The sequence below is a fragment of the Aphelocoma coerulescens genome, unplaced genomic scaffold, assembly GCF_041296385.1.
Source record: "Aphelocoma coerulescens isolate FSJ_1873_10779 unplaced genomic scaffold, UR_Acoe_1.0 HiC_scaffold_46, whole genome shotgun sequence".
Classification (NCBI taxonomy): domain Eukaryota; kingdom Metazoa; phylum Chordata; class Aves; order Passeriformes; family Corvidae; genus Aphelocoma; species Aphelocoma coerulescens.
This window is the reverse complement of record NW_027183804.1, coordinates 1,986,951-2,125,786: the sequence shown is the minus strand read 5'-3', so window position 1 is coordinate 2,125,786 and position 138,836 is coordinate 1,986,951. Positions and strand designations below refer to the sequence as shown.

General features: G+C 57.6%; 4 protein-coding genes across 4 annotated transcripts; 2 read left to right on the top strand and 2 right to left on the bottom strand.

Moving 5' to 3' along the window:
• Positions 1–12,188: 12,188 nt before the first annotated feature.
• On the bottom strand, positions 12,189–14,454 carry LOC138101759 (serine/threonine-protein kinase pim-1-like). The gene is given in 6 exon segments (XM_068999544.1): positions 12,189–12,295; positions 12,551–12,727; positions 13,342–13,708; positions 13,912–13,962; positions 14,258–14,434; positions 14,437–14,454. Coding segments are annotated over 6 exon segments (897 nt in total).
• A 7,783-nt stretch (positions 14,455–22,237) lies between these two features.
• Positions 22,238–28,253, top strand: LOC138101734 (maestro heat-like repeat-containing protein family member 7). Its single transcript, XM_068999517.1, has 16 exons — positions 22,238–22,349; positions 22,647–22,714; positions 22,829–23,011; positions 23,186–23,338; positions 23,522–23,670; positions 23,927–24,074; positions 24,283–24,470; positions 24,553–24,690; positions 24,964–25,078; positions 25,251–25,388; positions 25,629–25,805; positions 26,371–26,526; positions 26,686–26,787; positions 27,164–27,266; positions 27,540–27,596; positions 27,910–28,253. The coding sequence occupies exons 1-16, from the start codon at positions 22,238–22,240 to the stop codon at positions 28,029–28,031; spliced, it is 2,109 nt and encodes a 702-aa protein (XP_068855618.1). The 3' UTR covers positions 28,032–28,253.
• A 17,769-nt stretch (positions 28,254–46,022) lies between these two features.
• On the top strand, positions 46,023–125,466 carry LOC138101776 (zinc finger protein 850-like). Its single transcript, XM_068999562.1, has 6 exons — positions 46,023–46,371; positions 47,057–47,142; positions 55,818–56,529; positions 64,887–64,894; positions 115,129–115,519; positions 124,904–125,466. The coding sequence occupies exons 1-6, from the start codon at positions 46,023–46,025 to the stop codon at positions 125,464–125,466; spliced, it is 2,109 nt and encodes a 702-aa protein (XP_068855663.1).
• LOC138101744 (olfactory receptor 14J1-like) lies at positions 88,407–91,523 on the bottom strand. The gene is made up of 2 exons (XM_068999527.1): positions 91,491–91,523; positions 88,407–89,443 (listed from the first exon to the last, which is right to left on the bottom strand). Exon 2 carries the CDS (start codon positions 89,418–89,420, stop codon positions 88,491–88,493), a length of 930 nt encoding a protein of 309 aa, XP_068855628.1. The 5' UTR covers positions 89,421–89,443; positions 91,491–91,523; the 3' UTR covers positions 88,407–88,490.
• Positions 125,467–138,836: the final 13,370 nt, after the last annotated feature.

Genomic DNA, 138,836 nt, shown 5'->3' with positions numbered 1-138,836 from the left:
ATGGACTCAAGGGACCATTGCCACACTGTGGGGCCTCATGGAATGAAGGGTCCATTGTGACACTGCAGAACCAAGGACACCATGGTTACACTGTGGGGCCCATGGAACCAAGGCACCATTGGGACACCCCGTGGCCTCATCCTCTTGAATTTCAACAGATCTGAGGGATGGCAGCACCTGCAGGCAGCACTGAAGGATTCTGGGGAGAACCTTTGATCCCTGCTCCAAAAGAAATCAGAGAAAGATCCCTGGTAAGATAAAGGCACCTTTTCCTTTTCCTTTTCCTTTTCCTTTTCCTTTTCCTTTTCCTTTTCCTTTTCCCTTTTCCCTTTTTCCTTCTCCTTCTCCTTCTCCTTCTCCTTCTCCTTCTCCTTCTCCTTCTCCTTCTCCTTCTCCTTCTCCTTCTCCTTCGCCTTCTCCTTTTTCCTTTCCCTTTCCCTTTCCATTTCCCTTTTTCCTTTTCCTTTCCCTTTCCCTTTCCCTTTCCCTTTCCCTTTCCCTTTCCCTTTCCCTTTCCCTTTCCTTTTCCCTTTCCCTTTCCCTTTACCTTTCCTCTTTCCCTTTCCTGGTGTAAACTGTTGACCTGCCTGTAAGGTGCAGCAAAAGCTTTGCAGGGTTTGGTTCAAGGTACCCAAGGTTGGAACAGGGAAGTGTTCGAGTCCCTTCTAAGAGGAGGGTTGGAGTCTTTGTTCCATGACTGCCTGGGATCCATGGAACAAGTGTGTTCTGGCAGACTCTGGGACCTCCACAGCAATCCCATGCAGGAGCCAGCACTGGACCTGCACCCTGGTGGGAGCAGCGTGGTACGGATGGGAAACGGGCAGCTGGGTGTGCAGTGGCAACCTCGACCCAGGTCATAGAAGCCCAGGCTTTAGCTTTGAACACAGCAGCACAAAAAGCAGAATGAATGACCTTTCCTAGAAATCACTGAAGGACAAAGGGTGAACATATGGACTGATTTGAACTCTGGGTTTGGAATAATACACGTCCAGGGAGCCACATGGAAGGAAAGGGCACAGAGGTCTCCAGTGAGTACAACAAGAAATCAGTCACCTACTGCAGAGTGTGCCAAAGCCAAAAGAAGTGGCCCTGATGCCCTTGTAAAGCCCATGGGTTTGGAGACTCCCCAGTTAATCCAGGGAATCCATTGGCTGACCAAACAGCTCAAGAGGGTGCTGAAAAAGCTCTCCTTGCACTAATACCTGGCAAAAAGTGGAATGTTCTGCAACAAAAACCAGATTCCAGTGATCAGGACAGGCAGTCAGCCCCAGCAGCAGCAGCTCCGGAAAATCCCAGCAGGTGATTGGTAACCCCGTGTGGGCAGGTAATTGTAGCTCCACAATTAATGTAGAACGGAACTCAAACATCAGGAAACACATGAGGAAATGGAGAATATGGTGGCCAGTTTACAAAGGCATCCAGTAAGCACAAAAATGGCAAAAAACAATAGATCAGTTGTTGAGAAAGTTGGGATTGGTTTTGAAGGAAGAAGGCTGCCTCCAGGGCTGGTTAAATGGGAATCACCAGGTGATTTTGGCCAACTGATTTTGCAGAACTGCCCAGGCAGAAGGGGGACTGGCACATTTTGGCATTGGTGGATCCTTTTTCTGGATGGCCAGAAGCTTTCCCATGTGGCACCAACAAGACAAGGGAAGGCTCAGAAGTTTTGCTGAAATGAATATTTAATAGCACTGGGACTAACTCTTGTAAGCCTTAAAAGGTGCATGGTTCTCAACAGATCATTTGGGCTGGACTCGCCTGTACATCCTTTCCAACCAGGAGATGCGGTGTGCATCAGAACCTGGAATTTTGGAACAATCCAGCCAAAGTGGAAGGGACCATCTCAAGTCCTCCTGGTAACCTACCCTGCACTCAAGGTAGAAGGAATCAAACTCGGGGTTCATGACATGTGGGTAAAACCAGCGAGCACACATTAAACACAGCAGAAACAAGACTGACACCGTGGAGTTTGGGGGTTGTTACATCAATCCTATTGTTTTAGGTATTGAATAGGATTTTCTAAGGGGATACTATTTATTGGATCTGGATGAAGATGATCAATAATTGTGTATTTATAATAATAATAGAAACGATGTTCCTGACTTCGGGGAAGGGAAATGCGGTTTTCAAAGTCAGTGCAAGGTGTTGGCAGATGACAGAATGTGACCCCTGTAACAGCTTGTTTGCCAACACCAACCTCTGCAGAAAATCCAGTTCTGTGGGGAGCTTCAGTCAGCAATTTGACAAAAATCTGGGAACACGTGTGGGAAGGAAATAGCACCCAGGGCACCTGGACAGGGATGGAAGGAGAATATTCCTTACCATGGGCACATCAGAACAATAGTGCTGAGAATTGTAACATTTCCAAACCGGATCTGGAAATTACCTCAGGAAATATTGATCAGCTGACAGATTGCACTGATACCCCCTGGAGCTGTCAAATTCCAGCAGTATGGAATCACCCTCAGACAGGACAATGGGAATGTTTCCAGCCAGTTCAGGGGTGTTTGGGCTGGGAAGGGAGCCCAGGCCTCCCACAGGACCCCTTACAGGTGGACAGGTGGGTATAAAATATCCTGATTGAACAAGGTCAAGGCCAAAGGATCCCAGGACAAAGGAAAAGTGGGATTGCCCTGGGACAGACACTTGAGCTGTTTGGAATGCTGAGGTCCAGCGGCTCCTGGCTGTGGCCCAGGCTCTGAGGCTGGGCTGTGCTTGTAGAAATGATTCTGCCTTTCTCAGGGACACCTGGGCTCAGCCAACAAACAACGAGCCTTGGAGAGGCACAGAGTGTCAGCAGGACACGGTCAGATCCTTAGGAGCCCCAGGATGGGTGGGAAGTGATGGAATTTGGAGCACACATTTGGCCCTGGGAGAATCAGGAGCACCGTGGACACTGGGGGTATTAACGTTCCGTCCCTCGTGCAAGGAGTCACCACCGGGAACCCGACTGTGGGGAAAGGTTAAAGGGGATGGAACTTGGAAACATCCCAGTGCGGGAACTACAGCGGGATGGATTTTAGAATCCATCCCTGCTCCGCAAAGATCTGCCTTTAGGAACAGACCAGCCACACACCATTGGGCTCTGCAGATGGAAACTTTAGGGAATGCAGCTCCTTTGGGGTTTGCTGAAACAAAGGAACAATTGCCAGCCACAGCTAAAATGACCTTACAGAGCAGATTGGCTTTAGCCCTATTGCTGTTACATGGACAGGGAGTATGTGGATTCTTGAACTGGAACAGCAACACTTGTTGTGTGCACATTCCAAATGTAATGCTGGATTGGATGATCGGGTAGAGAGGATAAAATCGGTTGCTGCATCCAGCAGGGAATTAAGGGGAGGGTTAGACAGTAACTGGTTGGATAAAATATTTAAAGGACATAGATTTCCCCTGACTGATGGTTGGCCTCACTTTTGCAAAGTCTAACTGGGATCCCAGCAATACTTGTGCTTCTGACACTTGCTTTCAGCTGTGTAAAGAACATGGTTGTGAAAGCAGCTGAGCAACTCGTGGGATGTGAGTAAAGGAGCAGAGTGAGGCTTACGAAGGCTTGAAGGGAAGAGAAGCTTCCCAACCCTCCAAGGGGGGGAAATTTGCCAGATGAAAAACCGTTTGCACCTGGTGGGTTCATACAATGCTTCTTCTCCAAAAGCCACTGGCCATGGAACCGCACAAGGCTGATTCTGTGGGCAGCAACCAGCCCAGGTGTGCCAACTTTCACCAGTTCACCGGGCAGTCAGGGCTGGCTTTGGGGTCACCGACCACCAGGGACCCCCAAAGAGACCCCCAGGGCAGAAGAAGGGATGTGCAAAGGGGTGGGGGAAATATGCAATGATTTTGGGGCAATGATTCTCGTGTGTGTGTTTCTTGTGGGACAGTCTGGGAATGTGTCTGTGAAACACAGTCTGCAAACAGGAACATTCCTGAACTCGGCACACACGACTTTGGGAGGGGCTCTCCCCTCGTGCATCCGGCCCAATAAAGAATGCTGCTGCTTCGTGCTGCGCTGGTGCTGAGGAGGTTTTGTTTCACTGAAGTTTTGGTACCACCTCTGTGCCTGTGTCACAGAGCCACAGAGCAGCTGTGATGTCAGAAAGGGGCTGTGTGACATCACAGAGTGGGCTGTGACATCACAGGGTATGGGTGTGACATCCCAGAGAGGGCTGGGCCATCCCAGAACAGGCGGTGACATCCCAGAGTGGGTTGTGACATCACAGGGTGGCTGTGTGACATCACAGAGCGGGCTGTGACATCACAGGGTATGGGTGTGACATCACAGAGAGGCCTGGGCCATCCCAGAAGAGGCTGTGACATCACAGAGTGGGTTGTGACATCACAAGGTGGCTGTATGACATCATAGAGTCTACTGTGACATCACAGAGCTCTGTGACCTCACAGAGTGGTGCTGTGACATCATAGAGTAGGGCTGTGACATCACAGCTTGGGCTATGACATCACAGGGCAGAGGTCAGACATCATCGTGCAGACTATGACATCACAGAGCAATGGTGACATCACAGGGTGCTGGTGTGACATCACAGCGCAGAGTTGTTACATCACAGACAGGGCTGTGACATCACAGAGTGGTCGAGTGACATCCCAGAACAGACTGTGACATCACAGAGTGGGTTGTGACACCACAGGGTGGCTGTGTGACATCATAGAGTCAGCTGTGACATCACAAAGCAGCTGTGTGATATCACAGAGATGACTGTGACATCACAGGTGGTGTGACATCACAGAGTGGCTATGACATCACAGGGTTGCTATGTGACATCTCAGAGTGAGCTGTGACATCACAGATATGGCTATGATATCACTGGGCAGAGGTCTGACATCCTATAGCAGACTATGACATCACTGAGTGGTTGTGACATCCCAGGGTGGCTGTGTGACATCCCAGGGTGGCTGTGTGACATCCCAGGGGTTGGATGCCATGGCAACCCTCATCAGTTCCAGTTCCCTCGGAAACCCCCCCAGGAGCCATTGCTGCACTCAGGGTCCGTGGCCACTTGCCCGCAGACCTGTGGCTGCCCTCGGCTGCCATGGCAGCCCTCAGGACAGAGCGGTGCCGGGGCTGGTGCCAGCTACAATTGCACTGACACTCGCTGATGCCCTCAGGTGCCACGGCAGCGGCCACAGGGACCCGTTCCTCACTTTGGTGCCACGGACACCAACGCTTGGCCCCGCTGCCATGGGGATTGGCACGCTCACCTGCACTCAGGGCCCGTGGCCGGGCACTGCTGCCATGGACACGGGCACAGAGCCCTGGGCCACAGTCGGCTGCCGTGGCCACCAGCCCAAGGTCCCGTGGCCAGGGCCGGGGGCATGGAAAGGAACCCGTGGAGCCGTGGTGATGGTGGGTGGCCATGGGGTGCTGCTGTGGGCTGGGGCAGAGGGAATTTCCTTGCCAGGCCTTTCTCTGGGGCTGTGTTTGGCTCTGTGCTGAGCACAGCGTGGCTCACACGGAGATGGTTTTGTTCTTGCTGAGCTTGCACAGAGCCAAGGCCTTTCCTGCCCCTCGTCCGGCCACGCTGGGGAGGGGCTGGGGGTGCAGGGGAGCTTGGCAGGGGTCACAGCCAGGACAGGTGACCCCAACTGACCCCAGGCATATCCCAGACCACAGGACATCATGGCCAGTGTATAAAGTGGGGGAACAAGGAGGAAGGGGGGACATTTGGAGTCAGGGTTTTTGTCTTCCCAGGTAACACTCAGGCAGGATGGGGCCCTGTTTTGCTGGTGGGCAGGGTCAGCACCAAAGACACAGACACCAACTGAAGGAATTGTGCAATTTATAGAATGCAAATCTGCAAAGAGTCACAAAAGCATAAGCTCAGCAAAGCACATAATCATTAGCAAAGAATCACAGCAGGAGCAGCTCAGCAATGCCCCCAATCATCAGTGCCAAAGATTGCCTGCAGTGATTAACCAAGATCCAGCCCCAGGGACCCTCAGACTTTACCATCACCCAGAGCCACCCATCAGCTGCGGGAAGCTGTCCCAGCCAAGGACTGCAGAGCCACTCCCGGACACTGGGAATTCCTGCAGCTGCCTCCAGCCACAGCTGAGGCTCCAACCCCGCTGCGAGAGGGCCCAGCTTTGACAGTGCTGGAGAAACAAACTGACAGCACTTCCAGTGCGGGAACATCTGCTTTCATCCTCCTCTTGGCTTCCTCCTAAGCCTGGCCAGGGCTCAAGGAGGAGCCAAGGGAGCTGACTTTGACCATACAGCCCCAAACAAGGCCAGATGTGGCCTTGTCCGGTTTCTAAATACAGAAAGGTAAATCTGTGTTTCACCAATGCACAGGTACATAGAACATATTGTTAATAGTACTTTGTTAATGAGTTAATGAGTGGGATACAAAGATAACATTTGGTTGGAAGGTTCATCAGGAGGTCAGCTTTGGCCCAGGGCCTCTTGTTCAGGCCTTACTCAGGGCCTGGTGTTCAGGCCTTGGAACTTCAATTGCTCCTTTGACCTAGAGATGAACTACAACCTTCATAACAATTCTTTCAGTAACAGGGTCTTAGATTTAGGTATTAGGCAAAATTGGAGAACAAGAGGTGATGTCTTTAAGTGCTGCTCAAGGTCATCACTCACAGCTATAATTCACATTCCTTTTAAAACAAGCCTCATTAGTTGCTATTCTCTGTTATTTATCAAATCCCCCTTTTTCTAGAGACTGTGTCTCTTTTTAGACAAGTCTCAGTGCTCTATTTCCCAGCACAAAGTGTCACAACAGCTCTAACATGGAATCATAACACACCAAGTGCTCACACTGCAGTGATGACAGTGACTGCCACAAATGCATTTGGCAGCAGCCTCCAGTTTGGCAGCCCCAAAGCCAATCCCAGCAAGGAGAATTTGCTTCTTTCTGCCACTCTTCCACTGCTCTTTCCATCGAGGTGATTCCTGACTGTTGGACTTCAAACCCATCACTGATAACAGTGCAGCATTCCTGTCCTAGAATAGCCCAGGCTCCTCCTTGGCCAGCAGGCAGATAATCCAAGGCCATGCGGGTCTGCAGAGCCCCCGTTCGTGTTTGTTGGAGCTCACAGGATGTGCTGTTGGATATTTTAACAGTATCATTTGCTGCTTCTTCTAATAATCGATTCAGCTCGTTAATGTGAACTCCACAGGACGAGGCAGCGCATGGGGGGCACAGGGTGAACCAGAATCTTTGGCTTTCTGAAATCCAAGGCACTCTTTGGGTGGAAAATGTTCTCTTAACATGAAGCTCTTCCTTGCAGTTGTTGCTGAAGCACCCTAAAGGGAGGCATCACTCTTTTTCTTATTAGGAAAAGGACTGCTGGATCCAACCCCTTTATCTCCACCAACAGTGGTCATTTGAGGTGGATCTCCTTTTTTCACAATTGTTTATAAAACTGCAATATCAATAATTGTGCTGGCCTGTCATGGAGTTAAATAATCCAATCTTGTTCATTATCATTTAACAGAATTACTTTGATCTCTCCTTGATAATCTGCATCAATTCCTCCTCCCAGGACATGAACGCTTTGCAGGGCCAAGCTCCAGCGAGCAGTTATCAAACCAAAGTGTCCCGGAGGAATCTGAATTCCTATTCCTGCATTGATAACTCTCACTTGCTTCTGATTTATCCCAATTAATCCTGATGCAGGAAGGCCCAGCCCTGCAGCCTCTGGGGTGGCCCTGTCAGGGCCCATCACACCCAGAAGGATTTCCCAGGAAGTCCAAGTCTCCCTGTCCATGGGTGGATTTGCAGACTGGGTGCAGCCGGGCACACCCAGGGGTTTCCATTTCCCCAGCGGGGCCATTGTTAAGGGTATGGAGCACATCTGGGAGATGGGTTCTCCATCGGGACGGGTTCCCATCTCCTTTCTTCAGCTGCTCTTTTAACAACCCCTTCATCTGCTCAACCAATTCCTGCAGCTTGTGGATAGGCTGGGATATGGAAAACCCAGCAGTCTTCATCACTGTCTTTTTCACAGGAACAGACAAAGCATTCCAGATCACAGTATCAGCAAACCCTATAAAAACAGCCAATTCCATCCTTCCCTCCTTTATTCATTGTGTGCAATCTCACAAAATTTACCAGTGACCTTTGGGTCCTGGCCAATCCTTTTCTGGAGGGTATTTAGTGTTACATCCCTGAGCAGCCATGGCTAAAGAATTCGTATTGTCAGCACTATTTCACATTATTATTTATTATCTATACAATATAAATATCATTTTATAGATATATAAACTAGGATATTATTACTAGTTCACTTGCACAAGAAATTCAAGCTCAAAATTAAAAACTTCTTCTATTGCTCCACGTGGGAGCGTTCCAACAACAGTTGTTCCTTCTGTTGGTGCTGTTTCCAATACGCTGTTAACAAAATCCATCCTCCTCTTCCCAAACCCACAAGCTCTTTTCCTTTTTCCATATCCAATTTTGGGATGCATTTTAAGACATCCAGCGCTTCAGCTCCTTTTAACCGACTGCCCCACTGCTCGCACGGTGCTCCGACCTCAGCCCACTCCAGAGCCAGGGAACTCCAGGGAAGCTCTTCCCATCCAGGATTTCAGACAGGACTGATTCCTTACATTTACATTTAAAAAGTGACATTTTGCTGTGATCTGGCCAGACTACACCAATTTTGTTGTACCGGTGGGCAGGGCCAGCACCAAAGACACAGACACCAACTGAAGGAACTGTGTCATTTGCTACAGCTCAAAGCAGCAAAGAATCACAGCAGGAGCAGCTCAGCAATGCCCCCAATCATCAGTGCCAAAGATTGCCTGCAGTGATTAACCAAGATCCAGCCCCAGGGACCCTCAGACTTTACCATCACCCAGAGCCACCCATCAGCTGCGGGAAGCTGTCCCAGCCAAGGACTGCAGAGCCACTCCCGGACACTGGGAATTCCTGCAGCTGCCTCCAGCCACAGCTGAGGCTCCAACCCCGCTGCGAGAGGGCCCAGCTTTGACAGTGCTGGAGAAACAAACTGACAGCACTTCCAGTGCGGGAACATCTGCTTTCATCCTCCTCTTGGCTTCCTCCTAAGCCTGGCCAGGGCTCAAGGAGGAGCCAAGGGAGCTGACTTTGACCATACAGCCCCAAACAAGGCCAGATGTCAGATTTCATGGCCTTGTCTGGCGCCTAAACACAGAAAGGTCAATACGTGTTTCACTAATGAGAGGATGCATCAATCACAGCGCTAATGATCATGCAAATTTCGGTAATGAGCAGATACAAAGATAACCTTTGGTTGGAAGGTTCATCCAGAGGTCCCCTTTGGCTCAGGGCCTGTTGTTCAGGCCTCAGTCAGGCCTCTTGTCCAGGCCTTGGCACTTCAGGGACATGGTTTAGTGCTGGGCTTGACTGTGCTGGCTTAATGGCTGGACTCGATGAGCTCAGAGGTCTTTTCTAACAGAAAGGAGTCTGTAATTCCAGGATTCTGTCTGCTGCATTCAGCCAGGTCCATGGCACCTGCATTACTTTGCCCAAAAGTCTCCTCTTGCTCAGCTCTTGTGGCCTAAGGCTTCAGCTCCTTCAGCTCCTGGTGCTGAGCTGCTCATGCTGAACGAGACGCCTCGGAGAGAAGAATACAGTTCATCCCATTCCTTCTGGCACACGGAGAGGGGAGGCTGTGAAAACAGGAGCATTGTTTGCTGTGGCCTCCTCTGTGCCCTTGACGCCTTTCAGCGCTTTGAAACAGCCAAGAGCTTTCTCCAAGAGTGCAATGAAGCAGCTGTTCCTGCTCCCAGCTCTCGCCCTGCCCAGTCTCTGCCCTTGACTGCTTTTGTCCCTCTTGCTGTGCCCTCTGTGGCCCCGGGGCTCGGTGGCTGCTGCCCAGGGCTGTGGCACTGGCACAGATCCAGTGCTCGAGACCCTCCTTTCTCTGCCCTTGGAGCTGCCTGCTCACAGCAGCCTTTGCCACCTGCAAGCTCCACATGGACAGGGAGTGCCCACCTCTGCTCCTTGCACACCCTCCAGGAGCCCAGGGCTGCCATCTCCAGTCCCTGCTGGCACTGAGGGTTCCCAGGTGCCCCAGGCTGCTGTGACACCGCTGCCAACGGGAGGGAACAGCGGCAGGGGCTGTGCTGAAAGTCAGCTCCATTTGCTGCTGCTGCTGCTGCTGCTGCTGCTGCTGTGGGGGTCATTTGTCCAGCCCTGCCCCAGAGTCAGGGATCAGATCCAGGCCCTGCTGCTGCTCCCTCGGGATCAGCCACAGTTTGGGTGTTGCTGTCAGTGCCAGCAGGAGCGGGCGCTGGAGCAGCGGGTGCTGACAGTGCCCCAAGCCCCGGGGCCCGAGGGGTGCCTGGGCTGCGGGGCTGGCAGGGAGCTGCCCCTTGTTCTCCCTGTGCCTCACGCAAAGCTGGGCCGCTCACAAGTGGGGCAGCACAGCAAACAGGGAGCCTGCCAGTCTCTGCCAGCCCTGTCTGCTCTGAGATTGGGCCTTGGAGCTGCAGGGGGACAAAGGCAGCTGCTTCTGGTCCCTCTGCGTGTCCCCGTGATCAGCAGTGCTGCTCCATAATTTAGGACGTTTTTGGTTTAATTAATAGAAAAAAACAAAAGAAAAAGACCAGAAAATATTATGAAACATAAAACTAAAACCCAAATGTGGAGTGAAAAGTCTTTTGTAACTCTGGATTAAGAGGTAACTGATCTTTTCAAAAGACAACTCAGGTATTTGTAAATATGCTGATGGCATTGATCCATCTTACTGACCTCAGCAGCCCTTTTTTAAAGATTTTGGGCTTTGTTTCCAACATTGTTATTTTAAATTGTGGTTGAAGCAATAGGAAATTGATTGTGCCCTGCCAGCTCCGAGCAGGACTGGCAATCTAAACTCTGTCCCACCCCAACTCACTGACAAGATGCCCTTCCTTCTCACCCTGCCAATGAGCTGCACATTCCCTTGGAAATTGTCAGGGGTTCTAAAAGACACCAAGTCCCACTTAGGGCTTTTTGCTCTGGTTTGGCACTGGAGAAGGGCAATTCTTCGTCCATCAGCTCCAGGCTGCACTGCCTCAGGAACACGGCCCACTCGCCAGGTTGGGCCCACTCGTGGCACTTCCAGAGGAGGAAGAAAGTGCAATGGCACAATTCCAGCCCAAAAGGAAGGAAGAGTGGGACAGACAGAACACCCTGTGCAGATCCAGGCGTTCAGCTGGGACTGTGGAGAGTTTGGGTTCTTGCCAGTGGGATGTGTGTCCCTGACTGCAATCTCTTGGCCTGCGTGAGAGTCTCACTCACCTGCAAAAGCAGAAAGCTCCGTCGCTGTGCTCGCAAGGGGCTCGTCTGATGCAAAGCTGTCAGAGCCCTGTGAGGGGAGAGCGGGCCCAGCCGTGCCCGGGGCTGAGCCCCAGCAGAGCCCTGGCAGAGCCCGGAGCAGCCTCAGCATCGGCAGAGCCCGGCTGCAAGGAGAGAAACCAGAACCCGCCCGTCAGCTGAAGCCTCCTGTCCCCTTGTCCCAGCCGCCCGCAGTGCCCAGGCCGTGCTGGCCGTGCTCAGAGCTGGGCCCAAAGCTGCCCAGCATTGCTGCCTTTGGGAGCAGAGCAGGAGGGCAGGACATGTGCCCAGCCTGCAGCCAGCCATGGCACAGCCACCTCCTCAGCAGCTGCCCAGAGCCCAAAAGCAGCTTGGCAGCCACTGAAGAATTCCCTGCAGCCGCCCCAGCAAAGGGGGAACCTTTGGTGCCCGGCCAGGCCGTGCCATGCCCAGCTCTGGCAGCATCCCCCTGGCTCTGGACTCACCTGCACACTGGCCGTGGAGCGTGTCTTTGGAGAAGGTGCCAGAATCAAAGGCCATCATCTTCAGCTGCCGCTGGCCAGCTCCAGGAAGAGGTTGTCGGCCTTGAGCTCATCCTTGGTGGCTCCAGCAGCAGCAGCCCCACCTGCTACAGCTTCTCCAGGGGCTCCTTCTCCTTCCCTGCGGCCACACCAGGCTCTCAGGGTTCTGCCCAGGGCCCCAGCCATCAGTGAACCAGGCAAGCAAAACCAGGGGGGATGGTGGCCACCAGTGCTTGCCAGAGCAGGCCTCCAGCTCAGCTGCAGCCCAAGAGCTGCATGTTCCCTTCTGATGCTCCCTGCTCAGAGCTACAGGCAGGACAAAATCGTCTGCTTTGCTTTGCCACTGATTGCCAAGAGATGTGTGGGGCTGTTACCTGCCAGGCCCCTGGATCACACTGTGCCCGTGGGTCCCTGCCATCCTCTAGGGCACATGAACACCCTGCAGCCAAGGGGCACTGAAGAGCTCTTCCAAGGATGGCCTGTCCAAGGGCTGCATGGACAAGCACCTCTTAAGAATATCCTGGCACTCTGGGCACAGAAACCAGAAACCACCAGTCAGCTGTAGAAGGATCCCGCCTGCTTTGCCCCCCGTTCCCGTGCCCAGGCCATGCTGGCTGTGCCCAGAGCTGGGCCTAAACTTGCCCATGCATTCTGTGCTTTGGAGGGCAGCAGGACAGCAGGACATGTGCCACCTCCTCAGAACTGCCAGAGCGGGATGCTCCTGAGCCCGCTGCTGGCTCCCAGCACTGCTATTCCCCCCGTGCCGCAGAGATGAGGATCCACCTGGAGAGAGCCGTCGTGGGAACAGGATCCGCCCCCAGATGATCTCCTGGCCCCTCTTTAACGGGTGCTTCCCCACCACCAGCTGGTACAGCAGGATGCCCAGGGACCAGATCGTCGCTGCCTCGCCGTGGTAGCGTTGGTGGTGGATCCACTCGGGTGGGCTGTACAACAGGGTTCCTGTGGAACACAGACCGAGTCCATCGGGGGATGCTGCTGCTCCCAGAGCCTCGCCCCAGCATCCCTGGGCACGCAGGGGCTGCACCAGTGGCACACGGGGTGACCCGCTGCCCTCTCGCCTGCACCTGTGACTTGTGTACAAACTGGTGTTGGAAAAGAGGCCACTGGTGTTGGGAAAGGGCAGCGGAAGCCCTGGGGAGGCCCAACCATGACATGCAAATGAAAAACCCACCCAGTGGTGGGGAAAACCCACTCTCCTCCCTGCCTGCAGTGCCCCAAAATACATCAATAAGCCAAGGCAAACCAGGGCAGCGGAGCAGTCCAGGCCCTTCCTCGCCTGCACACCAAACCGGCCGGTGCACGGGGTCTGACCCCCCTCTCTGCTACCCCCACGGGGGATTTTGTTGGGCTGGCTGCCCCCGCTCCAGCCCCAGCCCAGGGCAGAGTGGGTGCTGAAGGCTGCTGGCAGCGCCGGGAACTGCCCCCTCCCAGCCCCACCCAAAAGCAACTTGGCTCAAGAATTAATCCCATCCTGGCAGCAATGAGGGGAAGCCCCGGTGCCACACCCAGGCTGGGCCATGAGATGCCCAGGAGCATCCCCTGGGAGGGCTCACCTGCAAACTGAGTGTAGGCTGTGTCCTGGAGGAAGGCGCCGCAGCCAAAGTCGATCAGTTTCAGCTGCCCCGTGGCCAGGTCGAGCAGGATGTTCTCGGGCTTGATGTCCCGGTGCAGGACCCCGCAGCTGGTGCAGTGCCGCACGGCCTCCAGCACCTGGCCGAACAGCCCCCGCGCCTCCTCCTCGGGCAGGAACCTCCGCTGCGCCAGCAAACCCGACAGGTCCTGACACCGCTCCGGACGCTCCAGCACCAGCAAGAAGCTGCTGGGCAGCTCAACCCACTCCAGGAGCTGGATGACACCACGGAACCCAGTGGACACCTTGTCCAGCAGCACGATCTCCAGGGGCGCACGGGCGCCGTCGGGCTGCGGGAGGAGCACGGTGCCGTCGGTGGGGCTGAGGCCGTGCCAGGGCTCTGGGACCCCTCACCCAGCCCGGGACGCTCTGCGCCCCCCGCTCACCCCCCGCCCGCTCTCCCTCCGGGGCTCCCGGCGGCTCCCACCCCGCCGGGCCCCGGCTCCTCGCCGCCCGGCACGCCCCGCCTCTGCCGCTGGCCCCGCTCACTCACCAGCTCGCCCCAGTGCCGGACGCGGTCCCGCGGCACGCATTTGATGGCCACCTGCGAGCAAGGGGCAGCAGCGGGCTGAGCTCGCCGCCCGCCCCGCCGCGCCCCGGCCTCCTCCCCCTCCTCCTCCTCCTCCGCCCTCCGCCCTCCTCCTGCACCCTCCTCCTCCTCCTCGTCCTCCTCCTCCGCCCTCCTCCTGCACCCTCCTCCTCCTCCTCCTCCTCCTCCTGCACCCTCCTCCTGCATCCTCCTTCTCCTTCTCCTTCTCCTTCTCCTTCTCCTTCTCCTTCTCCTTCTCCTTCTCCTTCTCCTTCTCCTTCTCCTCCTCCCCGCCGGCCCCGCCACTCACCGGGGCGCCGTCCGCGAGCCGCGTGCCCGAGAAGACGCTGCCGAAGCCGCCGCTGCCCAGCAGCGAACCCAGCCGGTACCGCTCCTGCAGGGCCTCCTGCGCCTTCCCTGCGGGCGACACGCGGCCGTCAGCGCTCGGCCCGGGGCCAGACACGGCCCCCGACCGCCCCCCGACCGCCCCGGCCCGGGCATCCCCATCCGAACGGGACACCGGCGGCTCGGGGCCGGCGGCCGCGCTGCCGAGCGGCGGAGCTCGGGCCGGGGAAGCCGCAGCGGAGGCGGCGGGAGCGGCCGCGCCCCGGGTGTCCTCCGCGGGCCCCGGGAGGAGCCGGGCCCGGAGCCGAGGCCGGAGCCGGGGCCGGAGCCGGAGCCCGCGTCGGGGCCGGGGCCGGGCTCGGCACAGGCGGAGCCAAAGGGTGGCGATGCCGCCCCAGCCCCGGGCACCGATGCCCGCCCGGCAGCGCCACAGCCAGGACGGCGAGAGCCGGGCGGAGGCGAGACCGCGGCGGGACGCCCGGGGCCGGGGAGGGGGCGGCCCCGCCCGGGGCCGGGGGCGGGCCTGGGGCATGGCCCGGCCCGGCAGGGGGAGGGGGAGAGACCGGGAGAGGAGCGGGACACCGGGAAAGGGACACCGAGAGACGAGGGGGAGACCGGGAAGGGGAGGCGGGGGGAAGGTGCGGAACACAGGGAGAGGGAGAGGAGGAGCAAGAGCAAGAAGCGGAGAGAGTCTGTAGAGTCGCTTGTGCTGCCGCTGCTGCTGCCGCTGCTGCCGCTGCTGCCGCTGCAACTGAAGCGCCGGGGCCGTTTGTCCGCGTGTCCAAATGTCCGCGTGTCCGCGTGTCCGAGTGTCCGCGTGTCCGAGTGTCCGCGTGTCCGTTCCCCGCTCGCCCCACGCTCCCCACGGCCGAGCCCCGCTCGCCCCGGGGGCAGCCCCTGAGTCTGTGCAAACACGGGAACTTTGCCGTGTCCAGCCCGGATCCAGAGTCCTGGCTCCTGCACGGTGGCAGAGGAATCCCCTCGGCTGCTGCTGTGCCTTGGCCCTGCTGAGGGTCAGACACTGCCGGGCCACATTCCCTGCCTGTAGAATTCGTGCCCCACCCAAGCTCTGCACTTTTGTCTCCAGCATTGCTTTCCAATAAAAACAGGGGAAGGCAAACTGTGTGCAGCTCACGGTATTTCAGAGTGTCTAAAACTCGCTAAGGCACAGATCTTAGAGGTGAGATCCATTTGGAATTCATGGCATGGAGAAGCAGTGCAACATGGAAAAGGGGAGCACAGAAATAGAGAGGGAAACACCTTGGATTGTTTCTTTCCATTTTCATTTCACTTCTGGAAAGCTGTTTCAGTTTTCTGGGAATCTTCTCCACAGTCCTGTCTGCTCTTTTCAAGAACCTTTCCTGGGGAGCGAGGTGCAGCTCCTGTCACAAGATGTGCCATCAACTGCAGCTTCTCTTGGCTTCCCACACTGTGAGTGCAGCACGACTGCTGCAGCAAAGCAGGACAAATGCTGGGAGAACTTTACAAGTTGTCCTTTCTTTTCCCTGTGGGCTGGGCACTTGTGCCATCGGTGAGGTTTTCATTGTGGCTGTTGTAACCTAAGAAACCAGGAGGTGGAACCAGCAATTGTTAGGGACTGCAAGCCAGGGGCGTCACTTTGCCTTTACGTGGCAGGGACGACACTACGCACTCAGCACATTGCCCCAGGCATGTGTGCACGGCCCAACAATTTGTCATCGAACAGCGGTGAGCACTTGGATGAAATCAAACTGACTCCTCATACGCAACTCATTCATTATAGAGATGACATCTTGGGCCAGGGCAGCAATGAGGAGGAAGTGCAACAAGTCCTTGAATTAGTTGTGGATCATAGGAAACAGAAAGACTGGGAAATTAACCCTACCAAAATTCAAGTGAAATTTTTGGGAATTCAGTGGCAATGTGAGCATCAGGAAATCTTCCCCAAAGCCCAGCAGAAAATGTTAGAGTTTGCCGTGCCACAAAATAAAAAGGAGGCACCAAGATTTATTGGATTATTCGTCTTTTGGAGACAACATATTCTGCATCTGAGACAAATCTCAACCCCTCTGCATAAAGTAACCAGGGGAAATAGGGAATTGGAATGGGGGAGTGAGCAGCAGGCTGCCTTTGAATTAGCCAAAGAGGCTATTAGCCAAAAAGGCCTTTAGATCTATGGCCTATGCAAAAGGGAGAAGTTGAGTTAAATGTACCTGTAAATGGGTCACATGCTGATGGGAGCCTCTGGCAGAAACAGGGAAAGAAAAAGGTTCCCCCGGGGTTTTGGGGGAGGAAGTTGCCAGAAGCAGGAAACAACTACACACCTTTTGAGAAACAGTTATTGGCATGTTATTGGGCACTGATGGAAACAGAACAACTTACCATAGGGTATGAAGTGGCTCTTCATCCGGAAATTCCTATAGTGCAGTGGGTCAGAAGGTCCCCAAAAGCCCATTGGATTGGGCACGCTCCGGAGTGTGGTACTGTAAAGTGGAAGTGGTATATTCGGGATAGGGCCAAGGTGGGAATGGGGCGGATAGCCACTCTTCATGAGCCAATAGCAGCTGCCCCCGGGAGGGACCAAGAGGTGAGTGCCAACTTCACAGCTGAGAGGGAATCTCCAGGGAAGTGGGAAAAGCCTTCAGATCAACTAATGCCACAGGAAAAAGAACATGCTTGGTTTACAGATGGGTCAGCTGAATATATAGGAGGGAAAAGGTTTTGGAAAGCAGTAGCTGACCATCCTCATTCAGAAAAGTTTTTAGAAATGACCGGAGAAGGGAAAAGCAGTCAATATGCTGAATTCTATGCAATTGATATGGCTTTAAAACAAGAAGATCTAGGAGAATGCCTTTCCTATACTGCTTCTTGGTCGGTAGCTAAATGGGTTCGCTCCGTGGCTACCGACATGGGTAGGCAGAGCCTGGAAAATCTACTCCAAAGAGGTCTGGGGAAAGGAACTGTGGAGTGACCTTTGGGAAATGGTACAAAGAACTGATGTGACTGTGATTCATGTTGATGCCCATAGTGACACAGACACTTTAGAGCTACTTTATAACTCTGTTGCAGGCAACCGGGCAAAGATTTCCAAGCAAGACCAGAGTTCCCTCCAAAGGCGGATCACGAAGGCCTGGCAAAATGTGCACACCAAAAATGTGTGCACCTTGGACAAAAAGCCCCTTACAGGTGGGCTCAAGAGCGTGGCATTGCCATGTCACTCGATATGAGTAGAACTAGAATTGCTCACTGCCCCGTGTGCCAACATATGTACAAATGCCCGGTGCCAAACATTGTAAAAGGACAGCTGGGGAGAGGAAAATTGCCCGGACCAACTTGGCAAATGGATTACATTGGACCTTTACCCCAGGACCGAGGGTGTAAATATATCTGCCATAGACACATATCCTGGGTATTTGATTGCCCATCCTTGTGAGAAGGCCACTCAGCATAGCACCATCTGTACTATAGACACAGTAATTCTGTATTACGGAATGCCATTACCGAGTCAAACAGATAATGGGTCTCATTTCCAGAACAAATTCATTCAGCAGTACGCTGAGCAGAAAAACATTCAGTGGGGTTTTCACACACCATATTATCCCCAAGCTGTGGGATTATCTGAGCAAATGAATGGGCTATTGAAAGAGCAGTGGAGAAACCTGGGAGATGGACACCTGTCCTGGTGGAGAACCCATCTCACTGATGCACTGCACATCCTTAACAATAGGCCCATCAGGGACATGGACACAAAGTCAGGGGACGGCGCTCAGAGTCAAAGTATATCATGATTTGGTCAGAGAAACATGGTCTCTTGACACCTCCCTAAGTAAGGGAAGCTCCCAAAGATGGGGACATGATGAACGGCCACCTGAGAGAGTTCTACAACATTATGGACCGGCTCCATGGAGCCCTAGCCAATTGGTGCCAGGGGCCAGAGAACCTGCCTATCATCTGAATTGGATAAGAAGACTGCAAGCTGTCTCAGAGATAATAACTAACCAGAGGGCTGCCGCCCCTGACCTTATGGCCGACCAATCCACGCAAACGCGGAATGCGATTTTCCAGCATCGCGGGGTTTTAGACTACCGGCAGAAGAAGGAGGAGTTTGCAGGAAAGAAAATGAATCCAACTGTCGCTTACAAATTGATGACAATGGAAAAGTAGGAAAACAGACAACTTGGGAGATGAGAAAATTAGCCCATGTACCAACCCAGACATGGGAATGTTGGGAACCAGATATATTCTTGTGGCTGCCAGGGAGTCTGTGGCTCAAAGGGGCCCTTTCTCCTTTCCCTTTGTGCAGCTGCTACCTTCTTCTTTATTCCTTGTTTCATTCCTTGTATTGTACCACTCATCCAGCACAGAGTACAGGGAAGGCAGCTCGCAGCTACACCTCAAGATCAACCAACCCTATGTGCAACAACTGCAGAGGCCGTCTGACAGCCGTGATTCATCCTGTAAGTCAGAGGAGCGACTGATGTGCTGAGGCCTGAGCCGCAGGCCTCAGCCGGAGCTGACCTACAAGATGAACCCTGGCCAATCTGTGACTAACACCATCAGTATTATTTAGCTAAAAACAGATGACAAAGATGCTTATGCTAGCCATTTAACGCCAAATGGGCTGCTTTAGAAACTTTCCCATAACCGTGTACAGTTATCTGCAAGAAATGGATAATATAGGAAACTTTCCCCAGCTGACATGAATAAAGGTTTGTTTGCAGGGTGTTTGAGGGGAAACCCTCCCAGGCAAGGCCTGGGCACTGGCCAAGCTGTGGCCCCTGCTGGTTGCAAAGTGTGCCATCAGACCCAGGTGTTTCCGGACTAAAAACTCAATCAAGTTACTTGGACTTCCTGATTTGGGCCTATAAAAGCTGGAGCCATGTTAGGGGCAAATTTGGAGGCCTCACATACAGGTAGATGCACCCATAGGATTCTCCCAATTGACGGGAAGGGTTCTCCAGATCCTTGCTGCGAAACGGGGCTCCCCAACGACTGCAGATCTGGATGATGGTAAGGTATTTAGGCAGTTGGTGATGCATCTTTCTAAATCACTCTCCTTTCTCTTGGATAGTAATAATTAGGTGCATTACCTTGCTTATTTTTGCTTGTTGCTAAATCCAAGCCCCTAGTTTTACTGAATGTATCGTTTTACATTTGAGGTTCCTTAATTTCACAGTAAAATAAGAGCATTCTTTCCAGTGCTGTCTGTGTCCTTTAAATCGCCTCTGCCCCTTGGCAGAACAACAGGAGGCCCCTGAGGGGCTGGGGTGGTGGGAAGGCCCGAGGAAGTGGCTGTCAGAGGCCATAAGCAGCCTCCAGGCAGCCGCCTCGTTCCTGCCGCCCGGCTGCTCTGGCGCTTCCCCGAAGCATCTCCCAGGCCTGCGGCAGAAGCCCTCAAGGCCGGGCCTCAGCAGGAGGGTGGGGAGCACCCCGAGGTGCCGAGGCTGGGCTGGCTGGGGACAAGGAGGGCGGGGGGGCCCTGCTGGGGCACGGCCCCTGGCTGCTGCCAAGAAGGGGCGGTGGGCAGAGGCAGGGCTGGCGGCCAGCCCGGGCCCCCGCGGCTGCCCAGGCCACGGGGCTGTGACCGAGGCCCCCCTGGCACAGAGCTCTGGGCCCGCACAGCTGCTGCCACCATGGGGAGGGCGGCGATGTCTCCTCGAGCAGGGCTGCCGAGTCGCTGCTGCCGAAACAGCTCTGGACGCCACAGAAACAGCACCAGAGCGTGCACAGGAACAGCAGGAGCCCCAGTGCCGGCACCAGCTCAACAAGGCATCCGCACCAGCCGGGACGCCAAACGGGGCCATACTGTGGGCACAGCTGCACGTGGCTTGGCAAAAGGCTCCAGCAGAATTGGCCACAATGGCTTCCTCTTGCCTTGCCGGCCTCACAGCGACGCTTGGCAGCTTCAGCTGCAGCCTGTGCCCCTGACTGACTTCAGTGGCCGTGCTTGAGGGCAGACTCGCCTTCCACAGTCAGGCGTCCCAAGGCAGCGGCATTGGTGCCATCGTGAGAGAGAGACTCTGATGGGACACAAGCCCTGCACTGCAGGTGCCATCCCTCTCCTGCATGCAGGCCCCTTAAAGACACGTACATGAGTTTCCAAATGAAATCCTGGACTTGTTTGGAACAAAGGAAGATGCAGCTGGCACTAAAGAAAAGCAGGGAGTGCTGGCAGACGTTCAGGGGCGGAGGGAAGCACTTTGCTGTGTGCAGAGGAGATGGCCCGGTTCACAAGCTCAGGCTTTGCTGCCAGAGGATCCTGCTTTGCTCTTGCTGGAGGCCATTCCCTACCAGTGCATGGCCCTCCATTGTTCCTGCATCACGACTGCTGGACCTGTGTGTCCCGAGTCCATGTGACAGCAGAAAAGGGTGGGACCTGTGTGCTTCCAGCGCCTGTCTTGGCTGCTCCTTCAGGGTGCTGGCACCATCATCAGAGACACAGAACAGCTTCTCCTCCCACAGCTATCCCTATCCTCTGCACTTCCCCAGGTGTCTCCCTTGATGTTCCCTGGGGAACCTCCCTGTTTGTGGCCGTCCATTGCCCTGCTCAGCAGGGACGCAGTTGTGTTTGGACGTGAGCTGCCACAGCCAGACACACAGCAACAGGAATGTTGAATATCAGAGGCTGGGACAATTCTTTCATTTCCAGAACGCAAGAAAGACAGAAAAGCACAAGGAAACGTCACAGTGTCTCTGTAGAATCTCTTTGCCCTGTGAAACTCAGCAGCTGATGCTGTTCTGGTGCTACTGCTAATCCCTTCCATGAAAAAATTCACTCCAGGAAGGAGCAACATCTCCTGTCGGATACCAAGTGCTGCCCCCAGTCACTCCAGGTGCTCCTGCCAACAGCCCCCTGTAGGAAGGAGCACAGACCCCAATGCACCTTGGCTTTGGCTGCCCTCTGGCAGAGAAGCCCCCGGGGGCACAGGTCTCTGGGGCAGGAGATGGGCACCAGCGCTGCCAGGGCTCGGGGGCGGCAGGTCTGCTTCGGAGGGGACTCTGCCACCCCTGCTGATTTCAGCGCTCCCCGGGCCCCAGGGGTCAGAGCAGCATTCGCACCCTGGCCCACACTTTCCTTGTCTGTGTCACAGCCCCGGCTTTAGGATGGCCACCGGCCGGGACGTGTCCCAAGGAGGCCGTGCCAGCTTCTGTGGAAGACCCCGAGCCCTTCCCGCGGCGGCTGCGGCGGCAGCCGTGGGGGCTCCTGGTGCTGCCCCGAGCCCGCAGAGCAGGGGAGCGTTTGCTTATGGCTGGAGCCGATGCTAAAGTTCCTGTTGGGCTGCCTTAGACACTTGGGGCAAGGCATTCCTTCCAACCTGGGCCACTTGGGGTGGGCTGGGGGCGGCCCCAGGGCAGGTGGGGTGTGTGCGAGGGCCCTTTGTGACGCGGCGCAGCACGGTCACCGTGGGATGGAACGGGACAGGATGTCCCAGGGCCCTTTGTGACACGTGCTGACATTGGGGCTGGCAGCGAAGCGGCCACGCCACAGTGCTCGGAGCACGCGACGGGACAGGACGGGACAGAGCGGTGCCGTGAGGAGCCCCCACACAGCGCACTCGTTCCTCGCTGACCCGGAGCTTTTCCGAGGCGTTATTCCTGCAGGTGACCTCGAGGCCAGACCACAGGACTTGGTGACCTGTGGCCTTCTCGAGGCTTCTCTTTTGCAGGTGACCTCGAGGGCAGACCGTGGGACTTGGTGCCCCGGAGCTTTTCCGAGGCATCTCCCATCCCTGTGGCCGGTGCCCTCAAGGCCAGACCGTTGGCTTTGCTGACCACAATCCTTGACGAGGAGTCTCCTGTCCTTGTGGCAAGAGCCCTCTGAGACCAGAGTGCAGGACTTGCTGTCCTGTAGCCTTCCTGAGGCTTCTCTGCTGCTGGTGCCTTCAAGGCACAAGTGCAGGACTTGTTCACTCAGAGCTTTCCCCAGGCATCTCTCTTGAAGGTGCCCTCGAGGCCAGACTGTGGCATGGCGGGCAGATTCCGTGGCCTGTTCAAAGTGTTCAGGGGGAAAAAAGGCCCTGGAGCTGCCCCAGCACAACAGCCCGAAGAGCTGGAGCAGTTCCAGCCACAGCAGGATGGTGAGTGACAGAGCTGGGCCACAGGGCTGATGGCAGCAGCCAGCTTGGTGCCTCCCATCCCATCCCATCCCATCCCATCCCATCCCATCCCATCCCATCCCATCCCATCCCATCCCATCCCTGGAGAACAGGCCCATGGATAGGACGGAAGAGGGGCCAGGCCAGACCCCCCGCAGCAGCCGTGCTCCATCCCCTGGGCATCCCGGGGCTGTCCCTGCCTGGGGAGCGCAGGGCTGGGCTGCGTTCTCCGGCCTCTCCCACAGCCCCTCAGCTCTGGCTGCGCTCCCTCTTTGCCAGATGCAGCCCTGGACCGGACACAAGAGCAGGACCATGCCCACGGCCACTTCCAGAGAAGAACAGCGCAGGTACCTGCAGCCATCCCCACCTGGGCTGGGCCTGCTGTCGCTGCTCAGCCGAGCACCGCGCCTGGAGCACCCCTTGGAACATCCCTCTCTTCCCTGTCCTCTGTTCTCCTGCAGATGTTCCGGAAGTTCATCCGCATTCGGCGTGGAAAGACCAGCACCACAGCAACTGAGGGCACAGCTGAGCCTGACTCTGGGCTGACCGAGCTCCAGGCAGAGCCTGGTGTCAGCACAGATTCACCTGAGTGCTCAGAAGACTCTGACAGTCCCATGAATGATCACACGGCGAAGACTCTCATGGCAGGGACTGAGGACATGGGAGGGACTGAGGATATGGCAGTGACAAAGGACATGGCAGGGACTGAGGACATGGGAGGGACTGAGGATATGGCAGTGACAAAGGACATGGCAGGGACTGAGGACATGGGAGGGACTGAGGATATGGCAGTGACAAAGGACATGGCAGGGACTGAGGACGTGGCAGGGACTGAGGACATGGCCATCACAAACACCGACACCAGAGAGACTCAGGGCATCGCAAATCCTGACACCACGCCCACTCCCACTGGGATTCATGCTCCCGAACTGGATTTTTTTGAAGAGAGTGCTGTTTCTCCTCAGCAGCAGGTAAGCAGCCTGGGGCCAGGGCTGGACACTCCAAGGATCGTGTGCCCCCTCAAGCCACGGCTTCTGGGCCCCCTCAGCTTTTGAGACCAGAGCAGTGAGTTGAGAAGGGAAGCATTTCTTGGGGGCGGCTGGGGAAGTTGCTCCCTTGGACAGTGCTCCGAGTCTTCCCCATGCCTCCTCCAGGTGCCAGCCATGGTGAGGAACATTCACCAGAGACTCGGGTTCCATGTCACTGTGGATGCCAGGCTGCCCATTAACCTTCTGAGGCTGGCTGAAGAGCACCCCGCTGATGTGGTGCTGACCCTCCTGCGCTGTGCCCCATCGTGCGACAGGTACGGGGCCCAGCTGCCTTGAGAGCTCAGGGCTCACCAGCCCTTAGGGCCCATTGCCCTGTGCCGCCTGTCCTATGGGGTCTGCCAGACAGGCGGAGAGCTCCAGGACCCTCGGGCCCCTCTGTTTCCTGAGCCTGCTGCCATGCTCCCTCCCTGCCCCTCAGGGCACTGGGGCTCTGTCACCTGGGCCCCCACAGCTGCACAGGGCATGGTACTGTGACTGAGACGCCCCTGACTCAGAGCTCTGATCCCACAGAGCTGCCACAATGATGTGGAGACTCATAGGCTTGTCAGCCAGCACACTGGAGAAGGTGCTGCCAACACTGCTCTGTGTGATGGAGGACTGGCCTCTGCACAGCATGTCCACCTCTGATGGGGACGACACACCTGTCCTTGCCCTGGCTGTGAGTTTCTGGAACTGGCCTTTGTTCACCCCCAAGCTGCTGCTCCAGCAGCTCTCCATCCTCTCCCTGCCTCAGGCGCTGGGTGAAACCTGGGCTAGGGGCAGGCTCAGGGGGGCATCAGTCCTGGTGCTCCCCCTGCGTCTCCCCTCGGGCCCTGCCACATGGACAGCTCGGCACTGAGCGCTGTCTCGGGCTGCTTCTTTTGCAGGCAACTCTGGCGCTGTGGGTGATTGTCCAGGTGCCTCGGTGCCACGAGGCAATGAACCTTTACTCCTCCCGCATCTTTGTGGCTCTGCTCTCCCATGTTGTCATCACCACACAGCAGACGCCAGAGGAAGTTGATCACTTCTGGAGAGCGTGCCGGGAGGAACACGGCCTTCCCACCAACCCCAACAGGTCCCAGTCCTCCTGTCCTTCCCATGCCCTTGTGGCCAGCACCAGTGCTCCCAGTGTGACCTGGGCTTTGCTCTGCACACAGGTTTGCAGTGCAGGCCATGAAGGCTCTGCTCTGTCAACTGCGCTGTGACAATGAGGTGGTGGCTGTGGAGCGCAAGCGTGGCTGGGACACGCTGCTGTGTGCTGACACCCAGCACTATGCAGTGGGTCTGCTGGCCAGGTGAGACCCCCTTCTCCCCACTGCCCCCGGCACTTGTGCCCTGTGCCCGAGGTGCCCCACATCGTCCTTGTGGCCATGGGCCAGAGGGCCTGGTCAATGAGGGATGGCCAAGGGCACTGGAAAAGGCTGGAGAAGGGTGCTCAGGAGCAGCCACCTCCCAGAGCACCCACATCCCCTGCAGGGATGCTGGGGAAAGACCAGACCTCTGTGAGTCAGTCCTGGGAGATGTTTGCCCCTCACATCAGGGTCTTGGTGCGTTTTTTCCTCTGCCAGAGAGATGCGCCAGGTCTTGATGCCTTTGTGTTCCCGCATCACACTCCACCTGCTCAGGCTGCTCAGCAGGGAGGAGCCACGCTGGGATCTGCCCTTCCTGGCATTCCTTGTGGAGGTGAGCCTGACGGCCAGCGCTGCCTCGCTGAGCTGCCTCCCGCCTCTCTGCCCTCTCGTAGCTGCAGCTGCCTGGGACGGTGCCCACGCCCTGCGCTGCTGCCTGGGCCCAGCCCTGGGCGGTTCCGGGCTCCTGCCGGCCGGCTCCCCTGTCACTGCCCTGTGCCTTTCAGGTCCTCGAGTGCCTGGACTTGAGGGAATGCGGTGACAGTGTCCTGGAGATGATGTCCAGGTACCTGCTGAGCGAGTGCAGGCAGAGATGTCGCCTGGCACTCAGAGGCCTCGTGGTGCTCAGCAAGGATCCTGCGATGGTGAGAAGGCGGCAGCGGCTGAAGCTGCGCTGGGGAAAGCAGTCACATGGGCTTGGCTGGGCTTCAGGAGCTGAGGCAGCTGCTCCCAGCTCTCCTGCCTCCCGGCTCAGCTGCCCCAGTGCTTCGGGACAGGCCTTTGGCCTCCGGGCCCTGCGGCAGCAGGGTGGGCTTGCAGGGCCAGGGTGGTGTAGGCAGTGCAGCCGTTCATGGCTTCACAGCACAGCCTTGTGTTCCACACAGGCCAGAAGGATGGGCAGCCTGTCCCAACGGCTGGTGGAGCTGCTGGATGATGCAGACGGAGAGGTGGTCAGGATGTCCCTCTCTGTGTTCATGAATGTGCTGGAGAACAAAGACATCCTGGTATCCAGCACCACCGCCCCGAAACTGGCTGAGGCGCTCCTGCCACTCTTTGCAAATGTAAGGCTCTGTGCCCCAGCCATAGGCACTGGATGCTGCCCAGAAATGCTGTGCCTTTTGCATTTTCAGGCTTTTGCCTAGGTGGGCCTGGAGTAGTTTGATGCCTTTTCCTGGTCTTAAAATCAAGAGTCAAACATGCTTAGAAGGGAGAAAGGGCTTTTACCTCTGTATTTATTATAAGGATCCTTAGGTGCACCACGCCCACGTGGAATGGGCCGAAATGCGCCCCGCAATGCACACACACGATAGATTGGGTATAACATTATAGATCTTACTAATTAGCATATCTATCAAAGATTCCCCAGTGAGAGGCTCAATTGAGCCCCCCTTCCCAAGGAACCTTCCCCCTCGATGGTCCTATCTTAGTTGACAAAATGTGTTCTGGAGAGGACATTGGTGTCTGGCGTTTCTAAGATGTTTAGTCTCCTAGCTTAACAAAATAAGTCTAAGAATGTAGGCTAAAAAACACTAAGAATACAAAAAGCTATAAAAAGGTATATAAACAGGGTATGAAAGAAAAGGCAAAAAACTCATCATGGCATCAAGTTGGTTTCCTTTCCTCCAGGACAACAGCCATGTGCAGCTGCTCTCCATTCACCTCTTCTCCAAGGTGATGGAGTTGGTAGTGGAGGAGGGAAAAAAGCCCCTGAAGACGATTGTGAACCAGAGCCTTTACCCACTTTTAATCTATGGGGATGATGAGAACTGGCGTGTGGCAAAGGTAAGGTTTTGTGGGATGCTGCTGCATCCCTGCGAGGGGGCTCGGCTGCCTCCAGCCCTGGCGCCTCCCGGGCTGCAGCCTCCTCCCAGCCTTGGCACAGGGACACGAGTCCTGTGCCCTGGGCCGTGGTGCCATCTCTGGGTCTCTGCTGCTCTCCAGGCTTCTCGCGAAACACTGATTTGTGCAGCCAAGTTCCTGAAGAGGACAGATCTCGAGCAGCTGCTGAAGAAGGACCAGAGGTTGAAGTTTGCCGAGTGCCTGGTAAGGACTGCCTGGAAGCCCAAGCTGAGCCTGGAGAAGCCCCCTGCCCCTGGTGCCCAGTGTGGGGTTGGCTGCGGTGCTGCACCAGGAGCGCCAGCCTGCGCCCCACACGCCGCTCCCTTGCCTGGGCTCTTCTCCAGGCTCCTGTGGCCCCGAGCCGGCTGCCGATGGAGCCCCGGCCCCGCTGGGCCGTGGCGCGGGGCGGCACCGCGGCTCCCCGGGCAGCAGCCGGCCCTCGGCCCCCTCCAGAGCCCGGCGCCAGCGGCTGCTGGCCGGGCCTCGGGGCCGTGCGGGCAGGGGAGGCCAGGGCTGGGCGCAGAGAGCCCGGCCAAGGGCTGAGCCCGCGCCAACCCTTCCCTCCTGGCGCTCTCTGCAGCTGGCAGTGGACAGGAGCCGAGCGGCCGAGCTCCTGCACCAGGCCCTGCCGTTCGTGGGCAGCCCACAGGAGTCCCTGCGGGAGGCGGCCGCCAGGTTCATGGGTGAGCCACGAGCCCGGGGCCCCTCCCCGCCCCGCCGCAGCTCGGCCCCAGCCCCGGCTGCTGCCCCGGCAGCGGCATCCGGGCCCGGGGCCGTGCAGCCCCGCCTGCCCTCGGGGCCGCTGCCGCCCTCTCGCAGCCGTGCCCTCGGGCGTCAGGATGCGGCACGGGCCCGGGCTGAGCCCTGCCGGGGCAGGAGAGCGAGTGGCCACGGGGCTGGCAGCGCCGCTGCGAGGGAGCTGTGCCGCGGGGCCGTGACCGCCTCTGTGCTCCCAGCGACTGCCAGGGTGCTCTTGAGGGGGCAGAAGGAAGAGCTCCAGGTCCTCAGTGAGGGTGAGTGAGGGCAGCGGGCTGTCAGCGGGGGCTGGCGGGGGCGAGCTGCAATGCCTGGCTCGGGAGCTGCAATCCCTGCCCTGGCTGTGGGGGCTTTGCTCCATGTGTGGACTCGGGGTGAAGTGGGCAGAGCACAGAGAGGTTTCAGGGACACGGTGGGGAGCTCCATGGCCAGCACCTTCTGGCTGATCTCCTTGGCCCCTGCTGTCTTCTGGCCATGGCAGGAGCTGGGTGAGATGGCCCTGGCAGGAAGGTCTGCTTGGATTCCCGCAGATCCAGGCTCTGACCGTGGCTCTGTTCCTGTCTCTTCCAGCCCTTCAAGCCCTGAGGAGAGATGACAGCCCTTCCCAGACAAACATCGTAGTTCAGGAAATATTCAACAAAAGAGCTGCAGAACTACGTTCATCTGCTGGCTCAGAACCAGAGTCCCTTTAAGACCTCCAGATATCCTGCAAGATGAGACCATCTGGAGACAGAGTAGAGCAGCTGGACCTCCAGGCACAGCTGATGCTGGTCACAGCTGAGCCTGTGGAAAGCTCCCATAGCTCCTGCCCTCCCTCCCTTTTGACAGCTCCATCCCTCCAGCCCTCAGACCCTGCCCATCCCCTTTTTTCCTCCCAGCTCATCCCCTTCGCTTCGCCTCCTATTAATAAACAGTTTGGCTTCTTCACTTGATCTGCATCTCTGTGGTGCTGAAGCGGCGCAAAACCTGAGCCCTGGGACACACAGGCCTCTCCTGCCGCTCTCTTCCGTGCTATTACTGCAACCCTAGGGTATATCACAATGTCCCTCAGCCGTAGGGAGGAGGAGAGAAGATCCAGCAGGCAGGAATTGTGCAGCAAGATTGATTTATTTAATTATTTTACAAACTCTTTCATAAACTTTTTTCTTCATAGTCTAATTGGACAAAGGATCAGCCACCCCTTGGGGTGACTGGCTAAAATCCTAAAGCATCCATTGTCAAAATATTTTTCTACTGTACTATAAACAAGACTTTTCAAGGCTGCAGGTGTTTGGTTGTTTACATAACTCTGCTGCCTCTTCTGTGAGAGAGAAAAGTCTCTCACGGGCTTAGAAAATAGCAAGAAAATCCTTGCTAGCAGCATTTTTGTATCCACACCATGCCATATTTTATGCAGAGACACAGAGGAACGAGGGCAGCTCAGGCTGGAAAGGTCCCTGTCCTGAAGGTCCAGTTCCACAACACTGTGGAGTCAGAGGTCTTGCTGAGCACCCCAAAGGCCCTGGATTTTAGAACAGCCAACAGGAGTATGCTCCGGAGGCAGCTGTGAGGGATTCCGTGGCAAGCCTCCACAGAGGGCAAAGGAGCTTGGAATGCTGGAAGCTTTCAAGAGCAGCTTCCTGAAAGCACAGCAGTGCTCCATCCCTGCACGGGATCAGGGAGAGGGCAGAACCAGAGACCATCCGGGCTTAACAGTGGCCTCTGGGTGTTTGCCTACGAGCAAACGAAGCAGCAGCACAGTGGCCGAGACTCGGACGCGCGACCATCCCGGTGTCCGGAGCGCTGTCAGGCAGTGTTGGGATCCTGGGGGCGGTTCTGGTCTCCACAAGTGTGGAATTGCAGCCCCTCCTGATGCCTTGAGAGGCCACCTAAAAACAGAGGCTAGACCAGAATAAGGGAATAAAGGTAGGTATTTATTTGAAAGGCCTTCAAAGGTACATCCAGGGTAGCCAGAGGCTACTGCCAAGAGGGACCCCAAGATGGACAACAGGTCACGAGTTCTTCACAGTTTTGTAAGTTTGGTTCATTTGCATATGTGCCAGTTTGGCCAAATTTAGAAATATATCCTCTGAGAGAAGGCACAACCACCCCTCCCCTGAACCTGGTTCAGGAAGAAATAAGTTTTCCTCAAAGGAAAGTGAAGGAGATAAAAACTATTTCTTTAACGAACACACGGGAAAAGGAAAATAATGCTAAATAATACAATCTTTCAGTGTGGAGGAAAAACCTGAGAAAATGTTAGAGTCCTTCCTTTGGTCTCCTCGGAGCTGGGGCTTGGGCCAGGGCCAGGCCCTCTGTGCTCGGTGGCAAGTCCTCCCAATGTGCTCTGATATTGAAGCAGTCCATCAGAAAAGGGAGAAAATCCAAAATTCCAGGGAATGAAAAAAAAATCAGCTCTCAGTCTCCCTTTGGAGAAAAAGAAGCTGAAGAACTGGCCAAAAGCTGACCAGGGAAGCAGCAAGCTGGGTGCCTCCTCCCTCCCCTGCTGCAGCTGGGAAAAAGAAAGTCCCTATCTCTGTGTGACCTTGAACAAGCTGCAAACTGCTTTGAAAAAGTTTTGCTCAGTTTTTCCTTCCCCCTCTCAGGCTCAGTTTAGAGGCACAGAAAGGCACAAAGTTAATTTCTGGGCATAGGGCAGTGATATGGGATACACATCACAAAGTCACCCCAAGACATTCCACCCCTTATCCCATATTACTGGCTCAATGCCCAAACTAAGATATTCTAACTCTACACACACACATCAATACATATACATATACATATACATATACATATACATATACATATACATATACATATACATATACACAGCTATGTACGAACAGTGACAGTGACAATCAGCAAGCAGTGGTACCCAGGCATTCCACATTACAGATGGTTTTCACACGACAATCAGATCTCCCTGCGGTACACAACGTGTTGTTCCATCTTTCTGCATTACCCACCACGTGCAACCAGGTCCCTGAGCAAAGACAACCCCACGGGTGGGTTTGTCTGTACTCGAGGCAGAATTTATCCACACAGTCTTTCCTAACAGACCTCTGACATGCACTACTGGGACCTTATCTCCATCTGTTGTATGCAGGGATTCAGATTGGGCTGGACCAGCTCTCTTGGTGGAACCTCGGGTGTTAACTAACCAGGTGGCCTTTGCCAGATGCTGCTCCCAATTTTTGAAAGTTCCCCCACCTAGTGCCTTCAAGGTGGTTTTCAACAATCCATGGCACTGTTCCACTTTGCCTGCAGCTGGTGCATGGTAAGGGATGTGGTACACCCACTCAATGCCATGTTCTCTAGCCCAGGTGTTAATAAGGCTATTCTTAAAATGAGTCCCATTGTCAGATTCAATTCTCTCAGGGGTGCCATGCCTCCAAAGGACTTGCTTTTCCAGGCCCAGGATGGTGTTCCGGGCTGTAGCGTGAGGCACAGGGTAGGTCTCCAGCCATCCTGTGGTGGCTTCTACCATTGTGAGCACATGGCGCTTGCCTTGGCGGGTTTGAGGCAGTGTGATGTAATCAATCTGCCAGGCCTCCCCATACTTGTATTTGGACCACCGCCCACCATACCACAGGGGCTTCACCCGCTTGGCCTGCTTGATCACAGCGCATGTCTCACAGTCATGGATCACCTGGGAGATACTGTCCATGGTTAGATCCACCCCTCGGTCTCGTGCCCACTTATAGGTGGCATCTCTGCCCTGATGGCCTGAGGCATCATGGGCCCATTGAGCTAGGAACAACTCTCCTTTACGTTTCCAATCTGAATCTATCTGTGACACTTCTATCTTTGCAGCCTGATCTACCTGCCTGTTGTTTTGGTGTTCCTCATTAGCCCTACTCTTGGGGACATGGGCATCTACATGGCGGACTTTCACAACCAGCTTTCTTACTCGGGCAGCGATGTCTTTCCACTCTTCAGCAACCCAGATTGGTTTTCCCCTACGCAGCCAATTAGCTTTTTCCCACTTTTCTAACCATCCCCACAGAGCATTGGCTACCATCCATGAATCAGTGTAGAGGTAGAGCTTTGGCCACTTCTCTCTTTCAGCAATGTCCAGGGCTAGTTGAACAGCTTTGAGTTCAGCGAATTGGCTTGATCCACCTTCTCCTTCAGTAGCTTCTGCAACCCGTCGTGTGGGACTCCATACGGCTGCTTTTCACTTTCGTTTCATCCCTACGATGCGACAAGAACCGTCGGTGAAAAGAGCATAGCGTCTATCTTCTGATGGCAGTTGGTTGTACGGTGGAGCTTCTTCAGCACGTGTCACTTGTTCTTGTTCATCAGCGAGACCAAAGTTTTCACCTTCTGGCCAGTTTGTGATTATTTCCAAAATTCCAGGGCGATTCAGTTTTCCGATACAGGCGCGCTGTGTGATGAGAGCAATCCATTTGCTCCATGTGGCATTGGTGGCGTGGTGGGTAGAGGGAACCTCTGCTTTGAACATCCACCCCAGCACCGGTAGTCGGGGTGCCAGGAGGAGTTGTGCCTCTGTGCCGATTACCTCTGAGGCGGCTTGGATTCCTTCATAAGCTGCCAAGATTTCCTTCTCTGTGGGAGTGTAGTTGGCTTCAGACCCTCTGTAGCTTCGGCTCCAAAATCCCAGTGGTCGACCTCGAGTCTCACCAGACACCTTCTGCCAAAGGCTCCAGGACAGACCATGGCTCCCAGCTGCAGAGTAGAGCACGTTCTTCACTTTGGGTCCTGTCCTGACTGGGCCAAGGGCTATGGCATGAGCGATTTCCTGCTTGATTTGGGCAAAAGCTTGTTGCTGTTCAGGGCCCCAGTGGAAATTGTTCTTCTTGCAGGTAACCAGGTAAAGAGGACTCACAATCTGGCTGTACTGAGGAATATGCATCCTCCAAAAGCCTATGGCACCTAGGAAAGCTTGTGTTTCCTTCTTGTTGGTCAGTGGAGACATTGCTTTGATCTTATTGACAACCTCAGTGGGAATCTGACGCCGTCCATCTTGCCACTTCACTCCCAGGAACTGGGCTTAATGAATATGGAACAGTTTAAGAGAGTCCTTAAGTCCACAGGAAAATGAATGGAGGGCGCCTCTGGCAATATTGCCAAGCGCCCCAGCGCTGTGATTTGCCTTTGTTCGACTAATAAATGTTCAATATTAGATTGCTAAAAAATTCAGCTTTTGTAGTCATTTTCTTCTGAGAGAGAATAAAGAGAGAAAGAGAGAGAGGGGAAATGAGAGAGACAATAAGAAGAAAGAGAATAGAGTGAGAGTAAAGATAGAGAGAATAAAGACAAACATTGCTGCTAAGGAACGTCCGTGCAGCCCCAAACGCCTTCGCACACCGGCCCCAGTGTCCGTGCTCGGGGCTTGATTTACCAAGATGTGAATATCGATCTCATATCGATATCCAGCTGAGACAGACAAAAGCTCTCTAACAGTTTAGAGTTAGAAAGTGAATGTTTGATTGGCGCCGGACAGCGGCGTGGAACAGCTTCCTAATGCGCAGTGCCCAGGTATGAACGGTTACAGAGTTCATTTAGCCACAAAAGTGATGAGTATCCAAACTACAAATACATATTTCTAACAGTGACCCCTCCCATTCTCCGCTTCGTATGGAAATGAGCTTTAATGGCATTAAGCATGCGCAGTGCGTGCTCTGAATTGAGTGGCTGCTCTCGAATTGGGTCGGTGGTCCCAGACAGATGAAGTAAGCTCATCTCCCTCACTTGGACCTTTTTTGCCTTTCTGAACTTTAACAATCTTAATTACGTTAGTGACCTCCCAATTTCCTCTTGCCTGACTTTTGAATACGTTCCCACAGAGGGAGGAAATTGGGAATTGTCCTTGTTCCCTACACCAACTGATCAATACTTCTGTTCCTCGTTCTAAGCACAGCTAAACAAACACAGAAATGACAGAGCATCAATTATTCCGTAATCAATTACTAACATCTTAAAAAGCATTTCAAATCTAGCTCTCCTAACTATTTTAATTAACTCTAGTCCAGCTCAAATTCTTTCTTATTCTAACTCATTTCAACACAGCTAGCCTATAACTCAAATCTTTCTGTTTCTTTTAAATCTATGTTTCAGGGTGTCACCATGGCCACGGGGCTGCCCCAGGGCAGAAATCCCCTGTGGAGATACCGGGACCGACTGTGGGAGATGGGACGCCAAACACACCGGCTTTAGTCTCTTTGGGATGAAGAAGTGAGTTTTTCAGTCTGTTTGGGATAGAAAACTACTTCTGATTGCATCAGCCTGTTATACATGGGGTTTAAAAAGCATAACAAATACTAAAAAGGAATAATGATAAATAGCTGTGGTTCAAAAGGCATAAAGGAATTAGGAGGAACATATCTACTGACAGAGGATTTAATAAAAAGTATACTGTAAAAAAATAATCTGCAATGTTGTCAGTGGGTGTTCTTAGTTTTTTAAAAAATTTTGTATTTCTCATTTCCACTGATCTGCTTTGTTTTGCAACCATTGAAGCTAAAATGAGCAACATCAGGACCAAATCAACAGCTGGGTGCAAAGCCTCAGAATGAATGTGGAGCTAATGGAGGATTCCCGTGCTTTAGACACGTGTGTGCACAGGTGCAGAAAAGCATCGCTCCTTTTGGAGGCTGCATTACAGCACAGGGGTGGTAAAATCAGATTGACTCCTGTTTTCACAGGCTTCCCGGGCATCACTTACCAAGGATCTCCTCAAGCCCAGTGAGTGAGCGAGGACAGATCAAGGGTGGTTCTGGATAATCTATTTTCACTCCAATTTTCCAACTCCTCCCACTGGTTTGAAGTGCCAGTGTTCATTGTTGGAGCCAGCACAGTGGAAAGGAGCAGCACAGCTGAACAGAGAAAGCGACTTTTGCCCTCAGAGTAGAGCAAGCAGGAAGGCACACGGCTTGCACACATGAAGGTCTCTTGTCCATTCCAAGAAAAAGGCATCCACCAAAAGCAAAGATTTGTTGGATTCAGTGTAACAATACAGCGATTTCAGGGAAACATTGAAAGGAATGTGATGAATGTGTCTCTGCAAACAGACCCTGTGAATCTGCTGGTAGGCAGGGCCAGGGACTTGTAGGTAGGGAAGTGACAGAAGAAACTATCAGCTCGAGAGTCTTCCTGATGCAGAGTGAAGTAGAACCTGAAACCAGAATCAGCATCCATTGAGCACCTCGGAACCAGCATCAGACCTGGATCCCCCCAGCTCCCAGCACCCAGCCCTGGATCCCCCCAGCTCCCATCATCCAGTCCTGGATCCCCCCAGCTCCCATCATCCAGCCCTGGATCCCCCCAGCTCCCATCACCCAGCCCTGGATCCCCCCAGCTCCCAGCATCCAGCCCTGGATCCCCCCAGCTCCCATCACCCAGCCCTGGATCCCCCCAGCTCCCATCACCCAGCCCTGGATCCCCCCAGTTCCCATCATCCAGCCCTGGATCCCCCCAGCTCTCAGCATCCAGCCCTGGACCTGCCCAGCCCCCTCACCCAGCTCTGGAACTACCAGCCCTCAGCTCCCAAGCCTGGACCCCCAGCTCCCATTCACCCGTCTGTGCCCCCCAGATTTCTTCTGCAGCCCCCCCGTGAGAGTGGGGGGTGGGGGCCGAGTGCTGGTGCCCCCCTGCCTGCAGCAGATCCAGCGGTGAGGGGAGTTCGGGGGTCCCTCAGCATTTGGGCTCCCCCGGGATTTGGGGTGAACCCCCGGGCCCCCCAGGATCTCCCTGAACACGCTGACGCTGCCCGTGTGCAGCGAGAAGGTTCATACCCGGCACGGGGTCCCCAGCTCTGTCACCGGCATCGCCCAGGTACCCCAAAACCTCCCGGGAATCCCCAACACCCCCCCGGGGAACCCCAACCTTTCCTGGGACCCCAAAAATATCCCCGGGACCCTCCAAAAACTCCCCAGGATGCAAAGCCCCATACAGACCCCCCAAAACCCTCTCAGGACACCAAAATTCCCACGGGACCTCCCAACACCCCCCGGACCCCCTTGAGAAGGTTTATAACTGGCACAGGGTCCCCATCTCCATCACCGGCAGGGACTCCAAAACAGCCTTGGGACACACAAATATTCCCACCGGGATCACCCAAACCCCCACTTTGGGACTCCTGAAAACCCCCCTCGGGAACCCACAAAACCACCGGGACCCACAAAACCCCCCAGGAGCCCCTCGCGAATGTTCAGCCCCAGCACGGGGTCCCCATCGCCATCATCGGCACCACCCAGGTACCCCCAAACCCTGCCGGTACCCCCAAACCTCGCTGGGACCCCCAAACCCTCCCGGGACCCCCAAACCCCGACCCGGGGCTCCGCTGCCGGAATCAACGGGAATGGTGTTGCCCTTTTAACGGGAGTTATAGTGGGCACCGACTTTCCCGGGGCATCTTAAAGCGCCAATGGCAGAGCGAACCCCAAAATTTCACCCGGGGGGCACTCTCCCGTTTGCTGCACTCGGGGGAGCCCCGAACGGCGACAGGTCCTGGGCTGAGCCCCCTGTAGTTACAAAAATGCTGCTAGCGAGGATTTTCTTGTTATTTTCTAAGTCCGTGAGAGACTTTTCTCTCTCACAGAAGAGGTAGCAGGGAATGTAAACAACCCAGACACCTGCAACCTTGAAAAGTCTTGTTTATGGTATAGTAGAAAAATATTTTGACAATGGATGTTTTAGGATTTTAGCCAATCACCCCCAAGGGGTGGCTGGCCCTTTGTCCAATTAGGCTATGAAGAAAAAAGTCTATAAAAGAGTTTGTAAAATAATTAAATAAATCAATCTTGCTGCACAACTCCTGCCTGCTGGATCTTCTCCTCCTCCTCCTCCCTATGGCTGCGGGACACGGTGCTATACCGTAGGAACCAGGCCTGCGGTAATATTTGGTGCTGCCCGACGTGATCTGCACTCTCTGACGTGTCCTGCTGCTGCGAGCCAAGCCGAATTCCTCTAGAGGTACGCTGCTCCCCTTTGCCCCCCGGGACCGGGAGGTCCGACAGAACTGAGAAATGGCAAACAGCGGCTCACAAACCGAAGCTGCGATGCTGATCTGGAAAGGTGTGTTTAGCATATTGCGCACCTCCATTCCTGAAAACTCAGTTCGGGAATTATTAGACTGGGCTACTTTAAAAGGGATTTCCATGGACAGAGATACTGCCCTGGACTTTGCCTTATGGCAGGAACTCGGATGCGCTGTCCGACAGGAGCTCCCGACTGGGGAGCCGGCAGTGTTAGAATTATACAAAACCTGGCGTTCATTATTTTTCCTGCTGACAGACCTTGACTGTGATAGCAGGGCTGGCTCGCCTATCTCGGTGATGAGTGACGGAGGAATGTCCGAGGGGGGCCCCGTTGACTGGGTTTCCGGGGAAAATGATAATGGATTCAGAAAAAACCCCCCCGGCTCCACAGGCAGAGCCTGCGCCGGCTCACCCTGCACAATCGCAGGACTCCACAGCCCCCAGGAACCCCGCGCCGCCAGAGGCGGGGGGGTCAGGGCAGCGGGAGGGCACACAGCCTGCCTTGCCATTAGGCTGGGCAGCGGCCACGGCTTATCCAGTGCCCCAGATCAGCGGCTTAGCCACTTGGACGCCCAGAGAGGCTCCTAGCTCTGTTCCATATGGACCTGGATCTAACTTCTTAGCCGGCGTAGCGCCGGGCGTGCCTGCCCCGGGACTCCCTGGGTGTGGTCCGCTGCCCTCCCTGGCGCTGGACTGTTCTGCACAGTCGCAGAACCGAGCCATCGACCTCTTAGTGCAGCATTTGCCTTTGCTGATGGAGCTGCCAAACTTATCCCGAAGGATGGAGGAACTCCTCACCCTGCTAGATCGGCGAATGCCCGAACCAGCGCCGCCCGCGCCGCCCGCGCCCCCCCCGCCATCCGCGGGAGATGCGGCTCCGAGCCGAGAAACGGCGCGGCCGGCGGCGAACCCGGCAGCGGCTGTGGAGACGCGGCCAGAGACGGCGGCTGCGGAGCAGCGGGCAGGGGGGGAAGCGCCCAGAGCGACCCCCGAGAGCGGGCCAGCGGCGGCAGCGCCGGGCGCGGCTGGGGAGCGCGAAACAGCAGCGGCAGCGGCGACCGCGCCGAACGCAGCTGCTGTGCCAGAGGCGGCGGCGCCGAGAGCGGCTGTAGCCTCAGAGACAGCGGCAGCAGTTCCAGTACCAGTTCGGTCGGGGCTGGCCGAGACGGCCTCCCGTACAGAAACTGCTGTTAAAACTGCCGCGCAGCCAGCTGCAGTCTGTCCTGTCTGTTCTGCCTCTAGCGAACTTAGCCAAAGTGCCCCTCCACGTAAATTTCTGTTCACTCCCAGCACCCCAAAGTTGCCTTTGCCTGATGATTCCTCGTCAGGCAGTGAGGCAGATGAGGTTCTGGCCCCAGGTCGTCAGGTGGCTGTAGCCGCGCGGCGAAGGAAAAGGCTGCGCCGGTCTCGCCCCTGGACCTTTCAGGACTGCACGGTAACAGTGCGTCCGACGCATTACAATCGCTTCTTAGAGTCCCTTAAGATGCGAGCATTGGAGGAGGGTGACTGGAGGTCATTAGAAATCCTTGGAATGCCATATAGATCTGAGGATTCTGGGGGTAACCGGGGAGCTGTTACACTCCATCCACAGGCGGTGCCAGAAGTTCAGGATGGTAGTGCTTCCCCTAAAGGGGAGATCCAAGCTTTCCCAGTGTATAAGGCTCTCCCAGATTCAGGAGAGCATGACAAGCATGAGGTAATTGCCTGGAAAGTTGCCCAGGACCTCCAATCCAAGGTGGCACAATATGGGCTAGGTTCTGCTGAGGTTATGCAGATAATAAGGGTGATAAATACAGATTTGCTTTCTCCATTTGATATCAGACACTTAGGTCAAATTCTATTTCAACCTGTACAATTTACAGTTTTTGAGAAAACCTGGAGAAAGCTGGCCAGCAAGACTGCATTAGCAAATATGCAGCTCCCTGCTGCTGATCCTAGACAGACAGCAGGAGTGGATGCTTTGATGGGGACTGGTCCCTTCTCTGATCCCAGTCTACAGGGTAACTTGCCCTCTAGCATCCTGCAGCAAGCCCAACAGGTCGGCATGGCTGCCCTGTTGAAAACCATAGAGTTGTCTGCGCCCAGAAAGCGATATACTGAAATAGTTCAAGGCAAATCAGAGTCATTCCTCTCTTTTGTAGAGAAAGTTGCTGCTTCTCTCGAGAAGCAGGTTGAGGATGATGGGTTAAGACAGATGTTGTTAAGGCAGTTAGTGAGAGATAACACAAACGAGGAGTGCAGAAAAATCATAGATGCCTTACCAGGGGACCCTGAGGTAACAGACATGGTCGAGGCCTGTGCTAAGGTGGGATCTGGGAACCAGAAAAGGTCTGCCTTGGCTGCGTTCCTGCAGCCTGTTCACGCATCTTCTGGTCGTGAACCAAAGCCACCAAAACAGGTGAAGAAACGGAAGCGGCCTAAGCCGAGCCAAAAAGAGAACACACCGATCCCCCAGTGCAAGAGGTGTGGCAGGCCAGGCCATTGTACAGGCTACTGTAGATCCCGGACTCATGCCGATGGTCGGCCTTTGTCGGGAAACTTCCGCCGGGGTGCAAGGAGGGGGAATTGCTCTCCGATGCAGTCACTCCCCCAGAGAGTGGCACAGGTACAGGCACAGGCCTACCCAGCCACCCTAGAGACAGCACCCAGGGATCAGACGGCACCCACGGATCAGACGGGTTTGACGTCCACACCGCAGCCGCAGTCGTCTTAGACTCTAGCGGTATTTATAAGGTTCCCTTGGATGCATATGGACCCTTAGCCCAGGGATCCAGCGCGATGCTGGTGAGAAAACCTGGCGTTGCCCATCAAGGAATCTTAGTGCACTCAGGAGTTATTGATGCTGACTTTAAAGGCCAGATTTGCGCTATGGTCTCCACGCAAAAACCCCCTGTAACTATTCCTGAAAAGACCTGCCTTGCTAAATTAGTGCCTTTTAAGTCTTGTGTCCCCAGGGTAGAACAAACTCAGGAAGATAACGGCAGTGGATCTACGGGACTTCCGCAGGCCTTCTGGACTGCAGACATCTCTGACCAAAGGCCACAGATGACATGTACCCTGGTCCTGCCAAGCGCCCAACCACCCCGGATTCAGCTTCGAGGTTTGATTGATACGGGTGCTGATGTAACTATCATCTCCTTCTCTGCGTGGCCTCCCTCATGGCCTTTAGCCCCGGTGGGATCGGCCATCGCAGGATTAGGAGGAACCACACAGAGCTATTTAAGTGAACGGCCTGTGGTGGTGAAGGATTCAGAGGGACACACAGCTACAATTAGGCCTTATATTGCTACCACTTCCCATAACCTTTGGGGACGGGATGCGTTGGCAGCTTGGGGTGTACGGATTGGGACAAATTTTAGCAGGGGTCACTGTGTGTAAGAGCGCACAGTATCCTACACTGCCTTTGAGGTGGTTCATTAACACACCAATCCGAGTCAGGCTCTGCTCAGTTAGTTGAACTAAGGGCTGTTACCATGGCTTTTCAGCGATTCTCACAGGAACCTTTGAATTTGGTTACTGACTCTGCTTATGTAGCAGATATCACCCAACGCTTAGATTGTTCCCTTCTGAAGGAGGTGAATAATGCGGCTCTGTTTTCGCTGTTGCAAACCTTGTGGTCTGCAATTCAGGCTCGAGTGCATCCGTATTACATTCTGCACATTCGAAGCCACACCAATTTACCAGGTTTTCTAACGGAAGGCAATGCCAGGGCTGACATGCTGGCAAACCCTGCATGGGTAGGGCCTCAGCCTGACAAAATTGCACAAGCCAAGGCATCGCACGGTTTCTTCCATCAAAGTGCACATCACCTGCAGAAGCAGTTTCATTTAACGCCAACCGAGGCGCGCGACATTGTCAGCGCTTGTGCTGACTGTCATGGACTCGCTGCGCCTTTGCCAGCGGGGGTAAACCCCAGAGGGCTAAAAGCCTTGCAGATTTGGCAAACGGATGTAACTCACGTCCCAGAATTTGGTCGGCTGAAATATGTGCACGTGTCTATTGACACTTTCTCCTCGGCTATGTGGGCTACTGCTCACACTGGAGAGAAGGGCCGTGATGTCATTGCCCATTGGAAATTGGCTTTCTCAGTCCTGGGCGTGCCAGCTTCTGTGAAAACCGATAATGGTCCTGCCTATGCCTCGGAGAAGACACGGCAGTTTTTACACCTATGGGGTGTAGACCATACCTTTGGTATCCCACATTCTCCTACTGGCCAAGCCATTGTTGAACGCGCTCATGGTACCTTGAAGCGTGTTTTGGACAAACAGAAAAGGGGAATGCATGGAGAAACCCCACAGAGCCGACTAGCAAAAGCTTTGTATACAATTAATCACCTTACAGTACCACAAAATTCAAATAATCCTGTCATTCTGAATCATTTTTTCTCATTGCAGTCTGCAGGTGACAGACAACTGCCCCGGGCAAGAGTCTGGGTGCGGAATTTACTCACTAACCAGTGGGAAGGCCCTTATGAGCTTATCGTTTGGGGTCGTGGGTATGCTTGCGTTTCCACAGATACTGGGATACGGTGGCTACCTTCAAAATGCGTTCGCCCTGACCTACGGCACCAGAGGCAGAATAGGCAACCTCCAAATGATGACCAGAACGCCAATCATCCAAATGGCGACCAGAATGTAGATCATCAGCCTAATGACTCTTCTGATGATGACCAGGATGTCAACCATCAGGCAGATGGTCCTTCTACAAGCAGAGACTGGGATGGTCCTTCTACAAGCAGAGACTGAACTTTAAATTTCTTGTTATGGAGTCAGATAGTTAAAGCCTTAAGGACATATTTAGAATTAATAACTGATGTAGATTCTATTTGGCATTAATAGTAGAGTTGTTCTCTTATAAAACAAAAAGGGGGAATTGTAGTTACAAAAATGCTGCTAGCGAGGATTTTCTTGTTATTTTCTAAGTCCGTGAGAGACTTTTCTCTCTCACAGAAGAGGTAGCAGGGAATGTAAACAACCCAGACACCTGCAACCTTGAAAAGTCTTGTTTATGGTATAGTAGAAAAATATTTTGACAATGGATGTTTTAGGATTTTAGCCAATCACCCCCAAGGGGTGGCTGGCCCTTTGTCCAATTAGGCTATGAAGAAAAAAGTCTATAAAAGAGTTTGTAAAATAATTAAATAAATCAATCTTGCTGCACAACTCCTGCCTGCTGGATCTTCTCATCCTCCTCCTCCCTATGGCTGCGGGACACGGTGCTATACCGTAGGAACCAGGCCTGCGGTAATAGCCCCCCACTCAGCCGGGGGTGGCGAGGGAACGGGGAGGGCTGGGACGGGGTTTGGGGGTGCTGGGGTTAACTGGGGGACCCCAGTGGAACCCCTTTCCCGCTGTCCCACCTCCCCGGATCCCCCCTCTCCCACCCCTTTCCCATTGTTGCCCCAAACCTCCGCTGCCCCAGCTCGCCCTGGGCTGACCCAGCCCTTTCCCATCGTGGCCCGGCCCGGCCCCGCTGCCCCGAGAGCTCCTGGGCCGCGGCCGCAGCGACGGAGGAAGGGCAGGAGGAGGAGGAGGCGGGACAGAGGAGGAGGAAGAGGAGGGACGGGGGGAAGAAGGAGGAGGCGGAGCAGGCGGAGGAGGCTCCACGTGCGGGCAGCGCTCTCTGCATCCGCAGCCGCTCGGGCCGGGAGCATCGCCCGCCCCGCATCCCGCAGGTGCCCGGGGAGGGGGAGCTCGGCCCAAACATCCCGGGCGGTGCTTTTGGAGGGGGGAGGGATATTTGGAGCTCGCAGGAATCTATTTGGGGCTCGCAGTTCCATCCTCTCTGTCGGGGCGGGCGGCGCGATGTTTGGAGCTTGCGGCACTCCAAAGGCGAGCCGCAGATGCCCCTCGGGCGGATATCGGGGGGTCCCGGGCGGTGTTTTTGGGGGTCCCGGTGTCGGTGGCGGCAGAGCCCCGGCGGGGGCGGGGGGATGCGGGTCCCCCCGCGGTGGGGGTTGGGCTTCCCGGGCCGGGCCCTCCGAGCTCTGCCGGGGCCCCGTGGGGACAACGCGGGGCCGGCGGGGCCGGGGGGACACCGGTTTTGGGGACCCCCGGGAGAGCCGCGGCTTCCCTAAGCGGGACCCCGGAGAGAGGAGAGCCCCAGAAGCCCAAAGCGGGGACCCCGAGAGGGGGGACCCCTGGGATTGGCGGGACCGCGGCGGGGGGGTCTGGGGGCTGCAGGGGCGGCACGGCCGGGAAGTGGGCTCGGGGGTCCCGGGGCCGGGAAAGGGCTGCTCCCAGTATGAGCCCAGTTCCCTCCCCGAGTGGTTCCAGTTTCCTCATCAGTCCCAGTATGAGCCCAGTATGATCCCAGTATGATCCTGGTCACTTCCCCTCACTCCCTGTTGCTCCCAGTATGAACCCAGTCACTCCCAGTCACCGCCCATTATGATGCAATTTGCCCCCAGCACAGTCTCAGTTGCTCCCAGTTCCTCCCACTTTTGTCCAGTGTGTTCCCAGTTCTCCCAGTTGCCCCAGCATAGTCCCAGTCACTCCCAGTATGATGCCAGACTCTCCCAGCAGGGCCCCAGTCGCTCACAATTGCTCCCAGTTGCCCCCAGCACATTCCCAGTCACACCCAGTGTGGTCCCAGTCAGCACCCACATGGTCTCAGACACTCCCAGTATATCCCAGTTGCCCTGACCATTCTCATGGTCATTCCCAGGCACTCCCAGTTACCTCAGCAGGGATCAGTTGCCCCCAGATTTATCCCAGCCCCTGCCAGTACATCCCAGTTGTCACCAGCATGCATCCTATCATTCCCAGTTCCTCCCAGTGCATCCCCAGTAGGCTCTCAGCATGGGCCTGGTAGCTCCCTGTAACCCCCATTGACACCCGCTATAATCCCAGCAAGGCCCCCGTCACTCCCAGTAGGATGCCAGTGGCCCCCAGGGTGTTCCCAGTTGCTCCCTGTCAATGCCAGCATGAGCCCAGTAGCCTCCAGTATGATCCCCGTGACTCCCTGTCTCTCCCAGTATATCCCAGTCACCCCCAGCATGCTCCCAGTCACTCCCATTTCTTCCCAGCTGCATTCAGCACAATTCCAGTTGCTCACAGCCACTCCCAGTCAATCCCAGTATGATTCCAGTCACCCTCAGTATGATCCCCGTCTCCCCCAGCATGGACCCACTGTGATTCCAGTATGATCCCAGTTGCCCCCAGCATAGTTCCAGTTGTTCCCAGTTCCTCCCAGTATGATCCCAGTTGCCCCTAGAATAGTCCCAGTCATGCCCAGTTTCCCCCAGCATAGATCCAGTTGCTCCCAGGTGCCCCCAGCATGGTCTCATTTCCCCCCAGCATGATCCCAGCTGTTCCCAGTGTGATTCCAGTCACCCCCAGTATGGTTACAGACACTCCCAGTATATCCCAGTTGCCCTCAGCATGTTTGTAGTCATTGCCAGGCACTCCCAGTTGCCCCAGTAAGGTTCCAGTTACCGCAGAATGATCCCAGTCTTTCCCAGTTACTTCCAGGGTCCTCTAGCATGATCCCAGTTTCTGTCAGTTTCCCAAAGTATGGTCCCAGTTGCTCCCAGTATGATCCCAGCTGTGGCCCCAGTTGTGGCCTCAGTTGTGGTCTCAGTGCCCTCAGCATGGTTCCAGTACCTTCCAGTTGATCCCAGTTGCTCCCAATGTGTCCACATTTTCCTCCCAACATGGGCCCAGCAGCTCCCAGCAACCCCCAGCATGGTTCCATTCACACCTGCTGTAATTCCAGTGCCTCCCAGTATGGCCCCAGTAGGACCTGTAGTTACTTCCAGTATGGTCCAGTCACTTCCAGTATGGTCCCAGTGTCCCCAAATGTGATCCCAACTGCTCCCTCTCAATGCCAGTATGATCCCAGTCACCCCCAGCATGGTTACAGTCACTCCCAGTATGACCCCAGTCACTCCCAGATACTCCCAGTATTATTCCAGTCATGCCCAGAGTGACTCCCTGTCACTCCCAGTGTGGGCCCAGTTGCTCCCAGTATGAATCCAGTCACTCCCAGTTACTCCAAATACAAACCCATTTGCTCTCAGCACGGTCTCTGTTGCTCCCAGTCACCTCCAGTATGGTTCCAGTCATGTCCAGAACCTTTCCAGTCCCTCCCAGTCTGATTCCAGTATGGTCGCAGTCATCCTCAGACACTCCCAGTATCATCCCAGTCAGTTCCATTAGGATCCCAGTATGACCCCAGCATGGGCACAGCTGCTCCCATTATCTCCCAGTGTGGTTCCAGTTGAACCCAGTTGCCCCCAGTTCAGACCCAGTCACTTCCCACATGAGGTTGAGCGCTCCCTGAATTCACAGCCCCCCACCCGTGGGATCATCGCCCCCCATCCCACAGGTGCCCGGGGAGGGGGAGCTCAGCCCAGATATCCCGGGGGGGTTCCCTGGGTTGTGTTTTTTTGGGGGGGATGTTTGGAGAATGAAGAACTCCAAAGCTGAGCAGAAAATGCCCCTTGTGAGGACATTGGGGGTCCCCAGGAGGTGTTTCTGGGGGTCCCGGTGGCGGTGCCAGCAGAGCCCTGGCTGCGGGCAGGGGGATGTGGGGTACGGCCCGTGGTGGGGGTTGGGTCTGCCCGAGTCAGTCACGGCCACCTCCAGCCCGGAGCCAGGGGGCTGCGGGACCCCTTGGGAGAGCCGGAGGGGGAACCTCGGGACCCCCAGAGTGGGACGAGCAGAGAGGGGCAGTACCGGGACCAGGGGAGCCCCAGCAGTCTGGAGGAGCGACCCCCTGTGAGCCCCAGGGCCCCAAAGTGGGGAGCCCCAAAAGGGGGGAGCACCACTATTTGCGGGACCCTCAACAGCCGGGAGAAGGGGAGGGGGGACTCCTTGGACCCCCTGCACCCCGAAGCAGAGAATAAGGGGAGAAGGGACCTGGGGACCCCATAACCCCCAGCATCCCTAAGTGGGGAGACCAAAGCAGGGAGCTTTTGGATTCCTGGACTCTCAGCAGCCTGGGGAGGGTGGAGACCAAGTAGAGAGGGGGACCCCAATAAAAGAGGGACCCCCAGCAGCTGGGACAGGGGGGAACCCCCAAACACCAAAGGGGAGAGACCAGAGACAGGGAACTCCTGAGAGGCTTTTTCAGAGCAGATTTTTATGGACACACAGTGCCCAGTGACTTCTAGAGATGGACTTGGGCAGAGGGATCTTACACTCAACACCCTTGTTTCACCCCAAATCAGGATTTCCCATTCCCAACCCTTGGCCAGATGGAGGAGGAGGCTGTGAGGAAGAGGAAGATGCCCCGGGAGCCCCAGGCAGGTGAGGAGGAAGTCAGTGCCCCTTTCCCCCTCTCTCCTGCTCCATCTCCCAGCCCAGCATCGCCCCCGGCTGCAGGACAACCCCGCTGCCGACGCCGTCCTGCCGGGGACGGACTGGGGGGATCTCCTTCCCCTTCCCTGTGGCACGGAGGCAAATCCCATCCTCTCCTTGTCCTTCCTCCCCAGACAAGGAGCTGAGGACGGAGCCCAGGGAGGACAAATCCCCGCGGCAGAACCTGGTGGAAGAGGCCGTTTTGACCGGCTCCACAGCTCAGGAATCCAACGGGGAGGAAAAGCCCCGGAGATCCCTTAGGATGAGGGGCTGCAAACGCAGCCCAGGGTGCTCTGAGGAGGAAAGACCCACCCTGTGCCAGGAAGGCAGCCAGAGATCCAGCCAGAGGCCAGAGCTGGTGGTTCATGAGCAGCTTCACAATGGGGAGAAGCCCCACATGTGTGGGGAATGTGGGAAGAGCTTCAGGTGGAGCTCCTACCTGATCGACCACCAGAGGATCCACACTGGGGAGAAGCCCTATGAATGTGGGGAATGTGGGAAGAGCTTCAGCTGGACCTCCAACCTGATCCGCCACCGGCGCATCCACACTGGGGAGAGGCCCTACGAGTGTCCTGAGTGTGGGAAGAGGTTTCAGAGCAGCTCCAATCTCCTCCTGCACGAGCGGATTCACACGGATGAGAGGCCCTTCCGCTGCCCCGACTGCAGGAAGGGATTCAAGCAAAACTCCATCCTCATCACCCACCGGCGCATCCACACCGGGGAGAGGCCCTACGAGTGTCCCCAGTGTGGGAAGAGCTTCTCCAGGAGCTCTCACTTGACCCAACACCAATGGAGGCACCACTAAGGGAAGCCCTGCGAGTGCCCCGACTGCGGGAAGAGCTTTGTCCTCTGCTCCAAATCCATCTCCCATCAGAGGAGCCACGTTTGGCAGAGCCCTGGTGGCCCACATTCCCTGTGATCCAGGTTGGGAAGACCCCTGGCTGGTGCTCTCCACGTTCTCCTGGATCCCCGTAGGCACCTGGGTGAACGCAGGGGCAGGAACATCCATCAGGACTCAGATCAACATTGGAAATTCATTGGGAAGAGCTGATTTTTTAACTTTATGCCCTAAAAATTTTCATCTACTCTGTCCAATTGTTTCTTCTGGTGGTATCAAGCCACCCCGGATGATCTTGGAGGTCTTTTGCAGCCTAAGTAATTTCTATGTTAATCCCATTGAAACAGCAAAAATTGGGGTAAAAATAAAAATTTAAAGACATCTAAAGCTGCACCATTTTCCCGCAATTTGGGGGTGAATTTGGGGTTCAGGGGAATATTTGGGAGGATCTGAGTGTTGTGGGGCTGTGAAGCCAGGCAGATTGGGGCCACAATCTCACAGTTGTGGGGGCAGAACGTGTGCACCTGAGCCCGTCTGTTCTCCAGGAATTCCAGTTGTGTGTCCCAGTCCCTTCCCTGGGTCTGCCCATCCAGGGTGTCCCCCCCAAAGTGCCCAAATCGCTGCTGAAGTGCCTGAGCTGCTCTGCGTTGTGGATGTTCCTGTCCACCAACCTGTCCTGGTCAGTGCCATGGGGGCTGGGAGGGGGTCTGAGGGGACTGGGCTGGGCTTTTGAGCCTCTTGGGGCCATTTGAGGTGCTGGGAGGGGGTTTGGGGGGCTTTTTGTGCAGTCTTCAAGGGAGTTTTGGGGTGCTGGCAGGGCTGTGTGTCTTGGAGAGAATTTGGGAGGGTGTTGGGGGAGATGGGAAGGGGTTTTGGTGGTTTTTGGGATCATTTATGATGCAGGGTGTGGTTGGGGGAGTCCTGGCAAGGAGATTTGGGGGGCTTTGAGAGGTCCAAGATTGGCTCTGGGGCTGGGTGGGGGTTTTAGGGCAGGTGTGACCTCCCCCAAGACCCCCAAAGCTGCCACCAGACCCCACCCCCAAGATGCTGCCGGGGGTCAGGGGCTCCATGTTGGGGTTCATCCTCCTGGCACTGCAGGAGAAGGTGAGGGGGGTCCCCAGGGGCCGTGTGTGTCCCCCCAGAGCGTGTGTGACCCCCCCCATCCCGGTGTCACCCCCTTTTCCCTGCCCACAGGGCTCCTGAGCCAGCCCCTGCTGCCCCGGGAGGGAATTTGGGGAGGGGGCAGAGGGGGTGCGCAGCCCCCGCCGGGGGATGACCCCGGCCCAGCGCCCTTCGTTCAGCACCGAGCTGGGCTTGGGGCCGCAGGAGGAAGAGGCCGATGGGAAGCAGATCCTGCAGGGGGGACAGGGCTTGGGCTCAGGGCAAGGTCCTGCCCTGCACACCTGGCTCAGGTGTGAGCCTGCCCCGGGAAGGGAGCGGGACATTCCCATCCCCACGGATCAGGGCTGGGAGCAGCGCTGGGAGCACGGACATGGACCTGGCTGTGGGGTCAGTTGCTCTCGGCGTTCTCGGAGGGAGAAGCTGCTGGTTCTTTTCGGCCGTTTTTTCTTTCCGCGGACAAAGATCCCAGGACCCCCGGCCCACCTTCCCTATCCCACTGGAGGCCGGGCTGTGGCTGCCCTGCCCCGCTGCTGCTTCGAGCCTTCGCTTCGTTGTAGCCGTGCCCGCCCTGCCTGCCTGGGCCTCCGGGGGGGTTCCCCGCTTGGATACATCGCGTCTGCCACCCAGGATTTGTGCTCATCCCTGCCGTTCCAGCCTGCTGTTCCCGAGGGTCCGGCCGGACACCGGGATCGGCTGCCCAGGGGTTTGTGAAGCCTTTGTTCCATCCCTTCCCAGATCCCAGGGCACCGGTGCCGCGTGCTCCCCGAGCTCGCTCCGGAGCGCCCCCTGCAGCCGCGGGGGAACCATCGCACCTGCCCTGCTCACCGGGAGCCGCCAGCGCCCCTGCCGGCTGCGAGCGGAACTGCACCCGAGGGGAAAGGGCCCGACAGCCGAGAAGGCCAGGACTGGGTTTGTGTTTGCTGTTACTGCCAGAGTTGTTGTTGTTTGTTTGATTGGTTATATATATAATAGTAAAGAGCTGTTATTCCTATTTCCCACATCATTGCCTAAAGGCCCTTGATTTCAAAATTATAATAACTCAGAGGGGAAGGGGTTATATCTGCCAATTCAAGGGAGGCTTCTGCCTTCCTTAGCAGACACCTGTCTTTTAAAACCAAGACAATGAGCTAGCCTGCTTTTTGCAGAGGTGTCTTTGGTTCCAACAAGGCCCCGCTGTGTCTCAGTGCACCCTGGCTTCCATGCGGATCTGGAGTATCACAAAGGCTCCTTGGTTCCACCATGTCCTGCTGTGTCACAATGGATCCTGTGCTCCATGAGGCCCTCCAAAGTCATCCTGGAGGCTTGCTTCCATGAGGTTCCATGATGTACCAGTGGTCATCTTGGTTCCAGGAGTTTCCTTAGTGTCACAATGCTCTCCATGCTTCCATGATTCCCCACAATGTCCCAATGCTCTCCATGCTTCCATTAGGCCCTGCTTTGCCACAATGGTGCCCTTGTTTCCATGAGGCCCCGCTGTGTCACAATGGACGTATGGTTCCATGATGCTCCGTGGTGTCACCATGGTCTTCTTGAATCTGCAGTGTAACAATGGACCATTGGTTCCATGCGGCCTGGCCGTGTCACAATGGGCTCCTTGATTCCATGATTCCCCACGGTGTCACAATGGAGCCTTGTTTCTAGGAGGTTCTGTACTGTCACAATTGTCTCCTTGATGCCATCAGCCCCTGCAGTGTCACAAAGGCTCCTTGGTTCCATGAGGAACACAAAAGCTTTGCAGAAACATTGAGCAACAGCTGCTGAACACAGCTGGCAACATCTGCTTGCATCAAAAGAGGACTTCATGCTGAGAATGGCACCAGCAGCTTCCATCTGCAACAGAGACCCAGGGAAAGGACAGGCTGTGCCGGTCTGGACAAATTTGGAGGAAAATATCCTCTGGTAGAAGGCAGGTTACACCCAGCCCTCCCCCACCAGGTTCGGGAAAAAAGAATTTTCCTCGGAAGAAAGTGAAAGAGATAAAAACTGTTTATTTTACAAACACACAGGAAAAGGATAACAATGCTAAATATTCAAACCTCTCACTGTGGAGAGAAACCTGGGATAACTGAAGAGTCCTTTCGTGTTTCAGTGGGGTCTCCTGAAACATCCCTAGACAGCGAGGCCCGTGGAAAGAAATAGGGAGCGATTCTTGAGAGAAGTTTCAGAGCTCTTTCTTCTCCAGCCACATGGGCGGGGCACTGCCAAAGAACTGAGCAATCCCGGGACAAGCAGGGCCCTCCTGGCACAGGGCAACACAAAATAACCAGTGCTGAACAGGATTAGGGCACATGTGAGCAGGGAGAAGGGAGACCCCGTGCCCAGGCCATGCCTCTACCCCAGGGTCCCCTCTCCCATGACCTCATGGCAGGGGGGAGGAACCCCAACACTTCTGGAGGTGTAGTCTCCCTCCTCCTCCTTGGAGCTGGGTCATGGGCCCACATTCAGGGCCCCCACCTCGGGCGAAAATTCTCCTGGTGTGGTCTGATGTTGAAACAGTCAAGAAGAGAAGAAGGGAAAAAAAACCCCAAAGTCCCAGGAGAACAAAGTTCAACTCTCCATCTCCCTGCAGAGAAAAGGAGCTGAAAACTGGCTCAAAAGCAAGAAGGTTGCTTCCTCCACCCTTGCTGCAAGCAGGATGCAGAGGAGTGTGTATGTGTGTCCTTGAACAAACGCTCTGAGAAGTTTGTCCGGTTTTTTTTTCCTCTCCCCCCTCTCAGGCTCAGTTGAAAGGCACAGAAATGCACCAAGTTAACTTCTGGGCATAGAGCAGCCATAGGGGATACACATCCTAAAGTCACCCCAAGACACAGGCACAGAGAATTCAGTGGAAAGACTCCGAGAATTCTGCTCCCAGAGATCATTCCTGCTCACACTGACCCTTGTAGAAAGGGGCCATCATTCCAGGCAGCCTGTACTGAGCATGTGGCTCCTGAGCGGGGTTTGTTGTTTAGGAAACCTGCTCAGGCTTTTCCATTCTTTCCTTGCAAACAGGAAAACTTCTCCTGGGCCTGTGTGCAGGCAGAGCCCTGAGGAGAGCAGGTGGCACATGGTGCGCTGGGCTGGGACAGCCAGCTGCAGAGCTCAAGGGAAGAAGCCCAAAGTGGCACAATGGCTCCTTGCCTTCACATGCAACACCTGGGTCACAATGGTCTCCTTGATTCCATGAGGCCCCACTGTGTCACAATGGCTCCTTGGTTCCATGCGGTTCCGCAGTGTCACCATGGTCTCCTTTGATCCGCATTGTCATCATGGACAGAAGGAGCCGGGCGGCGGCGGGGGCTGAACCCTGGCAGCAGCGAGGAGGAAGAAGAGGAAGAAGAGGAAGAAGAGGAAGAAGAGGAAGAAGAGGAAGAAGAGGAAGAAGAGGAAGAAGAGGAAGAAGAGGAAGGGGCCGGGGCCGCCTGCGGTGTCCGATCCCCGGCAGCAGCGGGGAGGCCTCGGGCAGCGGCGGCGGGCGGGGCCCTTTGGAGCCGCCCCGAGGGCTCGGTGCCGCCCCGGGCCCCTGAAGGAGCCGCTCGGCGGGACGGGCGAGCTGGGAACGAGAGAAAACGCCGAGGAAAGAAGAAAATCCAATCAAAGAGCCACACCGAGGGGCGTCTCCGCCGGCCCGTGGCACCGAAGGAGCTGCACCGCGAGACCAGCGAGGAGCCCGGCGCTGAAAGAGCCGCAGCGGAGGGCGTGGGATGGGAGGTGCGAATGGAATAAAAGAAGGAGAATGGAATAATAAATTCTAGAAGTGCACGGGGAGTGGCGGCTGCGCAGCGACTGAAAGAGCTGCAGCGAGGGAGCGTCGGGGCAGCAGCGCGGGGTCTCGGCCGCTCCGTGTGACCGAAAGAGCCGCAGCGAGGGACGGGCGGGGCGCGGCTCGGATCGAGCCCTCCAGCTGCGCCAAGAGCGGCGACCCCGCGGGACCGCGCCGGGGCCGGGCGGCGGCGGCAGCCGGAGCCGGGGAAGCGGCTTGGAGCGGCGGAGACGAGCGGGGTGTTCCCGTCAGCTCCGCTCAGCCCTCGGGCACCGGGGGGTTCCGGGGCTTGTTCCCGTCAGCTCCGCTCAGCCCTCGGGCACCGGGGGGTTCCGGGGCTTGTTCCCGTCAGCTCCGCTCAGCCCTCGGGCACCGCGCTGGGGCCCCGCGCACTTTTCCAGCCCGGCCGCCCCCACGGGCCGGGCCCCGCGGCTCCCGCTGCCGCCGCCTCGGCCCCGCCGAGCCCAGAAACCCCGGAAAATCGCTCCCATGCACTAAGGAACCTTTCCGTGCGCAGCCAGGGGCGCAGAGGGGGGATCCTTATGAAGCCCCCTCCCCTCAGTCCCTCCTGGCACGGCCGGGCATTAGCGCAGCTCCCGGGGCTGTGTCCCGGCACCGGCTGCTGCCCCAGGGCACGGGGCTGCCGCGCTCGGGCATTAAACGCGACAGATTTGGGGAGCAGGGACAGCCACAGAAAGCCTCGGGGAGCCCTCGGGAGCCTGGAGCTGCCCGAGGGGCACAAAGGATGCCCTGGACACAGCGATGGCCCCAGCAGCGGCTCTGCCCCCCAGCACGGGGCTGTGTCCCAGACCCCCCGCTCCAGCCCGAGGTTTGGGGGCGGCAGCGGAGCTGCTGGACGGAGGACGGCTGGAGGAGCAGGAGCGGGGGGAAGAGGAGGGATAAAGGGGGAGGGGCGGGAGGAAGAGGCGGGCCAGAGGGGGCAGGAAGAGGAGCCTCCATGTGCATCCATCGCTCTCGGTGTCCGCAGCTCTCGGCCTCGGGAACACCGCTCCCCCCATCCCGCAGGTGACCGGGGAGGGGCAGCTCGCCCCAAATATCTTGGGCGGTGCCTGGGGTTTTTTCGGGAGAGGGGATTTTTGGAGCTTGGAGGACTCCAGCACCGAGCCCCAAATATCTTTGTTGGTTCCTGGGGAACGGGGGTTTGGTGGGGCAGGGGAGGGGAGGCGGATGTTTGGATCTTGCAGGGCTCCGAATGTGAGTCGCAAATGCCCCTTGGGGGATATTGGGGAGCCCCCGGCACGCGGGGTTTTGGGGGGTCCCGGTGGCGGCTGCCGGGAGAAATGGGATGGGGCGGGATGGGGCCCGGGAAGGGTGGGATGTGGATTGGGGTGTGGGATGAAGTGTGGCGGAGGGGGATGGGCGGGATGGGGCCTGGGATGAGGCAGGCGAAGGTTGGGGATGATGAGGCCGGGGGGACCCCAGTCCTGAGGGGCCTGCGGGGTATCCGCCAGCTCCGAGGGAGTTTTGGGGCACCCCTAATCCTGAGGGGGCGGTGCTGGCAGCGGGGGACACGTGGCTCCGGCACCTCTGGCCGCAGCTGAGCCCCCCCCGCCCCCAGCGCCCCCCGGAGCGGAATTTGGGGAGGGGGAGGTGGGGGCGGCCAGGCCGGGCCCCCCCGCGCTGTCCCGGCGGGGGCCGAGTGCGGGCGGGAGCCCCGCGGGGCCCGGCCCTGCCCGGGCACGGCTGATGCCGCCCGCCCGCGCTCCGCACTGGTCCGGACTGGTGCTCCCAGTGCCGTGCGGGGCGGGGCCGCTCTGGGGACCCCCCAGGGCACAGCGCGGCTGCTTTGGGGCTGTCGGCAGCGCCCGGCGCTGGGCATGGGGCGTGTGGGGGCAGCTGGGGCCGCACTGGTGGCACTGGTGGTGCTGGGAGCCCCCCCGGGCGCGGGGTGAGCGGTGAGAAGGGGGGCGGGTCTGGGACCCCAAATGGAGCGAAATGGGGAATGGAACCCCCAAAGGGAGCAGGAGGGGCCTGGAACCCCCAAAACCAAGGCCGGGGGAGGGGAGGTGGGGATTGGGGATGGGGAAGGTGCAGAAGGAGGAGGGGAAGAGGGGGCTGGGACCCCCAAGCAAAGCGGGAGGGGGATGGGACACCCAAATTGAGCTGGAATGGGGCTGTGGATTGGGGGAACGCTGGGAAAGGGGAGGAGAGGGGAGGGTGTTCTGGTTTGGCCAAATTTAGAAATATATCCTCTGAGAGAAGGCACAACCACCCCTCCCCCACCAGGTTTGGGAAAAAATAAATTTTTCTCGAAGGAAAGTGGAGGAGATAAAACTATTTATTTACCAAACACACGGGAAAGGAAAATAACGCTAAACTGTAAAATCTGTTGCTGCGGAGGAAGAAACCTGGGAAAGTGTTAGAGTCCTCCCTTTGGTCTCCTCGGAGCTGGGGCTTGGCCCAGGGCCAGGCCGTCTGTGCCCAGTTGAAAGTCCTCCCGATGTGCTCTGATATTAAAGCAATCAAGCAGTCCAGTAGAAAAGGGGATTTTCAAGGGGAGGAAAAATTCAGCTCTCAGTTTCTCTCCGGAGAAAAAGCAGCTGAACAACTGGCCAAAAAAGAAACTGTTCTGGGCGCAGCCGGCCGGGTGCTTCCCCCCTCCCCTGCCACAGCTGGGAAACCAATTGCTATCTGTGTGTGACCTTGAACAAGCTGCAAACTGCTTTGAAAAAGTTTTGCTCAGTTTTTTCCTTCCCCCTCTCAGGCTCAGTTTAGAGGCATAGAAAGGCACAGGAATTAATTTCTGGGCATAGGCAGCGATATGGGATACACATCATAAGGTCACCCCAAGACAGAGGGAAAGGTGGGGTTGGGACAGCAGAAGAGCGGTTCCATGGGGGTGCAGCCCTGTCCCCCAGCACCTGAGCCCTGGAGCGATTCCCTGGGGCTCTGGGGAAGGGAGGGATCCGCACTGGGGGGGTCCCCAACCCCCCTGTCCATCCCTGGGCTGATCGGGGGCTCCCCCCACACAGCAGCCGGTGCTGAGGCAGCCGTGGGGCAGAGGGGGTGGGAAAGGGGGGGCAGGGTGGGAGTGGTGGAGGAGCGGGAGGAAGAGGAGGGATAGAGGAGGAGGAGGAGCTGGAGAACCACGAGGTTCCACCGCCCGCCCACTGTGTCCGCAGCACCCCCAGCCCCGGTAGCATCTTCCCCCCATCCTGCAGGTGAGCGGGGAGGGGGAGCTCACCCCAAATCTATCGGGGGGTCAGCAGGAGGGGTTTTTTTTGGAGGGGTGTTTGGAGCTTGCAGATTCTGGAATCGAGCCCCAGATGTCCTTGCATGTCCCTGGGAGGGATTTTTTGGGCCAGAGGGGATATGTGGATCTTGCAGGACTCCAAAGCTGAGCCATAATTGCCCCTTGGGGGTCTTGGGGTGTCCATGTGAGGATTGCCTGGTCCTGGTGGGGTTGGACATTGGGTTTGGGGATCCCCAGGAGAGCTGGGGGCTGGAACACGGGACCCCTGGAGTGGGGAGAGCAGGGAGGGACGATACCAGAGCTGGGGGACCCCCAAGAGCCTGGAGGGGTGGGGGGGCCTGGAGATGAGGTGGGGTTGGGATCTCTCAGCCCTGAAAGGGGCAGTGAGGATAGGGGGGAGCCCCAAGTTCCTGGAGTGGAGGGAGGCTGAAGAGGGAGACCCTGGGACCTCTGGGAGCCAAAGCAGAATTGGGAAAAAAGGGACCTGTGGGACCCCCAAAACCCCCCAGCATCCCTAAGCAGGACCCCGGAGAGGGGGATCCCCAGGACCCATGGGACCCCCAGCAGCCCTGACAAGGGGAACCCCCAGAACCCCAAAGTGAGGAGACTGGAAAGGGGGAACTCCTGGAGCCGTTTTTAGGACTCACTGCCAATTTTTTGTTAGTTTTTGTGGACCCCGGTGAGTTCCAGAGATGGACTTGGGCAGGAGGAAGCCCCAACCCAACACACTCATCTCTTGTTTCTCCCAGAATGAGGATTTCCCATTCCCAACCCTTGGCCAGGTGGAGGAGGAGGCTGTGAGGAAGAGGAAGATGCCCTGGGAGCCCCAGGCAGGTGAGGAGGAAGTCAGTGCCCCTTTCCCCCTCTCTCCTGCTCCATCTCCCAGCCCAGCATCGCCCCCGGCTGCAGGACAACCCCGCTGCCGACGCCGTCCTGCCGGGGACGGACTGGGGGGATCTCCTTCCCCTTCCCTGTGGCACGGAGGCAAATCCCATCCTCTCCTTGTCCTTCCTCCCCAGACAAGGAGCTGAGGACGGAGCCCAGGGAGGACAAATCCCCGCGGCAGAACCTGGTGGAAGAGGCCGTTTTGAGCAGCTCCATGGCACAGGAATCCAACGGGGAGGAAAAGCCCTGGAGATCCCACAGGAGGAGGGGCTGCAAATGCAGCCCAGGGTGCCCTGAGGAGGAAAGACCCACCCTGTGCCGGGAAGGCGGCCGGAGATGCAGCCAGAGGTCAGAGCTGGTGGTTCATGAGCAGCTTCACGATGGGGAGAAGCCCCACAAGTGTGGGGAATGTGGGAGGAGCTTCAGGTGGAGCTCCAACCTGATCAATCACCAGAGGATCCACACCGGGGAGAGGCCCTATGAGTGTGGGGAATGTGGGAAGAGCTTCAGGTGGAGCTCCCACCTGATCAACCACCAGAGGATCCACACCGGGGAGAGGCCCTATGAGTGTGGGGAATGTGGGAAGAGCTTCAGCCAGAGCTCCAGCCTGATCCGCCACCAGTGCATCCACACTGGGGAGAGGCCCTATGAGTGTCCTGAGTGTGAGAAGAGGTTTCAGACCAGCTCCACTCTCCTCCTGCACCAGCGGATTCACACGGATGAGAGGCCCTTCCGCTGCCCCGACTGCAGGAAGGGCTTCAAACAAAACTCCCACCTCATCACCCACCGGCGCATCCACACCAGGGAGAGGCCCTACGAGTGTCCCCAGTGTGGGAAGAGCTTCTCAAAGAGCTCCTCCTTCATCATCCACCAGTGCATCCACACTGGGGAGAGGCCCTATGAGTGTCCCGAGTGTGGGAAGAGGTTTCAGACCAGCTCCAGTCTCCTCCGGCACCAGCGGATTCACACGGATGAGAGGCCCTTCCGCTGCCCCGACTGCAGGAAGGGCTTCAGGTACAACTCTGACCTCGTCACCCACCGGCGCATCCACACTGGGGAGAGGCCCTACGAGTGTCCCCAGTGTGGGAAGAGCTTCTCAGACAGCTCTAACTTGACCCAACACCAACGGAGGCACCGCTAAGGGAAGCCCTGCGAGTGCCCCGACTGTGGGAAGAGCTTTGTCCTCTGCTCCAGCTCCATCTCCCATCAGAGGAGCCACGTTTGGCAGAGCCCTGGTGACCCACATTCCCTGTGATCCGTGTTGGGAAGACCCCTGGCTGGTGCTCTCCACGTTCTCCTGGATCCCTGTAGGCACCTGGGTGAACGCAGGGGCAGGAACATCCATCGGGACTCAGATCGTCATTGGAAATTCATTGGGAAGAGCTGATTTTTTAACTTTACACCCCAAAATTTTCATCTGCTCTGTCCAGTTGTTTTTTCTGGTGGTATCAAGCAACCCTGGATGACCTTGGAGATCTTCTGCAGCCTAAGTAATTTCTGTGTTAATCCCACTGAAACAACCAAAATTGGGGTAGAAATAAAGAAATTAAACAAAGAGATCTAAAGCGGCACCATTTTACTGGAATTTGGGGTTGAATTTGGGGTTCAGGGGAATATTCGGGAGGATCTGAGTGTTGTGGGGCTGTGAAGCCAGGCAGACTGGGGCCACAATCTTGTACTTGTGTTGTCAGAACGTGTCCACCTGAGCCCACCTATTCATCAGGAATTCTGGTTGTCTGTCCCAGTCCCTGCTCTGGGTCTCTCCCTTTGGAGTGTGACGTCCAAAGTGCCCAAATCGCTGCTGAAGTGCCTGAGCTGCTCAGGGCTGTGGATGTTCCTGTCCCCCAGCCTGTCCTGGTCGGTGCCATGGGGGCTGGGAGGGGGTCTGGGGGGCTCCTTGGGGGACTGGGAGGGGCTTTTGTGGCTCTTGAGGGCATTTGTGGTTCTTGGAGGGGCCTTTTAGGGTGGTCTCAGAGAGTTTTGGTGATCTTGGCTGGGCCGTGTGTCTTGGAGAGAATTTTGTGGTTCTTGGGGTCATTTATGATGCAGGGAGTGGTTGGGGGGTTCCTGGCCAGGAGCTGTGGGGTGGTTTGAGGGGTCTGGGAGTGGCTGTGGGGCTGGGAGGGGGTTTTAGGGCCTCTCCCCCAGACTCCAAAGCTGCCACCAGACCCCACCCCCAAGATGCTGCTGGTGGTCGGGGATTCCATGTTGGGGTTCATCCTCCTGGCACTGCAGGAGAAGGTGAGGGGGGGTCCCCAGGGGCCGTGTGTGTCCCCCCAGAGCGTGTGTGACCCCCCCATCCCGGTGTCACCCCCTTTTCCCTGCCCACAGGGCTCCTGAGCCAGCCCCTGCTGCCCCGGGAGGGAATTTGGGGAGGGGGCAGAGGGGGTGCGCAGCCCCCGCCGGGGGATGACCCCGGCCCAGCGCCCTTCGTTCAGCACCGAGCTGGGCTTGGGGCCGCAGGAGGAAGAGGCCGATGGGAAGCAGATCCTGAGGGGGGACAGGGCTTGGGCTCAGGGCAAGGTCCTGCCCTGCACACCTGGCTCAGGTGTGAGCCTGCCCCGGGAAGGGAGCGGGACATTCCCATCCCCACGGATCAGGGCTGGGAGCAGTGCTGGGAGCACGGACATGGAAATCCTGGGAGCCACTGGGACCGCACTGGGGGGTGAATGATCCCCCCCAGCACCTTTCCAGGCCGCCCTGCGACCTGAGAAATGCTCGCTGGGCCTCGGCCTTGGCCAAGAGCCCCCGGGCTCAGCTGCTCTGAGCTCAGGCGCTGCCGGCTCCCGCAGCCCGCCCAGGGCCGCCCTGCCCGTGCCGGGGCTGTGCTGGAATTCTCTGCTGCTGCTGGGCCACTCGGGGGGTCTGGCCCCGCAGGAAAGGTGACCCTGAGCCAGGAGCTTTCCTTGGCCGCAGCAAAGCCTCGGCACGGAAAGACCTTCCCAGCGCTGTGCCCTGGGCCGGGAGGGATTGTGCCACCAGAGCTGTCCCTCCATTTCTTCTGCCAGGCAGCTTTAGCACAGGAAAAGTGGAGAAGCCAGAGCTGCCTCTCAGCTTTCCGCAGTCCTGCAGAGGAATCCTGTGTGGGAAGCAGCCTGGGAACAGGGTTTCTGTGCCAGGGCAGGGGAATTCAGAGCCCTTTCCTCCCCCGTGGGCCCAGGCTCTGGCCCTTGCCCTTTGCAATGGCCCTGCAGCTGCCAGAGGGGCCTTTTTGGCTCAGCTGAGAGCAGTCCTGCTGCAAGGCTGTCCTCGAGCTGCTTGGGCTGCACATGTGCCCAGGGAATGCTCATTGCTTGCAGTCTCAGGCGCTGTGGGTGTGCAGGTGTAACTACTGCAGGAGGGAACAGCTCTGCTGGGGGCAGTTCTTGCAAGGTGCTGGCCCTGGCTCGGGGCTGGGCCGGGGCCAGCGGCAGAAAATCAACTTGCAGCTCGGGCCCCGCAGCAGGGAGGAGCAGCAATTGCTGGGGGACAGAGACTCTTGCCAAGGGCCTGCGGGGCCGGGCCCCAGGGAACGGCTTCCCGCTGCCCGAGGGCAGGCTGAGATGGGATGTGGGGCAGCAATGGTTCCCTGGCAGGGCGCTCAGGGCCTGGCACAGGCTGGCCCCAGAAGCTGCGGCTGCCCCCGCATCCCTGCAAGTGTCCCAGGCCGGCTCGGCCATTGGGGCTTCCTGCCCAGGAGGGCTGGGCTGGGCTGGGGCTGCTGAGGGCGGGATGGGCTCTGGCTGAGCCAGCTGAAGGCTGCGCATGATGAGGCCGGGGGGACCCCGTTGCTGAGTGGGTTCTGGGGTATCCCACATTCCTGAAGGGATGTCAGAGTATGTCCCGTTCCTGAGGCAGTTTTGGGGTCCCCCCAGTGCTTCGGAGGGGTTCTGAGAGGGGGGCTCTGGTACTTGGAAGGGGGACCTATTGTCAGGGATGTGGGGAGCCCATTTTGGGAAGGATGCTGCTGTTTCTGGCAATGTTGAGAGGTTCTGAATGGGCTGTGGGGCCCTGGCTCTCATTTTGGGACTTGAGGTGAGCCCATGGGCACAGCAAGGGCTGAGGAGAGGTTCCAAGCTGCCATTTGGGATGGAGGGATTGAGCGGGGGCCTCCAATAAACTCAATGCCAGCCCTAGTGTGTCGATGGCAGCCCCAAATGGCTCGATCCGTCAGCCCCAAGGCCCGGCTGTGGGGAGTCAGGAGCCACAGAAGGGGAATTGGTGTCCAGGAGGGGTGGGGTGGGATGGGATGGGATGGGATGGGATGGGATGGGATGGGATGGGATGGGATGGGATGGGATGGGATGGGATGGGATGGGGATGGGATGGGATGGGGATGGGATGGGATGGGATGGGATGGGATGGGATGGGATGGGATGGGATGGGATGGGATGGGATGGGATGGGATGGGATGGGATGGGATGGGATGGGATGGGATGGGGATGGCATCGTTGGGGTGGGATGAAGTTTGGAAGGGATGGGGTGGTTTTGCCGCTTGGAGTGGGGCATTTCAGGGAGGAAAACCAGGAGCTGCTTTTGGGGAGGCTCCTGGTGCTTTTTGACAATTTTGGGGCCTCTAAGTGGCTTCTGGGAGGTTGCACTGAATTTGGGGCAGGTGCCAGAAAACCTCTGCAATTTGTGGGACTGAGGCGAGGTCCCCACATTTTGAGAGGGTGAGAGGACCCCAACTGGGAGGGGATCCTGCTGCTTTGCACCCCTTCCATGGGGTGAGAAGTGGCTTTTTAGGGAAGGAAGGAATTCGGAAGGAAGGAAGGAATTCGGAAGGAAGGAATTCAGAAGGAAGGAAGGAATTCAGAAGGAAGGAATTCAGAAGGAAGGAAGGAAGGAAGGAAGGAAGGAAGGAAGGAAGGAAGGAAGGAAGGAAGGAAGGAAGGAAGGAAGGAAGGAAGGAAGGAAGGAAGGAAGGAAGGAAGGAAGGAAGGAAGGAAGGAAGGAAGGAAGGAAGGAAGGAAGGAAGGAGTGAAAACAATGTAAGTTCTGAATGAAACAAAAAAAATAACACAGTTGTAAATAACACAGTTGTCTTTTAAAAAAATATCAATTCCCTCTGAATCCAAAGTTGCAGAAGACTTTTCACTCCACATTGGGGTTTTATCTCTCATACTTTTTCTGGTTCTTTTCTTTTTTCTCTTGTTTTTATTAGATAACACCTGCTAGGAAAGAAAGACTCCCAGGCAAAAGCCAAAGCCAAAGTCCTTTGAAAACCCTGCAGTCCCTGGGAGCATTCAGGAGCCCCCCAGGGCCATTCCTGACCAAGGCTCCCCAGGGACTCCTTGCAGCAGATCCCTGAGGCCACTGGGATGTGGGGGGATGCTGAGGGCAGGACAAGGGGCTGACAGTGCCCAGCCTTGCTGGGGCTGTGCCAGGAGGCCCCAGGGCCTCAGGACAAGGTGTCTCCTCCCAGCCCTTGGTGGCACAGACGCTGCTGTGCCCCAGGGCACCAAGGCTTGGCTTCTCCTGGGCACTGCCAGCCCTGCCAGGGCCCTTGGCCATGTCCAGCACAGCTTGTCCTGCGCTGTCCCACCGCTGCTGCTGTGTCCCTGCAGGCTGCACACTCCCATCTCACTGCCCCGCCAGCTCTGCCCTGCCACTGCCAGCCCTGGCCTGAGCTGTGCCCAGCCTCACCCTCTGTGCCTTGGGCACACACACATGCCCTGAGCTCATCCTCCCTCTGGGTGCTTCTCCTGCCCCAGCGCTGCCCTGGGAGGGACATTTCCTCCTCCTCATGCCCAGTGTCCCCCTGCCCAGCTGCTCTGTGGGGCACTGCGTGTCTCTCCTGCTGTTCCCTCCCTCCCTCCCAGGAAAGCTGCACCATGTGGGGCACGGCCCTTCCAGCAGCCTCCCAGCCCCTCAGCCTTGTTGGGCCCTTTCCCCTGAGCAGACAGCAGCAGCATCTCCGTGCTCTGCCCAGCGTGCTCCTTTCGTCACCAAACTGCTGGAAAATAGAAACTGTCCAACACCATCTCTGAAGTGTCAGAGAATCAGGCCCTGTGGAACCAAGGAGCCCTTGGGACACAGGAGGATCTCGTGTAACCCAGGGTCAGTTCTGCCACTGCAGATCCAAAGAGATCCTTGTGACACTCTGGGGCCTTGTGGAACCCTTCTGCCCTGGTCTCTGCACCAAGGAGACCCTTGTGCCACTCCGGGACCTTGTGCAGCCAAGGAGAGCATTGTGAGAGTGCGGGGCCATGGAACCAAGGGACCATTGTGACCTTGTGGGGCCTCATGGACTCAAGGGACCATTGCCACACTGTGGGGGCTCATGGAATGAAGGGTCCATTGTGACACTGCAGAACCAAGGACACCATGGTTACACTGCGGGGCCCATGGAACCAAGGCACCATTGGGACACCCCGTGGCCTCATCCTCTTGAATTTCAACAGATCTGAGGGATGGCAGCACCTGCAGGCAGCACTGAAGGATTCTGGGGAGAGCCTTTGATCCCTGGTCCAAAGGAAATCAGAGAAAGACCCCTGGTAAGATAAAGGCACCTTTTCCTTTTCCTTTTCCTTTTCCTTTTCCTTTTCCTTTTCCTTTTCCTTTTCCTTTTCCTTTTCCTTTTCCTTTTCCTTTTCCTTTTCCTTTTCCTCTTCCTCTTCCTCTTCCTCTTCCTCTTCCTCTTCCTCTTCCTTTCCCCTTTCCCTTTCCTTTTCCCTTTCCTGGTGTAAACTGTTGACCTGCCTGTAAGGTGCAGCAAAAGCTTTGCAGGGTTTGGTTCAAGGTGCCCAAGGTTGGAACAGGGAAGTGTTCGAGTCCCTTCTAACAGAAGGCTTGCAGTCTTTGTGCCATGACTGCCTGGGATCCATGGAACAAGTGTGTTCTGGCAGACTCTGGGACCTCCACAGCAATCCCATGCAGGAGCCAGCACTGGACCTGCACCCTGGTGGGAGCAGCGTGGTACGGATGGGAAACGGGCAGCTGGGTGTGCAGTGGCAACCTCGAGCCAGGTCATAGAAGCCCAGGCTTTAGCTTTGAACACAGCAGCACAAAAAGCAGAATGAATGACCTTTCCTAGAAATCACTGAAGGACAAAGGGTGAACATATGGACTGATTGAACTCTGGGTTTGGAATAATACACGTCCAGGGAGCCACATGGAAGGAAAGGGCACAGAGGTCTCCAGTGAGTACAACAAGAAATCAGTCACCTACTGCAGAGTGTGCCAAAGCCAAAAGAAGTGGCCCTGATGCCCTTGTAAAGCCCATGGGTTTGGAGACTCCCCAGGTAATCCAGGGAATCCATTGGCTGACCAAACAGCTCAAGAGGGTGCTGAAAAAGCTCTCCTTGCACTAATACCTGGCAAAAACTGGAATGTTCTGCAACAGAAACCAGATTCCAGTGATCAGGACAGGCAGTCAGCCCCAGCAGCAGCAGCTCCGGAAAATCCCAGCAGGTGATTGGCAAACCCCTGTGGGCAGGTAATTGTAGCTCCACAATTAATGTAAAACGGAACTCAAACATCAGGAAACACATTAGGAAATGGAGAATATGGTGGCCAGTTTACAAAGGCATCCAGTAAGCACAAAGATGGCAAAAAATAATAGATCCGTTGCTGAGAAAGATGGGATTGGTTTTGAAGGAAGAAGGCTGCCTCCAGGGCTCATTACATGGGAATCACCAGGTGATTTTGGCCAACTGATTTTGCAGAACTGCCCAGGCAGAAGGGGGACTGGCACATTTTGGCATTTTGGCATTTGGATCCTTTTTCTGGATGGCCAGAAGCTTTCCCGTGTGGCACCAACAAGACAAGGGAAGGCTCAGAAGTTTTGCAGAAATGAATATTTAATAGCACTGGGACTAACTCTTGTAAGCCTTAAAAGGTGCATGGTTCTCAACAGATCATTGGGGCTGGACTCGCCTGTACATCCTTTCCAACCAGGAGATGCGGTGTGCATCAGCACCTGGAATTTTGGAACAATCCAGCCAAAGTGGAAGGGACCATCTCAAGTCCTCCTGGTAACCTACCCTGCACTCAAGGTCGAAGGAATCAAACTCGGGGTTCATCACATGCGGGTAAAACCAGTGAGCACACATTAAACACAGCAGAAACAAGACTGACTGACACCGTGGAGTCTGGGGTTTTACATCAATCCTATTGTTTTAGGTATTGAATAGGATTTTCTAAGGGGATACTATTTATTGGATCTGGATGAAGATGATCAATAATTGTGTATTTATAATAATAATAGAAACAATGTTCCTGACTTCTGGGAAGGGAAATGTGGTTTTCAAAGTCAGTGCAAGGTGTTGGCAGATGACAGAATGTGACCCCTGTAACAGCTTGTTTGCCAACACCAACCTCTGCAGAAAATCCAGTTCCGTGGGGAGCTTCAGTCAGCAATTTGACAAAAATCTGGGAACACTTGTGGGAAGGAAATAGCACCCAGGGCACCTGGACAGGGATGGAAGGAGAATATTCCTTACCATGGGCACATCAGAACAATCCTGCTGAGAATTGTAACATTTCCAAAGCAGATCTGGAAATTACCTCAGGAAATATTGATCAGCTGACAGATTGCACTGATACCCCCTGGAGCTGTCAAATTCCAGCAGTATGGAATCACCCTCAGACAGGACAATGGGAATGTTTCCAGCCAGTTCAGAGAGGGTTAGACAGTAACTGGTTGGATAAAATTAAAGAACTTGGATTTTCCCTGACTGATGGTTGGCCTGACTTTTGCAAAGTCTAACTGGGATCACAGCAATACTTGTGCTTCTGACACTTGCTTTGAGCTGTGTAAAGAACATGGTTGTGAAAGCAGCTGAGGAACTCGTGGGATGTGAGTAAAGGAGCAGAGTGAGGCTTCCGAAGGCTTGAAGGGAAGAGAAGCTTCCCAACCCTCCAAGGGGGGGAAATTTGCCAGATGAAAAACCGTTTGCACCTGGTGGGTTCATACAATGCTTCTTCTCCAAAAGCCACTGGCCATGGATCCGCACAAGGCTGATTCTGTGGGCAGCAACCAGCCCAGGTGTGCCAACTTTCACCAGTTCACCGGGCAGTCAGGGCTGGCTTTGGGGTCACCGAGCACCAGGGACTCCCAAAGAGAGCCCCAGGGCAGAAGAAGGGATGTGCAAAGGGGTGGGGGAAATATGCAATGATTTTGGGGCAATGATTGTCATGTGTGTGTTTCTTGTGGGACAATCTGGGAATGTGTCTGTGAAACCCAGTCTGCAAACAGGAACATTCCTGAACTCGGCACACACGACTTTGGGAGGGGCTCTCCCCTCGTGCATCCGGCCCAATAAAGAATGCTGCTGCTTCGTGCTGCGCTGGTGCTGAGGAGGTTTTGTTTCACTGAAGTTTTGGTACCACCTCTGTGTCTGTGTCACAGAGCCACAGAGCAGCTGTGATGTCAGAAAGGGGCTGTGTGACATCACAGAGCGGGCTGTGACATCACAGGGTATGGGTGTGACATCACAGAGAGGGCTGTGACATCACAGAACAGGCTGTGACATCACAGAGTGGGTTGTGACATCACATGGTGGCTGTATGACATCATAGAGTCAGCTGTGACATCATGGAGCAGTTCTGTGACATCACAGAGTGGTGCTGTGACATCACAGCTTTGGCTCTGACCTTACAGGGCAGAGGTCAGACATTATCCAGCAGACTATGACATCACAGAGCAATGGTGACATCACAGAGCAGGCTGTGACATCACAGGGTGCTGGTGTGACATCACAGTGCAGAGTTGGAACATCACAGACAGAGCTGTGAAATCACAGGGCACTTGTGTGACATCACAGAGTGGTCGAGTGATATCCCAGAACAGGCTGTGACATCACAGAGTGGGTTGTGACACCACAGGGTGGCTGTGTGACATCATAGAGTCAGCTGTGACATCACAGAGCAGCTGTGTGATATCACAGAGATGACTGTGACATCACAGGTGGTGTGACATCACAGAGTGGCTATGACATCACAGGGTAGCTATGTGACATCTCAGAGTGAGCTGTGACATCACAGATATGGTTTTGATACCACAGGACAGAGGTCTGACATCCTATAGCAGACTATGACATCACTGAGTGGTTGTGACATCCCAGGGTGGCTGTGTGACATCCCAGGGTGGCTGTGTGACATCCCAGGGGTTGGATGCCATGGCAACCCTCATCAGTTCCAGTTCCCTCGGAAACCCCCCCAGGAGCCATTGCTGCACTCAGGGTCCGTGGCCACTTGCCCGCAGACCTGTGGCTGCCCTCGGCTGCCATGGCAGCCCTCAGGACAGAGCGGTGCCGGGGCTGGTGCCAGCTACAATTGCACTGACACTCGCTGATGCCCTCAGGTGCCACGGCAGCGGCCACAGGGACCCGTTCCTCACTTTGGTGCCACAGACACCAACGCTTGGCCCCGCTGCCATGGGGATTGGCACGCTCACCTGCACTCAGGGCCCGTGGCCGGGCACTGTGCCATGGACACGGGCACGGAGCCCTGGGCTGCAGTCGGCTGCCGTGGCCACCAGCCCAAGGTCCCGTGGCCAGGGCCGGGGCCATGGAAAGGAACCCGTGGAGCCGTGGTGATGGTGGGTGGCCATGGGGTGCTGCTGTGGGCTGGGGCAGAGGGAATTTCCTTGCCAGGCCTTTCTCTGGGGCTGTGTTTGGCTCTGTGCTGAGCACAGCGTTGCTCACACAGAGATGGTTTTGTTCTTGCTGAGCTTGCACAGAGCCACCCATCAGCTGGGGGAAGCTGTCCCAGCCAAGGACTGCAGAGCCACTCCCGGACACTGGGAATTCCTGCAGCTGCCTCCAGCCACAGCTGAGGCTCCAACCCCGCTGCGAGAGGGCCCAGCTTTGACAGTGCTGGAGAAACAAACTGACAGCACTTCCAGTGCGGGAACATCTGCTTTCATCCTCCTCTTGGCTTCCTCCTAAGCCTGGCCAGGGCTCAAGGAGGAGCCAAGGGAGCTGACTTTGACCATACAGCCCCAAACAAGGCCAGATGTTGGATTTCATGGCCTTGTCCCAGCCGCCCACAGTGCCCAGGCCGTGCTGGCCGTGCTCAGAGCTGGGCCCAAAGCTGCCCAGCATTGCTGCCTTTGGGAGCAGAGCAGGAGGGCAGGACATGTGCCCAGCCTGCAGCCAGCCATGGCACAGCCACCTCCTCAGCAGCTGCCCAGAGCCCAAAAGCAGCTTGGCAGCCACTGAAGAATTCCCTGCAGCCGCCCCAGCAAAGGGGGAACCTTTGGTGCCCGGCCAGGCCGTGCCATGCCCAGCTCTGGCAGCATCCCCCTGGCTCTGGACTCACCTGCACACTGGCCGTGGAGCGTGTCTTTGGAGAAGGTGCCAGAATCAAAGGCCATCATCTTCAGCTGCCGCTGGCCAGCTCCAGGAAGAGGTTGTCGGCCTTGAGCTCGTCCTTGGTGGCTCCAGCAGCAGCAGCCCCACCTGCTACAGCTTCTCCAGGGGCTCCTTCTCTTTCCCTGGGGCCACACCAGGCTCTCAGGGTTCTGCCCAGGGCCCCAGCCATCAGTGAACCACACAAGCAAAACCAGGGGGGATGGTGGCCACCAGTGCTTGCCAGAGCAGGCCTCCAGCTCAGCTGCAGCCCAAGAGCTGCGTGTTCCCTTCTGATGCTCCCTGCCCAGGGCTACAGGCAGGACAAAATCGTCTGCTTTGCTTTGCCACTGATTGCCAAGAGATGTGTGGGGCTGTTACCTGCCAGGCCCCTGGATCACACTGTGCCCGTAGGTCTCTGCCATCCTCTAGGGCACATGAACACCCTGCAGCCAAGGGGCACTGAAGAGCTCTTCCAAGGACGGCCTGTCCAAGGGCTGCATGGACAAGCACCTCTTTAGAACATCCTGGCACTCTGGGCACAGAAACCAGAAACCACCAGGCAGCTGCAGAAGGATCCCGCCCGCTTTGCCCCCCGTTCCCGTGCCCAGGCCATGCTGGCTGTGCCCAGAGCTGGGCCTAAACTTGCCCATGCATTCTGTGCTTTGGAGGGCAGCAGGAGAGCAGGACATGTGCCACCTCCTCAGAGCTGCCAGAGCGGGATGCTCCAGAGCCCGCTGCTGGCTCCCAGCACTGCTATTCCCCCCGTGCCACAGAGATGAGGGATCCACACAAAAGGAACCAGACCAGGAGCCCACACTTTCAGTGCCTGCCAGAAATGGGTCTCATTTTGCTCTGCATTCCTTTCCTAGGAGAGGTTATCTATTAAAAACAAGAGAAAAAAGAAAAGAACCAGAAAAGTATGAGAGATAAAAACAAACCCCAAATGTGGAGTGAAAAGTCTTCTGCAACTTTGGATTCAGAGGGAATTGATATTTTTTAAAAGACAACTCAGTTATTTACCTTTTTTTTTGTTTCATTCAGTACTCACATTGTTTTCCTTCCTTCCTTCCTTCCTTCCTTCCTTCCTTCCTTCCTTCCTTCCTTCCTTCCTTCCTTCCTTCCTTCCTTCCTTCCTTCCTTCCTTCCTTCCTTCCTTCCTTCCCTCACAAGCCACTTCTCACCCCATTGAAGGGGTGCAAAGCAGCAGGATCCCCTCCCAATTGGGGTCCCCTCACCCTCCCAAAATGTGGGGACTTCGCCTCAGTCCCACAAATTGCGGGGGCTTTACGGCACCTTCCCCAAATTCACTGCAACCTCCCAGAAACAACTTAGAGGCCCCAAATATGTCAAAAAACAGAAGGATCCTCCCCAGAAGCAGATCCTGCTTTTCTTCCCTGGAGTGCCCCACTCCAAGTGCCCAAACCACCCCATCCCATCCCATCCCATCCCATCCCATCCCATCCCATCCCATCCCATCCCATCCCATCCCATCCCATCCCATCCCACCCCTCCTGGACACCAATTCCCCTTCTGTGGCTCCTGACTCCCCACAGCCGGGCCTTGGGGCTGACGGATCGAGCCATTTGGGGCTGCCATCGACACACTGGGGCTGGCATTGAGTTTATTGGAGGCCCCCGCTCAATCCCTCCATCCCAAATGGCAGCTTGGAACCTCTCCTCAGCCCTTGCTGTGCCCATGGGCTCACCTCAAGTCCCAAAATGACAGCCAGGGCCCCACAGCCCATTCAGAACCTCTCAACATTGCCAGAAACAGCAGCATCCTTCCCAAAATGGGCTCCCCGCATCTCTGACAATAGGTCCCCCTTCCAAATACCAGAGCCCCCCTCTCAGAACCCCTCCTGAAGCATTGGGGGGACCCCAAAACTGCCTCAGGAACGGGACATACCCTGACATCCCTTCAGGAATGGGGGATACCCCAGAACCCACTCAGCAACGGGGTTCCCCCGGCCTCATCATGCGCAGCCTTCAGCTGGCTCAGCCAGAGCCCATCCCGCCCTCAGCAGCCCCAGCCCAGCCCAGCCCTCCTGGGCAGGAAGCCCCAATGGCCGAGCCGGCCTGGGACACTTGCAGGGATGCGGGGGCAGCCGCAGCTTCTGGGGCCAGCCTGTGCCAGGCCCTGAGCGCCCTGCCAGGGAACCATTGCTGCCCCACATCCCATCTCAGCCTGCCCTCGGGCAGCGGGAAGCCGTTCCCTGGGGCCCGGCTCCGCAGGCCCTTGGCAAGAGTCTCTGTCCCCCAGCAATTGCTGCTCCTCCCTGCTGCGGGGCCCGAGCTGCAAGTTGATTTTCTGCCGCTGGCCCCGGCCCAGCCCCGAGCCAGGGCCAGCACCTTGCAAGAACTGCCCCCAGCAGAGCTGTTCCCTCCTGCAGTAGTTACACCTGCACACCCACAGCGCCTGAGACTGCAAGCAATGAGCATTCCCTGGGCACATGTGCAGCCCAAGCAGCTCGAGGACAGCCTTGCAGCAGGACTGCTCTCAGCTGAGCCAAAAAGGCCCCTCTGGCAGCTGCAGGGCCATTGCAAAGGGCAAGGGCCAGAGCCTGGGCCCACGGGGGAGGAAAGGGCTCTGAATTCCCCTGCCCTGGCACAGAAACCCTGTTCCCAGGCTGCTTCCCACACAGGATTCCTCTGCAGGACTGCGGAAAGCTGAGAGGCAGCTCTGGCTTCTCCACTTTTCCTGTGCTAAAGCTGCCTGGCAGAAGAAATGGAGGGACAGCTCTGGTGGCACAATCCCTCCCGGCCCAGGGCACAGCGCTGGGAAGGTCTTTCCGTGCCAAGGCTTTGCTGCGGCCAAGGAAAGCTCCTGGCTCAGGGTCACCTTTCCTGCGGGGCCAGACCCCCCGAGTGGCCCAGCAGCAGCAGAGAATTCCAGCACAGCCCCGGCACGGGCAGGGCGGCCCTGGGCGGGCTGCGGGAGCCGGCAGCGCCTGAGCTCAGAGCAGCTGAGCCCGGGGGCTCTTGGCCAAGGCCGAGGCCCAGCGAGCATTTCTCAGGTCGCAGGGCGGCCTGGAAAGGTGCTGGGGGGGATCATTCACCCCCCAGTGCGGTCCCAGTGGCTCCCAGGATTTCCATGTCCGTGCTCCCAGCGCTGCTGCCAGCCCTGATCCGTGGGGATGGGAATGTCCCGCTCCCTTCCCGGGGCAGGCTCACACCTGAGCCAGGTGTGCAGGGCAGGACCTTGCCCTGAGCCCAAGCCCTGTCCCCCCTCAGGATCTGCTTCCCATCGGCCTCTTCCTCCTGCGGCCCCAAGCCCAGCTCGGTGCTGAACGAAGGGCGCTGGGCCGGGGTCATCCCCCGGCGGGGGCTGCGCACCCCCTCTGCCCCCTCCCCAAATTCCCTCCCGGGGCAGCAGGGGCTGGCTCAGGAGCCCTGTGGGCAGGGAAAAGGGGGTGACACTGGGATGGGGGGGTCACACACGCTCTGGGGGGACACACACGGCCCCTGGGGACCCCCCTCACCTTCTCCTGCAGTGTCAGGAGGATGAACCCCAACATGGAGCCCCTGACCCCCGGCAGCATCTTGGGGGTGGGGTCTGGTGGCAGCTTTGGGGGTCTTGGGGGAGAGGCCCTAAAAGCCCCTCCCAGCCCCACAGCCACTCCCAGACCCCTCAAACCACCCCACAGCTCCCAGCCAGGACTCCCCCAACCACTCCCTGCAATAGAAATGGCCCCAAAGCCACCAAATCCCCTTTCCATCTCCCCCAACACCCACCCCTCCAAGCCACACACCCCTGCACCCACCCCAAAACTCCCTCACAGACTGCCCCAAACGCTCCCCAAACCCCGTCCCAGCACCATAAGTGGCTCCAAGGGCCACAAAAGCCCCTCCCAGTCCCCCAAGGCACCCCCAGACCCTCTCCACCCCCCATGGCACCGACCAGGACAGGCTGGGGGACAGGAACATCCACAGCCCAGAGCAGCTCGGGCACTTCAGCAGTGATTTGGGCACTTTGGAGGTCACACCCCAAAGGGAGAGACCCAGGCCAGGGACTGGGACAGACAACCAGAATTCCTGATGAATAGGTGGGCTCAGGTGGACACGTTCTGCCAGCACAACTGTGAGATTGTGGCCCCAATCTGCCTGGCTTCGTGGCTTCACAACACTCAGATCCTCCCGAATATTCCCCTGAACCCCAAATTCACCCCCAAATTCTGGTAAAATGGTGCCGCTTTAGATCTCTTTGTTTAATTTCTTTATTTCTACCCCAATTTTGGTTGTTTCAGTGGGATTAACACAGAAATTACTTAGGTTGCAGAAGATCTCCAAGATCATCCAGGGTTGCTTGATACCACCAGAGAAAACAATTGGACAGAGTAGATGAAAATTTTAGAGTGTAAAGGTAAAAAATCAGCTCTTCCCAATGAATTTCCAATGTTGATCTGAGTCCCGATGGATGTTCCTGCCCCTGCGTTCACCCAGGTGCCTACAGGGATCCAGGAGAACGTGGAGAGCACCAGCCAGGGGTCTTCCCAACACAGATCACAGGGAATGTGGGTCACCAGGGCTCTGCCAAACGTGGCTCCTCTGATGGGAGATGGATTTGGAGCAGAGGACAAAGCTCTTCCCGCAGTCGGGGCACTCGCAGGGCTTCCCTTAGCGGTGCCTCCGTTGGTGTTGGGTCAAGTGAGAGCTCCTGGAGAAGCTCTTCCCACACTGGGGACACTCGTAGGGCCTCTCCCCGGTGTGGATGAGTCGGTGGGTGATGAGGTGGGAGTTGTACCTGAAGCCCTTCCTGCAGTCGGGGCAGCGGAAGGGCCTCTCATCCGTGTGAATCCGCTGGTGCAGGAGGAGAGTGGAGCTGCTCTGAAACCTCTTCCCACATTCCCCACACTCGTAGGGTGTCTCCCCAGTGTGGATCCTCTGGTGGTTGATCAGGTGGGAGCTCCATCTGAAGCTCTCCCCACATTGCCCACACTCGTAGGGCCTCTCCCCAGTGTGGATCCTCTGGTGGTTGATCAGGTTGGAGCTCTGGCTGAAGCTCTTCCCACATTCCCCACACTCATAGGGCCTCTCCCCAGTGTGACTCCTTTGATGGACAATCAGGTGGGAGCTCCACCTGAAGCTCTTCCCACATTCCCCACACTCATAGGGCCTCTCCCCAGTGTGGATCCTCTGGTGGCGGATCAGGTGGCAGCTCCACCTGAAGCTCCTCCCACATTCCCCACACTTGTGGGGCTTCTCCCCGTCGTGAAGCTGCTCATGAACCACCAGCTCTGACCTCTGGCTGCATCTCCGGCCGCCTTCCCGGCACAGGGTGGGTTTTTCCTCCTCAGGGATCCCTGGGCTGCGTTTGCAGTCCCTCCTCCTGTGGGATCTCCGGGGCTTTTCCACCCCATTGGATTCCTGCACCGTGGAGCCGCTCAAAACGGCCTCTTCCACCAGGTTCTGCCGCGGGGATTTGTCCTCCCTGGGCTCCGTCCTCAGCTCCTTGTCTGGGGAGGAAGGACAAGGAGAGGATGGGATTTGCCTCCGTGCCACAGGGAAGGGGAAGGAGATCCCCCCAGTCCGTCCCCGGCAGGACGGCGTCGGCAGCGGGGTTGTCCTGCAGCCGGGGGCGATGCTGGGCTGGGAGATGGAGCAGGAGAGAGGGGGAAAGGGGCACTGACCTCCTCCTCACCTGCCTGGGGGTCCCGGGGCATCTTCCTCTTCCTCACAGCCTCCTCCTCCATCTGGCCAAGGGTTGGGAATGGGAAATCCTGGTTTATGGAGAAACAAGGGATGAGTGTGTTGGGTTGGGGCTTCCTCCTGCCCAAGTCCATCTCTAGAAGTCACCGGGTACCTGGTGTCCATAAAACCAGCAAAAAATCAAGAGTGATTCCAAAAACGGCCTCCAGGAGTTCCCCCTTTCCAGTCTCCTCACTTTGGGGTTCTGGGGGTCCCCCTTGTCAGGGCTGCTGGGGGTCCCATGGGTCCTGGGGATCCCCCTCTCTGGGGTCCTGCTTAGGGATGCTGGGGGGTTTTGGGGATCCCACAGGTCCCTTTCTTCCTGATTCTTCTTGGGCTCCCAGAGGTCCCAGGGTCCCCTCTTCAGCCTCCCTCCACTCCAGGCACTTGGGGCTCCCCCCTCTCCTCACCGCCCCTTTCAGGGCTGAGGGGTCCCAGCCCTGCCTCATCTCCAGGCCCCCCCACCTTTCCAGGATCTTGGGGGCCCCCAGCTCTGGTATCGTCCCTCCCTGCTCTCCCCACTCCAGGGGTCCCGTGTTCCAGCCCCCAGCTCTCCTGGGGATCCCCAAACCCAATGTCCAACCCCACCAGGACCAGGCAATCCTCACATGGACCCCCTAAGACCCCCAAGGGGCAATTATGGCTCAGCTTTGGAGTCCTGCAAGATCCACATATCCCCTCTGGCCCAAAAAATCCCTCCCAGGGACATGCAAGGACATCTGGGGCTCGATTCCAGAATCTGCAAGCTCCAAACACCCCTCCAAAAAAACCCCTCCTGGTGACCCCCCGATAGATTTGGGGTGAGCTCCCCCTCCCCGCTCACCTGCAGGATGGGGGGGAAGATGCTACCGGGGCTGGGGGTGCTGCGGACACAGTGGGCGGGCGGTGGAACCTCGTGGTTCTCCAGCTCCTCCTCCTCCTCTCTCCCTCCTCTTCCTCCCGCTCCTCCTCCACTCCCACCCTGCCCCCCCTTTCCCACCCCCTCTGCCCCACGGCTGCCGCAGCACCGGCTGCTGTGTGGGGGGAGCCCCCGATCAGCCCCAGGGATGGACAGGGGGGTTGGGGACCCCCCCAGTGCGGATCCCTCCCTTCCCCAGAGCCCCAGGGAATCGCTCCAGGGCTCAGGTGCTGGGGGACAGGGCTGCACCCCCATGGAACCGCTCTTCTGCTGTCCCAACCCCACCTTTCCCTCCCTCTCCTCCCCTTTCTCAGCGTTCCCCCAATCCACAGCCCCACTCCAGCTCAATTTGGGTGTCCCATCCCCCTCCTGCTTTCTTTGGGGGTCCCAGCCCCCTCTTCTCCTCCTCCTTCTGCACCTTCCCTATCCCCAATCCCCACCTCCCCTCCCCCGGCCTTGGTTTTGGGGGTTCCAGGCCCCTCCTGCTCACTTTGGAGGTTCCATTCCCCATTTCGCTCAATTTGGGGTCCCAGACCCGCCCCCCTTCTCACCGCTCACCCCGCGCCCGGGGGGGCTCCCAGCACCACCAGTGCCACCAGTGCGGCCCCAGCTGCCCCCACACGCCCCATGCCCAGCGCCGGGCGCTGCCGACAGCCCCAAAGCAGCCGCGCTGTGCCCTGGGGGGTCCCCAGAGCGGCCCCGCCCCGCACGGCACTGGGAGCACCAGTCCGGACCAGTGCGGAGCGCGGGCGGGCGGCATCAGCCGTGCCCGGGCAGGGCCGGGCCCCGCGGGGCTCCCGCCCGCACTCGGCCCCCGCCGGGACAGCGCGGGGGGGCCCGGCCTGCCCGCCCCCACCTCCCCCTCCCCAAATTCCGCTCCGGGGGGCGCTGGGGGCTCAGCTGGGGCCAGAGGTGCCGGAGCCACGTGTCCCCCGCTGCCAGCACCGCCCCCTCAGGATTAGGGGTGCCCCAAAACTCCCTCGGAGCTGGCGGATACCCCGCAGGCCCCTGAGGACTGGGGTCCCCCCGGCCTCATCATCCCCAACCTTCGCCTGCCTCATCCCAGGCCCCATCCCGCCCATCCCCCTCCGCCACACTTCATCCCACACCCCAATCCACATCCCACCCTTCCCGGGCCCCATCCCGCCCCATCCCATTTCTCCCGGCAGCCGCCACCGGGACCCCCAAAACCCCGCGTGCCGGGGGCTCCCCAATATCCCCCAAGGGGCATTTGCGACTCACATTCGGAGCCCTGCAAGATCCAAACATCCGCCTCCCCTCCCCCGCCCCACCAAACCCCCCTTCCCCAGGCACCAACAAAGATATTTGGGGCTCGGTGCTGGAGTCCTCCAAGCTCCAAAAATCCCCTCTCCCAAAACAACCCCAGGCACCGCCCAAGATATTTGGGGCGAGCTGCCCCTCCCCGGTCACCTGCGGGATGGGGGGAGCGGTGTTCCCGAGGCCGAGAGCTGCGGACACAGAGAGCGATGGATGCACATGGAGGCTCCTCTTCCTGCCCCCTCTGGCCCGCCTCTTCCTCCCGCCCTTCCCCTTTATCCCTCCTCTTCCTCCCGCTCCTGCTCCTCCAGCCGTCCTCCGTCCAGCAGCTCCGCTGCCGCCCCCAAACCTCGGGCTGGAGCGGGGGGTCTGGGACACAGCCCCGTGCTGGGGGGCAGAGCCGCTGCTGGGGCCATCGCTGTGTCCAGGGCATCCTTTGTGCCCCTCGGGCAGCTCCAGGCTCCCGAGGGCTCCCCGAGGCTTTCTCTGGCTGTCCCTGCTCCCCAAATCTGTCGCGTTTAATGCCCGAGCGCGGCAGCCCCGTGCCCTGTGGCAGCAGCCGGTGCCGGGACACAGCCCCAGGAGCTGCGCTAATGCCCGGCCGTGCCAGGAGGGACTGAGGGGAGAGGACTTCATAAGGATCCCCCCTCTGCGCCCCTGGCTGCGCACGGAAAGGTTCTTTAGTGCATGGGAGCGATTTTCCGGGGTTTCTGGGCTCGGCGGGGCCGAGGCGGCGGCAGCGGGAGCCGCGGGGCCCGGCCCGTGGGGGCGGCCGGGCTGGAAAAGTGCGCGGGGCCCCAGCGCGGTGCCCGAGGGCTGAGCGGAGCTGAGGGGAACAAGCCCCGGAACCCCCCGGTGCCCGAGGGCTGAGCGGAGCTGACGGGAACAAGCCCCGGAACCCCCCGGTGCTGCTTTCTTAGTCGCTGCGCAGCGGCCTCTCCCGGTGCGGCTCTTTTATAATTTTTCCTTCTAATCTCTATATTTTACTCCATTCGCACCTCCCATCCCACGCCCTCCGCTGCGGCTCTTTCACCACCGGGCTCCTCGCTGGTCTCTCGGTGCAGCTCCTTCAGTGCCACGGGCCGGCGGAGACGCCCCTCGGTGCGGCTCTTTGATCGGATTTTCTTCTTTTCTCGGCGTTTTCTCTCGTTCCCAGCTCGCCCGTCCCGCCGAGCGGCTCCTTCAGGGGCCCGGGGCGGCACCGAGCCCTCGGGGCGGCTCCAAAGGGCCCCGCCCGCCGCCGCTGCCCGAGGCCTCCCCGCTGCTGCCGGGGATCGGACACCGCAGGCGGCCCCGGCCCCTTCCTCTTCTTCCTCTTCTTCCTCTTCTTCCTCTTCTTCCTCTTCTCCCTCTTCTTCCTCTTCTTCCTCTTCTTCCTCTTCTTCCTCTTCTTCCTCTTCTTCCTATTCTTCCTCCTCGCTGCTGCCGGGGTTCAGCCCCCGCCGCCGCCCGGCTCCTTCTGCCGCTCCTGCCCGGCACGAAGCGGCGCTGCCGCTGACGGGGCCGGAGCGCGGCTGCCCCGCGACTGCCCCGCGCCTCAGGGCCGGGCCGGGGAGTGACCGCACGGCTGGGGAGGGACCCCCGCTGGCCAGGGCAGGGACTGACCCCATGGGAGGGACCCCCCGCTGGCCAGGGCAGGGACTGACCCCATGGGAGGGACCCCCGCTGGCCAGGGCAGGGACAGACCCCATGGGAGGGACCCCCGCTGGCCAGGGCAGGGACTGACCCCCATGGCAGGGACCCCGCGCCGGAGCAGGGAAGGATTCCTGTCCCCGAGGGGAAGCAGCGGCACGAACTGAGCGCGACTCCCATCCCTTCTCCCTGCCCCGCTGGGCACAGCAGGGAGGAGCCGGGCATAAAGTGAACTCCGGCAAGGAGAAAGAGGTCGGGGGAAAGTTCTGTACCAGGGTTTATTTTCCTCCTCACTCTCCTGTTCTGATCCGCTCCGTCCCAAATCCAGTTCATTCCCCACGTCGGGGCTCTTGTGGCCGCGATGGCGATCCCTCAGTGACCTCTCCCTGCCCTTAGCCCGAGCCACGAGGACTCGGATCTGTTCCAGTTCCGTGCAATTCACGGGCATTTGGGGCAGCCGGAGCGAAGCAGCTGGAAACCACAGCGGGCTCGAGAGGGACTCAAGCAGGGCAGGAGCCGGGGCTGCCCCGAGGGAGCTCTCCCGACGCGAACCTTGCCGGGCTCTTTGGACGGGAATTGCGGGGAATGTTTCCATCCATCGCTACAAAGCCGAGTCACAAGTGGAGCTGAGCTTTCAGCTTGAAATGAGGGAATCGAACGTGTGCGCGGGGACTGCTGGAACCTCCAGGTGTCCCTTGATCCTTTAGTTTCGGAAATATTCAGCCCCTCAGCAGCGATGTCTCTCCCAGCCCACCGGCTCCTGGCTCAGACCCAGCTCGGAGAAGAGACCCGAAGTCGCAACGGAATGAGCTCTGGCGTTATTTTCTTCTTTCATATTTATTTTATGCCATTTTATTTTATAATCTATCATACTCATTCTTTTTCTTTTATTCTTAGTTTCTTTTTTTTTTTCCTTTTTTTTTTTTCTTCTTCTATTATATCGGGTTTTTTTCTCTATTTCCCCCCCACAGCCTTTGTTTCCTTCCCGGAGGTTTGTGGTGCGATGCTGTCCTACCGATTCTCCCTCTGAAACCAACGAAATAACGATGGATTTTTGAAGTCTTCCCGCTGCTCTTTCCAGAAGGTCTCAATCGGAGGGGCCTCAGGGCTTAATTGGGGAGAACAGTTTAATCGGGACGAGAAACTTCAATTCTGGGGAGAAAATGTGAATGGAGGGGAGAGAAAATGAACGGCGGGGAGGAGCCCCCCAGCCCCCGGCTGTGCCCCGAAGGTGCTGCCCGCGGCTCCCCTGCTCCCACCCCCGGGCTGGGGGCGCGGAGCTGCCGCTGCTCCCAGGAGCGTCACGGCATAAAAACTCCATTCAAGCTTTTCCAGCCGCGGCAGTGACGCTCAGCGTTCCTTGGACCTCCCACGGTCCGTGGACATCCCGTGTCCCTCGGCTGTTCCGCGTCCCCCAGGTGTTCCATGTTCGCCCAGTTTGTTCCCGCACGCTCCCAGCCACTCCCAGCTGCTGCCAGCTGCACTCAGCACGCTCCCAGTTTCTCCCAGTAGCCCTCAGAGTGGTCCCTGTTGCTCGCAGTGTGACCTCTGTTACCCAGTTCTGGTCCCAGTGGGTTCCGGTCCTGGTTCTGGTCCTGGTGTATCCCGGTGTCCCAGTCTGTCCCAGTCCATCCCAGCCTGTCCCAGTCCGTCCCGGTCCCTTCCCGGCAGCCGCCGCCGTTTCCCGGATCCTGCCCCTCCCGCCCCGGAGCTGCCGCCGGACGCCCCCCAAGATGCTGACGCGGGCCGGGGGCTTCGTGTTGGGCTTCGTCCTCCTGGGCTGGGGCTCGGCCTCCGCCTGCGGGAGGAGGTGAGGGGGGATCCCCGGGGGTCGTGTCCCCCCCTCGGAGCGCGTGTGATTCCCCCATGTCCCCCCATGCCGGGGTCGCCCCCTTTTCTCTCCCACAGCGCTCCTGACCCAGCTCCTGCTCCCCCCTGGGAGGGGCTTTGGGAGCCCTGGGACCCCCTTGAATCCCCTTGGATTCCCTGGGCTTTGGGAGCCCTGGGACCCCCCTGCACCCCTCATCCTGCACCAACACCCCCTGCACCCCCTGTCCCGGGTATCCTCCTCTCCCAGCCCCTGAATCCCCTGTTTCCCTGACCCCGGGGACCCCCGGACCCCATTCCCGGCCATCCCGGGGCACCTCAGCCCCAGGCCTCCCTTTCCTGGGAAACCCGAGCTGGGCACGGGGCTCTGCAGCCGCTCTGCGATTTATGATCACCCAAAGGAAAGGGAGAAGAGAGGAGAGAGAGAGAGAAGGAGATGGGGAGTCAGGGATCGGGGTCACAGCGCCCAGTCCTGCTCCGCCGGGGCTGGGGCCCCGCAGCCGCAGGACAAAATGGATCCGCGGGTCCCGCTGCTTGCCCCGCTTCGGGCCGAACCCAGCGGGTTCCAGGCAGAGTTTGGCCGCGGGGCCCGGGAGCTCAGCCCGGCCCGGCCCGGGGGTCCCGCAGGGCGCGGCCGAGGAGGGTCCGGGGGATGGCAGGAGGGGACCCAGGGGAATTCCCTGGAATTGCCCCGTCCCCTCCCCCCGCGCTCCCTCGGTCCCTTTGGCTTCTCCGTCTCCCGCCCTGCGCCGCCGGGATCTGCCCGGCGCCCGGTGACGTCACGAGCAGCCCGAGCTGCCATTGGCGGGCAGGAAAGAGCGGCGCCAATGGCGGGGCCGGAGGCGGCTCTGGGGGCGGGGCCGGGCTGGGGGCGGGGCCCAGCGGAGCAGCGCGATGGCTCCAGCGCTGGGGCCGGGGGCGCTCCTGGGGGGGCGAGGGGCGAGTGGGACCCCCGGCACGGGAACCCCCGAACCGCAACTCCCGGGCACGGGAACCCCCTGAGCTCCCATTTCCGGGTACTAGAGCACCCTGCACCGCCATTCCCGGATACTGTGACCCCCCTGCATCCCCTTCCCCAGCACCGGGACCCCCCTGTTCCCCCTTGTCTGGCCCCGGGGCCTCCCCGAAACCCCCTGGACCACCATTCCTGGGTACTGTGACCCCCTGCATCCCCCTGCCCAGCACCGGGACCCCCTGTTCCCCTTAGCTGGCACGAGGACGTCCCTGAAGCCCCATTCCCGGCAAGGGGACTTCCCTGAACCCACATTCCCCGTCCCAGGAAAACCCCCTGAGCCACCGTTTCTGGGCCCCGGGACCCCCCTGAAACTCTATCTCCGGGTCGGGGACTCCCCCGTCCCCACCCGTTCCCGGCAGAGGGACCACCTGAGCCCCATTCCCGGCACTGGGACCTCCTTGCACCCCCATATCCAGATCTGAACCCCCACTCCCGTGCACGGGGACCGCCCGGCACCTCCATCCCCGGCGCTGAGACCCCCCCGAGCCCCCTTATCCCGCACCGATACCCCCTCGCACCCCCTCTTCCCCCGCCCCCGCGCTCCCTCGGGCACTTCCGCGGCTCCCAAGCTGCGCCACCGGGATCCGCCCGGCGAGCGGGGACTGCCCCCGGCACCGGGACCCCCCTCCCGCCCCCGGCTCCTCCCGGGGCCTTCTGGAAACAGCAGCGGGAAGAGTTCAACAATTCATCATTATTTCAATTGATTTCGTTGGTTTCCGGGGAGAGCCGCTGGGACAGCGCCTCACCACAAACCTCCGGCAGGGGAACAAAGGCTGCGGTAGGTGAAAATAGCGAAAAAGCCGATGAAATGGAAGAAAAAATAAAAAGGCAAAAAGAAAAAAAAGAAGACAAACGAAAAGTAAAATAGATTATAAAATAAAATAGCATAAAATAACTGAAAAAAAAAAAAAAGAAAACAACAGCAGAGCTTGTTCTGTTGGGACTTTGTGTCTCTTCTTCAAGATCCGAGCACCGAGGCGGCGGCGTGCTGGGGGAAGGGGCAGAGACCGGAGAGGGGGAAAGTTGAGTGAAGTGTAAATGACTTTCTGGGCTTAATGAATATGGAACAGTTTAAGAGAGTCCTTAAGTCCACAGTGAAATGAATGGAGGGCGCCTCTGGCAATATTGCCAAGCGCCCCAGCGCTGTGATTTGCCTTTGTTCTACATACTGCTAAAAAATTCAGCTTTTGTATTCATTTTCTTCAGAGAGAGAATAGAGAGAGTGAAGAGAGAGGGAATAAAGAGGGGGGAAAAGAGAGAGACGATAAGAAGAAAGAGAATAGAGTGAGAGTAAAGAGAAAGAGAGTAAAGACAGAGAGAGTAAAGAGAGAGAGAATAAACACAAACATTGCTGCTAAAGAACGTCCGTGCAGCCCCAAACGCCTTCGCACACCGGCCCCAGTGTCCGTGCTCGGGGCTTGATTTACCAAGATGTGAATATCGATCTCATATCGATATCCAGCTGAGACAGACAAAAGCTCTCTAACAGGTTAGAGTTAGAAAGTGAATGTTTGATTGGCGCCGGACAGCGGCGTGGAACAGCTTCCTAATGCGCAGTGCCCAGGTATGAACGGTTACAGAGTTCATTTAGCCACAAAAGTGATGAATATCCAAACTACAAATACATATTTCTAACAGTGACCCCTCCCATTCTCCGCTTCGTATGGAAATGAGCTTTAATGGCATTAAGCATGCGCAGTGCGTGCTCTGAATTGAGTCGCTGCTCTCGAATTGGGTCGGTGGTCCCAGACAGATGAAGTAAGCTCATCTCCCTCACTTGCACCTTTTTTGCCTTTCTGAACTTTAACAATCTTAATTACTTTAGTGACCTCCAAATTTCCTCTTGCCTGATTCTTGAATAGGTTCCCACAGAGGGAGGAAATTGGGAATTGTCCTTATTCCCTACACCAACTGATCAATATTTCTGTTCCTCGTTCTAAGCACAGCTAAACAAACATACAAATGACAGAGCATCAATTATTCCGTAATCAATTACTAACATCTTAAAAACCATTTCAAATCTAGCTAACTATTTTAATTAACTCTAGTCCAGCTCAAATTCTTTCTTATTCTAACTCATTTCAACACAGCTAGCCTATAACTCAAATCTTTCTGTTTCTTTTAAATCTATGTTTCAGGGTGTCACCATGGCCACGGGGCTGCTCCAGGGCAGAAATCCCCTGCGGAGATACCGGGACCGACTGTGGGAGATGGGACGCCAAACACACCGGCTTTAGTCTCTTTGGGATGGAGAAGTGAGTTTTTCAGTCTGTTTGGGATAGAAAACTACTTCTGATTGCATCAGCCTGTTATACATGGGGCTTAAAAAGCATAACAAATACTAAAAAGGAATAATGATAAATAGCTGTGGTTCAAAAGGCATAAAGGAATTAGGAGGAACATATCTACTAACAGAAGATTTAATAAAAAAACTATACTAGAAAAAAATCTTCTGCAGTGCTGTCAGTGGGTGTTCTTGTTTTTTTTTAAAATTTTCTATTTCTTGTTTCCTCTGATCTGCTTTGTTTTGCAACCATTGAAGATAAAATGAGCAACATCAGGACCAAATCAACAGTTGGGTGCAAAGCCTCAGAATGAATGTGGAACTAATGGAGGATTCACGTGCTTTAGACACGTGTGTGCACAGGTGCAGAAAAGCATCGGAGGCTGCATTACAGCACACGGGTGGTAAAATCAGATTGACTCCTGTTTTCACAGGCTTCCCGGGCATCACTTACCAAGGATCTCCCCAAGCCCAGTGAGCGAGCGAGGACGGATGAAGCGGCGAGCTTGGCCTGCCTGGCCGCTGTTAGCCAGCCGCGCTGCGAGCAGAAAGGCCGGGGCGGCGGCGGCGGCTTCTCCTTCTCAGCGCCCGCATGAAGAGAGGCGCTGAACGGCGGCTGCGACCGCCCGCGCAGGGGCAGCGGGGCCACGGGGCCGGCAGGGCAAACACGGCAAACGATTGCCCGGGGCAGCACCGAGACCAAATCAACTTCTCCGTGCTGCGAAACCCTGCAGAAATCCTGCAACTGGGGGCATTTGGTGGCAATGGCACTTAGGAGCAGCAGTTAACCCTGTACCAGCTATTACATCGTACAGGAGGTTATGATCCAGATTATACACGTATCTTATAACTCAAGCTATATTAGCATCTTGAAACTTTGACCCCAGTTATAATGTTAACTATTTAATATCTGCATAGAAAGGTTATTCTTAACATGTTTACACGTCATTTACTAGCAGCAGTTCTTTCATCCTAGTTGCAGAAAGAGGAGGAAGTGAGGACATGCAGAGAAAGACAACTTGGCAGCACCAAGGTCAGTGGAAAGAAAGAGGGGCAGGAGATGCTCCCAGTGTTGGTGTCGGGATTTTCTCTGCAAGCCGTGGTGAGGACTGGGATAAAACAAGCTGTCTCCCTGGGATCCATGAAGTCCATGGGGGGATGCAGAGATCCACTCCCAGCCCGTGGGAAAAGGTGCTCACAGCGGAGCGGCTGGGTGCTACAAAAGCTGTAATCCAGGGGGAGACCTGAACAGGGAGAGAGGGCTCCTGCTTCCCGAGAGAGAGAAAGAGGGCCCTTGCTTCCAAACTGAAGCAGCTGATCCTTGAAAGACTACACCCCATGGACTAATGACCCACGCCTGCAGTTTTGGGAAGGCTGTTTTGCCCGTGGGAGGGACTCAGGTTACAGCAGGCTGGGCGGGACTGATACTCGTGAACTTAGAAACACGCTGGAGAAGTGCACAGAGAACTGTCTCCCGTGGGAAGGAGCCCACGGCACAGCAGAAGAAAGAGACTCCCCTCCCTGAGGGACCTGAAGAAAGATCTCGAGGGATGAACTGGCTTGAACACTCCCAGGCCCTGTCTCCCTGTGCTGTTGGAGGGAAAGAGGGAGGGGATGGAGGGGAAAAAAGGTGTTTGAAAGGCTTCTTTTCTTCCTCATTATCCTACTCTGTTAATAATAAATTTACTTTATACCTTTAAGTTCGAGTCTGGTTTGAAGTTAGAATGTTTTATCCCAATCCTTATCTCAACTCATGAGCCCTTCGTGACGATTTTTGTGTGTAGCTGGTATTTGAAACAGTGTCAAACCATGACAGTGGCTCTTGTGTTCCATGTGGCCCCTCTCTGTCACAAGTGACCCTTGGTTCCATGAGATTCCATTGTCCCACACTGGTCCCCATGTTGCCCTGAGGCTGCGCTGTGTCCCAATGGACACTGGATTCCACAGGAGCTGGCAATGGCCCAGTGGCACCTGCATCCTCTGAGGCCCCGCCTTGTCAAAGCAGAGCCTTGGATCCATGAGATTCCATGTTGTCACAATGGCCTGCTGAGTTCCATGGGGCTGTGCTGTGTCACAGTGGACACTGAGATCCACGTGCCCTGGCAATGTCCAAGTGGCACCTGGCTTCCACGAGGCCCCGCTGTGTTTGGAGGTGACACTTTGTTCCCCAAGATTCCATTGTGTCACAGTGGTGTCCTGGGTGCCACGAGGCCCCGCTGTAAAACAGTGCACACTTGGTTCCATGAGTTTCCATTCCATCAGAATGCTCTCTTGGATTCCATGAGGCCCTGCTGTGTCCCTAGGGAGCCTTTGTTCCATATTTTCCCACTGTGTCACAGTGGTCTCCAGTGCTCTATGAGGCCACACCATGGGACAGTGGACATTTGCTTCCATGAGATTCCACGGTGTCACAATGGTCTCCTGGGTGCCATGAGGCCCCTCTTTGTAACAGCTGAGACTTGGTTCCCCAAGATTCCCTGGCGTCACTGTGCTCTCCTGGGATCCATCAGGCTGTGCTGTTTCACAGTGGACACTCGCTTCCTCCAAGGCTGCAGATGTCCAGTGGCACCGGGTTTCCTTCCATGAGGCCGCGCTTTGTCCCAATGGGGCCTTGGTTCCATGAGAATCCATTGTGACCCTGTGCTTCCCTAGGTCCCACGAGGTCTTGCTCTGCCACAATGGCACCTTGTTTCTACTCGGGCTGGCAATGTTTTTGTGGCCCTTGTGTTCCATGGGGCCCCTCTCTGTCACAAGTGACCCTTGGTTCCATGAGATTCCTTTGCCCCACGGTGGTCCCCAGGTTGCCCTGAGGCTGCGCTGTGTCCCAATGGACACTGGATTCCACAGGAGCTGGCAATGGCCCAGTGGCACCGGTGTCCCATGAGGCCCCACTTGGTCAAAGTGGAGCCGTGGTTCCATGAGATTCCATGTTGGCACAGTGGCCTGCTGAGTTCCATGAGGCTGCGCCGTGTCCCAATGGACAATCTCGCTGTCCCTGGCTCTGCCCTGCCACTGCCAGCCCTGCCCTGACCTCTGCCCAGCCTCACCCTCTGTGCCTTGGGCACACACACATGCCCTGAGCTCATCCTCCCTCTGGGTGCTTCTCCTGCCCCAGCGCTGCCCTGGGAGGGTTCATTCCTCACAGGAGCTGCTGTGTTTGTACTGGTGCATTTTATAGCTCTGCTTCTGCCTCTCTGTCACTTGTGTCGACACTGAGCTCTGCAGGGAGAAGATTCATGGAATCGTGGAATGACAGAGGTGGGAAGAGCCCCCTGAGCCCCCTTGGCCGGGCTGTGGCTGGGCTGGAGTTGCCTTTGCCCAGAGCAGCCCCTGGGCTGCTGTGCTTGGCACTCGTGGCTGCAGCGGGGTTGGTCCCAGCCCAAGGCTTTGGCTGTCCCTGAGCAGGGCTGGCCCCGCATGAGGCGTCCCTGCAGCCCCCCAAAACCATGGGCTGGGGGTGGGCAAGTGTTCCCGAGGGCACAGGGAGGGGACAGCTGGGCTGGACTGACTCAAGGGATCTCCCATTCCATGGGACGTCATGGTCAGCAATGAACTGGGGAAAGGAAGGGGAGGGGGGTGGCGGGGAGGGCTGGGGGTGTTTTTTGTGAAGACATTTGTCCTACAAAGCACGGAGTACATGTGCTCGGTCCTTTCCTGCCAGGAGGTGGCTGCACATTGTTTGCGGATGGGAAGTAGAGAATTGATCTCATTTGTTATTTCTTTGCTTCCAAATGTGGCCTTTACCTTTTGAGGCCCTTGCTGAGGAGGTGCAGAAGCCCAGAAGATCAGGACTGGTTTGTGTGTCCCAAACACCGAACACAGGATGGCTGCGGGACCAACCAAGGAGTGTTGGGAAGCACAGCCAAGGATTCCTGGCAATACCACGCTGTGAGGGAGAATAGGCTGTGGCTGGAGAAGGGGCCATGCAGATAAAGGCAGCACTTTTCCAGGACAAACATCCTTGCTCTGGCTCCTGGGCATAAGCACAGCATGGCACAAGAGCAGGATTGAGGTGGAGAAGTGGGCATGGACTGGGGGGGATTGAGACCACCAAAGACCCCGAAGCCTCCGAGCCATTTCCAGAGAGGTTTAGCAGAAGGAACTGCACGTGATAACTGATTTACACAGAAAGTGAGACACTTATCTCCAGGGCAGGGAAAACTGATCAGTGAAAAGGTCCTCCCACAGAGCCCAGACACACGGGTGCCCAGCCCCCTGGACATCCCATTGGCTGAGCAGTGCTGGAACCAGGACTGGGGATCTCTTCTTCTCTCTCTGTTTTCTTTCTCTCTGCCCCTCTTTGGTTCACCTCTCTGTCTCTCTGTGTCTCTGTCTCTGTCTCTCTGTGTCTCTGTCTCTCTTCCCTTTCACCTTCCCTCTTGTGCCTTTGTACAAAACCCACTGCCATGGCCTTACATAGCTCAGGCACTGACAGACCAATTTCTATGCCAGATGTGGAATGAATTAATAAAACTCCCTAGGCTTTTCTGGACTCTCTGAGTGCTTTCATTTCATTCAGCCATGAGCATCTACAAAACTTGGGTGTTTCCTTCCCCTTCAGTCTGGGTCATCACAGAGAGAGGGAGAGAGAGGCTTGCTGGGCCCCTGATGGCCGGACACATTTAACCCACCAGTGTCCTTTTGCTCAGCTTTTCTCTAGCAGGCAGCGTTAACCAGATGAGGCTGCTCAAGGGCTCCCAGCAATTTTGATGTCTTAGATTTTAACTTTTATATTTTTCAAATCCTGCACTGCCTAGTGTGTAACTCAGAAGTTTCTTGTGGCCTGTCAGCTGCTGTTCTCTCATGCTGGTTAGACATAACAAGCCTCCCCAAGCTTGCTCTCCAAGGACACCCAGATTGTCCTAGGCCCAAAATGTGTAAACTAACATCTTAAGAAGGGGGGTAAACTTGGGGAAATTACATCATTAGCTGAAGTTTTAATTGGAGAATCAACCCTGATATGCAAATGAACCAAACTTATAGAAGTGTGAAGAACTTGTGACTCGGGGTCCATCCTGGGTGTTGCCTTTTTGACTGCCCAAGGTGTACCTTGAAGGCCCTTCAAATAAATACTTACCTTTATTCCCTTATTCTTGTCTAGTCTCTGTTTTCAGCTGGCATCAGTTTGGCATTGCTCACAGAGGACTTGGAAATGCATTTTGTCCGTGGTATAGAGGGAATATATGAATGTTCCACAGCAGCCAAGGGCAGGCCACTGAGGGATGGCACCAGGGAGTGGCTGCCAAGAGGACTCTGTACCACGGGTGACACTTGACCCTCATTGTCCAGCCAAATTCCCACCCACCCCATGTTCCACCGCTTCAGCCCAGCTCTCACCAACCTGGCTCTGAGGAGAGCCCAGCAGACCCCGTCACAGGCCCTGCTGAAGTCTGGGCACACAACATCCCCTTCTTTTCCCTCCTCCAGGGGCTCTGCAATCCCTGCCTTGTCCTGCCAGTGCCTGGAATGGCTGCGGGAGGATTTGCCACATCCCCTTCCCTGCTGAGCCTGACCAGTCTGGGGCTCTCCCAGTCCCCTCCCTGCCCTGTTTGCAGACTGGTTCCGTGTCTGCCCTTCCCGAGTGCCCAGGATCCTCTGCGATGGCTCCGGCCTTTCCAAGGGCTTTGAGAGAGGTCCCACAGTGACACTGCCCAGCCTTCCCAACGTCCCTGACACCAAAGGCCTTTTCCACGTCCCTCATTTCCAGGTCAGTGCCCAGAACACAGCACAGCCCTGTCCAGGTCCTGGGGGTGATTCCAAAGGCAGGCAGCTCAGATTTCTCCCCACAGACCCACCACTCCAGTGTCTCTCTGTGCAGCCCATGGCTGTCCTGAGCATTTCCCTGGAGCCTCCCTGCCCTGGACATTTCTGCCCATCAGGCTGAGGCCAAGAGGGTTGAGCAGGTGCACGAGGATGATGGAGGAAAGGGCTGGGTCAAAGTGTCTCAGGAGGCTGTGCTGGGCAAGGCTGAGGATGCTGCAGGAAACAGTGGCACTGGTGAGGTGAGAGGAGCAGGGGAGAGACCTTGTGCCTGCCCAGGCTGGGCAGGAGCTGCCCCAGGATGGAGCTCTGAAGCACACACAGGATGCACCTGTGAACACGGGAGGGGAAGACTGGATCTAAAAATCAGGCTGGGAAAGCAGAGAGCAGGAGTGTCATGGTGTCAGTGCAGGGGAGCTGCAGCACTGAGGACTGAGCACAGAAGAACTGCTGCAGTGTGTTGGGGCTACCAAAAGTGTCAGAAGTGTCAGAACAAGAAGGAACTGCTGCCTGTAGGTGACAGAACTGCCCCGAGCCATGGTGCAGTGTTTGCTGGAGACAGCCCTTCCAGCCCAGGAGTGTTGCAGAGAGCAGGGCTGGTCACCAGCAGGAAACACTCTACGTGCCACAGGTGCAGGAAACGGGGGTGGGTCATGAGAGAGAGGAGGAAGAGATTTTTCTGAAGGTAGAGGACATTCCCCAATAGGGAAGACTCCCTTGATGTTGTCTGATTGTGCCAGTCCCCTTTTATCCACATTTGTCTTTTCACTTTACCTTCTTTAACTTCTGCGCGTCCCCGTCTCCTGCTTGGGCACCTGTGACCGAGCACTTGTTTCTCTGCTCGGTGCTCATGGAACCCGTGAAGGCAGCTCAGAGGGGTGACCCCTGGAGGTGTTTGTGCCTCTGGCTGCATTCCACTGCCCAGCTGTGCCCTGTGCTATGGGAAAGGCAGAAGTGCCGTGTGCTGGAGGGCAGTGCCGCCCCTGCCTGCAGAGCCCTTGGAGCCTGCACAGGGAGATGCTCCACACCTGGGCTGCTTGCCCCTGCAGAAGAACTTACGCCTGACTGCGCTGCTCTACAAGGGTTCTTTCCCCTCCACCTCTGCACAGAAGTCCTTGTGCCGGCAGTCAGGGGTCTGAAGAAGCATCTTGGAAAAACAGATCAGGGCAAGGTACTTTATTGTATTTAATGCACAGAAAACAAGCCTTTTGAAAGACTTTGGGTTACAGGAGAAAGGTAAATATTGATGAAAATTGCTATGAGTAAGGATAGTCATTTGTGGAAAATATTACAATAGTGCAAAAATAATAAAAAACCGCACCCATAAAAAAAAAAAAGAAAAGAAGAGAAAAAAAGGCTGAGGTTGTAATGGGTTACATTCTGGAGACTCTGGAGCAGAAAAGAGTCAGTTTAGGGTTTCTGCAAACCAGCAATCACTTTCTTCAGAGAGTTTCTGAGCTCCTGGTTCCTCAGGCTGTAGATGAGGGGGTTCAGGGCTGGAGGCACCACCGAGTACAGAACTGACACTGCCACATCCAGGGATGGGGACGAGATGGACGGGGGCTTCAGGTAGGCAAACATAACAGTGCTGAGGAACAGAGAGACCACAGCCAGGTGAGGGAGGCACGTGGAAAAGGCTTTGTGCCGGCCCTGCTCAGAGGGGATCCTCAGCACGGCCCTGAAGATCTGCACATAGGAGAAAACAATGAACACAAAACAGCCAAAGAGCAAACAGACACTGACAGCGATGAGCCCAAGTTCCCTGAGGTAGGATTTGGAGCAGGAGAGCTTGAGGATGTGTGGGATTTCACAGAAGAACTGGCCCAGGGCATTGCCCTGGCACAGGGGCAGGGAAAATGTATTGGCCGTGTGCATGAGAGCGTAGAGAAAGGCACTGGCCCAGGCAGCTGCTGCCATGTGGGCACAAGCTCTGCTGCCCAGGAGGGTCCCGTAGTGCAGGGGTTTGCAGATGGACACGCAGCGGTCATAGCACATGATGGTGAGGATGAAATACTCTGCTGAGAGGAAGAACAGAAAGAAAAACACCTGAGCAGCACATGCTGAGTAGGAGATGTGCCTGGTGCCCCAGAGGGAATTGTGCATGGCCTTGGGGACAGTGGTGCAGATGGAGCCCAGGTCGATGAGGGCCAGGTTGAGCAGGAAGAAGAACATGGGGCTGTGCAGGTGCTGGCCGCAGGCTCCGGCGCTGATGATGAGGCTGTTGGCCAGGAGGGCAGCCAGGGAGATGCCCAGGAAGAGGCAGAAGTGCAGGAGCTGCAGCTGCCGCGTGTCTGCCAATGCCAGCAGGAGGAAGGGGCTGATGGAGCTGCTGTTGGACATTTGGAGCCTCTGGCCATGGAGTGCTGTTGAAGGACAAGACAGTGAGGAGTCAGGGGAGACTTTGCTGAGCAATGCCCAAGCCCTTTCTCCCGGCCCTGCCCCCCAGTTCTCCTTTTCTCAGAGCCATGCCTGGAGCTCTGCTGGGATCTGGCCCCGTTGCTGTGACGAGCAGGGGCTGTGCCCATGGACAGCGAGGAGTCAGCTCTGCTCTGCTGCAGTGGGGACATGGGAATGGGGACAGGGGCTGGTCCTGGGGCTGGACTCCATCAGCCCAAACTGCTCCTGAGGCAGAGGAGCTGGGCAGCATCTCCTGTGCCAGGGCTAAGGAACGGTGACGGCCAAAGGCACTTTGAGAGGGTTTCCTGCTGCACCCAGGGAGAGCAGAGAGAGCTGTGCAAGGCAAGAGCATTGGCTGTAACTCAGGGAAGGGTGAGGGGAGCTGCTCTGTCACTCCATCTGTCCCCAGCTGCCCTTGCTGAGATGGAGGGCAGTCACTGTGTTCCCCTGAAAATCAGCCTGGCACAGCTGAGAGCAGAGGGAGCAGAGAGCAGAGCAAAGTGGCTCAGCCTTTCTCAGTCTCTCAGCCCCACTGCTGGCCAAGGACACTCGCGGCCCCAGTGTCCCCTGGAAGGCAGCTGAAGCTGGGATGGCATCCCGAGGGCACAGCGAGGCTCCTGCCCATGGCACTGCTGGAGGAGAGCCGGCTCATTGCCAGCCTCCCAGCCCGGCCTGCCCCGAGCTCCCGGGGCAGAGGGAGCTGGGACACCCCATTGCTGTGCTCAGCCTGCACAGGAGGAGCCCCAGGGCTGGGCCTGAGCCTGCAGCTGGAAGTGCCATTCCCAGAGAGCCCCTCAGCAGCGCCAGGAGCAGCTGAGCAGGGCAAGGAGAGAGAGCCGGGCCCTGAGGAAAAGCCTTTCCCTGCCCAGCGCTGCCCAGCCCCTCCCGGGCAGCACCAGGGCAGGACAGTCGCCCTCAGGCCCCGGGCAGCAGGAACGGGCCCGTGGCCGCAGAGATGCCCTTCATCTCTGCTGCTGCTCTGCCGGCCCAGGAGGGCACCGAGGGCCCCGAGCCCCCGGGCTGAGGGCCCCGAGCCCCCGGGCTGAGGGCTGTGCTGGCTGCGAGGGGACACCGGAGCTGCGCTGCTCAGGGCGGTGTCTGCACTGCAGGGCAGCGCCGGCAGCTGCCACAGCTCCCCTCAGCAGGGCTGCCCTCAGCGCTGCCTCCCTCCCTCCCTGCCCACGGCTCTGCTGCTGGAGCTGGCCCAGCCGGGAGCTGCTCCTGCGGCCCGGGCTCCGTCCCTGCCGCTGCTGCCGGAGCCCAGCCCAGCCCCTGGGCCAGCCCTGCCCGGCAGCCGCTCGGGGCTGCGGCGATTAAAGAACAGCTCCCCCGGGCCTGGGCACCATGGAAAGGTGATGCTGGCTGGAGCTGGGGGCTGGCGAGGTGCAGGCACTTGCTGAGGCTCCCAGGAATCCTCAGTGTGATGGTTTAAGAGCCTCAGCCCCTGCTCTGCCTGCACAGCTGAGTTTCCATTCCCACCAAGGTGAGCCAGAGAAAAGTGGGAGCACAGATTGAGGAAAGCAGAAACTCAAGCAGGAATCTCCTGCCCTGAATGTGCTCATGAAAAGCCCCCTCAGAAATGACCTGGGCATGAGCTGGAGCTCTGAGCAGCCCTGGCCCCCACAGCAGCCTCTCCACAGCAGCAGGACCTGCCCTGCAGGAGTCACTCCTTGCAGCCACAGCTCCCCTGCACCGTCCATGGGGAGCTCCCAGGCAGGCTGAGAGCTGCCCCTGGCAGGTGGCAGATGCCCTGGCCTGGCAAAGAGCCCTCAGGGCTGCAGGAGCTGCTCTGCAGGACAGCCCTGGGCACCCCTGGCTGCTGCCCACCTTCAGAGCCTGCAGCCGGCCCTGGCAGCAGGAGCCGTCCTGCCCTGTCCCTCTGACGGTGCCCAGGGCAGCCCCGCTCTGCAGCACATCCTCCCCCAAGGCAGGAACGGCAGCAGAGCCATCCTCACAGCCAGGGCAGCCGTGTCATGGGCCAGCTCTAGAGGATCCCTGCAGCCAGAGACTCACTGTGTCCCACGCTGTGAAGGTTTCTCCAGGAATGAGTTCAGAGCTGTCCTTCCAGCTGCTTTAGCCAGCTCTCTGCTCACTCCTCCCAGGTACCTGCAGGCAGTGCCCTCAGCCCTGCTGGGCTGGCAGAGGAGCTGCTCCTCAGCAGAGCTGCCTCTTTGAAGCTCTCCTTGGTTGCCAGGAGCTTGAGAGTTCCCTCTGTGCCAGGAGCCCGGCCCAGCTCAGCAGCACAGCAGCAGCACAAGGACTTTAATGACCCCCTCAGGGCTTTGGTGTTGTTCACATCAGACTCAGTCCCTCAGAGTGTCTTCAAAAAACTTCTCAAGAACTCAAAGATTCAAAGTCCAAAGTTTCTTTAACTTTTAATGGGTCCCATCAGGACACGACTCACGTGAAAGTGTGCCCAGGTTCCAGTGAGAGCAGAACTCTGGAGGCAGCGATGGCAGGTGGGGACAAGCAAGGGAAAGGTGTCTCTGGTGCTGAGCAAAGCTGGCTGTGTTCCCTGAGTGCAAAGGGCCAAGGCCTGAGCCCCAGCCCCTGGCAAGGCAGATCCTGTCCCTCCCTCAGTGCTCAGGGCTCTTGCCGGGGCACTGGGAAGTGGGGATGGGCAGTGCCCAGGGCAGCACCATGGGGCAGCCCCTGCCAGGCTGCTGGGCAGGGACAAGGAGGCACTGAGGCCCCAGGGCTGCAGGGGTCACTTGTCCCCTCCTGGCCTCAGGGACAGGGCCAGCAGCCGTGGCCAAAGGGCTGCACAAGTTGGCTCTGTCAGGGCCTTGCAGCTGCTGCCCATCCCTCTGCCCTCTGCAGCCCAGGCTGTGCCACGCTGTCCCTGCCCTGCGCCTCTGTCCCTGCAGGCTGTCCTCATCCCCCCGGCTGCCCCACCTGGCTGGCCCCTTCCTTTGCCGGCAGCTCTGCGTCCTGCCTGCCTCTGCCTGGCCACACAAAGCCTTGGGCTGCTCCAGGCTCCTTCTGGGGGACGTGTTGCACCCCAGCCCTGCCTGGGAGGGAAATTCCTTTCTCCTGGTGTCCACTCTGGGCCTCCCCAGCTGCCCTTCACATTCATTTTCTCTTTCTCTTCCTGTTCTCTACAATGCCAGAAGGATCCACCATCTCTGAAACCTCCCTTCAGTCCCTCCCAGGGCTCTCCTCTGCTCTCCTCAGTCTCCACTCCACGGAGCACAGAGCTCCTTTGTCCCTATACAGTGGTCAGGTGCTCGAGGCCAAGAGCACCCGGACAAGAGGGACGGTTCTTTTCCCCAGGAAGGAAACCACAGAAGCCCAGTATTGAAAGATGAAAGGCGGCCATCAGAGGCCAAGGCCAGCCAGACCTGTTTGTCTTGGCAGCTTTTGTCTGGCAGCAATCCTGGGATAGATGGAATTTTGGAGGCCAAATTCCAATTTTGGCCATGGGCAGCTGGAGGAGAAGGATGGCTCAGTTCCACAGGAAGAGAAGCACAGCCCCAGCGTTTCAAAGGCAGCTGAGAGCTGGCCCTCAGGAAGCCAAGGGAAGCTGGACTTGTCAGTCCTGGCAGATTTTGCCTGGGAGCTGTACTTGGATATACGGAATTTTGGAGGTGTATTCCCAATTTTGGCCATGGACACCTGGACTTGAAAGATGTTTTTTCCATGGAAAGAACAGCACAGCCCCGCAGTGTTTCAAAGGCAGATGAGAGGTGGCTCCCAAGAGGCCAAGGCCAGCGAGACCCATCTGTCCTGGCAAGTTTCATATGGGAACAATCCTTACATAATCAAATTTGGATGTAGAATCCCAGTTTTGGCCGTGGGCCCCTGGAGGAGAAGGACAGTTCTGTTCCATAGGAAGGAAAGCACGGAGCCCCAGCGCTCCAGGGCAGTGAGAAGCAGCTCTCTCCATGCCAAGGTCAGCCGGAGCTGCCAGGCGGCCCCAGGAGCCCAAGGCAGCCAGAGCTGTTCCACGTTCCCTTGGTTCCGTGGGCCCTGCAGGGTCACAAAGGCCCCTCGGTTCTTTGGGGCCAGCAGTGCCACAGTGGCCCCTTGGCTCCATGGAACGCCACAGGGTCACAATGGTGCCCTTGGTGCCACCAGCCCTGCAGGGTCACAACGGCCCCTGGGTTCCACGAGGCCACGCAGGGTCACAGTGGTCTCCAGAGGAAGGGCAGCACCGAGCCCCAGGGCTTCAGGGGCAGATGAGACACAGACACCAGAGGCCAAGGCCAGCCACATCTGTCTGTCCTGGCAGGTTTGTCTGGGAGCAGCCCTTGGATATTGGGAATCTGGGAGGTGGAATCCCAGTTTTGACCTTGGGTGCCTGGACAGGAAGGACGGTTCTTTTCCATTGTAGGGAAAGGGTGGAGCCCCAATGTTTTGAAGGCAGATGAGAGGTGGCCCCCAGGAGGCCAAGGCCAGCCAGACCTGTTTGTCTTGGCAACTTTTGTCTGGGAGCAATCCTTGGATAGAATTTGGGAGGCCAAATCCCAACTTCAGCCATGGGAGCCTGAAGAAGAAGGACGGTTCTTTTCCATAGGAGGGAAAGCACGGAGCCCCAGTGTTTCAGAGGGAGATGAGCAGGAGCCACTGGAGGCCAGGGCCAGCCAGAACCATCTGTCCTGGCAGCTCTTCCCTGGGAGCAATCCTTGGATAGACAGAATTTGGGAGGTGGAATCCCAGTTTTGGCCATTTGTGCCTGGAAGAGAAGGACGGTTCTTTGCCATAGGAAGGAAATCACAGAGCCCCAGTGTTTGGAAGGCTGATGAGAGGCGACCGCCAGAGGCCAAGGCCGGCCAGAGCCGTCTGTCCTGGCACCTTTCGACACAGAGCAATCCTTTGATAGATGGAATTTTGGAGGCAGAATCTCAATTTTGGCCATGGGCCCCTGGGGGAGAAAGACAGTTCTGTTCCATAGGAAGGAAAGCACAGAGCCCCAGTGCTCCAGGGGCAGATGAGAATCGGCCCTGGACATGCCAAGGTCAGCCGGAGCTGTCAGGTGGCCCCAGGAGCCCAAGGCAGCCAGAGCTGTTCCATGTTCCCTTGGTTCCCTCGGTGTCACAAAGGTGTCCTTGGTTCCATTGGGCCCCTCAGGGTCACAAAGGTGTCCTTGGTTCCATGGGCCCCTCAGTGTCACAAAGGTGTCCTTGGTTCCACGGGGCCCCTCAGGGTCACAAAGGTGTCCTTGGTTCCATGGGCCCAGCAGTGTCACAATGGACTCCGTGATTCCATGAGGACCTGCAGGAGCACCATGGTCTCCTTGACTCCACGGGGCCTCTCAGAATCACACCGGCCCCTTGGTCCATGGGGCCCAGCAGTGCCCCGATGATCCCCTCGGATCCAATCCCACAATTACAGGGCTCCCAAGCAAAAACACAGGAAAAGGAGGAACAGTTCTTTACTCTAAGAAGTAAACAAGGCTGAGGGAGGAGAATGAATCCACCAGAAAGCCACGCCCAGAGCTGTCCTGAAAATCAGCCCTGGCTGGGGTCGGGCTGGGGGAGGCCCCAGCCCCCAGACCCCTTTGCTGAGGCCAGGTTTGCACCCCCATCCCCCAACCAAGGGGGCAGGAGGAGTTTTGGGGGTGTGGGGTAACCCCTGCTCAGGGGGAGTGAACACCACCCCCCTTACCCAGACTGGCTCAGGTGTGAAACCCCCAGCCCGGGAAGGCCACACACACAGGGGACAGTGTCACACTCGCCCCTCCCCAGGGGAGGTCTCTGTCCCTGCCACTCCCTTGCTCTCCCCTTTTCTCTCTCACAGGCTGGGGGGCTTTGCCAAATGGGAGAATCATTTTTCTCTTCCTCCCTGCCACCTTGGTGACAGCTACACAGAGTTTTCCTTCCTTTCAATCATCTGTATTGGGCCGAATTGTCACTTTTCTTTTACAGGAACCTGCAGCAGCTGAGCTGGAGCTGTGTGGGAACCGCTGGAGCTTTGAATTGCCACCAGAACTGCTTGTGCTGTCGGTTCATTCATGGTTGGGGCTTGCTTGTGTTTTCATCACAAGTGACTTGTGGGAAGAGCAAACATTGCTCAAAGCATTTTATGTAGACTTAAGTTTGATTTCTGCCAAGTTTATTTGGTCTGGTGCCAAGGGGATGCTGGGGAGGGGCTTGAGTGGGTTGTCCCTGTCCCTCTCACCCCAGGGAATGCTTGTGCGGGGTGGGGGACCAGGGGCTCTGTGTCCCTCTCACCGCTGAGTGTGCTCGGGGGGTGGGGGGCTCTCCGACCTTCTCACACCTGAGGAGGCCGGGGGGGTCTCTGTCCCTCTCACCCCTGGTGTGACCCCGCCCAAACATCATTGGGGTGAGAGGGACAGTCTCCATCCTCCTCTGCCAAATATGACCCTAAACCCAAAATTCCCCCCAAATACCAGTAAAATGGTGAGACTTTAGATGTCTCTGATCAATTTCTTTATTTTTACCCTAATTTTGGGTGTTTTTAAGGGACAGAGATGGATCAAAAGAAAATTAGGGCCAAAACAAAAGGACCATCAGCTGGGGGTCTTCCCAACCTGGATCACCAGGAATGTGGGCCACCAGGGCTCTTCCCGATTTGGGTCCTCTGCTGGGGGATGAAGTTGGAGCAGAGGACAAAGCTCTTGCCACAGTCAGGGCACTCGCAGGGCTTCCCTTAGTGGTGCCTCCGTTGGTGTCTGGTCAAGTGAGAGCTCTGTGAGAAGCTCTTCCCACACTGCAGACACTCGTAGGGCCTCTCCCTGGTGTGGATGCGCCGGTGGGTGACGAGGGTGGAGTTGTACTTGAAGCCTTTTGTGTAGTCAGGGCAGCAGAAGGAGCACTCCTCTGTGTGCCTGCGCTGGTGCCCGAGGAGACTGGAGCTCTTCCCACCCTCAGGACACTCGCAGGGCCTCTCCCCAGTGTGGATCCTCTTGTGGCAGAGCAGGCTGGAGCTCCAGCTGAAGCTCTTCTCACATTCCAAGCATTTGTTGGGCTTCTCTCTGCCATGAAGCTGCTCATGAACCACCAGCTCTGAGCTCTGGCTGGATCTGCAGCTGCCTTCCCAGCACAGGCTGGGTCTTTCCTCCTCAGAGCTCCCTGGGCTGGGTTTGGAGCCCCCCCAGCCACTTGTCAGCCCCTTCCCAGCCCCGGCTGAGTTGAAGCCCTGTGTGCCCCTGTGCTGTGCCCGGGCTGGCTGCAGGCAGTGCCCCAGCCCTGCTGGGCTGTGCCCAGGAGCTGCTCCTGGCCAGAGCTGTCTCTCTGCAGCGCTGCCGCTTGCCAGGAGCTGCCTCTGTGCCAGGAGCCCGGCCCAGCTCAGCAGCACAGACACAGCACAAGGACTGCAATGACCCTCTCGGGCCTTGCTGCTGAGGCCCTGAACATCAGTCCCTGACAGGGACTGGCACAAACCTCTCAAGAATTCAAGTCAGAATTGAACTTCAAAGTTTCTGGAAGTTTTCATGGGTCCCAGTGAGGGACACGACAGAGAAAGTGTCCCCAGGCTGCAGTCAGAGCAGAGAACTGGAGGCAGGGATGATGGGGGGGGAGGGGAGGGGCCATGGGGAGGTTGTGAGACAGGAACAAGCAGCAGTGGGGAGGATGTGAATGAGGAACAAGCAAAGGAAGAAAAGGATAAGAAAACGCCAACTGAAGGACAGTTGTGACATACATGACAGACAATGTGACACACAGACAAGAGCCAACCACAAAGCATAAAGCAGCGTGTGAAAATAGCCCTTAACCCATAATAATTATGCACGATCACGTGTAGGGAAAGCAAGAACTGTATATGAGGGACAGTAGGTCATCAATAAAATGGCTTCTGCCTGATTCACACTGAATCGTGTAGAGTCCTTTGTTTCTCTCCGCAGCCAGCAGAAGAAACAATTGGACAGAGCAGATGAAATTTTTTAGGGTGTAAAGGTAAAAAATCAGCTCTTCCCAGTGAATTCCCAATGTTGATCTAAGTCCCGATGGATGTTCCTGCCCCTGCGTTCACCCAGGTGCCTACGGGGATCCAGGAGAACGTGGAGAGCACCAGCCAGGGGTCTTCCTAACCTGGGTCCTCTGTTGGGGGATGGAGTCGGAGCAGAGGACAAAGCTCTTCCCACAGTCGGGGCACTCGCAGGGCTTCCCTTAGCGGTGCCTCCGTTGGTGTTTGGTCAAGTGAGAGCTCCTGGAGAAGCTCTTCCCACACTGGGGACACTCGTAGGGCCTCTCCCCGGTGTGGATGCGCCGGTGCCTGATGAGGTGGGAGTTTTGTTTGAAGCCCTTCCTGCAGTCAGTGCAGCGGAAGGGCCTCTCATCCGTGTGAATCCGCTGGTGCAGGAGGAGATGGAAGCTGCTCTGAAACCTCTTCCCACACTCGGGACACTCATAGGGCCTCTCCCCAGTGTGGATGCGCCGGTGCCTGATGAGGTGGGAGTTTTGTTTGAAGCCCTTCCTGCAGTCGGGGCAGCGGAAGGGCCTCTCATCCGTGTGAATCCGCTGGTGCAGGAGGAGACTGGAGCTGGTGTGAAACCTCTTCTCACACTGGGGACACTCGTAGGGCCTCTCCCCGGTGTGGATCCTCTGGTGGATACGTATGTTGGAGAGTGTGACAAAGCTCTTCCCACATTCCCCACACTCATAGGGCCTCTTCCCAGTGTGGAACCTCTGGTGCTGGATCAGGGTACATCTCTGGCTGAAGCTCTTCCCACATTCCCCACACTCATAGGGCCTCTCCCCGGTGTGGATCCTCTGGTGATTGATCAGGTTGGAGCTCCACCTGAAACTCTTCCCACATTCCCCACACGTATGGGGCTTCTCCCCATTGTGAAGCTGCTCATGAGCCACCAGCTCTGACCTCTGGCTGGATCTCCGGCCGCCTTCCCGGCACAGGGTGGGTCTTTCCTCCTCGGAGCACCCTGGGCTGTGTTTGCAGTCCCTCCTCCTGCGGGATCTCCAGGGCTTTTCCTCCCCGTTGGATTCCTGAGCCGTGGAGCTGCTCAAAACAGCCTCTTCCACCAGGTTCTGCCGTGGGGATTTGTCCTCCCTGGGCTCCGTCCTCAGCTCCTTGTCTGGGGAGGAAGGACAAGGAGAGGATGGGATTTGCCTCCGTGCCACAGGGAAGGGGAAGGAGATCCCCCCAGTCCGTCCCCGGCAGGACGGCGTCGGCAGCGGGGTTGTCCTGCAGCCGGGGGCGATGCTGGGCTGGGAGATGGAGCAGGAGAGAGGGGGAAAGGGGCACTGACTTCCTCCTCACCTGCCTGGGGGTCCTGGGGCATCTTCCTCTTCCTCACAGCCTCCTCCTCCATCTGGCCAAGGGTTGGGAATGGGAAATCCTGGTTTGGGGAGAAACAAGGGATGAGCACATTGACTTTACAGGTCCCTCTGCCAAGTCCGTCTCTAGAAATCACAGGGCACTGTGTGTCTATAAAAATCTGCTCTGAAAAAGCCTCTCAGGAGTTCCCCCTCTCTGGCCTCTCTGTTTTGGGGTTCTGGGGCTCCCCCCTGTCCCAGCTGCTGGGGGTCCCTCTTTCATTGGGGTCCCCCTCTCTACTTGGTCCCCACTCTCCCCAGGCTGATGGGAGTCCCAGGAATCCAAAATCTCCCCCCTTTGGTCTCCCCACTTAGGGATGCTGGGGGTTATGGGGTCCCCAGGTCCCTTCTCCCCTTATTCTCTGCTTCGGGGTGCAGGGGGTCCAAGGAGTCCACCCTCCCCCTCTCCAGGCTGTTGAGGGTCCTGCGAATGGCGGCGCTCCCCCCTCTCTGGGCTCCCCACTTTGGGGTCCTGGGGCTCACAGGGGTTCGCTCCTCCAGACTGCCGGGGCTCCCCTGGTCCCGGTACTGCCCCTCTCCGCTCGTCCCACTCTGGGGGTCCCGAGGTTCCCCCTCCGGCTCTCCCAAGGGGTCCCGCAGCCCCCTGGCTCCGGGCTGGAGGTTGCCCTGCCTGACCCACCAGCATGGGGAGGACCTGACATCCCATCACCCCCCACTGGGGCTCTGCCAGCAGCCAGCACAGGGATCCCCCAAAAACACCTCCTGGGGACCCCCCAGTATCCCCCCAAGGGGCACCTACGGCTTAGCTTTGGACTCCTGCAAGATCCAAACATCCCCCCCAAAAACACCGGCCCAGGGACTCCCCAGCATATTTGGGCCAAGCTCCCCTTCCCCCATCACCTGTGGGATGGGGGGGTCGACGCTCCTTGGGGTGAGGGGCCTGCAAATTCTGGGACTGCTGGACCCACGAGCTTCCTCCTCTTCCTCCACCTTCTTCTCATCTTACTCCATCCATTCTCCTCCTTCTCCCCAATCCCACCTCCTGCTCCTCCTCTCTCCATCCTTTCTCCTGCTCCTTCTTCCCCCCTTCTTCTCTTCCATCCCTCCTCCCCTGTTCCCCAAGCCCCTCACATCCCACGGGAGGAATGGCAATGGAGCCAGGACAGGTCGGGATGGGCAGTGCAGGGCTCTGGGCTGCTCCCACCCACTGGAGGGAACCTGGCCAAGGGAAAAGATGCAAAATTGGTGGGTGGAGATAAGAACTTGGTGTTGTGGTCACCCTGGGTGGGGACTTCCACCCCTCTGGTCTCATGTCAGGATGGAGAGGGGAGCGGGGGATGCAGAGATTGATGGGAGATCCCAAGGGATTTTAGGGGCAGGATGAGGGCTGCTGTGAGCCCCTTGTTGGGGGGGGTAAGCCTGGAGACCCCGGAGTGTTCCCAGGGCCCCAGGATGGAGAGTTGTCACCACCTTCTGCTTCAGATGGTGATTCTGGGGGGACCTGGGCTCCTTGGGGCTCTTCCTGCAGCCGAGAACTTGTAGGGACCCTCCTCCAGGTGGCTCCTACAGGTGTTCCAGGGGCTTGGGGCTCATGGTGAAGCCCTTCCCAGAGTCTGGGCATCCATAGGGGCTTCCCAGTGTGGATCCCCTGGTGTCTGGTGAGGCTGGGGCTCCTATGAAAGCTTTTCCTGCCCTCCTGGCCCCTGTAGGGTCTCTCTCCTCTGAGATGGGACCTCTGGGTAAAGCTTGGGCAGACACAGGACTTCTCCCCATCTTGGATCCTGTGCTGGGAGATCAGCTCTGTGCTCCGGCCAAAGCTCTTCCCACAGAAGATCAGTCCCCTGCCATGATGGAAACTTTGAGGTTCATCACACCCTTCCCACTCACCTGGAGGTCCCACCCCCCATCTTTCCCCTCCTCCACCCTTTTCCCATCATCCCCCATCTTCATCCACCAACCGACCTCACTAAGGGGAAGGATCTCACTCCCTTTTTCCACCCTCTCTCCACCATCCCCCTCTCCTTTCTCATCTTCCCACAAAACCTCTGTGACCCATGTGCCTGGTTTGGGGCTCTCAGTCCCCTCTCCCACTCAGATTGGGGAGTCCGATCCCCTTTTCATTGCTCTCCCCCTCCTTCCAACGGGTCCCCCTTTTCTCCCCCTCCCCTCACCCCAGAGCTCCTCGCCCGCGCCCGGGGGGGCTCCCAGCACCACCAGTGCCACCAGTGCGGCCCCAGCTGCCCCCACACGCCCCATGCCCAGCGCCGGGCGCTGCCGACAGCCCCAAAGCAGCCGCGCTGTGCCCTGGGGGGTCCCCAGAGCGGCCCCGCCCCGCACGGCACTGGGAGCACCAGTCCGGACCAGTGCGGAGCGCGGGCGGGCGGCATCAGCCGTGCCCGGGCAGGGCCGGGCCCCGCGGGGCTCCCGCCCGCACTCGGCCCCCGCCGGGACAGCGCGGGGGGGCCCGGCCTGCCCGCCCCCACCTCCCCCTCCCCAAATTCCGCTCCGGGGGGCGCTGGGGGCGGGGGGGGCTCAGCTGCGGCCAGAGGTGCCGGAGCCACGTGTCCCCCGCTGCCAGCACCGCCCCCTCAGGATTAGGGGTGCCCCAAAACTCCCTCGGAGCTGGCGGATACCCCGCAGGCCCCTCAGGACTGGGGTCCCCCCGGCCTCATCATCCCCAAACTTCGCCTGCCTCATCCCAGGCCCCATCCCGCCCATCCCCCTCCGCCACACTTCATCCCACACCCCAATCCACATCCCACCCTTCCCGGGCCCCATCCCGCCCCATCCCATTTCTCCCGGCAGCCGCCACCGGGATCCCAAAACCCCGCGTGCCGGGGGCTCCCCAATATCCCCCAAGGGGCATTTGCGACTCACATTCGGAGTCCTTCAAGATCCAAACATCCGCTTTCCCCTCCCCCGCCCCACCAAACCCCCCTTCCCCAGGAACCAACAAAGATATTTGGGGCTCGGTGCTGGAGTCCTCCAAGCTCCAAAATCCCCTCTCCCAAAACAACCCCAGGCACCGCCCAAGATATTTGGGGCGAGCTGCCCCTCCCCGGTCACCTGCGGGATGGGGGGAGCGGTGTTCCCGAGGCCGAGAGCTGCGGACACAGAGAGCGATGGATGCACATGGAGGCTCCTCTTCCTGCCCCCTCTGGCCCGCCTCTTCCTCCCGCCCTCCCCCTTTATCCCTCCTCTTCCTCCCGCTCCTGCTCCTCCAGCCGTCCTCCGTCCAGCAGCTCCGCTGCCGCCCCCAAACCTCGGGCTGGAGCGGGGGGTCTGGGACACAGCCCCGTGCTGGGGGGCAGAGCCGCTGCTGGGGCCATCGCTGTGTCCAGGGCATCCTTTGTGCCCCTCGGGCAGCTCCAGGCTCCCGAGGGCTCCCCGAGGCTTTCTGTGGCTGTCCCTGCTCCCCAAATCTGTCGCGTTTAATGCCCGAGCGCGGCAGCCCCGTGCCCTGTGGCAGCAGCCGGTGCCGGGACACAGCCCCGGGAGCTGCGCTAATGCCCGGCCGTGCCAGGAGGGACTGAGGGGAGGGGGCTTCATAAGGATCCCCCTCTGCGCCCCTGGCTGCGCACGGAAAGGTTCTTTAGGGCATGGGAGCGATTTTCCGGGGTTTCTGGGCTCGGCGGGGCCGAGGCGGCGGCAGCGGGAGCCGCGGGGCCCGGCCCGTGGGGGCGGCCGGGCTGGAAAAGTGCGCGGGGCCCCAGCGCGGTGCCCGAGGGCTGAGCGGAGCTGACGGGAACAAGCCCCGGAACCCCCCGGTGCCCGAGGGCTGAGCGGAGCTGACGGGAACAAGCCCCGGAACCCCCCGGTGCCCGAGGGCTGAGCGGAGCTGACGGGAACAAGCCCCGGAACCCCCCGGTGCCCGAGGGCTGAGCGGAGCTGACGGGAACAAGCCCCGGAACCCCCCGGTGCTGCTTTCTTAGTCGCTGCGCAGCGGCCTCTCCCGGTGCGGCTCTTTTATAATTTTTCCTTCTAATCTCTATATTTTACTCCATTCGCACCTCCCATCCCCCGCCCTCCGCTGCGGCTCTTTCAGCGCCGGGCTCCTCGCTGGTCTCTCGGTGCAGCTCCTTCAGTGCCACGGGCCGGCGGAGACGCCCCTCGGTGCGGCTCTTTGATCGGATTTTCTTCTTTTCTCGGCGTTTTCTCTCGTTCCCAGCTCGCCCGTCCCGCCGAGCGGCTCCTTCAGGGGCCCGGGGCGGCACCGAGCCCTCGGGGCGGCTCCAAAGGGCCCCGCCCGCCGCCGCTGCCCGAGGCCTCCCCGCTGCTGCCGAGGATCGGACACCGCAGGCGGCCCCGGCCCCTTCCTCTTCTTCCTCTTCTTCCTCTTCTTCCTCTTCTTCCTCTTCTTCCTCTTCTTCCTCTTCTTCCTCTTCTTCCTCCTCGCTGCTGCCGGGATTCAGCCCCCGCCGCCGCCCGGCTCCTTCTGCCGCTCCTGCCCGGCACGAAGCGGCGCTGCCGCTGACGGGGCCGGAGCGCGGCTGCCCCGCGACTGCCCCGCGCCTCAGGGCCGGGCCGGGGAGTGACCGCACGGCTGGGGAGGGACCCCCCGCTGGCCAGGGCAGGGACTGACCCCATGGGAGGGACCCCGCGCCGGAGCAGGGAAGGATTCCTGTCCCCGAGGGGAAGCAGCGGCACGAACTGAGCGCGACTCCCATCCCTTCTCCCTGCCCCGCTGGGCACAGCAGGGAGGAGCCGGGCATAAAGTGAACTCCGGCAAGGAGAAAGAGGTCGGGGGAAAGTTCTGTACCAGGGTTTATTTTCCTCCTCACTCTCCTGTTCTGATCCGCTCCGTCCCAAATCCAGTTCATTCCCCACGTCGGGGCTCTTGTGGCCGCGATGGCGATCCCTCAGTGACCTCTCCCTGCCCTTAGCCCGAGCCACGAGGACTCGGATCTGTTCCAGTTCCGTGCAATTCACGGGCATTTGGGGCAGCCGGAGCGAAGCAGCTGGAAACCACAGCGGGCTCGAGAGGGACTCGAGCAGGACAGGAGCCGGGGCTGCCCCGAGGGAGCTCTCCCGACGCGTACCTTGCCGGGCTCTTTGGACGGGAATTGCGGGGAATGTTTCCATCCATCGCTACAAAGCCGAGTCACAAGTGGAGCTGAGCTTTCAGCTTGAAATGAGGGAATCGAACGTGTGCGCGGGGACTGCTGGAACCTCAAGGTGTCCCTTGATCCTTTAGTTTCGGAAATATTCAGCCCCTCAGCAGCGATGTCTCTCCCAGCCCACCGGCTCCTGGCTCAGACCCAGCTCGGAGAAGAGACCCGAAGTCGCAACGGAATGAGCTCTGGCGTTATTTTCTTCTTTCATATTTATTTTATACCATTTTATTTTATAATCTATCATACTCATTCTTATTCTTTTATTCTTAGTTTCTTTTTTTTTTTTCCTTTTTTTTTTTTCTTCTTCTATTATATCGGGTTTTTTTCTCTATTTCCCCCCCACAGCCTTTGTTTCCTTCCCGGAGGTTTGTGGTGCGATGCTGTCCTACCGATTCTCCCTCTGAAACCAACGAAATAACGATGGATTTTTGAAGTCTTCCCGCTGCTCTTTCCAGAAGGTCTCAATCGGAGGGGCCTCAGGGCTTAATTGGGGAGAACAGTTTAATCGGGACGAGAAACTTCAATTCTGGGGAGAAAATGTGAATGGAGGGGAGAGAAAATGAACTGCGGGGAGGAGCCCCCCAGCCCCCGGCTGTGCCCCGAAGGTGCTGCCCGCGGCTCCCCTGCTCCCACCCCCGGGCTGGGGGCGCGGAGCTGCCGCTGCTCCCGGGAACGTCACGGCATAAAAACTCCATTCAAGCTTTTCCAGCCGCGGCAGCGACGCTCAGCGTTCCTTGGACCTCCCACGGTCCGTGGACATCCCGTGTCCCTCGGCTGTTCCGCGTCCCCCAGGTGTTCCATGTTCGCCCAGTTTGTTCCCGCACGCTCCCAGCCACTCCCAGCTGCTGCCAGCTGCACTCAGCACGCTCCCAGTTTCTCCCAGTAGCCCTCAGAGTGGTCCCTGTTGCTCGCAGTGTGACCTCTGTTACCCAGTTCTGGTCCCAGTGGGTTCCGGTCCTGGTTCTGGTCCTAGTGTATCCCAGTGTCCCAGTCTGTACCAGTCCATCCCAGCCTGTCCCACTCCATCCTGGTCCCTTCCCGGCAGCCGCCGCTGTTTCCCGGATCCTGCCCCTCCCGCCCTGGAGCTGCCGCCGGACGCCCCCCAAGATGCTGACGGGGGCCGGGGGCTTCGTGTTGGGCTTCGTCCTCCTGGGCTGGGGCTCGGCCTCCACCTGCGGGAGGAGGTGAGGGGGGATCCCCGGGGGTCGTGTCCCCCCCTCGGAGCGCGTGTGATTCCCCCATGTCCCCCCATGCCGGGGTCGCCCCCTTTTCTCTCCCACAGCGCTCCTGACCCAGCTCCTGCTCCCCCCTGGGAGGGGCTTTGGGAGCCCTGGGACCCCCTTGAATCCCCTTGGATTCCCTGGGCTTTGGGAGCCCTGGGACCCCCCTGCACCCCTCATCCTGCACCAACACCCCCTGCACCCCCTGTCCCGGGTATCCTCCTCTCCCAGCCCCTGAATCCCCTGTTTCCCTGACCCCGGGGACCCCCGGACCCCATTCCCGGCCATCCCGGGGCACCTCAGCCCCAGGCCTCCCTTTTCTGGGAAACCCGAGCTGGGCACGGGGCTCTGCAGCCGCTCTGCGATTTATGATCACCCAAAGGAAAGGGAGAAGAGAGGAGAGAGAGAGAGAAGGAGATGGGGAGTCAGGGATCGGGGTCACAGCGCCCAGTCCTGCTCCGCCGGGGCTGGGGCCCCGCAGCCGCAGGACAAAATGGATCCGCGGGTCCCGCTGCTTGCCCCGCTTCGGGCCGAACCCAGCGGGTTCCAGGCAGAGTTTGGCCGCGGGGCCCGGGAGCTCAGCCCGGCCCGGCCCGGGGGTCCCGCAGGGCGCGGCCGAGGAGGGTCCGGGGGATGGCAGGAGGGGACCCAGGGGAATTCCCTGGAATTGCCCCGTCCCCTCCCCCCGCGCTCCCGCGGTCCCTTTGGCTTCTCCGCCTCCCGCCCTGCGCCGCCGGGATCTGCCCGGCGCCCGGTGACGTCACGAGCAGCCCGAGCTGCCATTGGCGGGCAGGAAAGAGCGGCGCCAATGGCGGGGCCGGAGGCGGCTCTGGGGGCGGGGCCGGGCTGGGGGCGGGGCCCAGCGGAGCAGCGCGATGGCTCCAGCGCTGGGGCCGGGGGCGCTCCTGGGGGGCGAGGGGCGAGTGGGACCCCCGGCACGGGAACCCCCGAACCGCAACTCCCGGGCACGGGAACCCCCTGAGCTCCCATTTCCGGGTACTAGAGCACCCTGCACCGCCATTCCCGGATACTGTGACCCCCTGCATCCCCTTCCCCAGCACCGGGACCCCCCTGTTCCCCCTTGTCTGGCCCCGGGGCCTCCCTGAACCCCCCTGGACCACCATTCCCGGGTACTGTGACCCCCTGCATCCCCCTGCCCAGCACCGGGACCCCCTGTTCCCCTTAGCTGGCACGAGGACGTCCCTGAAGCCCCATTCCCGGGAAGGGGACTTCCCTGAACCCACATTCCCAGTCCTAGGAAAACCCCCTGAGCCACCGTTTCTGGGCCCCGGGACCCCCCTGAAACTCTATCTCTGGGCCGGGGACTCCCCCGTCCCCCCCGTTCCCGGCAGAGGGACCACCTGACCCCTCCATTCCCGGCACCGGGACCTCCTTGCACCCCCATATCCAGGTCTGAACCCCCACTCCCGTGCACGGGGACCGCCCGGCACCTCCATCCCCGGCGCTGAGACCCCCCCGAGCCCCCTTATCCCGCACCGATACCCCCTCGCACCCCCTCTTCCCCCGCCCCCGCGCTCCCTCGGGCACTTCCGCGGCTCCCAAGCTGCGCCACCGGGATCCGCCCGGCGAGCGGGGACTGCCCCCGGCACCGGGACCCCCCTCCCGCCCCCGGCTCCTCCCGGGGCCTTCTGGAAACAGCAGCGGGAAGAGTTCAACAATTCATCATTATTTCAATTGATTTCGTTGGTTTCCGGGGAGAGCCGCTGGGACAGCGCCTCACCGCAAACCTCCGGCAGGGGAACAAAGGCTGCGGTAGGTGAAAATAGCGAAAAAGCCGATGAAATGGAAGAAAAAATAAAAAGGCAAAAAGAAAAAAAAGACAAACGAAAAGTAAAATAGATTTTACAATAAAATAGCATAAAATAACTGGGGAAAAAAAAAAAAAAGGAAACAACAGCAGATCTTGTTCTGTTGGGACTTTGTGTCTCTTCTTCAAGATCCGAGCACCGAGGCGGCGGCGTGCTGGTAGAACGGGCAGAGACCGGAGAGGGGGAAAGTTGAGTGAAGTGTAAATGACTTTGTGGGCTTAATGAATATGGAACAGTTTAAGAGAGTCCTTAAGTCCACAGTGAAATGAATGGAGGGCGCCTCTGGCAATATTGCCAAGCGCCCCAGCGCTGTGATTTGCCTTTGTTCGACTAATAAATGTTCAATACTATATTGCTAAAAAATTCAGCTTTTGTATTCATTTTCTTCAGAGAGAGAATAGAGAGAGAAAGAGAGTGAGAATAGGGAGAGTAAAGACATGATAAAGAGAGAAAGTAAAGAGAGAGAGAGAGAGAGTAAAGAAAGAGGGAATAAAGAGAGGGGGGAAAGAGAGAGACAATAAGGAGAAAGAGAATAGAGTGAGAGTAAAAAGAGAGAGAATAAAGACAGAGAGAGTAAAGAGAGAGAGAATAAACACAAACATTGCTGCTAAAGAACGTCCGTGCAGCCCCAAACGCCTTTGCACACCGGCCCCAGTGTCCGTGTTCGGGGCTTGATTTACCAAGATGTGAATATCGATCTCATATCGATATCCAGCTGAGACAGACAAAAGCTCTCTAACAGTTTAGAGTTAGAAAGTGAATGTTTTATTGGCGCCGGACAGCGGCGTGGAACAGCTTCCTAATGCGCAGTGCCCAGGTATGAACGGTTACAGAGTTCATTTAGCCACAAAAGTGATGAATATCCAAACTACAAATACATATTTCTAACAGTGACCCCTCCCATTCTCCGCTTCGTATGGAAATGAGCTTTAATGGCATTAAGCATGCGCAGTGCGTGCTCTGAATTGAGTCGCTGCTCTCGAATTGGGGCGGTGGTCCCAGACAGATGAAGTAAGCTCATCTCCCTCACTTGCACCTTTTTTGCCTTTCTGAACTTTTAACAATCTTAATTACGTCAGTGACCTCCCAATTTCCTCTTGCCTGACTTCTGAATAGGTTCCCACAGAGGGAGGAAATTGGGAATTGTCCTTGTTCCCTACACCAACTGATCAATGTTTCTGTTCCTTGTTCTAAGCACAGCTAAACAAACATACAAATGACAGAGCATCAATTATTCCGTAATCAATTACTGACATCTTTAAAACCATTTCAAATCTAGCTAACTATTTTAATTAACTCTAGTCCAGCTCAAATTCTTTCTAATTCTAACTCATTTCAACACAGCTAGCCTATAACTCAAATCTTTATGTTTCTTTTAAATCTGTGTTTCAGGGTGTCACCGTGGCCACGGGGCTGCCCCAGGGCAGAAATCCCCTGCGGAGATACCGGGACCGACTGTGGGAGATGGGACGCCAAACACACCGGCTTTAGTCTCTTTGGGATGAAGAAGTGAGTTTTTCAGTCTGTTTGGGATAGAAAACTACTTCTGATTGCATCAGCCTGTTATACATGGGGTTTAAAAAGCATAACAAATACTAAAAAGGAATAATGATAAATAGCTGTGGTTCAAAAGGCATAAAGGAATTAGGAGGAACATATCTACTGACAGAAGTTTTAATAAAAACTATACTAGAAAAAAATCTTCTGCAGTGCTGTCAGTGGGTGTTCTTGGTTTCTTTAAAAATTTTGTATTTCTCATTTCCTCTGATCTGCTTTGTTTTGCAACCATTGAAGCTAAAATGAGCAACATCAGGACCAAATCAACAGTTGGGTGCAAAGCCTCAGAATGAATGTGGAGCTAATGGAGGATTCACGTGCTTTAGACACGTGTGTGCACAGGTGCAGAAAAGCATCGCTCCTTTTGGAGGCTGCATTACAGCACAGGGGTGGTAAAATCAGATTGACTCTTGTTTTCACAGGCTTCCCGGGCAGCACTTACCAAGGATCTCCTCAAGCCCAGTGAGTGATCGAGGACAGAACAAGGGTGGTTCTGGATAATCTATTTACACTCACATTTTCCAACTCCTCCCACTGGTTTGAAGTGCCAGTGTCCATTGTTGGAGCCAGCACAGTGGAAAGGAGCAGCACAGCTGAACAGAGAAAGCGACTTTTGCCCTCAGAGTAGAGCAAGCAGGAAGGCACACGGCTTGCACACATGAAGGTCTCTTGTCCATTCCAAGAAAAAGGCATCCACCAAAAGCAAAGATTTGTTGGATTCAGTGTAACAATACAGCGATTTCAGGGAAACATTGAAAGGAATGTGATGAATGTGTCTCTGCAAACAGACCCTGTGAATCTGCTGGTAGGCAGGGCCAGGGACTTGTAGGTAGGGAAGTGACAGAAGAAACTATCAGCTCGAGAGTCTTCCTGATGCAGAGTGAAGTAGAACCTGAAACCAGAATCAGCATCCATTGAGCACCTCGGAACCAGCATCAGACCTGGATCCCCCCAGCTCCCAGCACCCAGCCCTGGATCCCCCCAGCTCCCAGCATCCAGCCCTGGATCCCCCCAGCTCCCATCACCCAGCCCTGGATCCCCCCAGCTCCCATCACCCAGCCCTGGATCCCCCCAGTTCCCATCATCCAGCCCTGGATCCCCCCAGCTCTCAGCATCCAGCCCTGGACCTGCCCAGCCCCCTCACCCAGCTCTGGAACCACCAGCCCTCAGCTCCCAAGCCTGGACCCCCAGCTCCCATTCACCCGTCTGTGCCCCCCAGATTTCTTCTGCAGCCCCCCCGTGAGAGTGGGGGGTGGGGGCCGAGTGCTGGTGCCCCCCTGCCTGCAGCAGATCCAGCGGTGAGGGGAGTTCGGGGGTCCCTCAGCATTTGGGCTCCCCCGGGATTTGGGGTGAACCCCCGGGCCCCCCAGGATCTCCCTGAACACGCTGACGCTGCCCGTGCGCAGCGAGAAGGTTCATACCCGGCACGGGGTCCCCAGCTCTGTCACCGGCATCGCCCAGGTACCCCAAAACCTCCCGGGAATCCCCAACACCCCCCCGGGGAACCCCAACCTTTCCTGGGACCCCAAAAATATCCCCGGGACCCTCCAAAAACTCCCCAGGATGCAAAGCCCCATACAGACCCCCCAAAACCCTCTCAGGACACCAAAATTCCCACGGGACCTCCCAACACCCCCCGGACCCCCTTGAGAAGGTTTATAACTGGCACAGGGTCCCCATCTCCATCACCGGCAGGGACTCCAAAACAGCCTTGGGACACACAAATATTCCCACCGGGATCACCCAAACCCCCACTTTGGGACTCCTGAAAACCCCCCTCGGGAACCCACAAAACCACCGGGACCCACAAAACCCCCCAGGAGCCCCTCGCGAATGTTCAGCCCCAGCACGGGGTCCCCATCGCCATCATCGGCACCACCCAGGTACCCCCAAACCCTGCCGGTACCCCCAAACCTCGCTGGGACCCCCAAACCCTCCCGGGACCCCCAAACCCCGACCCGGGGCTCCGCTGCCGGAATCAACGGGAATGGTGTTGCCCTTTTAACGGGAGTTATAGTGGGCACCGACTTTCCCGGGGCATCTTAAAGCGCCGATGGCAGAGCGAACCCCAAAATTTCACCCGGGGGGCACTCTCCCGTTTGCTGCACTCGGGGGAGCCCCGAACGGCGACAGGTCCTGGGCTGAGCCCCCCACTCAGCCGGGGGTGGCGAGGGAACGGGGAGGGCTGGGACGGGGTTTGGGGGTGCTGGGGTTAACTGGGGGACCCCAGTGGAACCCCTTTCCCGCTGTCCCACCTCCCCGGATCCCCCCTCTCCCACCCCTTTCCCATTGTTGCCCCAAACCTCCGCTGCCCCAGCTCGCCCTGGGCTGACCCAGCCCTTTCCCATCGTGGCCCGGCCCGGCCCCGCTGCCCCGAGAGCTCCCGGGCCGCGGCCGCAGCGACGGAGGAAGGGCAGGAGGAGGAGGAGGCGGGACAGAGGAGGAGGAAGAGGAGGGACGGGGGGAAGAAGGAGGAGGCGGAGCAGGCGGAGGAGGCGGAGCAGGCGGAGGAGGCGGAGCAGGCGGAGGAGGCGGAGCAGGCGGAGGAGGCGGAGCAGGCGGAGGAGGCGGAGCAGGCGGAGGAGGCGGAGCAGGCGGAGGAGGCTCCACGTGCGGGCAGCGCTCTCTGCATCCGCAGCCGCTCGGGCCGGGAGCATCGCCCGCCCCGCATCCCGCAGGTGCCCGGGGAGGGGGAGCTCGGCCCAAACATCCCGGGCGGTGCTTTTGGAGGGGGGAGGGATATTTGGAGCTCGCAGGAAATCTATTTGGGGCTCGCAGTTTCATCCTCTCTGTCGGGGCGGGCGGCGCGATGTTTGGAGCTTGCGGCACTCCAAAGGCGAGCCGCAGATGCCCCTCGGGCGGATATCGGGGGGTCCCGGGCGGTGTTTTTGGGGGTCCCGGTGTCGGTGGCGGCAGAGCCCCGGCGGGGGCGGGGGGATGCGGGTCCCCCCGCGGTGGGGGTTGGGCTTCCCGGGCCGGGCCCTCCGAGCTCTGCCGGGGCCCCGTGGGGACGGCGCGGGGCCGGGGGGGCGGGGGGACACCGGTTTTGGGGACCCCCGGGAGAGCCGCGGCTTCCCTAAGCGGGACCCCGGAGAGAGGAGAGCCCCAGAAGCCCAAAGCGGGGACCCCGAGAGGGGGGACCCCTGGGATTGGCGGGACCGCGGCGGGGGGGTCTGGGGGCTGCAGGGGCGGCACGGCCGGGAAGTGGGCTCGGGGGTCCCGGGGCCGGGAAAGGGGCTCGGGGGTCCCGGGGCTGGGAAAGGGGCTCGGGGGTCCCGGGGCTGGGAAAGGGGCTCGGGGGTCCCGGGGCCGGGAAGGGCTGCTCCCAGTATGAGCCCAGTTCCCTCCCCGAGTGGTTCCAGTTTCCTCATCAGTCCCAGTATGAGCCCAGTATGATCCCAGTATGATCCTGGTCACTTCCCCTCACTCCCTGTTGCTCCCAGTATGAACCCAGTCACTCCCAGTCACCGCCCATTATGATGCAATTTGCCCCCAGCACAGTCTCAGTTGCTCCCAGTTCCTCCCACTTTTGTCCAGTGTGTTCCCAGTTCTCCCAGTTGCCCCAGCATAGTCCCAGTCACTCCCAGTATGATGCCAGACTCTCCCAGCAGGGCCCCAGTCACTCACAATTGCTCCCAGTTGCCCCCAGCACATTCCCAGTCACACCCAGTGTGGTCCCAGTCAGCACCCACATGGTCTCAGACACTCCCAGTATATCCCAGTTGCCCTGACCATTCTCGTGGTCATTCCCAGGCACTCCCAGTTACCTCAGCAGGGATCAGTTGCCCCCAGATTTATCCCAGCCCCTGCCAGTACATCCCAGTTGTCACCAGCATGCATCCTATCATTCCCAGTTCCTCCCAGTGCATCCCCAGCAGGCTCTCAGCATGGGCCTGGTAGCTCCCTGTAACCCCCACTGACACCCGCTATAATCCCAGCAAGGCCCCCGTCACTCCCAGTATGATGCCAGTGGCCCCCAGGGTGTTCCCAGTTGCTCCCTGTCAATGCCAGCATGAGCCCAGTAGCCTCCAGTATGATCCCCGTGACTCCCTGTCTCTCCCAGTATATCCCAGTCACCCCCAGCATGCTCCCAGTCACTCCCATTTCTTCCCAGCTGCATTCAGCACAAATCCAGTTGCTCACAGCCACTCCCAGTCAATCCCAGTATGATTCCAGTCACCCTCAGTATGATCCCCGTCTCCCCCAGCATGGACCCACTGTGATTCCAGTATGATCCCAGTTGCCCCCAGCATAGTTCCAGTTGTTCCCAGTTCCTCCCAGTATGATCCCAGTTGCCCCTAGAATAGTCCCAGTCATGCCCAGTTTCCCCCAGCATAGATCCAGTTGCTCCCAGGTGCCCCCAGCATGGTCTCATTTCCCCCCAGCATGATCCCAGCTGTTCCCAGTGTGATTCCAGTCACCCCCAGTATGGTTACAGACACTCCCAGTATATCCCAGTTGCCCTCAGCATGTTTGTAGTCATTGCCAGGCACTCCCAGTTGCCCCAGTAAGGTTCCAGTTACCGCAGAATGATCCCAGTCTTTCCCAGTTACTTCCAGGGTCCTCTAGCATGATCCCAGTTTCTGTCAGTTTCCCAAAGTATGGTCCCAGTTGCTCCCAGTATGATCCCAGCTGTGGCCCCAGTTGTGGCCTCAGTTGTGGTCTCAGTGCCCTCAGCATGGTTCCAGTACCTTCCAGTTGATCCCAGTTGCTCCCAATGTGTCCACATTTTCCTCCCAACATGGGCCCAGCAGCTCCCAGCAACCCCCAGCATGGTTCCATTCACACCTGCTGTAATTCCAGTGCCTCCCAGTATGGCCCCAGTAGGACCCGTAGTTACTTCCAGTATGGTCCAGTCACTTCCAGTATGGTCCCAGTGTCCCCAAATGTGATCCCAACTGCTCCCTCTCAATGCCAGTATGATCCCAGTCACCCCCAGCATGGTTACAGTCACTCCCAGTATGACCCCAGTCACTCCCAGATACTCCCAGTATTATTCCAGTCATGCCCAGAGTGACTCCCTGTCACTCCCAGTGTGGGCCCAGTTGCTCCCAGTATGAATCCAGTCACTCCCAGTTACTCCAAATACAAACCCATTTGCTCTCAGCACGGTCTCTGTTGCTCCCAGTCACCTCCAGTATGGTTCCAGTCATGTCCAGCACCTTTCCAGTCCCTCCCAGTCTGATTCCAGTATGGTCGCAGTCATCCTCAGACACTCCCAGTATCATCCCAGTCAGTTCCATTAGGATCCCAGTATGACCCCAGCATGGGCACAGCTGCTCCCATTATCTCCCAGTGTGGTTCCAGTTGAACCCAGTTGCCCCCAGTTCAGACCCAGTCACTCCCCACATGAGGTTGAGCGCTCCCTCCCCCCACCCGTGGGATCATCGCCCCCCATCCCACAGGTGCCCGGGGAGGGGGAGCTCAGCCCAGATATCCCGGGGGGGTTCCCTGGGTTGTGTTTTTTTGGGGGGGATGTTTGGAGAATGAAGAACTCCAAAGCTGAGCAGAAAATGCCCCTTGTGAGGACATTGGGGGTCCCCAGGAGGTGTTTCTGGGGGTCCCGGTGGCGGTGCCAGCAGAGCCCTGGCTGCGGGCAGGGGGATGTGGGGTACGGCCCGTGGTGGGGGTTGGGTCTGCCCGAGTCAGTCACGGCCACCTCCAGCCCGGAGCCAGGGGGCTGCGGGACCCCTTGGGAGAGCCGGAGGGGGAACCTCGGGACCCCCAGAGTGGGACGAGCAGAGAGGGGCAGTACCGGGACCAGGGGAGCCCCAGCAGTCTGGAGGAGCGACCCCCTGTGAGCCCCAGGGCCTCAAAGTGGGGAGCCCCAAAAGGGGGGAGCACCACTATTTGCGGGACCCTCAACAGCCGGGAGAAGGGGAGGGGGGACTCCTTGGACCCCCTGCACCCCGAAGCAGAGAATAAGGGGAGAAGGGACCTGGGGACCCCATAACCCCCAGCATCCCTAAGTGGGGAGACCAAAGCAGGGAGCTTTTGGATTCCTGGACTCTCAGCAGCCTGGGGAGGGTGGAGACCAAGTAGAGAGGGGGACCCCAATAAAAGAGGGACCCCCAGCAGCTGGGACAGGGGGGAACCCCCAAACACCAAAGGGGAGAGACCAGAGACAGGGAACTCCTGAGAGGCTTTTTCAGAGCAGATTTTTATGGACACACAGTGCCCAGTGACTTCTAGAGATGGACTTGGGCAGAGGGATCTTACACTCAACACCCTTGTTTCACCCCAAATCAGGATTTCCCATTCCCAACCCTTGGCCAGATGGAGGAGGAGGCTGTGAGGAAGACGAAGATGCCCCGGGAGCCCCAGGCAGGTGAGGAGGAAGTCAGTGCCCCTTTCCCCCTCTCTCCTGCTCCATCTCCCAGCCCAGCATCGCCCCCGGCTGCAGGACAACCCCGCTGCCGACGCCGTCCTGCCGGGGACGGACTGGGGGGATCTCCTTCCCCTTCCCTGTGGCACGGAGGCAAATCCCATCCTCTCCTTGTCCTTCCTCCCCAGACAAGGAGCTGAGGACGGAGCCCAGGGAGGACAAATCCCCGCGGCAGAACCTGGTGGAAGAGGCCGTTTTGACCGGCTCCACAGCTCAGGAATCCAACGGGGAGGAAAAGCCCCGGAGATCCCTTAGGATGAGGGGCTGCAAACGCAGCCCAGGGTGCTCTGAGGAGGAAAGACCCACCCTGTGCCAGGAAGGCAGCCAGAGATCCAGCCAGAGGCCAGAGCTGGTGGTTCATGAGCAGCTTCACAATGGGGAGAAGCCCCACATGTGTGGGGAATGTGGGAAGAGCTTCAGGTGGAGCTCCTACCTGATCGACCACCAGAGGATCCACACTGGGGAGAAGCCCTATGAATGTGGGGAATGTGGGAAGAGCTTCAGCTGGACCTCCAACCTGATCCGCCACCGGCGCATCCACACTGGGGAGAGGCCCTACGAGTGTCCTGAGTGTGGGAAGAGGTTTCAGAGCAGCTCCAATCTCCTCCTGCACGAGCGGATTCACACGGATGAGAGGCCCTTCCGCTGCCCCGACTGCAGGAAGGGATTCAAGCAAAACTCCACCCTCATCACCCACCGGCGCATCCACACCGGGGAGAGGCCCTACGAGTGTCCCCAGTGTGGGAAGAGCTTCTCCAGGAGCTCTCACTTGACCCAACACCAATGGAGGCACCACTAAGGGAAGCCCTGCGAGTGCCCCGACTGCGGGAAGAGCTTTGTCCTCTGCTCCAAATCCATCTCCCATCAGAGGAGCCACGTTTGGCAGAGCCCTGATGACCCACATTCCCTGTGATCCAGGTTGGGAAGACCCCTGGCTGGTGCTCTCCACGTTCTCCTGGATCCCCGTAGGCACCTGGGTGAACGCAGGGGCAGGAACATCCATCAGGACTCAGATCAACATTGGAAATTCATTGGGAAGAGCTGATTTTTTAACTTTATGCCCTAAAAATTTTCATCTACTCTGTCCAATTGTTTCTTCTGGTGGTATCAAGCCACCCCGGATGATCTTGGAGGTCTTTTGCAGCCTAAGTAATTTCTATGTTAATCCCATTGAAACAGCAAAAATTGGGGTAAAAATAAAAATTTAAAGACATCTAAAGCTGCACCATTTTCCCGCAATTTGGGGGTGAATTTGGGGTTCAGGGGAATATTTGGGAGGATCTGAGTGTTGTGGGGCTGTGAAGCCAGGCAGATTGGGGCCACAATCTCACAGTTGTGGGGGCAGAACGTGTGCACCTGAGCCCGTCTGTTCTCCAGGAATTCCAGTTGTGTGTCCCAGTCCCTTCCCTGGGTCTGCCCATCCAGGGTGTCCCCCCCAAAGTGCCCAAATCGCTGCTGAAGTGCCTGAGCTGCTCTGCGTTGTGGATGTTCCTGTCCACCAACCTGTCCTGGTCAGTGCCATGGGGGCTGGGAGGGGGTCTGAGGGGACTGGGCTGGGCTTTTGAGCCTCTTGGGGCCATTTGAGGTGCTGGGAGGGGGTTTGGGGGGCTTTTTGTGCAGTCTTCAAGGGAGTTTTGGGGTGCTGGCAGGGCTGTGTGTCTTGGAGAGAATTTGGGAGGGTGTTGGGGGAGATGGGAAGGGGTTTTGGTGGTTTTTGGGATCATTTATGATGCAGGGTGTGGTTGGGGGAGTCCTGGCAAGGAGATTTGGGGGGCTTTGAGAGGTCCAAGATTGGCTCTGGGGCTGGGTGGGGGTTTTAGGGCAGGTGTGGCCTCCCCCAAGACCCCCAAAGCTGCCACCAGACCCCATCCCCCAAGATGCTGCCGGGGGTCAGGGGCTCCATGTTGGGGTTCATCCTCCTGGCACTGTGGGAGAAGGTGAGAGGGGGTCCCAAGAGGCCGTGTGTGTCCCCCCAGAGCGTGTGTGACCCCCCCCATCCCAGTGTCACCCCCTTTTCCCTGCCCACAGGGCTCCTGAGCCAGCCCCTGCTGCCCCGGGAGGGAATTTGGGGAGGGGGCAGAGGGGGTGCGCAGCCCCCGCCGGGGGATGACCCCGGCCCAGCGCCCTTCGTTCAGCACCGAGCTGGGCTTGGGGCCGCAGGAGGAAGAGGCCGATGGGAAGCAGATCCTGCAGGGGGGACAGGGCTTGGGCTCAGGGCAAGGTCCTGCCCTGCACACCTGGCTCAGGTGTGAGCCTGCCCCGGGAAGGGAGCGGGACATTCCCATCCCCACGGATCAGGGCTGGGAGCAGCGCTGGGAGCACGGACATGGACGTGGCTGTGGGGTCAGTTGCTCTCGGCGTTCTCGGAGAGAGAAGCTGCTGGTTCTTTTCGGCCGTTTTTTCTTTCCACGGACAAAGATCCCAGGACCCCCGGCCCACCTTCCCTATCCCACTGGAGGCCGGGCTGTGGCTGCCCTGCCCCGCTGCTGCTTTGAGCCTTCGCTCGCTGTAGCCGTGCCCGCCCTGCCTGCCTGGGCCTCCGGGGGGGTTCCCCGCTTGGATACATCGCGTCTGCCCCCCAGGATTTGTGCTCATCCCTGCCGTTCCAGCCTGCTGTTCCCGAGGGTCCGGCCGGACACCGGGATCGGCTGCCCAGGGGTTTGTGAAGCCTTTGTTCCATCCCTTCCCAGATCCCAGGGCACCGGTGCCGCGTGCTCCCCGAGCTCGCTCCGGAGCGCCCCCTGCAGCCGCGGGGGAACCATCGCACCTGCCCTGCTCACCGGGAGCCGCCAGCGCCCCTGCCGGCTGCGAGCGGAACTGCACCCGAGGGGAAAGGGCCTGACAGCCGAGAAGGCTGGGACTGGGTTTGTGTTTGCTGTTACTGCCAGAGTTGTTGTTGTTTGTTTGACTGGTTATATAAATAATAGTAAAGAGCTGTTATTCCTATTTCCCACATCATTGCCTAAAGGCCCTTGATTTCAAAATTATAATAACTCAGAGGGGAAGGGGTTATATCTGCCAATTCAAGGGAGGCTTCTGCCTTCCTTAGCAGACACCTGTCTTTTAAAACCAAGACAATGAGCTAGCCTGCTTTTTGCAGAGGTGTCTTTGGTTCCAACAAGGCCTCACTGTGTCTCAGTGCACCCTGGCTTCCATGCGGATCTGGAGTATCACAAAGGCTCCTTGGTTCCACCACGTCCTGCTGTGTCACAATGGATCCTGTGCTCCATGAGGCCCTCCAAAGTCATCCTGGAGGCTTGCTTCCATGAGGTTCCATGATGTACCAGTGGTCATCTTGGTTCCAGGAGTTTCCTTAGTGTCACAATGCTCTCCATGCTTCCATGATTCCCCACAATGTCCCAATGCTCTCCATGCTTCCATTAGGCCCTGCTTTGCCACAATGGTGCCCTTGTTTCCATGAGGCCCCGCTGTGTCACAATGGACTATGGTTCCATGATGCTCCGTGGTGTCACCATGGTCTTCTTGAATCTGCAGTGTAACAATGGACCATTGGTTCCATGCGGCCTGGCCGTGTCACAATGGGCTCCTTGATTCCATGATTCCCCACGGTGTCACAATGGAGCCTTGTTTCTAGGAGGTTCTGTACTGTCACAATTGTCTCCTTGATGCCATCAGCCCCTGCAGTGTCACAAAGGCTCCTTGGTTCCATGAGGAACACAAAAGCTTTGCAGAAACATTGAGCAACAGCTGCTGAACACAGCTGGCAACATCTGCTTGCATCAAAAGAGGACTTCATGCTGAGAATGGCACCAGCAGCTTCCATCTGCAACAGAGACCCAGGGAAAGGACAGGCTGTGCCGGTCTGGACAAATTTGGAGGAAAATATCCTCTGGTAGAAGGCAGGTTACACCCAGCCCTCCCCCACCAGGTTCGGGAAAAAAGAATTTTCCTCGGAAGAAAGTGAAAGAGATAAAAACTATTTATTTAACAAACACACAGGAAAAGGATAACAATGCTAAATATTCAAACCTCTCACTGTGGAGAGAAACCTGGGATAACTGGGGAGGACTTTCGTGTTTCAGTGGGGTCTCCTGAAACATCCCTAGACAGCGAGGCCCGTGGAAAGAAATAGGGAGCGATTCTTGAGAGAAGTTTCAGAGCTCTTTCTTCTCCAGCCACATGGGCGGGGCACTGCCAAAGAACTGAGCAATCCCGGGACAAGCAGGGCCCTCCTGGCACAGGGCAACACAAAATAACCAGTGCTGAACAGGATTAGGGCACATGTGAGCAGGGAGAAGGGAGACCCCGTGCCCAGGCCATGCCTCTACCCCTGGGTCCCCCCTCCCATGACCTCATGGCAGGGGGGAGGAACCCCAACACTTCTGGAGGTGTAGTCTCCCTCCTCCTCCTTGGAGCTGGGTCATGGGCCCACATTCAGGGCCCCCACCTCGGGCGAAAATTCTCCTGGTGTGGTCTGATGTTGAAACAGTCAAGAAGAGAAGAAGGGAAAAAAAACCCCAAAGTCCCAGGAGAACAAAGTTCAACTCTCCATCTCCCTGCAGAGAAAAGGAGCTGAAAACTGGCTCAAAAGCAAGAAGGTTGCTTCCTCCACCCTTGCTGCAAGCAGGATGCAGAGGAGTGTGTATGTGTGTCCTTGAACAAACGCTCTGAGAAGTTTGTCCGGTTTTTTTTTCCTCTCCCCCCTCTCAGGCTCAGTTGAAAGGCACAGAAATGCACAAAGTTCACTTCTGGGCATAGAGCAGCCATAGGGGATACACATCCTAAAGTCACCCCAAGACACAGGCACAGAGAATTCAGTGGAAAGACTCCGAGAATTCTGCTCCCAGAGATCATTCCTGCTCACACTGACCCTTGTAGAAAGGGGCCATCATTCCAGGCAGCCTGTACTGAGCATGTGGCTCCTGAGCGGGGTTTGTTGTTTAGGAAACCTGCTCAGGCTTTTCCATTCTTTCCTTGCAAACAGGAAAACTTCTCCTGGGCCTGTGTGCAGGCAGAGCCCTGAGGAGAGCAGGTGGCACATGGTGCGCTGGGCTGGGACAGCCAGCTGCAGAGCTCAAGGGAAGAAGCCCAAAGTGGCACAATGGCTCCTTGCCTTCACATGCAACACCTGGGTCACAATGGTCTCCTTGATTCCATGAGGCCCCACTGTGTCACAATGGCTCCTTGGTTCCATGCGGTTCCGCAGTGTCACCATGGTCTCCTTTGATCCGCATTGTCATCATGGACAGAAGGAGCCGGGCGGCGGCGGGGGCTGAACCCTGGCAGCAGCGAGGAGGAAGAACAGGAAGAAGAGGAAGAAGAGGAAGAAGAGGAAGAAGAGGAAGAAGTGGAAGAAGTGGAAGAAGAGGAAGAAGAGGAAGGGGCCGGGGCCGCCTGCGGTGTCCGATCCCCGGCAGCAGCGGGGAGGCCTCGGGCAGCGGCGGCGGGCGGGGCCCTTTGGAGCCGCCCCGAGGGCTCGGTGCCGCCCCGGGCCCCTGAAGGAGCCGCTCGGCGGGACGGGCGAGCTGGGAACGAGAGAAAACCGCGAGAAAATAAGAAAATCCGATCAAAGAGCCACACCGAGGGGCGTCTCCGCCGGCCCGTGGCACCGAAGGAGCTGCACCGCGAGACCAGCGAGGAGCCCGGCGCTGAAAGAGCCGCAGCGGAGGGCGTGGGATGGGAGGTGCGAATGGAATAAAAGAAGGAGAATGGAATAATAAATTCTAGAAGAAGTGCACGGGGAGTGGCGGGTGCGCAGCGACTGAAAGAGCTGCAGCGAGGGAGCGTCGGGGCAGCAGCGCGGGGTCTCGGCCGCTCCGTGTGACCGAAAGAGCGGCAGCGAGGGACGGGCGGGGCGCGGCTCGGATCGAGCCCTCCAGCTGCGCCAAGAGCGGCGACCCCGCGGGACCGCGCCGGGGCCGGGCGGCGGCGGCAGCCGGAGCCGGGGAAGCGGCTTGGAGCGGCGGAGACGAGCGGGGTGTTCCCGTCAGCTCCGCTCAGCCCTCGGGCACCGGGGGGTTCCGGGGCTTGTTCCCGTCAGCTCCGCTCAGCCCTCGGGCACCGGGGGGTTCCGGGGCTTGTTCCCGTCAGCTCCGCTCAGCCCTCGGGCACCGCGCTGGGGCCCCGCGCACTTTTCCAGCCCGGCCGCCCCCACGGGCCGGGCCCCGCGGCTCCCGCTGCCGCCGCCTCGGCCCCGCCGAGCCCAGAAACCCCGAAAAATCGCTCCCATGCACTAAGGAACCTTTCCGTGCGCAGCCAGGGGCGCAGAGGGGGGATCCTTATGAAGCCCCCTCCCTTCAGTCCCTCCTGGCACGGCCGGGCATTAGCGCAGCTCCCGGGGCTGTGTCCCGGCACCGGCTGCTGCCACAGGGCACGGGGCTGCCGCGCTCGGGCATTAAACGCGACAGATTTGGGGAGCAGGGACAGCCACAGAAAGCCTCGGGGAGCCCTCGGGAGCCTGGAGCTGCACGAGGGCCACAAAGGATGCCCTGGACACAGCGATGGCCCCAGCAGCGGCTCTGCCCCCCAGCACGGGGCTGTGTCCCAGACCCCCCGCTCCAGCCCGAGGTTTGGGGGCGGCAGCGGAGCTGCTGGACGGAGGACGGCTGGAGGAGCAGGAGCGGGGGGAAGAGGAGGGATAAAGGGGGAGGGGCGGGAGGAAGAGGCGGGCCAGAGGGGGCAGGAAGAGGAGCCTCCATGTGCATCCATCGCTCTCTGTGTCCGCAGCTCTCGGCCTCGGGAACACCGCTCCCCCCATCCCGCAGGTGACCGGGGAGGGGCAGCTCGCCCCAAATATCTTGGGCGGTGCCTGGGGTTGTTTCGGGAGAGGGGATTTTTGGAGCTTGGAGGACTCCAGCACCGAGCCCCAAATAGCTTTGTTGGTTCCTGGGGAACGGGGGTTTGGTGGGGCAGGGGAGGGGAGGCGGATGTTTGGATCTTGCAGGGCTCCGAATGTGAGTCGCAAATGCCCCTTGGGGGATATTGGGGAGCCCCCGGCACGCGGGGTTTTGGGGGTCCCGGTGGCGACTGCCGGGAGAAATGGGATGGGGCGAGATGGGGCCCGGGAAGGGTGGGATGTGGATTGGGGTGTGGGATGAAGTGTGGCGGAGGGGGATGGGCGGGATGGGGCCTGGGATGAGGCAGGCGAAGGTTGGGGATGATGAGGCCGGGGGGACCCCAGTCCTCAGGGGCCTGCGGGGTATCCGCCAGCTCCGAGGGAGTTTTGGGGCACCCCTAATCCTGAGGGGGCGGTGCTGGCAGCGGGGGACACGTGGCTCCGGCACCTCTGGCCGCAGCTGAGCCCCCCCCGCCCCCAGCGCCCCCCGGAGCGGAATTTGGGGAGGGGGAGGTGGGGGCGGCCAGGCCGGGCCCCCCCGCGCTGTCCCGGCGGGGGCCGAGTGCGGGCGGGAGCCCCGCGGGGCCCGGCCCTGCCCGGGCACGGCTGATGCCGCCCGCCCGCGCTCCGCACTGGTCCGGACTGGTGCTCCCAGTGCCGTGCGGGGCGGGGCCGCTCTGGGGACCCCCCAGGGCACAGCGCGGCTGCTTTGGGGCTGTCGGCAGCGCCCGGCGCTGGGCATGGGGCGTGTGGGGGCAGCTGGGGCCGCACTGGTGGCACTGGTGGTGCTGGGAGCCCCCCCGGGCGCGGGGTGAGCGGTGAGAAGGGGGGCGGGTCTGGGACCCCAAATGGAGCGAAATGGGGAATGGAACCCCCAAAGGGAGCAGGAGGGGCCTGGAACCCCCAAAACCAAGGCCGGGGGAGGGGAGGTGGGGATTGGGGATGGGGAAGGTGCAGAAGGAGGAGGGGAAGAGGGGGCTGGGACCCCCAAGCAAAGCGGGGTGGGGATGGGACACCCAAATTGAGCTGGAATGGGGCTGTGGATTGGGGGAACGCTGGGAAAGGGGAGGAGAGGGGAGGGTGTTCTGGTTTGGCCAAATTTAGAAATATATCCTCTGAGAGAAGGCACAACCACCCCTCCCCCACCAGGTTTGGGAAAAAATAAATTTTTCTCGAAGGAAAGTGGAGGAGATAAAACTATTTATTTACCAAACACACGGGAAAGGAAAATAACGCTAAATTGTAAAATCTGTTGCTGCGGAGGAAGAAACCTGGGAAAGTGTTAGAGTCCTCCCTTTGGTCTCCTCGGAGCTGGGGCTTGGCCCAGGGCCAGGCCGTCTGTGCCCAGTTGAAAGTCCTCCCGATGTGCTCTGATATTAAAGCAATCAAGGAGTCCAGTAGAAAAGGGGATTTTCAAGGGGAGGAAAAATTCAGCTCTCAGTTTCTCTCCGGAGAAAAAGCAGCTGAACAACTGGCCAAAAAAGAAACTGTTCTGGGCGCAGCCGGCCGGGTGCTTCCCCCCTCCCCTGCCACAGCTGGGAAACCAATTGCTATCTGTGTGTGACCTTGAACAAGCTGCAAACTGCTTTGAAAAAGTTTTGCTCAGTTTTTTCCTTCCCCCTCTCAGGCTCAGTTTAGAGGCATAGAAAGGCACAGGAATTAATTTCTGGGCATAGGCAGCGATATGGGATACACATCATAAGGTCACCCCAAGACAGAGGGAAAGGTGGGGTTGGGACAGAAGAAGAGCGGTTCCATGGAGGTGCAGCCCTGTCCCCCAGCACCTGAGCCCTGGAGCGATTCCCTGGGGCTCTGGGGAAGGGAGGGATCCGCACTGGGGGGGTCCCCAACCCCCCTGTCCATCCCTGGGCTGATCGGGGGCTCCCCCCACACAGCAGCCGGTGCTGAGGCAGCCGTGGGGCAGAGGGGGTGGGAAAGGGGGGGCAGGGTGGGAGTGGAGGAGGAGCGGGAGGAAGAGTAGGGAGAGAGGAGGAGGAGGAGCTGGAGAACCACGAGGTTCCACCGCCCGCCCACTGTGTCCGCAGCACCCCCAGCCCCGGTAGCATCTTCCCCCCATCCTGCAGGTGAGCGGGGAGGGGGAGCTCACCCCAAATCTATCGGGGGGTCAGCAGGAGGGGTTTTTTTTGGAGGGGCGTTTGGAGCTTGCAGATTCTGGAATCGAGCCCCAGATGTCCTTGCATGTCCCTGGGAGGGATTTTTTGGGCCAGAGGGGATATGTGGATCTTGCAGGACTCCAAAGCTGAGCCATAATTGCCCCTTGGGGGTCTTAGGGGGTCCATGTGAGGATTGCCTGGTCCTGGTGGGGTTGGACATTGGCTTTGGGGATCCCCAGGAGAGCTGGGGGCTGGAACATGGGACCCCTGGAGTGGGGAGAGCAGAGAGGGACGATACCAGAGCTGGGGGACCCCCAAGAGCCTGGAGGGGTGGGGGGGCCTGGAGATGAGGTGGGGTTGGGATCTCTCAGCCCTGAAAGGGGCAGTGAGGATAGGGGGGAGCCCCAAGTTCCTGGAGTGGAGGGAGGCTGAAGAGGGAGACCCTGGGACCTCTGGGAGCCAAAGCAGATTTGGGAAAAAAGGGACCTGTGGGACCCCCAAAACCCCCCAGCATCCCTAAGCAGGACCCCGGAGAGGGGGATCCCCAGGACCCATGGGACCCCCAGCAGCCCTGACAAGGGGAACCCCCAGAACCCCAAAGTGAGGAGACTGGAAAGGGGGAACTCCTGGAGCCGTTTTTAGGACTCACTGCCAATTTTTTGTTAGTTTTTGTGGACCCCGGTGAGTTCCAGAGATGGACTTGGGCAGGAGGAAGCCCCAACCCAACACACTCATCTCTTGTTTCTCCCAGAATGAGGATTTCCCATTCCCAACCCTTGGCCAGGTGGAGGAGGAGGCTGTGAGGAAGAGGAAGATGCCCCGGGACCCCCAGGCAGGTGAGGAGGAAGTCAGTGCCCCTTTCCCCCTCTCTCCTGCTCCATCTCCCAGCCCAGCATCGCCCCCGGCTGCAGGACAACCCCGCTGCCGACGCCGTCCTGCCGGGGACGGACTGGGGGGATCTCCTTCCCCTTCCCTGTGGCACGGAGGCAAATCCCATCCTCTCCTTGTCCTTCCTCCCGCAGACAAGGAGCTGAGGACGGAGCCCAGGGAGGACAAATCCCCGCGGCAGAACCTGGTGGAAGAGGCCGTTTTGAGCGGCTCCATGGCGCAGGAATCCAACAGGGAGGAAAAGCCCCGGAGATCCCACAGGAGGAGGGGCTGCAAACGCAGCCCAGGGTGCCCTGAGGAGGAAAGACCCACCCTGTGCTGGGAAGGCGGCCGGAGATGCAGCCAGAGGTCAGAGCTGGTGGTTCATGAGCAGCTTCACGATGGGGAGAAGCCCCACAAGTGTGGGGAATGTGGGAGGAGCTTCAGGTGGAGCTCCAACCTGATCAATCACCAGAGGATCCACACCGGGGAGAGGCCCTATGAGTGTGGGGAATGTGGGAAGAGCTTCAGGTGGAGCTCCCACCTGATCAACCACCAGAGGATCCACACCGGGGAGAGGCCCTATGAGTGTGGGGAATGTGGGAAGAGCTTCAGCCAGAGCTCCAGCCTGATCCGCCACCAGTGCATCCACACTGGGGAGAGGCCCTACGAGTGTCCTGAGTGTGAGAAGAGGTTTCAGACCAGCTCCAATCTCCTCCTGCACCAGCGGATTCACACGGATGAGAGGCCCTTCCGCTGCCCCGACTGCAGGAAGGGCTTCAGGTACAACTCCACCCTCGTCACCCACCGGCGCATCCACACTGGGGAGAGGCCCTATGAGTGTCCCCAGTGTGGGAAGAGCTTCTCAGACAGCTCAGCCTTGACCCAACACCAACGGAGGCACCACTAAGGGAAGCCCTGCGAGTGCCCCGACTGTGGGAAGAGCTTTGTCCTCTGCTCCAGCTCCATCTCCCATCAGAGGAGCCACGTTTGGCAGAGCCCTGGTGACCCACATTCCCTGTGATCCGTGTTGGGAAGACCCCTGGCTGGTGCTCTCCACGTTCTCCTGGATCCCTGTAGGCACCTGGGTGAACGCAGGGGCAGGAACATCCATCGGGACTCAGATCGTCATTGGAAATTCATTGGGAAGAGCTGATTTTTTAACTTTACACCCCAAAATTTTCATCTACTCTGTCCAATTGTTTTCTCTGGTGGTATCAAGCAACCCTGGATGACCTTGGAGGTCTTCTGCAGCCTAAGTAATTTCTGTGTTAATCCCACTGAAACAACCAAAATTGGGGTAGAAATAAAGAAATTAAACAAAGAGATCTAAAGCGGCACCATTTTACTGGAATTTGGGGTTGAATTTGGGGTTCAGAGGAATATTCGGGAGGATCTGAGTGTTGTGGGGCTGTGAAGCCAGGCAGACTGGGGCCACAATCTTGTACTTGTGTTGTCAGAACGTGTCCACCTGAGCCCACCTATTCATCAGGAATTCTGGTTGTCTGTCCCAGTCCCTGCTCTGGGTCTCTCCCTTTGGAGTGTGACGTCCAAAGTGCCCAAATCGCTGCTGAAGTGCCTGAGCTGCTCAGGGCTGTGGATGTTCCTGTCCCCCAGCCTGTCCTGGTCGGTGCCATGGGGGCTGGGAGGGGGTCTGGGGGGCTCCTTGGGGGACTGGGAGGGGCTTTTGTGGCTCTTGAGGGCATTTGTGGTTCTTGGAGGGGCCTTTTAGGGTGGTCTCAGAGAGTTTTGGTGATCTTGGCTGGGCCGTGTGTCTTGGAGAGAATTTTGTGGTTCTTGGGGTCATTTATGATGCAGGGAGTGGTTGGGGGGTTCCTGGCCAGGAGCTGTGGGGTGGTTTGAGGGGTCTGGGAGTGGCTGTGGGGCTGGGAGGGGGTTTTAGGGCCTCTCCCCCAGACTCCAAAGCTGCCACCAGACCCCACCCCCAAGATGCTGCTGGTGGTCGGGGATTCCATGTTGGGGTTCATCCTCCTGGCACTGCAGGAGAAGGTGAGGGGGGGTCCCCAGGGGCCGTGTGTGTCCCCCCAGAGCGTGTGTGACCCCCCCATCCCGGTGTCACCCCCTTTTCCCTGCCCACAGGGCTCCTGAGCCAGCCCCTGCTGCCCCGGGAGGGAATTTGGGGAGGGGGCAGAGGGGGTGCGCAGCCCCCGCCGGGGGATGACCCCGGCCCAGCGCCCTTCGTTCAGCACCGAGCTGGGCTTGGGGCCGCAGGAGGAAGAGGCCGATGGGAAGCAGATCCTGAGGGGGGACAGGGCTTGGGCTCAGGGCAAGGTCCTGCCCTGCACACCTGGCTCAGGTGTGAGCCTGCCCCGGGAAGGGAGCGGGACATTCCCATCCCCACGGATCAGGGCTGGGAGCAGTGCTGGGAGCACGGACATGGAAATCCTGGGAGCCACTGGGACCGCACTGGGGGGTGAATGATCCCCCCCAGCACCTTTCCAGGCCGCCCTGCGACCTGAGAAATGCTCGCTGGGCCTCGGCCTTGGCCAAGAGCCCCCGGGCTCAGCTGCTCTGAGCTCAGGCGCTGCCAGCTCCCGCAGCCCGCCCAGGGCCGCCCTGCCCGTGCCGGGGCTGTGCTGGAATTCTCTGCTGCTGCTGAGCCACTCGGGGGGTCTGGCCCCGCAGGAAAGGTGACCCTGAGCCAGGAGCTTTCCTTGGCCGCAGCAAAGCCTCGGCACGGAAAGACCTTCCCAGCGCTGTGCCCTGGGCCGGGAGGGATTGTGCCACCAGAGCTGTCCCTCCATTTCTTCTGCCAGGCAGCTTTAGCACAGGAAAAGTGGAGAAGCCAGAGCTGCCTCTCAGCTTTCCGCAGCCCTCCAGAGGAATCCTGTGTGGGAAGCAGCCTGGGAACAGGGTTTCTGTGCCAGGGCAGGGGAATTCAGAGCCCTTTCCTCCCCCGTGGGCCCAGGCTCTGGCCCTTGCCCTTTGCAATGGCCCTGCAGCTGCCAGAGGGGCCTTTTTGGCTCAGCTGAGAGCAGTCCTGCTGCAAGGCTGTCCTCGAGCTGCTTGGGCTGCACATGTGCCCAGGGAATGCTCATTGCTTGCAGTCTCAGGCGCTGTGGGTGTGCAGGTGTAACTACTGCAGGAGGGAACAGCTCTGCTGGGGGCAGTTCTTGCAAGGTGCTGGCCCTGGCTTGGGGCTGGGCCGGGGCCAGCGGCAGAAAATCAACTTGCAGCTCGGGCCCCGCAGCAGGGAGGAGCAGCAATTGCTGGGGGAGAGAGACTCTTGCCAAGGGCCTGCGGGGCCGGGCCCCAGGGAACGGCTTCCCGCTGCCCGAGGGCAGGCTGAGATGGGATGTGGGGCAGCAATGGTTCCCTGGCAGGGCGCTCAGGGCCTGGCACAGGCTGGCCCCAGAAGCTGCGGCTGCCCCCGCATCCCTGCAAGTGTCCCAGGCCGGCTCGGCCATTGGGGCTTCCTGCCCAGGAGGGCTGGGCTGGGCTGGGGCTGCTGAGGGCGGGATGGGCTCTGGCTGAGCCAGCTGAAGGCTGCGCATGATGAGGCCGGGGGGACCCCGTTGCTGAGTGGGTTCTGGGGTATCCCCCATTCCTGAAGGGATTTCAGGCTATGTCCCATTCCTGAGGCAGTTTTGGGGTCCCCCCAGTGCTTCGGAGGGGTTCTGAGAGGGGGGCTCTGGTACTTGGAAGGGGGACCTATTGTCAGGGATGCGGGGAGCCCATTTTGGGAAGGATGCTGCTGTTTCTGGCAATGTTGAGAGGTTCTGAATGGGCTGTGGGGCCCTGGCTGTCATTTTGGGACTTGAGGTGAGCCCATGGGCACAGCAAGGGCTGAGGAGAGGTTCCAAGCTCCCATTTGGGATGGAGGGATTGAGCGGGGGCCTCCAATAAACTCAATGCCAGCCCCAGTGTGTCGATGGCAGCCCCAAATGGCTCGATCCGTCAGCCCCAAGGCCCGGCTGTGGGGAGTCAGGAGCCACAGAAGGGGAATTGGTGTCCAGGAGGGATGGGATGGGATGGGATGGGATGGGATGGGATGGGATGGGATGGGATGGGATGGGATGGGATGGGGATGGGATGGGATGGGATGGGATGGGATGGGATGGGATGGGATGGGATGGGATGGGATGGGATGGGATGGGATGGGGATGGGATGGGGATGGGATGGGGATGGGATGGGATGGGATGGGATGGGATGGGATGGGATGGGATGGGATGGGATGGGGATGGGATGGGATGGGATGGGATGGGATGGGATGGGATGGGATGGGATGGGATGGGATGGGATGGGATGGGATGGGATGGGATGGGATGGGATGGGATGGGGATGGCATCGTTGGGGTGGGATGAAGTTTGGAAGGGATGGGGTGGTTTTGCCGCTTGGAGTGGGGCATTTCAGGGAGGAAAACCAGGAGCTGCTTTTGGGGAGGCTCCTGGTGCTTTTTGACAATTTTGGGGCCTCTAAGTGGCTTCTGGGAGGTTGCACTGAATTTGGGGCAGGTGCCATAAAACCTCTGCAATTTGTGGGACTGAGGCGAGGTCCCCACATTTTGAGAGGGTGAGAGGACCCCAACTGGGAGGGGATCCTGCTGCTTTGCAACCCTTCCATGGGGTGAGAAGTGGCTTTTTAGGGAAGGAAGGAATTCGGAAGGAAGGAAGGAATTCGGAAGGAAGGAATTCAGAAGGAAGGAAGGAATTCAGAAGGAAGGAAGGAAGGAATTCAGAAGGAAGGAAGGAAGGAAGGAAGGAAGGAAGGAAGGAAGGAAGGAAGGAAGGAAGGAAGGAAGGAAGGAAGGAAGGAAGGAAGGAAGGAAGGAAGGAAGGAAGGAAGGAAGGAAGGAAGGAAGGAAGGAAGGAAGGAAGGAGTGAAAACAATGTAAGTTCTGAATGAAACAAAAAAAATATCACAGTTGTAAATAACACAGTTGTCTTTTAAAAAAATATCAATTCCCTCTGAATCCAAAGTTGCAGAAGACTTTTCACTCCACATTGGGGTTTTATCTCTCATACTTTTTCTGGTTCTTTTCTTTTTTCTCTTGTTTTTATTAGATAACACCTGCTAGGAAAGAAAGACTCCCAGGCAAAAGCCAAAGCCAAAGTCCTTTGAAAACCCTGCAGTCCCTGGGAGCATTCAGGAGCCCCCCAGGGCCATTCCTGACCAAGGCTCCCCAGGGACTCCTTGCAGCAGATCCCTGAGGCCACTGGGATGTGGGGGGATGCTGAGGGCAGGACAAGGGGCTGACAGTGCCCAGCCTTGCTGGGGCTGTGCCAGGAGGCCCCAGGGCCTCAGGACAAGGTGTCTCCTCCCAGCCCTTGGTGGCACAGACGCTGCTGTGCCCCAGGGCACCAAGGCTTGGCTTCTCCTGGGCACTGCCAGCCCTGCCAGGGCCCTTGGCCATGTCCAGCACAGCTTGTCCTGCACTGTCCCACCGCTGCTGCTGTGTCCCTGCAGGCTGCACACTCCCATCTCGCTGCCCCGCCAGCTCTGCCCGGCCACTGCCAGCCCTGGCCTGAGCTGTGCCCAGCCTCACCCTCTGTGCCTTGGGCACACACACATGCCCTGAGCTCCTCCTCCCTCTGGGTGCTTCTCCTGCCCCAGCGCTGCCCTGGGAGGGACATTTCCTCCTCCTCATGCCCAGTGTCCCCCTGCCCAGCTGCTCTGTGGGGCAGTGCGTGTCTCTCCTGCTGTTCCCTCCCTCCCAGGAAAGCTGCACCATGTGGGGCACGGCCCTTCCAGCAGCCTCCCAGCCCCTCAGCCTTGTTGGGCCCTTTCCCCTGAGCAGACAGCAGCAGCATCTCCGTGCTCTGCCCAGCGTGCTCCTTCCGTCACCAAACTGCAGGAAAATAGAAACTGTCCAACACCATCTCTGAAGTGTCAGAGAATCAGGCCCTGTGGAACCAAGGAGCCCTTGGGACACAGGAGGATCTCGTGTAAGCCAGGGTCAGTTCTGCCACTGCAGATCCAAAGAGATCCTTGTGACACGCTGGGGCCTTGTGGAACCCTTCTGCCCTGGTCTCTGCACCAAGGAGACCCTTGTGCCACTCCGGGACCTTGTGCAGCCAAGGAGAGCATTGTGAGAGTGCGGGGCCATGGAACCAAGGGACCATTGTGACCTTGTGGGGCCTCATGGACTCAAGGGACCATTGCCACACTGTGGGGCCTCATGGAATGAAGGGTCCATTGTGACACTGCAGAACCAAGGACACCATGGTTACACTGTGGGGCCCATGGAACCAAGGCACCATTGGGACACCCCGTGGCCTCATCCTCTTGAATTTCAACAGATCTGAGGGATGGCAGCACCTGCAGGCAGCACTGAAGGATTCTGGGGAGAACCTTTGATCCCTGCTCCAAAAGAAATCAGAGAAAGATCCCTGGTAAGATAAAGGCACCTTTTCCTTTTCCTTTTCCTTTTCCTTTTCCTTTTCCTTTTCCTTTTCCTTTTCCTTTTCCCTTTTCCCTTTTTCCTTCTCCTTCTCCTTCTCCTTCTCCTTCTCCTTCTCCTTCTCCTTCTCCTTCTCCTTCTCCTTCTCCTTCTCCTTCTCCTTCGCCTTCTCCTTTTTCCTTTCCCTTTCCCTTTCCATTTCCCTTTTTCCTTTTCCTTTCCCTTTCCCTTTCCCTTTCCCTTTCCCTTTCCCTTTCCCTTTCCCTTTCCCTTTCCTTTTCCCTTTCCCTTTCCCTTTACCTTTCCTCTTTCCCTTTCCTGGTGTAAACTGTTGACCTGCCTGTAAGGTGCAGCAAAAGCTTTGCAGGGTTTGGTTCAAGGTACCCAAGGTTGGAACAGGGAAGTGTTCGAGTCCCTTCTAAGAGGAGGGTTGGAGTCTTTGTTCCATGACTGCCTGGGATCCATGGAACAAGTGTGTTCTGGCAGACTCTGGGACCTCCACAGCAATCCCATGCAGGAGCCAGCACTGGACCTGCACCCTGGTGGGAGCAGCGTGGTACGGATGGGAAACGGGCAGCTGGGTGTGCAGTGGCAACCTCGACCCAGGTCATAGAAGCCCAGGCTTTAGCTTTGAACACAGCAGCACAAAAAGCAGAATGAATGACCTTTCCTAGAAATCACTGAAGGACAAAGGGTGAACATATGGACTGATTTGAACTCTGGGTTTGGAATAATACACGTCCAGGGAGCCACATGGAAGGAAAGGGCACAGAGGTCTCCAGTGAGTACAACAAGAAATCAGTCACCTACTGCAGAGTGTGCCAAAGCCAAAAGAAGTGGCCCTGATGCCCTTGTAAAGCCCATGGGTTTGGAGACTCCCCAGTTAATCCAGGGAATCCATTGGCTGACCAAACAGCTCAAGAGGGTGCTGAAAAAGCTCTCCTTGCACTAATACCTGGCAAAAAGTGGAATGTTCTGCAACAAAAACCAGATTCCAGTGATCAGGACAGGCAGTCAGCCCCAGCAGCAGCAGCTCCGGAAAATCCCAGCAGGTGATTGGTAACCCCGTGTGGGCAGGTAATTGTAGCTCCACAATTAATGTAGAACGGAACTCAAACATCAGGAAACACATGAGGAAATGGAGAATATGGTGGCCAGTTTACAAAGGCATCCAGTAAGCACAAAAATGGCAAAAAACAATAGATCAGTTGTTGAGAAAGTTGGGATTGGTTTTGAAGGAAGAAGGCTGCCTCCAGGGCTGGTTAAATGGGAATCACCAGGTGATTTTGGCCAACTGATTTTGCAGAACTGCCCAGGCAGAAGGGGGACTGGCACATTTTGGCATTGGTGGATCCTTTTTCTGGATGGCCAGAAGCTTTCCCATGTGGCACCAACAAGACAAGGGAAGGCTCAGAAGTTTTGCTGAAATGAATATTTAATAGCACTGGGACTAACTCTTGTAAGCCTTAAAAGGTGCATGGTTCTCAACAGATCATTTGGGCTGGACTCGCCTGTACATCCTTTCCAACCAGGAGATGCGGTGTGCATCAGAACCTGGAATTTTGGAACAATCCAGCCAAAGTGGAAGGGACCATCTCAAGTCCTCCTGGTAACCTACCCTGCACTCAAGGTAGAAGGAATCAAACTCGGGGTTCATGACATGTGGGTAAAACCAGCGAGCACACATTAAACACAGCAGAAACAAGACTGACACCGTGGAGTTTGGGGGTTGTTACATCAATCCTATTGTTTTAGGTATTGAATAGGATTTTCTAAGGGGATACTATTTATTGGATCTGGATGAAGATGATCAATAATTGTGTATTTATAATAATAATAGAAACGATGTTCCTGACTTCGGGGAAGGGAAATGCGGTTTTCAAAGTCAGTGCAAGGTGTTGGCAGATGACAGAATGTGACCCCTGTAACAGCTTGTTTGCCAACACCAACCTCTGCAGAAAATCCAGTTCTGTGGGGAGCTTCAGTCAGCAATTTGACAAAAATCTGGGAACACGTGTGGGAAGGAAATAGCACCCAGGGCACCTGGACAGGGATGGAAGGAGAATATTCCTTACCATGGGCACATCAGAACAATAGTGCTGAGAATTGTAACATTTCCAAACCGGATCTGGAAATTACCTCAGGAAATATTGATCAGCTGACAGATTGCACTGATACCCCCTGGAGCTGTCAAATTCCAGCAGTATGGAATCACCCTCAGACAGGACAATGGGAATGTTTCCAGCCAGTTCAGGGGTGTTTGGGCTGGGAAGGGAGCCCAGGCCTCCCACAGGACCCCTTACAGGTGGACAGGTGGGTATAAAATATCCTGATTGAACAAGGTCAAGGCCAAAGGATCCCAGGACAAAGGAAAAGTGGGATTGCCCTGGGACAGACACTTGAGCTGTTTGGAATGCTGAGGTCCAGCGGCTCCTGGCTGTGGCCCAGGCTCTGAGGCTGGGCTGTGCTTGTAGAAATGATTCTGCCTTTCTCAGGGACACCTGGGCTCAGCCAACAAACAACGAGCCTTGGAGAGGCACAGAGTGTCAGCAGGACACGGTCAGATCCTTAGGAGCCCCAGGATGGGTGGGAAGTGATGGAATTTGGAGCACACATTTGGCCCTGGGAGAATCAGGAGCACCGTGGACACTGGGGGTATTAACGTTCCGTCCCTCGTGCAAGGAGTCACCACCGGGAACCCGACTGTGGGGAAAGGTTAAAGGGGATGGAACTTGGAAACATCCCAGTGCGGGAACTACAGCGGGATGGATTTTAGAATCCATCCCTGCTCCGCAAAGATCTGCCTTTAGGAACAGACCAGCCACACACCATTGGGCTCTGCAGATGGAAACTTTAGGGAATGCAGCTCCTTTGGGGTTTGCTGAAACAAAGGAACAATTGCCAGCCACAGCTAAAATGACCTTACAGAGCAGATTGGCTTTAGCCCTATTGCTGTTACATGGACAGGGAGTATGTGGATTCTTGAACTGGAACAGCAACACTTGTTGTGTGCACATTCCAAATGTAATGCTGGATTGGATGATCGGGTAGAGAGGATAAAATCGGTTGCTGCATCCAGCAGGGAATTAAGGGGAGGGTTAGACAGTAACTGGTTGGATAAAATATTTAAAGGACATAGATTTCCCCTGACTGATGGTTGGCCTCACTTTTGCAAAGTCTAACTGGGATCCCAGCAATACTTGTGCTTCTGACACTTGCTTTCAGCTGTGTAAAGAACATGGTTGTGAAAGCAGCTGAGCAACTCGTGGGATGTGAGTAAAGGAGCAGAGTGAGGCTTACGAAGGCTTGAAGGGAAGAGAAGCTTCCCAACCCTCCAAGGGGGGGAAATTTGCCAGATGAAAAACCGTTTGCACCTGGTGGGTTCATACAATGCTTCTTCTCCAAAAGCCACTGGCCATGGAACCGCACAAGGCTGATTCTGTGGGCAGCAACCAGCCCAGGTGTGCCAACTTTCACCAGTTCACCGGGCAGTCAGGGCTGGCTTTGGGGTCACCGACCACCAGGGACCCCCAAAGAGACCCCCAGGGCAGAAGAAGGGATGTGCAAAGGGGTGGGGGAAATATGCAATGATTTTGGGGCAATGATTCTCGTGTGTGTGTTTCTTGTGGGACAGTCTGGGAATGTGTCTGTGAAACACAGTCTGCAAACAGGAACATTCCTGAACTCGGCACACACGACTTTGGGAGGGGCTCTCCCCTCGTGCATCCGGCCCAATAAAGAATGCTGCTGCTTCGTGCTGCGCTGGTGCTGAGGAGGTTTTGTTTCACTGAAGTTTTGGTACCACCTCTGTGCCTGTGTCACAGAGCCACAGAGCAGCTGTGATGTCAGAAAGGGGCTGTGTGACATCACAGAGTGGGCTGTGACATCACAGGGTATGGGTGTGACATCCCAGAGAGGGCTGGGCCATCCCAGAACAGGCGGTGACATCCCAGAGTGGGTTGTGACATCACAGGGTGGCTGTGTGACATCACAGAGCGGGCTGTGACATCACAGGGTATGGGTGTGACATCACAGAGAGGCCTGGGCCATCCCAGAAGAGGCTGTGACATCACAGAGTGGGTTGTGACATCACAAGGTGGCTGTATGACATCATAGAGTCTACTGTGACATCACAGAGCTCTGTGACCTCACAGAGTGGTGCTGTGACATCATAGAGTAGGGCTGTGACATCACAGCTTGGGCTATGACATCACAGGGCAGAGGTCAGACATCATCGTGCAGACTATGACATCACAGAGCAATGGTGACATCACAGGGTGCTGGTGTGACATCACAGCGCAGAGTTGTTACATCACAGACAGGGCTGTGACATCACAGAGTGGTCGAGTGACATCCCAGAACAGACTGTGACATCACAGAGTGGGTTGTGACACCACAGGGTGGCTGTGTGACATCATAGAGTCAGCTGTGACATCACAAAGCAGCTGTGTGATATCACAGAGATGACTGTGACATCACAGGTGGTGTGACATCACAGAGTGGCTATGACATCACAGGGTTGCTATGTGACATCTCAGAGTGAGCTGTGACATCACAGATATGGCTATGATATCACTGGGCAGAGGTCTGACATCCTATAGCAGACTATGACATCACTGAGTGGTTGTGACATCCCAGGGTGGCTGTGTGACATCCCAGGGTGGCTGTGTGACATCCCAGGGGTTGGATGCCATGGCAACCCTCATCAGTTCCAGTTCCCTCGGAAACCCCCCCAGGAGCCATTGCTGCACTCAGGGTCCGTGGCCACTTGCCCGCAGACCTGTGGCTGCCCTCGGCTGCCATGGCAGCCCTCAGGACAGAGCGGTGCCGGGGCTGGTGCCAGCTACAATTGCACTGACACTCGCTGATGCCCTCAGGTGCCACGGCAGCGGCCACAGGGACCCGTTCCTCACTTTGGTGCCACGGACACCAACGCTTGGCCCCGCTGCCATGGGGATTGGCACGCTCACCTGCACTCAGGGCCCGTGGCCGGGCACTGCTGCCATGGACACGGGCACAGAGCCCTGGGCCACAGTCGGCTGCCGTGGCCACCAGCCCAAGGTCCCGTGGCCAGGGCCGGGGGCATGGAAAGGAACCCGTGGAGCCGTGGTGATGGTGGGTGGCCATGGGGTGCTGCTGTGGGCTGGGGCAGAGGGAATTTCCTTGCCAGGCCTTTCTCTGGGGCTGTGTTTGGCTCTGTGCTGAGCACAGCGTGGCTCACACGGAGATGGTTTTGTTCTTGCTGAGCTTGCACAGAGCCAAGGCCTTTCCTGCCCCTCGTCCGGCCACGCTGGGGAGGGGCTGGGGGTGCAGGGGAGCTTGGCAGGGGTCACAGCCAGGACAGGTGACCCCAACTGACCCCAGGCATATCCCAGACCACAGGACATCATGGCCAGTGTATAAAGTGGGGGAACAAGGAGGAAGGGGGGACATTTGGAGTCAGGGTTTTTGTCTTCCCAGGTAACACTCAGGCAGGATGGGGCCCTGTTTTGCTGGTGGGCAGGGTCAGCACCAAAGACACAGACACCAACTGAAGGAATTGTGCAATTTATAGAATGCAAATCTGCAAAGAGTCACAAAAGCATAAGCTCAGCAAAGCACATAATCATTAGCAAAGAATCACAGCAGGAGCAGCTCAGCAATGCCCCCAATCATCAGTGCCAAAGATTGCCTGCAGTGATTAACCAAGATCCAGCCCCAGGGACCCTCAGACTTTACCATCACCCAGAGCCACCCATCAGCTGCGGGAAGCTGTCCCAGCCAAGGACTGCAGAGCCACTCCCGGACACTGGGAATTCCTGCAGCTGCCTCCAGCCACAGCTGAGGCTCCAACCCCGCTGCGAGAGGGCCCAGCTTTGACAGTGCTGGAGAAACAAACTGACAGCACTTCCAGTGCGGGAACATCTGCTTTCATCCTCCTCTTGGCTTCCTCCTAAGCCTGGCCAGGGCTCAAGGAGGAGCCAAGGGAGCTGACTTTGACCATACAGCCCCAAACAAGGCCAGATGTGGCCTTGTCCGGTTTCTAAATACAGAAAGGTAAATCTGTGTTTCACCAATGCACAGGTACATAGAACATATTGTTAATAGTACTTTGTTAATGAGTTAATGAGTGGGATACAAAGATAACATTTGGTTGGAAGGTTCATCAGGAGGTCAGCTTTGGCCCAGGGCCTCTTGTTCAGGCCTTACTCAGGGCCTGGTGTTCAGGCCTTGGAACTTCAATTGCTCCTTTGACCTAGAGATGAACTACAACCTTCATAACAATTCTTTCAGTAACAGGGTCTTAGATTTAGGTATTAGGCAAAATTGGAGAACAAGAGGTGATGTCTTTAAGTGCTGCTCAAGGTCATCACTCACAGCTATAATTCACATTCCTTTTAAAACAAGCCTCATTAGTTGCTATTCTCTGTTATTTATCAAATCCCCCTTTTTCTAGAGACTGTGTCTCTTTTTAGACAAGTCTCAGTGCTCTATTTCCCAGCACAAAGTGTCACAACAGCTCTAACATGGAATCATAACACACCAAGTGCTCACACTGCAGTGATGACAGTGACTGCCACAAATGCATTTGGCAGCAGCCTCCAGTTTGGCAGCCCCAAAGCCAATCCCAGCAAGGAGAATTTGCTTCTTTCTGCCACTCTTCCACTGCTCTTTCCATCGAGGTGATTCCTGACTGTTGGACTTCAAACCCATCACTGATAACAGTGCAGCATTCCTGTCCTAGAATAGCCCAGGCTCCTCCTTGGCCAGCAGGCAGATAATCCAAGGCCATGCGGGTCTGCAGAGCCCCCGTTCGTGTTTGTTGGAGCTCACAGGATGTGCTGTTGGATATTTTAACAGTATCATTTGCTGCTTCTTCTAATAATCGATTCAGCTCGTTAATGTGAACTCCACAGGACGAGGCAGCGCATGGGGGGCACAGGGTGAACCAGAATCTTTGGCTTTCTGAAATCCAAGGCACTCTTTGGGTGGAAAATGTTCTCTTAACATGAAGCTCTTCCTTGCAGTTGTTGCTGAAGCACCCTAAAGGGAGGCATCACTCTTTTTCTTATTAGGAAAAGGACTGCTGGATCCAACCCCTTTATCTCCACCAACAGTGGTCATTTGAGGTGGATCTCCTTTTTTCACAATTGTTTATAAAACTGCAATATCAATAATTGTGCTGGCCTGTCATGGAGTTAAATAATCCAATCTTGTTCATTATCATTTAACAGAATTACTTTGATCTCTCCTTGATAATCTGCATCAATTCCTCCTCCCAGGACATGAACGCTTTGCAGGGCCAAGCTCCAGCGAGCAGTTATCAAACCAAAGTGTCCCGGAGGAATCTGAATTCCTATTCCTGCATTGATAACTCTCACTTGCTTCTGATTTATCCCAATTAATCCTGATGCAGGAAGGCCCAGCCCTGCAGCCTCTGGGGTGGCCCTGTCAGGGCCCATCACACCCAGAAGGATTTCCCAGGAAGTCCAAGTCTCCCTGTCCATGGGTGGATTTGCAGACTGGGTGCAGCCGGGCACACCCAGGGGTTTCCATTTCCCCAGCGGGGCCATTGTTAAGGGTATGGAGCACATCTGGGAGATGGGTTCTCCATCGGGACGGGTTCCCATCTCCTTTCTTCAGCTGCTCTTTTAACAACCCCTTCATCTGCTCAACCAATTCCTGCAGCTTGTGGATAGGCTGGGATATGGAAAACCCAGCAGTCTTCATCACTGTCTTTTTCACAGGAACAGACAAAGCATTCCAGATCACAGTATCAGCAAACCCTATAAAAACAGCCAATTCCATCCTTCCCTCCTTTATTCATTGTGTGCAATCTCACAAAATTTACCAGTGACCTTTGGGTCCTGGCCAATCCTTTTCTGGAGGGTATTTAGTGTTACATCCCTGAGCAGCCATGGCTAAAGAATTCGTATTG

What these genes read in the sequence shown, in the direction of transcription:
- LOC138101734 (XM_068999517.1), top strand. Translation starts at nt 22,238, where the DNA reads ATGGCGGGCAGATTCCGTGGCCTGTTCAAAGTGTTCAGGGGGAAAAAA. An exon ending in CTGTTTCTCCTCAGCAGCAG is followed by an intron (nt 23,339 to 23,521) that starts GTAAGCAGCCTG and finishes TGCCTCCTCCAG; the next exon opens with GTGCCAGCCATGGTGAGGAA. An exon ending in TCAGCAAGGATCCTGCGATG is followed by an intron (nt 25,389 to 25,628) that starts GTGAGAAGGCGG and finishes TGTTCCACACAG; the next exon opens with GCCAGAAGGATGGGCAGCCT.
- LOC138101776 (XM_068999562.1), top strand. Translation starts at nt 46,023, where the DNA reads ATGTGTGGGGAATGTGGGAAGAGCTTCAGGTGGAGCTCCTACCTGATC. An exon ending in GCCCTACGAGTGTCCCCAGT is followed by an intron (nt 46,372 to 47,056) that starts GTGGGAAGAGCT and finishes CTGCCCATCCAG; the next exon opens with GGTGTCCCCCCCAAAGTGCC. An exon ending in CTGTCCACCAACCTGTCCTG is followed by an intron (nt 47,143 to 55,817) that starts GTCAGTGCCATG and finishes GATGGGGAGAAG; the next exon opens with CCCCACAAGTGTGGGGAATG.
- LOC138101744 (XM_068999527.1), bottom strand. Translation starts at nt 89,420, where the DNA reads ATGTCCAACAGCAGCTCCATCAGCCCCTTCCTCCTGCTGGCATTGGCA.